The sequence below is a fragment of the Nomascus leucogenys genome, chromosome 11 (assembly GCF_006542625.1).
Source record: "Nomascus leucogenys isolate Asia chromosome 11, Asia_NLE_v1, whole genome shotgun sequence".
Classification (NCBI taxonomy): domain Eukaryota; kingdom Metazoa; phylum Chordata; class Mammalia; order Primates; family Hylobatidae; genus Nomascus; species Nomascus leucogenys.
In genome coordinates, this window is record NC_044391.1 from 72,081,857 (window position 1) to 72,226,035 (window position 144,179).

General features: G+C 41.9%; 2 protein-coding genes and 1 pseudogene across 4 annotated transcripts; all 3 read right to left on the bottom strand.

Annotated features, from left to right (window-relative positions):
* Positions 1-27,096: 27,096 nt before the first annotated feature.
* On the bottom strand, positions 27,097-69,530 carry ERICH6 (glutamate rich 6). Of its 3 annotated transcripts, XM_003256289.2 has the most exons (15): positions 69,412-69,473; positions 69,053-69,267; positions 67,657-67,714; positions 64,341-64,432; positions 50,059-50,115; positions 49,727-49,782; positions 49,503-49,619; positions 46,044-46,142; positions 44,624-44,781; positions 44,319-44,389; positions 42,251-42,396; positions 41,246-41,331; positions 36,502-36,657; positions 33,955-34,183; positions 27,097-27,367 (listed from the first exon to the last, which is right to left on the bottom strand). In XM_003256289.2, exons 1-15 carry the CDS (start codon positions 69,471-69,473, stop codon positions 27,104-27,106), a joined length of 1,866 nt encoding a protein of 621 aa, XP_003256337.2. In that variant the 3' UTR covers positions 27,097-27,103. The 3 variants fall into 3 exon arrangements, with proteins under 3 accessions (XP_003256337.2, XP_030678967.1, XP_030678966.1); XM_030823107.1 differs by lacking the exon at positions 69,053-69,267 and having other exon boundaries at positions 69,372-69,530; XM_030823106.1 differs by having other exon boundaries at positions 69,053-69,522.
* Positions 69,531-85,596: 16,066 nt separating this feature from the next.
* LOC100606174 lies at positions 85,597-86,829 on the bottom strand (annotated as a pseudogene).
* A 19,714-nt stretch (positions 86,830-106,543) lies between these two features.
* SIAH2 (siah E3 ubiquitin protein ligase 2) lies at positions 106,544-128,877 on the bottom strand. The gene is made up of 2 exons (XM_003256292.3): positions 127,931-128,877; positions 106,544-108,112 (listed from the first exon to the last, which is right to left on the bottom strand). The coding sequence occupies exons 1-2, from the start codon at positions 128,345-128,347 to the stop codon at positions 107,555-107,557; spliced, it is 975 nt and encodes a 324-aa protein (XP_003256340.1). The 5' UTR covers positions 128,348-128,877; the 3' UTR covers positions 106,544-107,554.
* Positions 128,878-144,179: the final 15,302 nt, after the last annotated feature.

Consider the following 144,179-nt stretch of genomic DNA (forward strand, 5'->3'; position numbering starts at 1 on the left):
CTCCTTGTGAGAATCCTAATGCCTGATGATCTGAGGTGGAACAGTTTCATCCCAAAACCACCCCGCCAACCCCCTGTCCGTTCATGGAAAATTTGTCTTCCACAAAAGCAGTCCCTGGTGCCAGAAAAGGTTGGGGACCGCCGGTCTACACTGAGTAGCGCCATACCACAGAGCAGAATGTAGAAGATTCGTGACTCATCCTAGATGCATCACATGTAGAATGACTTAACACAAATTCAGCAAAATGGGAGCTCAGGAGATGAAAAGAATGATATAAGAGGGAGATTATATTTCTGAGAAAACACTGACTTAATTGTCCCAGTCTTATCAATGCAACACATCCTTTCTTGTTATCACTTACAACCTTTTGCATGAATTTCTTTTAGAAGGAAGTATTAAATCTTTGAGTATAATATAAAATAACTGGTTTGACTTGCCAGATTTTCTCAGAGCAAACCAGGCAATAGCATGCCTACATTATCCTTAATTTACAGTGACAACTGATTTTGCTTTTCACATTAAGCAAAAATCTATTTAAATTCTTGTAATTCTGAGTAGAGAAAAATTTACATATTTAGCTTTATTAGAGTAACTATAATAGAACTGTTTAAATTGCCAGGGAAACCCAATCCACTATTTTATCCCCACCAACCCCCCTAGAAGGATTAATTCATGTAACTGAGAAAGTCCAATGTAGAATTGGCTTCAGGGGTTCAAATGAGAGAATCAGAACTCTCCTCTAAATTGGCCTCATTTTCTCCATGAGAGAAGTTATAATTAGGGAAGAGAGTTGGGGTAGGGGGTGAGAAGGGGGGATGATGAGGAGGGGAAAGGAAGAAGGAGAGCATGGATTAAAGTTCCAGGAAAGTACTCTGGTCCAACTTGTGTGTCACATTTCCTATCTTGGAACTTTCTCACTTGATATCTACTCCCTGATCATTTTGTCATCTGTTAATCCCTTTTTCCTTTATTGACCCCTTCCACCCAACCTCCTTCTCATTCAAGGTTATAATTGTTTAAGACAAGTCTATTGCGTTGTGGTTATAGGCTGCTCAGATCAAGTACTGCTCAGATCAGGTAGCTATTTAACCTGTTGAGAGTTGTCTAGAATGGATGGAGCCAGCACTTGATTGCTTGGTTAAGAAACAAAAATATTAAGGCCTCAGGAGGTTGCTACCAACACTCCCTTGGGCCACTGGCCATACTCGTCTGTTTTGTGTACTAGCAACTCTTACAAGAGGAAAAAAACAATTACAGCTCCTTTATTCCTCTTGAGTTGCTAAGAGCAGATCTGTTTGAAAGAAAGTGTGCCGTTGACATTTTTCCCTAAGCATTTTAAAAAATAGTATTAGAAAAAAATAGTATTAGAAAATGCTGCTGAATTTTGTCTTTTAACAGCTCATAAAATCTAGAAATAAAATTATTTTTTAATATATTAAAATACATAATGTATATAAGCAACAGGTGACTCATAAATGTGATTCTTCCAGTAAAGTTGTGTTTTATACAGATGTATAGAAATTTGGTGTTGAGATCTACTTCAGTACTTGAATTTTCAAATTAAAAAAAAACGCCAAGAGAGGTTAAATGTCTTGCCCTGGTTATGTAGCTTATGGCAACAAAACAAAACCAAACAAACAAATCCTACACCCTTGACGGGGCTTGGGGAAAGCAGAATAACAGCAGAGGACTTTGTCAGAAATTAGGTGGGAAGAGAGAAGACAGTAACAAGGCAATTTTACAAATTTAATCTCAATTTCACTTCACATTTACGCTTTAGCTAAGATGGGCTGAAATTTTTCAAATAAACTAAAAAAGGCAGTGGTATGTGTGTGCAAGATATATCAGAGGAAGGCAAGTTTACATAATAATTTCTCATCCTTATATAACAAAATTCAGATTTCAGATTGACTGGATCTATTTCCCCACTTGGAAAGATCCTTCCCCAAAAGCAGGTTTATAAATTGCAGTTCTTCAGACCACTCATCCTGTTCACTGATTACATGATGAGAATTGAAAACACGCAGGGATTACCAGCTATGTGTCCCAGGCAAGGTGGCTACCTCACGTGTAAGGTAAGTTTAAAAACAGCACACCTGGCCAGCCTCAGTGGCTCACGTCTGTAATCCCAGCACTTTGGGAGGCTGAGGTGGGTGGATCACCTGAGGTTAGGAGTTCGAGACCAGCCTGGCCAACATGGTGAAACCCCATCTCTACTAAAAATACGAAAATTAACCAGGCGTGGGGGCACACGCCTTGTAGTCCCAGCTACTTGGGAGGCTGAGGCAGGAGAATCGCTTGAACTAGGAGGCAGAGGTTGCAGTGAGCCAAGATTGTGCCACTGTACTCCAGCTTGGGCGACAGAGCAAGACTCCATCTCAAAAAAAAAAAAACACACACACACAAAACAGCACATCTGCCTCTCAGGTGCAGTTTGGCTCACATGTTCTCTCAATGTTCTTGCCATTTTAATTTGGTGAAATGCTGTGTTCAACTAGATCTCAACTTTGCTGAAGCACTGGCCTGCCTGGGACCATGGCCTGATGTGGCCCATTGCAAAACACTATTTTGTTGATGTCTCATTTTAAAATTCATGCCAAAAATCATTTTATTTCAAATTGTTCATTGCTGGGTTTAATATAAAACTTTTGTTTTATTGTTCTTAACTCCCTAAATTTTTAAGCAAAATGGATGCCCGGGAAATGTGTTTCTCCTGAGGCTGCGTGTAACCCTGGCATCTTATTCCCCATGGGTTTGGAGGAATGCGTGGAGGAATGTGTGTATGTGTGGACAGCATCTTAAGAAATAAGGTGATCATTATAGAGTCATCTTCAAATTTGTATAAGTTTTCTAAATAATCTGTAGTACAGCCCTCTGCTTAAGGATTATTGCAGTAACATAAGCCGGGCACAGTGGCTCTCGCCTGTAATCCCAGCACTTTGGGAGGCTGAGGCAGGCAGATCACGAGGTCAGGAGATCAAGACCATCCTGGATAACACGGTGAAACCCTGTCCCTACTAAAAATACAAAAAATTAGCCGGACGTGGTGGCGGGCGCCTGTAGTCCCAGCTACTTGGGAGGCTGAGGCAGGAGAATGGCGTGAACCTGGGAGGCAGAGCTTGCAGTCAGCCGAGATCGCACCACTGCACTCCAGCCTGGGCAACAGAGCAAGACTCCGTCTCAAAAAAAAAAAAAAAGGATTATTGCAGTAACAGAAGAAGATGTGTTTCAGGAACTTTGTATCCAGAGATGCATGTGGGAAGATTATATGGGAAATGAAGATAATGTTTTAAAATAATACACAAAGTTACAGTACTAAAAAGGCAATTAAATACTGTACAAAGTAATGAGAAACATGCTGAAAACAGTCTTGAGGAAGGCTAAAATTGTGGTTCCATAAACGTTGACTGAATGAATGAATATGGTTAAGGCAGTTGTTCTCAACGGGGGTTTTACTCTCCAGGCTCATGCAGAGTGGCCTCTTTGGGTACTGTAATGGTCCTGTTCTTAACCACTACCTCTAGCTGGGGCCTGGGGTGGAAGAGTCTTATCCTAATCTGTCCCCAGACAGGGAGAGGGCAGTGCTTGTTTCCTAGCCACTCTGAAAGGCTGAAAGCTGTTAAGGAGGCTTAGTGTCATTTCAAGCAGTCTTCCTTGCCTCTGTGAGTAGTTTTTCCATATTTATGCTTAAAACAAACAGAGGAAGCTTTTCATTCCAATAATGAAATAAAAGGCTAAATTCAAGGTAACAAACGTTTTAGTGGGAAAGATTGTCAAGGATAACAAAACAAAGGGAAATATCTCTTATTAGCTCTTTTCTTCTTTTGATTAGAGAAAAAAGCCGAAGAACTACTTTTGGGGCTTTAAGTGGCTAGTGGACTACCCCAGAGGACACAAAGAAAGAGGGTTCACAGTGTTTCTAGGGCACTTCCTGTTTTCTTTGAACTTGTGTGGGAATGTGAAGCTGTGGTGAGAGGCAGCTTTGAAATGTGACCAAAAAAAAAAGTCTCGTTTTAGTGTAGTTTATTTATTTTCTTTCAAAGCATTTGTGTTAATGAGTTGGATGGTAAGAGGTGATTAACATTCCAGACCAGTAGATTTCAGAAATATCTTCCAACAATGAAAATAACTTGTGTTAATCCTCCAGGCTTTCACCTTTACTTAGGCTGACTGAGGGGTGGGAAATAGCTTTGGAATCTTTACTGAGGACCAAGCAAATTTACAGTTTGAAAGTCAGTCCTATTTAATTTTCCAACTTCTCCAGAATATTGTTTCCATTTAGCTTCTTGAGAGCATTTTTGGAGGGATTGCTATGTGCTAGGTACTGTGGGGGGTAACAGTTGTGAAGATGTGTGGCACAATTCCTGCATTCAAAGTGCATATGGTATAGCAGAGGACAGAATCACAAAAATGTTACAGCAAAACGATAAGAAGCCTCATGAGGCCTATAGGAGCAGGAGGGGGCATTGGTTCTAGATGCTTGAGTATGTAATTTTCCATAAATGGGGACAGTGCACAGGAGGAGCAGCACTTCAGGGACGAGAAAGCAGAAGCACAGGGTTTCTGTGATAATTCCTATAGGGAAGGGGGCTGGACTGTAGTATATATCGGTGGGGGTGGAGGGAGATATGCTGGGAAACAGCCTGTGGGCATTGACAGCTGAGGTGAGGAATTGGACTGCTTTCTATAGATGATAGCCAAGGAGAGTTTCTGAGCTGACGAGCCATCAGATCAGATCTGGCTTTTAGGGGTGAATCTGTCTGCACTGAGGCTATGGTGGGCGGAGAGGAGGATGAAGAGGTGGAGGTTCTAACAAAAGCATTGTGGGCACTTTCAGCATCACACTCCAGACATCTTTGGCCTTGGATTAATAATTTATAAGTAATATATTCAATTTAAAAATTAATGTCAACTTTTGTGGTTATATTCCCCTTGTATCCTCTGAGTTTTCTTTTGTCCTGCTGAAAACTATACTCCATTAGAATTATCCTTCTTAAATCTAGTCTCATCTTCCCAATTTAGCTTTTAAACTTTGGGTAACATTTACATTTTTCTGTCATCTATTTTCTGCTCATTGGCTAAGGAGCCTTTTTCCTGCCCTGAGAATATAAGATTCATTGCAATTAAAGAGCCTAGTGGTTTAATGTGATTATTCTTTCTTGTTTTTCTGAGAAGCCATCCTTGTCTTTTGTGGACCAGTCAATCCTGACTTTGATCTCTAGGGACAATACACTGTGAGTATTTATTTCAGGAAGGACACTGATCCTAGATACTCACTTAGGGGATGAATTTTCCTTATACCAAGGAAAATTGTAAGATAGGAATTTTTTTTTTTTTTTTTTTTTTTTTGAGACGGAGTTTCGCTCTTGTTGCCTGGGCTGGAGTACAATGGCACGATCTCGGCTCACCACAACTTCCGGCTCCCAGGTTCAGGCAATTCTCCTGCCTCAGCCTCCCAAGTAGCTGGGATTACAGGCATGCACCACCATGCCCGGCTAATTTTTTGTGTTTTTAGTAGAGACGGGGTTTCTCCATATTGGTCAGGCTGGTCTCGAACTCCCGACCTCAGGTGATCTGCCAGGCTCAGCCTCCCAAAGTGCTGGGATTACAAGTGTGAGCCACAGCGCCCAGCGTGTATGATAGAAATTAAACTGATTACCCTTGTGAACTGAATGAGAACCTCCATATTCTCATTCAGTACAAGCATGAGTAGGACCTAGACATCTTATCTTGCTGAAATCTGGCAAGGCATACAGGCTGTCTGGTATTCAATACATAGGATGCTCCCTCCCACCCCAGCCAAGATGGCATGATGCATGTACTTGTCCTTCTCTGGGAAGATAATGAGCAGTGATGGCAGATTTCTCAAGGGTGCCTTATGATGGAGTTGCAATTCCCCATTCTTTTTCCCTTCTCAGAAATTTCTGAAACTCATTTAGTTAAAAGATTAAAAAAACACATTGCAAAGGGACTTGAAGTAATTGGGACCCGACTCACCTTCCTGTTATAAATAACTAGAAGTAGACAGAATATGTGAAACAACTACTCTCAGAAATTGGACAACAGACAGTGCAGGGCCTTGATTCCCAAGAGAAAGATAAATAGCAAGGAACTACACAAAATGTTTCAAGGAAGCTGTATTAATTAGGTAGGGCTGTCACAACAAAATACCACCGATTGGGTGGCTTAAACAACAGAAACTTATTTTCTCATAGTTCTGACAGCCAGAAGTCCAAGATCAAGCTGTTGTCAGGGTTTGTTTCTTTTTAATTTTTTAATTTTTTAAAATTTTTGTGACAGAGTCTTGCTCTATCGCCCAGGCTGGAGTGCAGTGGTGTGATCATAGCTCACTGTAGCCTCAATCTCCTGAGCTCAAGTGATCCTCCTGCCTCAGCCTCCCAAGTAGCTGGAACTACAGGTGTGTGCCACCACCTGGCTAATTTTTTTGATTTTTAATAGAGGCGAGGTCTTGCTATGTTGCCTAGGCTGGTCTTGAGCTCCTAAGATCAAGCATTCCTCCTGCCTTGGCCTTCCAAAGTGCTGGGATTGTAGGTGTGAGCCACTGCACCTGGCCAGGGTTGGTTTCTGGTATGGCCTGTCTAATTTTTGTAGAGACAGGGTCTTGCTATGTTGCCCAGACTAGCCTCAAACTCCTGGCCTCAGGTGATCTGCTTTGGCCTCCTGAAGTGCTGGGATTACAGGTGTGAGCGACCAAGCCTGGCCAAGGGGCACTTTTTAGACTAAGGTACAGAGAGGGGGATCCCAAGCACAATACGGTCATCTCACTATTGGAGTTCAAGAAGGTGATTTGGAATTGGCAGGGCAGACAACTGTAGAGAAGAGAGCTATGCAGAGAAAGAACTTCAGAAGTCCACACAGGAGTTTGAGTATTGCTGAAATCCCATGAACTAGGCACATTTTGCCCTATGCATCTCTTCCATCTGGCTGTTCCTGAGTTGTATACTTTATAATAAACCAGAACATTTTAAGTAAAATGTATCCCTGAGTTTGTGAGCCATTCCAGCAAATTATTGAACTTGAAGGTTGTGGGAACCCCTGACTTATGTCTGATTGGTCAAAAGTATGGGTGGTCCAGGACTTGCAACTGGTGTCTGAAGTGGGAACAGACTTGTGGAACCGCCAACACTTAACTTATGGGATAGTGTTATTAATAGAAATGAATGGAATGTCAGGACACTCAGCTGGTTAGTGTGGGAACCTTTCCCCCCTCAATATACACATTTGATATCAGAAGTATAGTGTGAGTAGGGAAACAATTTTTAAAATTTTTAAAAAGTATTTTTTACTTTTTTATTTTTATTTTTTGATTAGAAATAGAGACGAGCTCTTGCTGTGTTGCTCAGACTAGTCTCCAGCTCCTGAGCTCAAACGATCCTCTTGCCTTAGCCTTCCAAAGTGCTGGGATTACAGGTGTGAGCCATGCCCAGCCAAGAAAGTTTTCTTTTATGGTTTTAAAACTTTTTCACTTTGAAAGCCTCACAGTGATCCGAGAAGTAACCCAACAGCCTCACAGAACAAAGTCTTAGATCTATTGACAAAAATAACAGAATTCAACACTCCTCAATGTAGAATTTGCAGTGTTAATCCAGTAAAAAATTACTACACATAAAAGCGGGAAATGTGAACTTTAGACAGAAGAAAAATCAGTAAATAGAAACCAACCCAGAGGCCAGATGGTGACTCATGCCTATAATCCCAGTACTTTGGGAGGCCAAGGTAGGCTGAACACTTGAGCCCAGGAGTTCGAGACCAGCTGGGCAACATGGCAAACCCTGCCTCTATTTAAAAAAGTTTTTTTAAATTTAATTTAAATTAAAAAAGAAACCAACCGGAAATGACAAAGATGATGGAATTAGCAGACAAGGATTTTAAAATAATTTATGTATATGTGGTCAGATATTTAAAGAAAAACATGAATAGAACGAGAGAAATTGAAGATATTAAAAAAGAACCAAGTGAAACTTCTACTATTTAAAATACAATATTTTATATGAATAATTCACTGAGACTTAACAGAAGATTAGATACTGATAAAGAAAAAGATTCGTGAACTTGAAGAGAACAAAATAAACTATGCAAATGAAGAAAGAGTACAAAGACTGAAGAATCAACAGAATATCAGTGACCCGTAGACAACATTATGAGCTATAACTTACAGGTAATTAGAATCTTAGAGGAGGCAGGGATCAGAAAAAAATATTTGAAAAATAATAGTGAAAAATATTCTGAAATTTTTAAAAATAGAGACAGGGTCTCACTATTTTTCCTAAGCTGTTCTTAAACTCCAGTGATCCTCTTGCCTCAGCCTCCTCAAGTGTTGGGATTAGAGGTGTGAGCCACTATGCCTGATCATTTAAAAAAAACTTTTTTTTGTTTTGAAATGGAGTCTTGCTCTGTCACCCAGGCTGGAGTGCAGTGGCGCAATCTCGGCTCACTGCAACCTCTGCCTCCTTGGGTTCAAGTGATTCTCCTGCCTCAGCCTCCCAGGTAGCTGGAACTACAGGTGCGTACCACCATGTCCCGCTAATTTTTTGTAATTTTAGTAGAGACGGGGTTTCACTGTGTTAGCCAGGATGGTCTCCATCTCTTGACCTCATGATCCGCCTACCTCTGCCTCCCAAAGTGCTGGAATTACAGGCGTAAGCCACCGCGCCTGGCCAAAATTTTTTCATTGAGACGTATTTCACATACCTCACATGCTAATTCACCCATTTAAAGTACACAATTTGATGTTTTTAAGTATATTCACAGGTTTGTGCAACCATTGCTACCACCTAATTTTAGAACATTTTTGTCCTGCCTAAAACAAGCTTCTCCAATTACCACAGTCAATTTTAGAATATGTTTATTGACTCAAAAATGAAAGCCTGTGCCCTTTGGCTATCATTTCCCTATCCTGGCATCCCTGTAGCCTTAAGAAACGTCTAATCTGTGTTCTGTATCTATGTATTTGCCTATTCTGAATAATTCATATAAATTAAATTATATAATATGTAGTATTTTGTGGCTGGCTTCTTTCACTTTAGTGTGGTATTTTCAAGGTTCATCAATGCTGTTTCATTTATTAACACTTCATTTTTTAATTGCAAAATAATATTTCCATATATGAGTATATCACATTTTATTTCATTAATTGATGGGCACTTGGGTTGTTTATTTTTATTTATTTATTTTTTTAGAGACAGGGTCTTCCTATGTTGCCAAGGCTGATCTCAAACTCCTGGGCTCAAGCAATCCTTCCACCTTAGCCTCCCAGTGTGCTGTGATTATAGGTGTGAGACACTGTGACCACTCAGGTTGTTTCTTTTGGGCTGCAAGAAAGGTGCTCCCATCAGGCGCAGCGGCTCACATCTGTAATCCCAACACTTTGGGAGGCCAAGGTGAGTAGATCGCTTGAGCCCAGGAGTTTGAGACCAGCGTGGGCAACATGGTGAAACTCTGTCTCTACTAAAAATATAAAATATTAGCCAGGCATGGTGGCACACACCTGTAGTCCCAGCCACTCGGGGTTGGGGTGGGGGCTGAGGCAGGAGGATCGCTTGAGCCCAGGAGGCTGAGGCTGCAGTGAGCCCTGATTGTGCCACTGCACTCCAGCGTGGGTGACAGAGTGAGACCCTGTCTCAAAAAAAAAAAAAGAAAAGAAGAATAGTGCTCCCAAGAACCGCAGAATGTACATTTTCATATGCACAAAGAACATATACTCTAAGATTAACCGCATGCTCAGTCACAAAGCAAATCACAATAAATTCAAAAAAATCAACATCATACCAAGCATCTTCTTGGACCACAGTGAAATAAAAATAGAAATCAATACCAAGAAGAACTCTCAAAACCACACAAATACATGGAAACTAAACAATTTGCTCCTGAAAGACTTTTGGGTAACAACAAAATTAAGGCAGAAATCAAAAAATTATTTGAAACAAATGAAAATAGAGACACAATGTACTAACACTTCTGGAATGCAGCAAAGGCAGTGTTAAGAGGAAAGTTTATAGCACAGAATTCCTACATCAAGACAACAGAAAGATTAAAATTAAAAGCCTAATTTCACACCTAAAGGAACTAGAAAAACAAGAACAAACTAAACCCAAAGCTAGCAGAAGAAAAGTAATAACTAAAATCAGAGCAGAACTAAATGAAATTGAGACCCCCAAAAAACATACAGATTAACAAAATTAAAAGTTGGTTTTTTGAAAGGATAAATGAGATTGATAGACCACTAGCTAGATTATCAAAGAAAAAAAAGGAGAGAGAAGATCCAAATAAGCACAGTCAGAAATGACAAAGGTGATAGATATAACAACCAATCCCACAGGAATATGAAAGATTCTCAGAGACTACTATGTACATCTCTATGTGCACAAACCAGAAAATCTAGAGGAAATGGATAATTCTCTGGAAACACACAACCTCCCAAGATTGAACCAGAAAGAAATTGAAACACTGAGCAGACTAATAATGAGTTACAAAATTGAATCAGTAACACAAAATCTACCAACCAAAAACAGCCCTGGACCAGATGGAGTCATGGCCGAATTCTACCAGATATACAGAAAGCTGGTACCAATTCTACTGCAACTGTAAGAAAAAAGGAGGAGGGATTCCTCCCTAACTCATTTTGTGAAACAAGTATCTTTTTCGTATTTATTTATTTATTTATTTATTTTTTACCAGTGTCATCCTGATACCAAAAATCTGCCAAAGACACAGCAAAAAAGAAAACTACAGGCAATATTCCTGATAAACATAGACACAAAAATCCTCAACAAAATACTAGTAAACTGAATCCAGCAGCACATCAAAAAGATAATTCACTACAATCAAGTGGGCTTTATCCTTGGGATACAAGGATGTTTCAACACGTGCAATTCAGGCCAAGCACAGTGGGTCACGCCTGTAATCCCAGCACTTTGGGAGGCCAAGGTCAGCAGATTGCTTGAGTTCAGGAGTTTAAGACCAGCCTGGGCAATATGGTGAAACCCCATTTCTACTAAAAATACAAAAAATTAGCTGGGCACGGTGGCATACGCCTGTAGTCCAGCTACTCGGGAGGCTGAGGTGGGAAGATTGTTTGAGCCTGAGCGGCAGTGTTCACAGTGAGCCGAGATCGGCCACTGCATGCCAGCCTGGGTGAGAGTGAGACATCATACCAAATGGGCAAAAGTTGGACGTATTTCCTCTAAGAACTGGAACAAGGTAAGGATGTCCACTCTCACTACTCCTATTTAACATAGTACTAGAAGTCCTAGCCAGAGCAATCAAGCAAGAGAAAGATATAAAAGACATCCAAACAGGAAAAGAGGAAGTCAAATTATCTCTCTTTGTTGGTGATATGATTCTACGCATAGAAAATTCTAATGATTCCATGAAAAGACACCTAGACCTGATAAATGACTTCAGTAAAGTTTCAGGATATAAAAAAAATCAATGTGCAAAAATCAATGGCATTTCTATACACCAATAACATTCTAGCTGATAATCAGATCAAGAATGCAATTATATTTACAATAGCTACACACACACACACACACACACAAAACCACACAAAAATACTTAGGAATACATCTAACTAAGGAGAGGAAAGATTGCTACGAGAACTAAAAAACACAGCTGAAAGAAATTATAGATGACACAAACAAATGGAAAAAATATTTCATGCTTATGGATTTATCATTAAAATGTCCATACTGTCTAAAGCAATCTACAGATTCAATGTAATTCCTTTCAAATTACCAATGTCATTTTTCACAGAATTAGAAGAAACGATTCTAAAATTTATATGGAACAAAAAATAGCCCAAATAGCCTAAGCAATCCTAAATAAAAAGAACAAAGCCACACAGGCATCACATTACTTGAGATTTTTTTCTTTTTTAATATAGGTCTTTACATCTACAAATTTTCTATTGAGCACTGCTTTAGCTGCATCCTATGTTTTGGTATATTGCGTTTTGTTTTCATTTATCTGAAATGTGTTTTCTACTTTCCCTTGTGATGTCTTCTTTGGCCCATGTGTTATTTAGGAATGTATTTTTAAATTTACCATTTACAATAGCATCAAAAACAATAAAATAGGAATAATTTAACCAAGGGGATGAAAAATCTGAAAACTACATGATATTGATGAAAGAAATTTAGGCATTAGCTGGGTGTGGTGACTGGCACCTGTAATCCCAGCTACTTGGGAGGCTGATGCAGAGAATTGCTTGAACCTGGGAGGCAGAGTTTGCAGTGAGCTGAGATCGTGCCACTGCACTCCAGCCTGGGCGACAGAGTGAGACTCTGTCTCAAAAAAAAAAAAAAAAAAAAAGAGAGTATACTATGGGCCAAGCGTGGTGGCTCACGCCTGTAATCCCAGCACTTTGGCAGGCCAAGGTGGGTGGATTGCTTGAGGCCAGCAGTTTGAGACCACCCTGGTCAACATGGCAAAACCCTGTCTCTACTAAAAATACAAAAACTAGCCAGGCATGGTGGCACATGCTTGTAATCCCAACTACATAGGAGGCTGACACAGGACAATTGCTTCAATCAGGGAGGTGGAGGTGACAGTGAGCCAAGATCGCACCACTGCACTCCAGCCTGGGTGACAAGAGCAAGACTCTGTCTCTAAAGAAAAAAAAAAAAAAAAAAAAAAAAAAATATATATATATATATATATAACAAAGAAAGGATAATCTCTTCAATAAATGGTGTTGGGAAACTGGATATCCACATGCAAAACTATGAAATAGGATCCCTGTCTTACACCACTCACAAAAAATTAACTTGAAATACATTAAAGATTTTAATGTAAGACCTGAAAATGTCAAACTCCTATAAGAAAACATAGGGAAAAAATCTCCTTGACATTGGTTTTGGCAATGATTTTTGGATATGACACCAATAGCACAGACAACAAAAGCAAAAATAAACAAGTGGAACTATATTAAACTAAAATGTTTCTGCATGGCAAAGGAAACAACCAAAAAGGCAAGCTACAGAATGGGAGAAATATCTACAAACCATATATTTGATGAGAAGCAAGCATCTAAAACATGTAAGAACGCATACAACTCAATAACAACAACAACAACAACAACAAAACCCAAAATAAATAATCTCATTAAAACTGGGCAAAGAACCTTAACAGATGTTTTTCCAAAGAAGACATGCAAATAGCCAAGTACAGAAAAATAGTGCTCCACATCACTAAACATCAAGGAACTGCAAATCAAAACCACGATGAGATGTCAGCACACTCATTATGATGGGTATTAACAAAATAACAAAAGATAGCTATTGATGAGGATTTGGAGAAAAGGGAACCCTTGTGCACTGTTGGTAGAAATGTAAATTGGTACAGCCATTATGGCAAAGGGTATTGAGGGTCTTCAAAAAATTAAATTAAAACTGTCATATAATCCAGCAATCCCACTTCTAGGTGTGTATCAAAAGGAAATAAAATCAATATCCTGAAGAGATATCTGCACCCCCATGTTCATTGCAGCATTATGCACAATGCCAAGACATGAAATCAACTTGTGTCCTTTGACAGATGAACAGATAAAGAAAATGTGGTATATACTTATACAGTGGAATATTACTCAGCAATTAAAAAAGGAAAATCTTGCCATTTGAGACCATATGGGTGAATTTTGAAGGCATTATGCTAAACGAAAAAGGTCGGACAGAAAAGACAAATACTGTATGATCTGAAATTTGGTCATATATTTGTGCACTCTGAAAAAGTCAAAGTCATAGAAACAGAGAATAGAATGGTAGTTGCCAGGAGTTTAGGGGTAGGTGAAATGAGAAAGATGTTGGTCAAAGAGTACAAACTTTCAGTTATAAGATAAATAAGTTATAGGGATCTAATGCACACATGGTAACTGTCGTTAATAATATGGTATTAAATACTTGAAATTTGCTAAGAGAGTAGATCTTCAATGTTCTCACCACACAAAAAATTGTAACTGTGAAGTGATGTATATATTAACTAACTTGATTGTGGTAATCATTTCACTATATATATGTATATATACACTATATATGTGTGTGTATATATATAGTGTATATATACATATATGTATATGTGTATATATATAGTGAAATATATATATATAAAATTATCAGGTTGTACACTATAAATACATACAATTTTATTCATTATACCTTAATAAACTTGGGGGATGAGGAATGACTGAAACCCATCTCCACCCCAACCAATTTATTTTTATTTTTTTGGAGACAGAGTTTGTCTGTGTTGCACAGGCTGGTCTTGAACTCCTGACCTTAAGTGATCCTCCTGCCTCGGCCTCTCAAGTGCTGGTATTACAGATATGATGCACTGCGCTCGCCCCAACCAATTTAAATTTGGAATCTCTGGTGATGGAACCAGGCTGTGTGTGTGTGTGTGTGTGTGTGTGTGTAAAATTGTGTGCATATATAAAAATATGAAATATATGTATGTGTTTTTAACTTATATGGAAATTTAAAAATACATATCAAAATGGAGAGAACTGTATAAGGAACTCTCATGTACCACTCACCTAGCTTGAAAGATGATCAATTCATGATCATTCTTGTTCCATTGATACTTTCTTCCTCTTTCCTCCCCTGCTGAATTATTCAGAAGCAATTCCCAAATATCATATTCTATTCATATATCAGTATGTGTATTGAAAAGAATGACGCCTTACAAAAATAACCACAAAAGCATGATCACATTTTAAAATTTAATATTAATTTTATCAGTGACCTGGGGAGAGTTCCGATTTCCCAGGCACAGGGATTTGAAAGGCTCCCAGGGTGATTCTAATGTGCAGCCAGAGTTGAGAACTACTAGATGCTGATCCGTGCTCCTCAAACTTACAGCGAGCACACACAAATCTACTGGATAACTTGTTAACATGCAGTTTCTGATTGGGGGGTCTGAGATTCCACATTTCTAACCAGCTCTTGCATGATGTCCATGCTGCTGGTTCAAGGGCTACCCTCTGAGTGGCGAGGCTATAGACCACAGGGTCTTTGGAGGAGTGGTGTGGGTGTGTGTTGATAGGACTAACATGCCACCAAAATGGCATAAAGGTTATTTTAAACTGAAAATTTTTTAGTTACAGCAGATGCAGAAATAAATCTTATCTGCATGTCCCGTATCTGACTAAAGCAAAGCTCCCTGAGAATTCAGTTGCCATAACCCACTGCCTACCTTCTCCAAGAGAGTCTTCAAACAGAGAAGCAATTGACCTTTAACACAGTGACATTCCGAGAATATTGTGTAAACGAGCCTCGCAGAATCTTCCATATATTACCACTGAAGCCCCTTTTCACCTAAATCCTTACCCTTAGCTGTTTGGGAAGTCTGTCCTTCCTTCCCGCCCTCTCTCCTGCTCTCTCTCAGGTGCTTGCACATGTGTAATACACTTTTCTCCAGGTTCCATGCTCTAGGACATAAGGTGGTAGAGGAGAAAGTTTTCCTCCCTACAGTGTGTGCAGTATGTGTGTGTATACATATAATAGTCTTTGCTTCATGACCAGAAAGAACCTCCATTTTGCACCTCGCAAGGGTAGGAAAATTGGTTATACTATATGTGGGGTGTCAACTTTTCTCTGGATGTTCAGCTAATGCTTTCCCCTAGGGGGATGGTCTAATTCAGTGATCTTCAAACGGGATCTGAGGACCTTCAGGGGTAAAGGCTTCTTAGGGGATCAGTTCCCATGGGCTCAGTATCATGCCTTCTCTAAATGGGAATGGACAGAGATTGTGTGTGTAATGAAGATGTAGGCTCCCATTTACGAAGAAAGGCAGACCCCTCACCATGGTGTCTCACTGAGGGGGTGTACCAGGTGCACAACCCTCCAAGGCTACACCCAAGGGGTCCATGTTGAGAAAATCAGTGACCCTAGTGATTGGGTAACATACATGTTAAGCAGTTTGTAATTCTTTGAGTTTAACCAAATTTAAGGAGAGTGAATCATACATTTCCAATGAAATTTTACTTTCATCAAAATTTGCTATGTTGTTTTGATCAGTTATGTGCTAATAATAATTGTAATGTTAATCAAAGGGTTTTTTGAATACACAGCCTTAAGGTCACAGAAAGTAAACTTTTACATTTTTAAATTTTAATATATTATTTTCGTAGTCAAGAAATATGAGAAGATGATCAGTAATAGATTTTCAAGCATAAAAATATATCACAGCCCAAATAAACTTCTTTGGAGGAATTAGGATGAAACTCTAAGTTCAAAAGAAAATAAAAGGAACGTTGCAGAATTTCTGGCTGTTAAAAAAGAGCTAGTTCATATATTTTTTAAATGGATAATGTCAAGTATTATATTACTGTGTTATTTAGATTCCATTGGATTCATTTTGGAAGGTAATGTTTCTTTCAAAATGTCAATATTTATAATACATTGAAAATGACATTTTTTGCAACTGCCTAAATTTATGATGAATCATTATAGATGTCAATTGAAAAATGTGCAAGGGGGAACATGCATTAACATGTTTTCTTAAGGGCATAAAATGGGAAAAGTTTGAAGACCACTGATCTGGACTGTTTGCTTCCTTCTGAGGGGGGCTAAGTGCCATTCACTAGAATGTAATTTATTTTAAACCATGTCTGTTTTACATATGCTATTGTAAAGAGAAAATTTAATGAAGTAGAAATTGATCCATACTTTACAATTTCATTTGTTTTGAGATTGATAAACAACGCTACAAAAACTTAAATGTGTGCTTAAGGAAATTGTGTGGGTACAATTTATGTAGCACTCTCTGTTTATTCTCTGTGGGCAAAGGAGAAACAAATATGTTTGTGTGGTACAAAGTTACTTCTATTATTGTTAATACTTATTAACATCATTTATTTTAATACTAATAATTTCTTTCTGATGCGAGCTTTCGGTTCCTACTAATTCTCTCTCATCTAACATGACTCTATAATTATTTCTTCTTTTATATTATAAACTAGAGATAAGGTCTTACTATGTTGCCCAGGCTGGTCTGGAACTCCTGAGCTCCAAGTGACCCTCCCACCTTGGCCTCCCAAAGTGCTAGGATTTTAGGCATGAGTCATCACACCGGGCCTCTACAATTATTTCTAATTCTTTGAAGCCCCAGAAGAAAGGTGAGTTAATTCCTTGGTTTGGTTAGAAGGACTGCGTCAGTGAGAGGCTGGGATCTCTGTAATTATGACAGTAGTTTCCATCACTAAGCACAACTACAGCAGGCCAGGCACTGCACACATATTCTCTCTAGTGGTCAGATGTACATGTTAAGGTCTGAATGTTTGTGTTCCTCCCCAAATTCCTATGTTGAAATCTCAACCCTCCTGATGGTATTTGGAGGTGGGGTCTTTGGGAGGTGATTAGGTCATGAGGATGAGGCCTTCATGAATGGGATTAGTGCCTTTACAAAAAGGAAACCCAGAGAGGTCTATAGCTCTCTTTCCACCATGTAAGGATACAGTGAGAAATTGGGAGTCTGCAACCCAGAAGAAGGCCCTCACCGGAACCTGATCATGCTGATCTCAAACACCCTGATCTCAAACTTCCAGCCTCCAGACTTGTAAAAAATGTTTATTGACTAAACATTTATCCAGTTACCCAAACCACCCAGTTTATGGTAGTTTGTTATAGTAGCCCCAACTTAATGAGACACTACAACCATGAGAAGTTGATTTTATTTTTTTCAGTTTACAGCTGAGAGAACTGAGGTTAAAGAAGTTCCGTAACTTGCCCAAGGGCACACAGTTAGTTGATGGAGAGCTGGGACTTGCCCTGGGATAGTCTGAGTGATATACTCTTTGGACCCCTCCGGGATTTGGTCCTTGGCAAAGTGAGCCCTGGTGAGGAACAGAGGGAAGAATATTTGATGGGGTCAGATGACCTGGGCTCACTTTATAACTCCACTTGCTGCTTAGCTGTGAGACCTAAGAAGTCACTTGCCATCTTTCAGTCCTAATATCTTTGCTGAAAATTTGCAGTATTGTGAGACTCAAAGTATAAGCAATATATGAGTATGAAGGAGGATTATTTTATCCTATCCTCTGGCTCAGATTTTGTTATAAAATTGACAAAAAAACAATGATATCACCTTTTGGTCCCAGAGGAGTTCCCAAAACCTCATTTGAGTTTGTGGAATTGGGAATTGGGTTACGTTTTTCCGTCTTTGTTGAATGCAAAATGATTGGATCCATCAGCAAATGGATCGTCAAAACTTAGAAGTGCATGGAAGTGTGTAGCATCCCTGTCTGATTTGAGCACTGGGAAAAGAAATCAGGTAGTGCAAACACAGGAAAATGTAACAAATCTTTTTAGAGATATATTACCTGTGTGCATTCTAGGTAATCCATGAACTGAATGAACTCAGGTAGAGAATTTCTAGGTTGTTTGTGTTGAGTTCTAAATCTGGTCTCCATCTCTAGAGAATTATGTAAGCGTAGAGTTATAAAGTAAAGATATACTTTGTATTAAAGAAAGTTCATCTGTTCTCTGGATAAGATGAAATGTCTAAGTTCCAGCCTTGGTGGCCTGATTCCCTAATCTACTTTGAAGAATTCAACTAAAGCCTCTGCTGACTCACAGAATTGTTTGCTTCTCCCCAGTAATTGCTTCCAGTCTCCTTTTTATATTTACTTGCTTGCTTCTGGCTAGTCTTTTAAATATAAAAACAGAAATTTCAGATATTGGAAAAATATAAAGAATAGTTAATGAAGACCTCCTGAGTTTACCACGTTGCTTAAGAAATAGTCACAGCCCGCTGTATACCTCCCAACATCACATACAGCTCCAGTGGTAAGCGCCAGCCCAAACCTTGACATCAAGCATTCCCATGCATTTTTCCCATTTATACTTTTCCTACACAAGTAGGTCTACCTAAATGATACATGGGATCATTTTGCATATTTTAAAACTTCATATAAATAGAATAATACTGAATGTGTTCCGTTGCCCTCTTGCTTTTTTCATTCAAAGTGAAAATGTTTTTCAGAGTTGTTCATATTGATGCAGGTATTTCTAGTTCATTCGTTTGCAGTACTGTGTGGAATTCCACTGTGTGAATACACTACAATTTACCTATTCTGTTGATGGACATTTTATTGTTGCTGTTGTTTTTCTATTACAAACAATGCTTCAGTGAACAAGCTTGTTTTTGTTTCACTGAGTAAACGTGAGTGATATGGTTTGGATCTGTGTTCCCACCCAAAGCTCATGTTGAATTGTAATCCCCAGTGCTGGAGGTGGGACCTGGTGGAAGGTGATTGTATCATGGGGATGGTTTCTCATGAATGGTTTAGCACCACCCCCCCTTGGTACAGTGTAGTGAGTGAGTTCTCATGCGATCTGGTTGTTTAAAACTGTGTGGCACCGCCCCCCAGCCCTCTCTCTTCTTCCTGCTCCCAGCCATGTGAAGTGCCTGCTCCCCCATCATACTTCCTGTCCAGCCTGTGGAACTGTGAGCCAATTAAACCTCTTTTCTTTATAAATTACCCAGTCGCAGGTATTTCTTTATAGCAGTGCGAGAATGGACTGATACAGTGAGTTTCTTTAGGATATCTCTATTTAGGAACGGAATCTCCATGTGTTGGGTAGGCACATCCTCAGCTTTATTGGCTAATGCAATTTGCTCTCCAAATGATGATACCAATTTTCATTTTCTCCAAAGGTATTTGAGTGTTCCCATTGTTTTTCCATCCTTGCTCCTGGATCATCATTATTGGGTAGGATAGAGAAAAAGCGCATAGTTTGATCAACTCTGCAGGTTTTAAAAATTGGCACCTCTTCAAGAAAAAGACAAGCATCTGTGGATCAAAATCTCAACTCCTTACCCTAGTGCACAGAGCTGCATTCACTGGCTCCTCCTACCTCACCAGCCTCACCTTGCACCACATTCCCTGTCATGCACAGTGGCCTCCTTTCTAGCCCTAGAGTGTACAGGCAAGCTCATTCCCATCTCATAACTTGGTATTCTTTCTTTCTGGAACACTCTTGTCTCAGCTCACTGTGTTACTAGTTTCTTCTCCATTTTTACATATTGGCTCCTCAGAGAGGCCTTCTCTGACTACATATATAAAGTAGTCCCCTGCTTACCTGATTACTTACTCCTAACACATTCTGAAATTATTTTCCACTGCAATATTAACACCACAAGGGCCATGTACAGTGCCTGGCATGTGCTAAATTTGTATTGAATGAATGAATGTACACACTGATGCCTTCTCTACCATGCAAACCTGTTACCCTTTCCTATCACTTCATTCTTCATCCTTCCTGCATTTTGCTGATCACTGGCATGTAGATCAGAGAGAATGCAGAGGACCCTGGTAGTGTCCTAAACAGAGGCTCTAGCCAGTGTTGCCTTTCCTTCTGAATGTCCCAACATCTCATGCGTTGGCTTCATCCACCACTGAACCTTTCACTTTGGAACAAAGCCAGGCCATCTCCTTCTACCCTAGGTGCCTGAGATGAAGCCTGTGACTCCTTCTTTTGCTCTCTACCTTTCCAGAAGTCACTGTGGCCTCCTTCAGTACTTGGTCAAGGACAGGATTTGCCTGAATCATCTCTGGCCCTTTCTTGCTAATCTGATGGTGTGGGCAAGTCCTCAAGGGGTTGAGCACATACTTATTTACTTATCACCTGGATATTTGTGACTTTCTCGTCATCATTTGAGTCACCTGTGATTCTAACTTCCAGTCAACATACTCAATGGTTAATTATTGCTTCTGGAAAAAATTCTATGATCATTCTGAGATGGGTCATTTGATTCCTTTGCCTTCTTTGCTCCCTCCTCCCTCCACCCACACATGACATCTACTTCCTGAGCTGAGACATATGCTCTCCTTTTGGTGCTCTCTGTACTTCTTTTTGTCACTGAGCATACCTCATTGTTTTGTCATGGCCTTTTCTTGTGTCTTGTTTTTCCTGAGGACAGGAAACTATGAGTTCTAAGTTTGTATCACCAGTACTTGGTATGAAAGAAGCAATGAATAAATGTTTATTAAACAGATGAACAAATGAATGGATGGAGTAAACTCTGAACCTGGAATTAAAACTTTTATTAACACATTCGGTTTATATAGAGACAGTGCCAGTGCCAGCCGTGTTTCTGAGAAATTTGTTACCAGTGGCAGCTCAACTCCAGAGAAAGCCAGGTTTTTCATAAAAGGATTGAAGTGGGAAATAGGCTTTGATATGAATCTATTTTAATCTATTTTCAACCCACTCTGTCAAGCACTGAATAGAGCAGCAAAGAGACACTAAGAATTTTCCTCCATGGCCATGTATATCTCTTACAGAGATTTCACTTTACTTGTTCGTTCATTCATTCATTCAACATTTGTCAGGTGCTAATATGCATTCATACGAACAAGAGATCAAGGGGTTGATTATGTTTCCAGCATGTTGCCCCTTTGCTTAATAGTTTAACAGAGGGAAGCCTCTGTGTTATTTTGAAGAAGACACAATTGGGCATTGTCTCTGAAGAATCTGGATGGATGTTACACTGTGGTTTTCATTTCCCGGTGTCAGTCCTGTAGAGCAAGTATGTGAAAAGTGGATCCCTGGACTTTTCTGTGCATTGTCTAATGCTGGGTCACACCACAAAGTGTACTATAGATGCTCTAGTGATTTTCTTGTGTGGCTGTGAACACACACAGTCTTCTTATTACCTGCTTTGCACTTGCCAGTTTGGCTCAAATCAAGGTATTCCTAACTCCTGGATTTCACTCTGTGTTATAGGGGAAAAACTGAAACAACACTCTCTCTAAGGAAACGTGTAACTTGAGGAGGCCGTAATCACTTGTTGGTTATCTTCTCATTACAGATTGTGTTATCCCAACCTAGCAAGGGTATTAGATCTTGTGACTTTTTTTGTTTCTTCTTGAGACAAGGTTTTGCTCTGTCCAGCCCCTTACGGCATTTTGAAAACAATCTTACTCCTCATTTCATATCTCATTTCATATTATTTTCTACTTGCCTCACTTATATTCACTTATTTTTAAAGTATTTTATTTTTCTATGTTGGATATATTCCTGAAAGGCACCTTATATCATTTCTGGAATAAGACAGAGACAAGAAAAAAAAAAGCATAATATTTGTTGTTTTGCAGGGAAATGGAACATTAGAATGATAGAATGATCAGGACAAAATTACTTGGTTTGAAGTAAAATCTATTGTTTACTTGCCCTTAGTGTACCCTCTAACATAGTTGGAGAAAAATACAGTTCATTTCTGTTTTTTGTTTTGTTTTGTTTTTGCTTTTTTGAGATAAGAGTCTCACTCTGTTGCCCAGGCTGGAGTGCAGTGGCGTGATTATAGCTCACTGCAGGCTCAACCTCCCAGGCTCAGCCTCTCTAGTAGCTAGGACTACATGCCTGGCTAATTTTTTTGATTTTTAGTAGAGATGGGGTCTCACTATGTTGCCCATGCTGGTTTCAAACTCCTGAGCTCAAGTGATCCTCCTGCCTCAGCCTCCCAAAGTGCTGGGATTACAGGTGTGAGCCACCATGCCCAGCCAGAAATTCTGTGTTTCTAAGAAATTTTTATTATTACTGTATAACATTTGCTTCTGAATGTTATTGGCCGTCCAAATCCTATTAATTTTATTTAAATACATCTATTAAAACAATGTAGACTCCAATAGCCTTTGCTTAATTTTTTTTAATAAACTAGTAGTAAATTTACTGTGAAAATGAAAATCCTAACAGTTTCACAAGATATTTGTTTCCAGTTTACTAACAAGCAATGTGCATTTAATTTAGTTGGCTTATTTTGCAGTTCTATAATAGAGTTTTCCTGTGGCCTTCTTTTGAGAACAAAAATTCCGTTTACTTTCTATCTTTCAAAATTCTTATTGGCAATGACTAATTCCCCTGCATGAAATTTCACACACACACGCACACACACACACACACACACACTCACACATACAGAGAGCGAAAGAGAGAGAAAGGACTGGAATGAAATTGAACACAATATTAAAGATGGCTATCTGGCCCAGTGCTGTGGCTCACACCTGTAATCCTACCACTTTGGGAGGCCGAGTTGGGCGTATCACTTAAGGCTAGGAGTTCGAGGCCTGTCTGGGAAACATGGTGAAACTCTGTCTCTACTAAAAACGCAAAAATTAGCCAGGTGCGGTGACATATGCCTGTAATCCCAGCTACTCAGGAGGCTGAGGCACAAAAACCACTTGAACACGGGAGGCAGAGGTTGCAGTGAGCTGAGATTGTGTCACTGTACTCCAGCTTGTGTGACAGAGTGAGACTCTGTCTCAAAAATAAAAAAAGATCTTTCACTATTGTTATTTTGAATTATTCAGTTCCCTTAAATAATTCTAACTGCCTTGAAATATGAGACTGATAGATAGATAGATGTTTTTCACTTGGGAATATTTTCATTTTTAATAATTTTTAAAATAAGTAATGTAAATTTCTTATAAATCAAAGAAAATGTAAATCAAATTAAATGACTGAAATGAGTCTCAATCATTTTAGAGGTTTATTTTGCCAAGATGGTGGATGCACCTGGGAGAAAGGAGCACAAAACCACAGGAACATCTATGACCCATTCTTTTTCCAAATAAGGTCTGAGATTTCAATATTTATTTATTTGAGAAAAGTCTGGCTGTGTCACCCAGGCTGGATCTGCCTGCCTCAGCCTCCCAAAGTGCTGGGATTACAAGCGTGAGCCACCACACCTGACCTGAGATTTCAATATTTAAAGGGGAAAGAGCTGGTAGTAAGGGAAAGAGGAAGAAAAAACGGGGAAGAAAAGAAGAGGAAGGAATAAAAGGGGCAAGCAGTTGCATCTTTTGAGTCTTTGATCAGCATCCACTGAATCCACATTTTACATGGGAAAGGAGGGGATATAGGAATAATTATGCATTCATCTTATGCTGGTGGATCTGCATTTTTACATAAGATAAACAAAGAGTAGAGGAAGTAGTCAAATATGCATTTGTCTCAGGTGAGCAGAGGGATGACTTTTCCCTATGCCTGTGATGAGAAGCTGTTAATTTACATTGTCAGGTTAACATTCAATGAAGCTGTTTTAGTGTAAAGATTTTGGGGCCCCCAAAAGAATTTCCTTTTGAGTAAATTGTGAGGGAAGTATGTAGCCTTTTCTCTTTGCAGCTATCTAATTGGGAACAAAATAGAAAGCAGTTTTGTGTGACTTAGTTCTCAAGCTTGACTCTGTCCTTTGCCATAGTGAGTTTGGAGTCCTGATATTTTTATTTTCTTTCACACCTTTATTACATGTCATTAGTTATCATTTAGTAAAGTAAATAACATTCTGGCGTTAGACATGAAGCAACATGGTAAAAGACGCTGTCCCATTATCCTGCTAATCTCAGCCAATCAAAGCCTTTGGGGCTCAGCACCCCAAAAGTGGTTTTTAATGATGTACAAAAACAGATTTCAGTTAGGGCTTTGTTGCAATTTGCCCTTATGTGCAAATTTTTAGTGCTATTCTGATACATTTTAGCTCTATTATTTTAATATCTTACTTGATAGAAGCTAAAAGTTTACTCATCAATGAAAAGGAAGAGGCTAAAGGCAAAATGAAAAAAGAAAAATAGAAAGACTTTAATGTAGATTAAGATGTGAATCTAGGAACCTCTTTTTCACAAAGATAGCAGTGGGGAATGGCAAGAGTGAAAATAAAAAATAAAACGGAATCCTCAGTATTAACAAAATTCCTTGAAAGAAGGCTAACTAAAAGCAGAAAAAGAAAAAAAGGGAAGTTAATGGATTAATAGCAAGAACCAGGCCCCCTATCTCCCAGTCGCTCAGCCTCCCTGGAATACTCTATGCTTCCACTTACTCCGTTCCTTTCCATTCCCTCTTGTATTTCCTCAGGTAGCTCTTAGCAGGGAAACAATATAATTTGACACTAAGTCCTGAATGGTGGGTAGGCCTAATCCCTCTTGTTCCACACTAGCACCAAATTTGGAATTCAGTGTAAGGAGTGTCCCCTGAAACTACATTTCACCCTCTCGCAGAGAACAAAGAGTTGAGAAGTAAGTCCTGGGAGGTGCAGGAGCTACGGAGTTCTGGCACCCTTCTATGTCTTGAGGGTCCTCCACCTCCAACTCTCAACTTTGCTTTCTGTTCTAAAGCAACCCTATCACTGAACTGGCTGAGGTGGTAGGACCACTTGAGCTTAGGAGGTCAAAGCTGCAGTGAACTGAGATTGAGCCACTGCACTCCAATCTGGGTGCCACAGCAAATCCCATTCTCAAAATAATAATAATAATAATAATAATAATAATAATAATAATAATAAAAGGCATTCTTGCGTTATTAGGCTGGGGTGGCTCATCTGTAATTTCAGCACTTTGGGAGGCCACATTGGGAGGATTGCTTGAGCCCAGGAGTTCAAGACCAGCCCGGGCAACACAGTGACATAGGAGTTAAAAAGGAATTATTTAGGCAAATAATGAGGGTAAGGATGTCCTCAGTAAGGTTTTCCTTTTAATGAAAAGCAGCCCCCAAATCATTTTCTTTTCTAACAAAGAGCAGCCTGTAAAATTGAGCTGCAAACATAGACAAGCAAACTGGAAGCTTGCATGGGTGAATCCTGGCAGCTGTGCCAATAGGAAAAGGCTACCTGGGACTAGGCATGTTCAAAATGGTGGCTCCATCTTCCCTTCTCTTTGCCAGCCACGTGTACAGTAAGAAGAAGGCAACATGGAGTCTACCAGGCAAAAACTCCATTTGCGTAATAAGATTAGGGTGGGGCAGCCAGTTTCCCTGTGCATTATGTAAACATCACACCTGGTCCAACCAATCTATGGGCCCTATGTAAATCAGACACCGTCTCCTCAAGCCTGTCTATAAAATCTGGTGCCGGAAGTCCCATTTGGGCTCCTGTCTCTCTCCCAGGAGAGAGCTATTCTCCTTTCTCTTTCTTTTGCCTATTAAACCTCTGCTTTTTTTTTTTTTGACATGGAGTCTCGCTCTGTCACTCAGGCTGGAGTGCAGTGGCACGATCTCAGCTCATTGCAAGCTCTGCCTCCTGGGTTCAAGCAAGTCTCCTGCCTCAGCCTCCTGATTAGCTGGGATTACAGGCACATGCCACCATGCCCGGCTAATTTTTGTATTTTTAGTAGAGACGGGGTTTCACCATATTGGCCAGGCTGGTCTCGAACTCTTGACCTTGTGATCTGCCTGCCTTGGCCTCCTAAAGTGCTGGGATTGCAGGTGTGAGCCACCGCGCCCGGCCTAAACCTCTGCTCTTAAAACTCACTCCTTGTGTGTGTCTGTGTGCTTAATTTTCCTGGCATAAGGCAACGAACCTTGGGTATCACCCCAGAAAATGACACCGCTTCAACAGTGAGACCCCATGTCTTAAAAAAAATGTAAACCACTAGTGCTCAGAATTTGTTCTAAATTGATAATATAGCATATTTCTTGGTATTTTAGTCATTTTGTATACTTTTTTTGAATCCTCCCTGTATTAGTCAGGGGTCTCTAGAGGGACAGAACTACTAGGATAGATGTATTTATGAAGGGGAGTTTATTAAAGAGTATTGACTTACACCATCACAAGGTGAAGTCCCAAACTAGGCCTTCTGCAAGCTGAGGAGCAAGGAAGGCAGTCTGAGTCCCAAAATCTCAAAAGTAGGGAAGCCAACAGTGCAGCCTTCAGTCTGTGGCCAAAGGCCTGAGAGCCCCTGGCAAACCACTGGTGTAGGTCCAGGAGTCCAAAAGCTGAGGAACTTGGAGTCTGATGTTCGAGGTCAGGAAGCAGGCAGAACAGGAGAAAGCTGAAAGCTGGAAGACTCAGCAAGTCTGCTCGTTCCACCTTCTTCTGCCTGCTTCATTCTAGCCTCTCTGGCAGCTGATTAGATGGTGCCCACCCAGTTTGAGGGTGAGTCTGCCTTCCCAGTCCACTGACTCAAATGTTAATCTCCTTTGGCAATACCCACACAGACACACCCAGGAACAATACTTTGCATCCTTCAATCCAATCAAGCTGACCCTTGATTGATATTAGCCATCACACTACAGATCCTTCCACCCCAAAAAATCTTCAACCAAAAAAACCCCAAAAAATTCAACAAAACAAATGAAAGCACCATCATTCTTAGTTAAATTTCTTCATTTATTATATTTCTTATTGTCTTCATTATATCTTGCTTTATACCAGAACTGTGACAGAGGGCAATTAGTTTTAGAGAAAGTGAAGAAATGTAGGAAGGTTGCTTTAATTTTTCCCAAACCTGGCTTGAGGGAAAATTCACACATCCTTCAAGTTTATGAAACAGGCGCCGGATCTTTATTAAACTGGCCAGCAGAAGAAGGTCATCTCCACTCACGTATCGGAGGATTGGAATCTCCTCAGGGTTTGGTAGCTTTTCAGCAAAGAGAAAGAGAAGGAAACTCAGAGTCCAGGAGTGGAACTGGGGAGGTGGGAGGAGCTGAGTCATGGCACTTATGTGGGGTTGGATTCCCCCATGAGGGTCCACTCTAATTCATCCGTAAGCAGGGGTGGTGGTGTTATTCTAATCTGAATGAGGAAAGAGCTGAAATGCTGTGGAGATTTGAGAGACCAAATGGAATCTGGATACCTTCAAAAGCCTATAATTTATTCAAGTAATTTAACCAGCACCTACTGAGGGAATCACAAAGATGCCTCAGACACAGTCCCTTGCCTGGAAAGTGCCCAGTTGGGGAGGTAGGGTGAGTGCTGGTCTGAAGGCTGGGTGCTCACTGGGAAGGCACTGAGAATGGCAGTTCTCCTCAGAGAAGGTAGGACTGGGAAAAACTAAAACTCCCTTTCCTGCTCCTAAATGTGCCCCAACCTCCAGGAGGCCATTCCAAATTAACCTCTCCGTTACCCTTCTTTGGCCTCTGCTCTCCCGCTCTCTCACAGCTTTTGATGATTCAAGGCTGGTGTTGTCTGCTTGCAGCTGCAGAAACGTAAACGGATTTGCCAGGACAGTCTTGCCTGAGGTGTTTTCAGTCTGTAGCTTCAAAGCCAGCCAAGGAGGGGCATTTAGCCTCTCTGCGGCAGGTTAAATGCAAGCAGAACTACTACTCTCTGCAAGCTAAGTGACCACTTACCTGCAAAAGATGATACAGTATCATTTCTGTATTTCACTCCTCCTTCCATAGAAAGGAAGGAATGGAGGAAGGAAAGAGTATGAGATGGACAAATAACAAAGAATAAGTCAGAATCTTTTATCCCAAATATCACACCATGACAGAAAACTTTTTTACTGATTAAGTCAATGATGGCTCTAATAAGAAAGATTTCCTTTCCCCCCCCCGCCCCTTGTTTCCAGCGGGGTTGGAATAAGAAAGATTTCATTGGCAGGATAATTTTAAGGAATTCCTGAAAAATCAAAAAGCAGATGAGACCATATGCATATAGAGAGAGAAATGACCAAATGAAACCACTAACCAAAAACACATATACTCTGAGCAAAACCTCAACAGAAATGGGAAGCAGGACGGAGTCTGAGGTAAACATTAGGCCGATCAATTGGGAGGCAGGACCCTCACCTTTTCCTTTTTGTTGAGCACTGGTGCCCATGGGCTGAGGCTGGCAGCGGGCACTAGCGCTAGCCTTCTACCCCTTAGCATCTGAAGCAAACTTTAGTAAGCAGAACAGGGAAACAGGAATTCTCAAATCCAAATTGAACACACAATTGAGAATCACCTAATATTTGACGCAACTAAAGAGAGGCACCAGATTTGCCTATCAGAGAAAATTATACTCAAGGAAAAATAATTAGGAGATAGAGGAAGACTTTAGGAAATATATCCATATTTATATAGTTAATATTTTCTGAGGGACTTGAGAGAATATTGTTAAGGAAGAAAAACAACTAGAGGATTTGGAAGTTAATTCTATGCATATTATAAAAGATACGTTAATTTTAAACTAACCATTAAAATATAGTGTATTAAAAGACTGAGTCTGTTAGCTGAGCATGGTGGTGCATGCCTGTAGTCCTAGTTACTTGGGAGGCTGAGGCAGGATGATGGCTTGAACCCAGGAGTTTGCAGTTACAGTGAGCTATGGTCACGCCACTACACTCCAGCCTGGGTGACAGAGCAAAACCCTGTCTCTAAAAACAAGCAAACAAAAAAACCACTGAGTCTGTTAGGTTGAGGAAAGCAACACAATCCAACTATATGTGGTTTGCAAGAGAACATATAACTCAAAACTACATTAAAAAGGTTGGAAATCAAAGGATGAAAAAATATCAAACAAACGCTAACAAAGAGAAAGCAAGTGTAAGAACTTAACATCAGATGGAACAGCACTTAAGGTAAAGGCCACTAAAAGGGAAATTAGGAATAACACATGTTGATAACATTACTACCTTTATTGTCAAAATAAAAACAAAGCCCTCACTAATACACTAAGGCACGTAATGGGAACAGCTGAAGAGTGAATGAGTGAGGGGAAAGAATGGGCTGGCCCTGGCAAAAGGTACAACTCACCAAGAAGAGAGTAGCATCTTTAATTTCCTGATCACAGAGCTTCAAAATATATGCAGCAAAAGTTGATTGAAACATTAGGAACGATGAACAAATTCACAACCATTTTGGGAAACTTTCATACATTTCTCAGAAGTAAACCCAATGACACAAACATAAAAGGATAGAGAGGGAGGTATGACTAGAACAACAGCACATAGAATTTGTACCAATAAACTATACAACTTTTTTGGTTAAATATACATGGAACACATAAAAATTATGTAACGAACCACAAAGAAAATATCAATATATTCTAAACAGGAAGGAAAAAACTGCAAGTCGTATTTCCTGACCATTTTGAAATTAACAAGAAAGGGGTAAATCTTTCTATCTATTTGAAAATTCAGTGACTACTGCATTGAAGTCAAAATAGGTATTCTAAATTATTTAGAAGTGAAAGAAAATGACAGCACTATATATTAAAACATGTGGCAAATGACCAAAGAGGCACTCAGAGTGCTAGGGAGAAGGTGGGGGTGGGTGTGGCTGGTTTTGATGGATTGCTCAGGAAAGGGCTGCGAAGAAACCTGAAGGAAGTGAGGGAACAGCTACATGCTAAATGCGGGGAAAACATTTTAGGTTGAGGGGATAGCAAATGCAAAGATCCTGTGACAGGAACATGCCTGATATTTTCAAGGAATAGCAAAAAGGCCAGTATGACCGGAACAGAGTGAGTGAGATCAGGTAATACAGAGATACTATTCAAAGAAAGAGGTCCAGATTCTGTACAGCATTGCCAGCCTTTATAGGGCCTTGGCTTTTACTCGAGTAAAATTAGAAGCCCCCGGATAGTTCTGATCAGACTTATGTTTTCAAAGTATCATTCCAAGTATTGTGTTAGAATAGACTTTGGGAAGACCGGAAGCAGGGAGACTTATTAGGAGGCTATTGCAATAATCAAGCAAGAGACGGATCAGGTAAAGAGGCAGACAAGAATGATAGCACTGGAAAATGTGAGAAGTGTGAGACTCTGGAGGTGTTTTGGAGGTAGAGTTTACAGATGAGTTGGTATGGGACTCCCGTGAAACAGAGCGTTTAGAGCTGTGAAACTACTCCCGAGTTTTTGTCCTGGACAAGTGAAAGAATGTAGTTGCCATTTTCTGAGATGGAGAGGACTGAGAATGGATCAAGTGTTGAAATCAAGTTCTGCTGTGTTAAGTTTTTTCTTTTTTTCCTAACAGGGTCTTGCTCTGTTGCCCAGGCTGGAGTGCAGCGGCACAATCACGGCTTATGCAGCCTTGAACCCCCCTGCCCCCCACCCTGCCAATGGTGGGCTCAAGCTATCCTTTCACCTCAGCCTCCCAGATAGCTGGGACTACAGGCATGCGCCACCATGTCTGGAGAATTTAAAAAACGACTTTCATAGAGATCGGGTCTCACTATGTTGCCCAAGCTGGTCTCACACTCCTGGGCTCAAGTAATGCTCCCATCACAGCCTCCCAAAGTGCTGGGATTACAGGCATGAGCCACGGCGCCTGGCCTGTGTTGTTTTTAATGCCCTCTTAGAAATCCAGATGGGTATGTTGAATTGGAATCAGAGACTTGCAAGTCTCGAGTTCATAGGAGATCTACCTGAAGATACAAATTAAAGGGCTATCAGCATGCAGATGATATTTAAGGAAGTGAGACTCAATGAGATAATCTGATAATCTAATCAGATAATGAGATTATCTGAGATAATCTGAGGAGTGAGTATAGAGAAAAGACAGCCCAAAGACAAGCTCTGGGTTCCTCCAATATTTAGAAAAAGGGGAGATGAAGAGTGATCAGGCCAGAAAAATGAGAAGAGATGGCCTGTGAGGTACAAGGAAAATCAGGGGAGAATAGTCGTGGAAGCAAGGGAAGAAATGATTCCAGGAAGAACAGATCATCAGTGTTTAATGCCACTGAGAAGTCATTAAATTTCATATAAATTTAATATTTATATTGAATTCAATATTCTTCAAAATGTAGACACAAATCTTCAATACTTACTAACTGGGAAACAAAAACAAATAGGAACCCCCTCCAACTATATAATCTATCTAATTTTTATGTTTTAAAAAAGATGTATAAAATAGGCTGGGCGTGGTGGCTCACGCCTATAATCTCGGCATTTTGGGAGGCCCAGGTGGGCAGATCACCTGAAGTCAGGAGTTCGAGACCAGCCTGGCCAACACGGTGAAACCCCGCCTCTACTAAAAATACAAAATTAGCTGAGTGTGGTGGTGCACGCCTGAGCCCCAGCTACTCAGGAGGCTGAGGCGTGAGAATCGCTTGAACCCGGGAGGTGGAGGTTGCAGTGAGCCAAGATCACGCCACTGCACTCCATTCTGGGCAACAGGGCGAGATTCCATCTGAAAAAAAAAAATGTATAAAATAATTTATAAATGCATAGTAAGGAGGAAGGTACACACTAAATTTTGTGTGGTGGTTACTTTGGGGAAGGGAGTTAGAATAGAAGAAGAAATGAAGAGAATCTCATTTTTAAAAAAAATTATCTTTATTTCTGTATTGTTTGAATCTTTAAATATAAAAATATATTCACAAGTCGCTTGTAATTAAAAAAAAAAACCTAAAGGGTGATTATGAGAACAATGAGAAAAGTAAAAAACTTTAATAATGAACTCTTCCTTTTGCATCAAAATGACTCTTTTTTGATTAAAATTAATTTCTAAGTGGGGAGAGGAAGGGAGGTGCAGCGGTGGGGGAAGGAAGTAGAGGGAGAGAGAGAGGGGAGAAAGAAATATTTTTATATTTTGGATAAGAATGTATTTACTATGGATGTAATGTAACAAAAGGAGGGGATACTGCAGATTTCTAATCAAGAAAGAAGTTTGTCTGGAGCCTAAAAATTTGACTGCAGTTTCCAGACTTACTGAAAGTAACTGGAATAGTGCTTAGCACATTGTAGACCCTCGCTCTATGTTGCCTGAATCTGAAATCTCTCCTTTGTTTGGTGGTCATGAGATATTCCTTCCTGTGTTGAATATTGAGATTCTATTTCCACATATTTAAAAGTTGAAGGCACTTTTGACGTTTGGAGCTATGTCTTCCTTTAAAAATCAATGAAACAGGCCTTCCGTGGTGGCGTGCCTGTGTCCCAGCCATTTGGGAGGTTGAGACAGGAGAATCGCTTGAACCCGGGAGGCGGAGGTTGCAGTGAGCCAAGCTCGCACCACTGCACTCCGGCCTGGGGATGGAGAAACTCCATCTCAAAAAAAAAAAAAAAATCGATGAAACAGGCCGGGAGTGGTGGCTCATGCCTGGAATCCCTGCACTTTCAGAGGTTGAGGCAGGCGAATTACCTGATGTCAGGAGTTCGAGACTAGCCTGGTCAACATGGTGAAACCCCGTCTCTACTAAAAATACAAAAATTAGCTGGTCGTGGTGGCGGGTGCCTGTAGTCCCAGATACTTGGGACGGTGAGGTAGGAAGAATTGCTTGAACCTGGGAGGCGGAGGTTGCAGTGAGCTGAGATTGCGCCACTGCACTCTAGCCTGGAAGACAGAGCGAGGCTCCATCTCAAAAAAAAAAAAAAAAAAATCAATGAAACAAAGGTCCTTAAAGTTTAAGGGACCTGTTTGAAGTCACACACTATATGTGTTATTTATGTATATAGCTATACGTCCATCTCTATTTGTATCCATCTCTATATATTATTTTATTTAGTGCCAAGTACCACCCTTAGTGCTTTGCATTCTCATCAAATCTTCACAGCAATCTGTAAGGCTGGAATCATTATTCCATTTTATGGAAAAAGAAACTGAAGTTCAAGCTCACTCAGTCAAGTGGCAGAGCTGAGGTTTGAAACTACAGAGAATCTGCAACCTGAATTCCACGTTCTTAACCACCGTGCATTATTGCCGGTCACTGAGAATGTACTCAGGGAGAGGCACTGGAGTTACAGAAGTCAATAAGACAGAGATTCTTCCTTTCAGGAGCTTGCCATCCAGTAGGAAAGGCAGTACTGTTCGGCAAGCGTGGGGATGGAGGCAAGTACACAGAAAACCCACAGAAGGATGTGTTTGAGGCTGACTGGGTGAAGGACTAGGAGGTCTGGTAAGTGTCTTCAAGGAGACAGGGCTTATGATTGGTCTTGAACATGATTCAAACTCAGGTCTCCTGACCCAACCCAAGGCTCTCTACCACGGCGGGGAGGAAAACAAACACAATACGATATCTTTAAACTAAACTCCCAAAGCAGCACTACTCTGGCACAGAGCAAACACTCAATAAGTGTTATGTGGATCTGAGTCTGAACTAAAAGGAATTTCAGAGTAAGAAACAATAAAGCCACCTCAATTCCATACGAAGCTTTCACTACATGTTTTTCCATTGAATTCCAAAATCCTAGTGGACAGTAGATTATGCATTAGTGTAATCTATCAGTAATAATACTAACAAAAGTTATTTTACTCTTATTATTATTCTAAATGCTTTAAACTGTTTTTAAAAATGTACCTACCTTCACTTTGGTTCCAACACTGATTCTTGCCTGTTGGCCCATTGCTAGAAAAGTTATAGAAATCTTGTCTTGTTCTAAGATGCGGACTCCAATATAACGGTTCAGAGCCAGAAAGACAGGTTTAAATGAAACAAAGGGTGAGGAAGTGATGGAATTTGACCAATTCCAAGCCCTTATTCTGTTGCCGGCTTGATCTGAATATTGACCTCCCAAGATATTGAGGTATACCCTGGGCAGGAAGGAAATGTAAAAATCATAAACAGTAACACTGTAATTAAATACTGGAATTATCCCTGTCACTTGCTAACCAAGGGGAGTAACGGTTTATGCCAGCGATTAGCAGGAGTGGTGGAAACTTCAGGTAATCTTAGGAGTGATAATACTATGACTAAATTCTACACGAATCTGAAGTACTGTATCCTATTTGAGCTCATACTGATAAACTAAAATGGGTCCAAAGGATCAGCCTGGGATGAAGGAGTCTGGAAGGTTGAAGAGGGAGCAGGGAAGGTTTAGTCTGGAGAAAATGAGATACAGAGGAGTCGATTAATCCTGAAAGAGGAGGAAAGACCAGTGCTTAGATTTTCACCACACCAAAATAAAGACCTGTGACTGTAAAATCTGGGGAAAACTGTGTTGACCTCAGTACAAGAGAGCTGTTTTCTGGCAATGTCCAACTAGGAGCTAGGAGTCCTTCCAGGAGTCCTCCCATCATGGCTGAGTGTGGGGGCAGAGGCTCAGGGAACACCTCTGTGATCACTGCAGTGGAGAAGAGGTCTGTGACAGAGCAAAGGTGGACCTTAGACCCACGAGGCGACCCCATCTCTTCAGACCATGAATGCCTTACATTTTACTACATCACGTTTAGCACCTCACCATCTGAGATCTGGCAGCACTAATCGCTGTGCCATTCTATTCAGTTATCTCCTTCTCATACCCTCTTACCATCCCCACCTTGAGGACAGACAATAGATACAGTGTTCTGGGTACTCAGAAAGTTGGCTTAATTTGATAATAAATTATTTTTTAAAAACTAGATGACTCGGCCATGGGGACCCCTAGCTAACATCTCATGTTAGAGATGTTGTTGTTATACCTGTATAACAGATGAGATTGTTATACCTGTATATAACTTCAAGGAAAAGACCTCTTTTTAAAAAGTTCAAAAAGTTTAAATTGTATTTGAAGTTAGAACTCAAATTTCACTTTGTCAGGCTAAATAAAATAATATGAAGTTACAGAGTATATACATAGTAGGTTAAATTGGACCCAGTATTGATCAGTGGTAGTAATCTAATAACAAAAGCATAAATGAGAAACCGAGGTGATTATCTTATTGTGTCTGGGAAGGGAAGACTTAGTTTTATCTTGAAATCTGGGTGAAAACCATACCTAGCTAAAATTATCTGGCTAAATCAGTCCCTTGTTTATTTAGTAAACATTCTTTGAGTCTACACTATGTACAGATATGCTGCTATGTAGTAGCAAAGATTCAGGATGTGCCCTCAAGGAATGTCTGTCAAGTAAGGGAAATGGACTCACTACACAAGAGGCAGAGAGAGGGCTATGAGAGTATCAAGGAGCCATCTCAGGGTGCCTCAGAGCTCAGTTCATGGGGCAGGGGCTTCATAAAACCAATCTGGAAGAACCTATTGGTTTCCAGTCTAGAAACCAACGAATACTGGTGACAATATAGCACTGCATCAAAGGTAACATAGAAGTGCTATAGAATCCTGAAAGATAAGTAGAAAGTTTCCAATATACATGGTGGTAATGAATTGACTACTGCTGTGGACGAAAAACACAAATAGCTCAATATCCTAACTTTCTGAAGGACTAGCAGTATATAAACTTCACCAATTACTGGCAGACGTTCCCAAGATGAGATTGTTATACCTGTATATAACTTAAAGGAAAAGACCTCTTTCTGAAAAGTTCAAAAAGTTTAAATTGTATTGGAAGTTAGAACCCAAATGTCACTGTCAGGCTAAATGAAATAATATGAAGTCACAGAGTATATACATAGTGGGTTAAATTGGGACCAGGATCTTAATTTCTCTGGAGATTTTGTCTGTATGTTATTGTTCTTGCTTGTGGCTATAGGAAGCTTACCAGTTAGGAATGTATCTCAAACAATAACAACATAGTGTATCAACTGTCTATTGACAAGTTGTTTACATAGATGAAGCAGAATAACATCATCAGGGCACAGGCTCTAGAGACTGCCTCAGTTACATCCCAAATCCCTAGAGTTACCATATCATTTATCAAGTGTTTTTTCTATGTTGTAATTATATAGTTCATATATTCTTAACTATGTATAGAAATAATATGATGAGCTTTATTTTTATAATTGCTTGGGATTTTTCCACTGAAAAGCATACGGAATGGTGTAAACCAAAAATCTCTCTGAGTTGAACATTACCATCTAAAGAACACTAACTTAAATAAATCTTCTGAAACCCATTCTTATCATTTAAAAAGAAAAAACAAAATTTCCCAGAACGAAAGCCACAGAATGGCAGCAGCAGGAACCTAGAAGCTTACCAGACATTTCCATTGGGATGATAGCAGGAACTTCTGCCAGAGGAATCCAGCACTGCTAGGATAGCAGGGTTAGTGGGCATATCTTCTTGGACTATACAAGTGAAACCATTTACCTTGTTGGGCACTCGAATGATGGCTAGGTTTCCAGATGGATAGCTGAGATCAGATAAGGTCATATAAATTGTTCTAATGCTCCTTGACTATTCTGGGAACAAATTCAATTTATGAGAGAGCACTCTGAACTCATAAAGCATTCTGAAAATGGGAGGTACTATATTAATACAAAAAGCTTTATGCTTTTTATGTGGATCAGAATATACTGATGAGATACAAAAATCCTCAACAAAATCTTGCAAATTAACTGTCACAATATAAAAAGGATTATGCACCATGATGAAGTAGGGTTTACCCCAGATATGCAAGGTTGGTTTAACATCTGAAAATAACTTAATATACCACATTAATAGAATAAAGAGCAAAAAGCACATGGTCATTTCAACAGACACAGAAAAAGCATTTGACAAGTTTCAACCCTCTTAATAATAAGAAAACTCAATGGATTTCAAATAGGAATGAATGTCCTCACCCTGATAAGGAGTATCTACAAAAAGCCCACAGCTGGGCTGGGCGTGGTGGCTCATGCCTGTAATCCCAGCACTGAGGGAGGCCAAGGCAGGAGGATCGTTGAAGCCCAGGAGTTCGAGACCAGCCCGGGCAATATAATAAGACCCTGTCTCTACAAAACAATTTTTTTCATCTTTAGAATTTTGATTTTTTTAATTAAAAAAACCCCACAATTAAAACCATACTTAATGGTGAAAGACTTAGTGCTTTCTTCCTAAGATCAGAAACTAAACAAAAATGTCTGCTCTTACTACTTCTATTCAACTTTGCACTATTAATAGATGTTCTGGCCAGGCGCGGTGGCTCATGCCTGTAATCCCAGCATTTGGGGAGGCTGAGGAGGGTGGATCATGAGGTCAGGAGATTGAGATAATCCTGGCCAACATGGTGAAACCCCATCTCTACTAAAATTACAAAAATAGCCAGGCATGGTGGTGTGCGCCTGTAGTCCCAGCTACTTAGGAGGCTGCGGCAGGAGAATTGCTTGAACCTGGGAGGCGAAGGTTGCAGTGAGCCAAGATCATGCCACTGCACTCTAACCTGGGCGACACAGCAAGACTCCGTCTCCAAAAAAAAAAAAAAAAGTTCTAGCCATGGAAGTTTAGGGGGAAAAAAAAGGAAATGAAAAGCATCCAGATTGGAAAGGGAAGTAAAACTGTACCTATTAGCAGATGACATGTTCCTGTATATAGAAAATCATAAGGAATTCATAAGATAATGTATTAAAACTGATAAATGAGTTCAGCAGGGTTGTAAGCTACAAGATCAATATACAAAAATAAATTGCATTTCTATACACTAGCAGTGGACTTTCTAAAAATGAGATTAAGAAAGCAATTCTATTTTCAATAGCATCAAAAGCAATAAAATATACTGAAGATAATTCACTAACTGTTAATACTCATTTCCATATCCAGGCTGATTAGAAGTCCAGAAATGAACACAAGATTGATTCTAAATCATTTTGCAAATCAGCCACAGCCTTCAAGAAAGTTAAGAGGAATAAAGTCAGGGCATGAAATGATTAATAATAAAAGTTGGAAAACCATATCTTTTTATATGGTTTTTATACAGACACAGCCTGTAGTCCCAGCTGCTTAGGAAACTGAGGTGGGAGGGTCACTTGAGCCCAGGAGTTTGAGGCCAGCCTAGGCAACATAGCAGGACTCTGTCTCTAAAAACTTAAAAAAAATTTTTAAGTCAGGTAAATTATTTAAAATTTATTGATGTAATTAAAACAAAACCTACACACTCTCATAGGGTCTAGGGAAATAAAACTTCATTATGCTTCCTATGCTGTGAAAGTCATTTTTCTGGCTTACGATTGGGGTTTAAGTAAACGCTTAGGAAACGATGACTAAAAATGACTTTCTTCTACAAGGGGAGGCTCTCAGTTCATGAAAAGACTTCCTCATTTTTTTGCTTCTTGTTTTTACTTTCCTCAGATATTACGAGGATCTGAAAAGCTCAAAAAGTTTAAATATTAAATGAATGACCTGGCCATCAGGCAGAAAGTCCAAGTGATCAATAACTTAGTGTTCCATGAAATGGATATTTAATTTTGGTATTAAAAATTGTCTACCGCTCATGGGTGTGTAAACTGGTATACATTTTCTGGGGTGGAGGGATGGCAAAATTCTATCAAAGCTTTAAAACGTCCAAATCATTCATCCAGAATTTCTAGCCCTATATGTTTATTTATTTATTTACTTATGTATTTATTTAATTTTTTGAGATAGGGTCTTGCTCTGTTGCCCAGGTTGGAGTGCAATGGCACGATCACAGCTCACTGCAGCATCAACCTCTCTGGCTCAGAAAAGTCCTCCCACCTCAGCCTTCCAGGTAGCTGGAACTACAGGTGTGCACCACAACACCTGGCTAATTTTTTGTATTTTTTTTTTTGTAGGCACAGGCTTTCACCATGTTGCCTAGGCTGATCTCAAACTGCTGAGCTCAAGCGATCTGCCCACTGTGGCCTCTCAAAGGGCTGGGATTACAGGCATGGGTCACCATGCCCAGCCTCAACCCCTAGCTATTTAGTTCAAGAAAGTAAGTGGTAACTATGCCACAAAGTATGCACAAAGCTGTTTATTTAGCTGTTGTGTATAATAGCAAAAATTGTGAAACCACTTTTGTTCAGTAATAGGGGATAGGTTAAATGAATTATAGTACATCTATATAATAAAGTACTATGTGGTTATAAAATGGTATTGCTACCTGTGGATGGATTTTTGGGGAAAAAATGTGTTGTATCTTTATATTTATTGCATATCGTATATTTATAACATTATTGTATAATTTCATTATGTAAAGGAGTCAGTTAGAAAATATGAATAAACAGTTAAAGAATCAATTTATATATACATATATATATACATATATATATACACATATATATGTGTATATATATATGCTCATAGACAGAAAAAACATTTTAAAAAACCCCATAGGCCAGGTGTGGTGGCTCATGCCTGTAATTCTAGCACTTTGGGAGGCCAAGGTGAGCAGATCACCTAAGTCAAGAGTTCAAGACCAGCCTGGGCAACATAGCAAAACCCTATCTCTACTAAAAATACAAAAATTAGCTGGGCGTAGTGGCATATGCCTGTAATCCCAGCTACTCGGGAGGCTGAGGCAGCAAAATTGCTTGAACCTGGGAGGTGGAGGTTGCAGTGAGCCAAGATCCCACTACTGCACTACAGCCTAGGTGAGACTATGTCTCAAAAAACAAACAAACAAAAACCATATCTTTTTCTTTTTCTTTTTTTATTTTTCTCTCTTTTTTTTTTTAATTGCTCTTTGTGGAGCAGGGCTACTCCATAGGAAGTGTGTTCAGAATAGCCAAAAAAATATATATTTTTAAATGCTGGCCAGACACAGTGGCTCACATCTGTAATCCCAGCCATTTGGGAGACTGAGATGGGAGGATCGCTTGCACCCAGGAGTTCAAGACCAGCCTGGGCAACATAGAGAGACCCCATCTCTACCAAAATTTTAAAAATTAGCCAGGTATAGTGGTGCATGCCTGAGGTCCCAGCTACTTAGGATGCTGAGCTGGGGGGACTGCTTGAGCCCAGGAGGTTGAGGTTGCAGTGGGTCATAATTGTGCCACTGCACTCTAACCTGGGCCTCACAGTCAGACCCTGTCTTAAAAAAAAATAGTAATAAAATGCTAACAGCTTTTCTCTGGGTGGTAGAATTTGAAGGTAGTATCTCCTTCCTTCCTTCTTTCCTTCCTTCCTTCCTTCCTTCCTTCCTTCCTTCCTTCCTTCCTTCCTTCCTTCCTTCCTTCTTCCCTCCCTCCCTCCCTCCTTCCTTCCCTTCCATCTGTCTTTCTCTTTCTTTCTCTGTTTCCTCTCTCTTTCTTTCTTGGTCTTGCTCTGTCATTTAGGCTGGAGTGTAGTGGCACGATCACGGCTCACTGCAGCTTTGACCCCTCGGGCTCAAGCAATTCTTTCACCTCAGCCTCCTGAGTAGCTGGGACTTCAGGTGTGTACCACCACACCTGGCTAATTTTCTTATTTTTTGTACAGATGAGATCTCACTATGCTGCTCAGGCTGATCTCAAACCCCTGGACTCAAGTAATCCTCCTGCCTCAGCCTCCCAAAGTGCTGGGATTATAAGCATAAGCCACCACGCTAAGTTCCTTTATAGTTTTCTTTTATCTTTCTATTTATTTGTCTTTTTTATTACAATTTCTATTTTTCAATTACACTGGATCTTTATCTTTTTCTGTGTTTTTTTTTAAATTTTTTTATTTTTTTAAATTTTTTAATTTTTTCTGAGACAGGGTCCCACTTTGTTGCCCATGCTGGAGTGCAGTGGCACAACCTCAGATCACTGCAGCCTCCACCTCCTGAGCCCAGATGATCCTCCTACTTCAGTCTCCCGAGTAGCTGAGACTATAGGCATGTGCCACCACGCCCAGCTAACATTTTGTGGAGACGGAGTTTTGCCATGTTGCCCAGGCTAGTCTCAATCTCCTGAGCTCAAGTGATCTGCCTGCCTCGGCCTCCCAAAGTGCTGGCCTTACAGGTGTGAGCCGTGTATTTCCTTCCTTTAGCTTTCTTTTTTTTGAAGTAATAAAGCTAATAAAAATCACTTGTTGAAAGAGGATACAATATTTGTGTTGTCCCATCTGGAAATGAAGTCAGAAACTTGCTCCCATGTTTGTAGTGCTTCTCTAAGAGCTCATTCCCGACAACCTGTACACCACAGAAAAGAAAAGACACTTAATTGTTTCGGACATAAAGTAGTAAGTACGACAACAATGGACATCAGCTGGTTACTAGACAGTCATACAAATCACTTATTAATTTAAACGTTGGCCCTGCTTCAACAACAGGAGACAACCCTTAGCAATTATTAACAGATTGTCCCTAATCCTTGCAAGGTGGGGTTTTGTCTTATTGTCTAGGCTGGCCTTAAATTCCTGGATTCCAGCAATCTGCCTGCTTTGGCTTCCCAAAGTGCTGGGATTAAAGGTGTAAGCCACTGTACCTGGTCTTGGAAAATGTGTTTTTATAATTAAGTTAAAAAAGGAGATAAAAATTTTATATATGATACAATTATAAGTATGTTAACAAAAACCCATGCAAGGAAAACCATCTAGAACAGTGCTAATATAACTTTTGATTATAAGAAAAATGTTCTATATCATCACTGCAGTACGGTAGCCACTAGTTACATGTAGCTATCTAGGACTTGTGGAATGGCTAGTGTGACTGAGAAATTACATTTTAAATTTAATTTAATTTAAATCTAAATAGCCAAATGTAGTATTGCTACCATATTGGGCAGTGCAAGTCTAGAAAACATTGAAATATTAATGTTTTGGGAGAAGTGATTGGGACTTTTGGTAATTTTCTTCCCTTCCTTTTAATTTTCTAAGGGTTCCAAATGTTCTCTAATATGCAACTCTTACATTTTAAAGTAAAAAGGCTTTAACTCAAACATAAGACATTGTTATAAAGTCTAGTAGAAGTTAAAAGGCCAAGTTTGTACCAATTCTTTTTGACAACTAGTTAAATGCGTCATGTAGCCACGCTTCATGAAAGATTTTATAATTTTAGGTAAAACTGTTTTTTTTTTAAATAGCAAGTAAAAAAATTATGAGTTCATTACCTTTCCACATGCTATCCGAGAATCACAACAAATGATGGACATGTTACTGTTTCTTAGTTGAAAATCAAATACAATGTCATCAATTGTCTGTTTTTCTGGAATATCCACAGAAAGTTGATAAGAAATTGTTTTTAAGCGCTTTGAATCTAGTGGGAAAAGAATCACATAAAAATACATATATGTTTTAAATTTTCTATAGCCTCTTTTCTAAAATGAAATTTCAAACCCCAATATAAATGCACTGATTCATAAGGCATTTTTAAATTCAAAGTTTCATCATCTTTAAAAATTTTATTATTCCCCTTTGTCAAAAAATGAGAACATTCCTTTGTTAAAAGAAGAAAAATGAGACTGGGCGCAGTGGCCAAGCCTGTAATCCCAGAACTTTGGGAGGTCGAGGCTGGCGGATTACTTAAGGTCAGAAGTTAGAGACCAGCCTGGCCAACATGGTGAAACCCCATCTCTACCAAAAATACAAACATTAACCGGGCATGGTGGCGTGTGCCTGTAATCCCAGCTGCTTGTGAGGCTGAGGCAGGAAAATTGCTTGAACCAGGAGGCAGAGGTTGCAGTGAGCCAAGATCGTGCCACTGCACTCCAGCCTGGGTGACAGAGCGAGACTCTGTCTCAAAAAAAAAAAAAAAAGAAAGAAAGAAAAAAATGACAATTTTCATTAAGTGGAAGTTTCTGGCCTTAGTTCTAGTAGAACTGATACTCTAACAGTTGGATATCAGGAAACTTTATATTAGGGATTTATTTACAAAAATAAATTAAAATATATCTTCTCTAAGTATCTTTTTTTTGGCAGTTCAACTTTTTTTAAATTTTTATTTTATTATTTCAATAGGTTTTTGGGGAACAGGTGGTGTTTGGTTACATGAATAAGTTCTTTAGTGGCGATTTCTGAGATTTAGGTGCACTTACCACCTGAGCAGTGACGTGAAGTCTTTTATCCCTCACCACCCTCCCACCCTTTCCCCCTGAATCCCTAAAATCCACTGTATCATTCTATGCCTTTGCATCCTCATAGCTTAGCTCCCATTTAAGTATCTTTTCAGTAGCTCCGGGTGGTAGAGGAGGAGCCTGATGCCCAGAAAGATTAAGTCATTTACCCCAAATCAGCCTGTAAGGAGAAAAGCAAGGATATAAATCCAGGACTTCTGATTCTAAATTCAGGGTTTCTTCAACTGTACCAGTACTACAGTGATACTGGTGAGCTGACTTCTACAACAACTAATATATGAAGAAAATAAGCTGATTTTTTTTTTTTTTTTGAGACGGAGTTTTGCTCTTGTTGCCCAGGCTGGAGTGCAATGGAACAATCCCCGCTCACTGCAACCTCTGCCTCCCAGGTTCAAGTGATTCTCCTGCCTCAGCCTTCTGAGTAGCTGGGATTACAGGCACCTGCCACCATGCCCAGCTAATTTTTGTATTTTTAGTAGAGATGGGGTTTCACTATGTTGGCCAGGCTGGCCTCGAACTCCTGACCTCAGGTGATCCACCCGCCTTGGCCTCCCAAAGTGCTGGGATTACAGGCGTGAGCCACCGTGCCTGGCCAAGTTGACTTATTTTTGACAGATTTTCCATATTCAAGCTTGAAAACAAAATTGAAAGTATGCTTCATAAAATAGGAGACAATGAACTTGAAAGCTCTTCGCAGTTATCTGTAAAGTGCTCTATAGGTGTTGCTAATTTATTTCAGTGAATAATAACAATGAGATGAAGACTGAAAACTCCAAAAACCAGATAGCTGGAAACACTAGCCTTTCTGGGCCATTTTGACTGATGCAGGCTATACTGTACTTAGAAATAAAAAATTTTCAATACTACTACTTCTTCTTATTTTTTTATAGAGACAGGATCTCACTATGTTACCCAGACTGGTCTCAAACTTCTGGGCTCAAGTGATTCTCCCAACTTGGCTTCCCAAAGTGTTGGGATTACAGGTGTGAGCCACTGCACCTGGCTAATACTATTTTTTAAATACACTCACTTCATCTTTGGGTTAAACATCTGGGCTTTCTGACACTGTACAGCTGGTCTACAGGATCAGCACTGATGAACTCACCATCTTCAGAGAAATGAGTCTGTTCCCTTGATATTATCGCAAAATGTCTGGCCATTCGTTGTTCCTGTTTCCTATAAAATCAAAAAACATCAGGCATACATCTGAAATGTGGTTGAAGCTTTAAACAGTCTACTACAAAATTCAGCTGCCTAAATGCCATCCTTGTCTGTTTGATCTGTTATTACTTGTGAATCTAGCAAATACATCTTCAGAATTATATATCTTGAAAAAATGAGGTTCATTTACAAAAGGAGCTCCGACTAAGCCGGCCTGTGTGAGTTTCAGTATCAAAGGCTCAATGTTACCTTTGCAGGGCTTTTTCTTTTGCCTTGAGTCTGTCGACCTCACTGCCATGGGCTGCATGAGGGCCAATAGCAATTAATTCAGCTTTAGGGGGTTTGGTTTTTATTTGCTCCTCATAGATATAGTCAATCAGATTTTGGAAAGCAATACAACAGGAGGCCTGGAAAACACAGAAGTTACTTTCATCTCGTCAGTCCTAGATGACGATGATTAGAGGGGATAAAAATGACTAATAAGGTTTGGATAACAATCTATCATAAGTTTTTATCTGGTAATAGCTTTATTAAGATATAATTCACATACCATACAATTCACCCATTTAAAAAGTAGAATTCATTTGTTTTAATATATTCACAGAGTTGTACAATCATCATCATAATCAGTTTTAGAATCTGAAACCTGTCCTCACTAACAGTCACTTCCTCTCCTTTCTTCTTCACAGCCCCTGGCAACCACTAATTTACATTCTGTCTCTCTAAGTCAGCCTGTTCTGTACAGTTTATAAAATGGAACCATACAACATGTAGCACTCTTTATGTCTGGCTTCTTTCACTTAGCATAATGTTTTCAGGGTTTGTCCACATGGTAACATGTTTCAGTACTTCATTTTTTTTATGGCTGAATAATATTTCATGGAATGGATATACCACATTTTATTCATCCATTCATCCATTGATGGACAGTTGGGTTGTTTCTATAGTTTGGCTATTATGAATCATGCTGCTGTGAACATTTTTGTACAAGTTTTTGTGTGGACACGTGTTGCCATTTTCTTGGGTATAAACCTAGGAATAGAATTGATGGGTCATATGGTTACCATTGAAACTTTCAAGGAACTACTAGACTTCCAAAGTGATGCACCATTTTATATTCCCCCTTAGCAGTACATGTGGGTTCTAATTTCTCTACATCTTTATCAACACTTGTTATTATCTGTCTTTTAAATTATACCCATCCTAGTGGGTGCGAAGTGGTATCCCATTTTGCTTGTGATTTGCATTTCTCTGACAGCTAACACATAACTCTTTTTTTTTTTGGAGACGGAGTCTCACTCTGTTGCCCAGGCTAGAGTGCAGTGGCACGATCTTGGCTCACTGTGACCTCCGTCTCCCGGGTTCAAGCAATTCTCCTGCCGCAGCCTCCCAAGTAGCTGGGACTACAGGTGCACACTGCCACACCCAGCTAATTTTTTGTATTTTAGTAGAGACAGGGTTTCACCGTGTTGCCCAGGCTGGTCTCAAACTCCTGAGCTCAGGCAATCCACCCACCTCGGCCTCCCAAAGTGCTAGGATTACAGGTGTGAGCCATCAAGCCCGGCCTAACTCTTTTAAAAATGGCAATGCAGGGGAAAGATGCAAGAGAAAATACTACATATGTTTAAAGATAATACTATTTCCACAGTAAGCCTGACTTAGAACTTACATGCCCTTTTGGTTCAGAGGAAACATCCACATTAGAAAAAAATGCTCTTAGATCGCTGCCACAAAATTCACATTTGGGTGGTGTCTCCTCCTCTTCATCCTTCAGAGAGAGAGGAAAAAGTTAAAGAAGTCCCCATAAAGAGGCCCAGAGGCTCTGAGAGCGGCAGGAGCATGACCCTGGGCATGGTCAGTGAATGGAACAGCAGTGGTGATGAGATGTGCCAGTAGGTGATATCACTTCCTTTTAAGGGATGGTGAGGCTTGAGGAGCCTGAGGTGGTGTTTTGCAGGTCTCTGTCTGGTGCAATTCCCCAGAGCAGAGCTGAGCCTATCAGGAAGTGTGTGGTCTTCGGGATGCCTCCCTCGTATAAGAAGAAAGTTGCAGAAATGAATTCACTGTGGATACCAGAGTCCCTTGTTGGGGAGGGGAATGTGTAGTGTGTACCTAGATGCAAGAGATAAGGATAACACACACTGGATTTTATACAAATGATCTAAGGTATTTGAACATCATTAACTCTTTCAAGAAGTGCCAAGTAAGAAAAAGCCTTGACATTACTGTGTAGGTCAAAATGTACAATGACCAACTTTCTAAAATAAACGAGAATCCTTTCTCTGGGGAGCCTAGGTTGGAACTCTGAATTTTGTCTGTATTGTGAAGGTAATTCAGGACAGGGAGGAGGAGGGGACGAAAAACAAGGGAGAGATTGGGAGTTAGGGGCTCAGCTGACTCAAAGTGGAGTGGCCATGTCAATGACCTGAGGTCATGTCTGTGATTGCACAGGCTCCTGAGCAGGTGAGCAGCCAAGCCTTAGTACAGGCCTCCAGGAGGAGACCCAGATCATGACTTGCAGATCATTAACAACACCAGGGCATCTGTATATGCCATGGAAACCATTCTCTGACACTGGCAAAAATGCCCGACATAGGGCTAAAAAGTGACTAAGGTGGCCAGTGCAGCCAGGGATTCACTACCCCAGAGTAATGTCCAACATATTTAGGCCACTGAAACTACCCAATAGTAAGTACTGCACATTGCTAAAAGCAGAATGGATGGGGCAGGGCAGAAAGAGAGCTGGGCAATACCAAGCCATTCACAACCTGTTCCATACAAGGGACTTGGTAGTGAACTCATCAGCCTGTTGTCCTTTCACCCTCAGCTTGGTGTGAAGCAAGATGGAGATACTTCAAAAGACCATGAGGGAGGCCGGGCACGGTGGCTCACACATGTAATCCCAGCACTTTGGGAGGCCGAGGCAGGCCAATCACCTGAGGTCAGGAATTTGAGACCAGCCTGGTAAACCCTGTCTCTGCTAAAAATTCAAAAATTAGCCAGGCATGGTGGTGTGTGCCTGTAGTCCCAGCTACTAGGGAGGCTGAGGTAAGAGGATTGCTTGAACCTGGGAGGCAGAGGTTGCAGTGAGCTAAGATCATGCCACTGCATTCCAGCACTCCAGCTTGGGTGACAGAGTGAGACTCCATCTCAAAACAAAACAAAAACAAAAACACAAAGACCATGAGGGGAGTTGGGATCTTCACCTGAAGAGGGTGTGACTAGAGAGAAGAGCTGGGCAGGCCAGCCGCTGCTACCCCTGAACTAGATTGGCATCAACACTAGACCTGAAAGACCTGCTGAGGAGCAGGAGGAGCCAGCCTCATCCAAGTGCCAGTTCAGGGACATCTTGGGGGAGAAGCTGCAAGGCCTTCCCCATGGTAAGACCCATCTCTGGGTGTTGCAGGAGGAGAGTATAACCTCAGAGACATCCCTAAATACAAGCCTTTGTGGTGCAGAAAAAGGAAGGTGCTACATTTAAATAAAGAATTTCAGGGCTGGAAGTGATGGCTCATGCCTGTAATCCCAGAACTTTGGGAGGCCAAGGTAGGGCTATTGCTTGAGCCCAGGAGTTCAGCCCACCCTGGGCAATATAGTGAGACCACATCTTTTCAATAAATAAATAAAAAGAGAAAGCAATTTCAGCCTGAAGAGTCTGTTAAGTGACCATAAAGTTTAGAAACCTGGGTAAATATAAAGAGTAAATGTTTATAGATATTATATTACATGATATACTGAATTTTTCCCCTCACTAGATTGCATAGCTCAATGTGCTGTACAAAATAGCAATGAACACAACCTCAGTGCATCCATACAGCATTTCCATTCATCTCTACACGTGCATCCACGATATGTTGCCTTGCATGATTCGTGCCCCTTATTGTTAATGAATAAACCTCCACCTTTACTATGCCCAAGAAGAAGTCATCAAGGGTTCTCAGATCTGGGGAGTAAGCAGTTCTCTCCACATGACCATGGCATCCAGTCCAGGTTTGGAAACAAGCATTCCACCAGTCAGTCCCTTACCACTCTAGCGGCAGTGTGGTGGTGCATCTTATTGGAATTACTTGAGGTAACCTTTCTCTTGCCTTTCAAGTACAGGCATTAATCAGTCACTTCACATGACCAAATATGGCAAATATTCACCCATGTTTCCAGGCTTGGTTCTTTTTCTTTCTTTCTTTTTTAATAATAAGCCTGGGAAACACAGTGAGACCCATCTCTGCAAAATATTTAAAAAATTATCTAGGCATAGTGGTGCACACCTGTGGTCCCAGCTACTTGGGAGACGGAGGTGAGAGGATTGCTTGAGCCCAGGAGGTTGAGACTGCAGTGAACCATAATCGTGCCACTTACACTGTAGCCTGGGTGACACAGCAAGACCTTGTCTCAAAAACAAAATAAAATAATAATAATTTTTTTTAAAAAAAGACAGAGTCTCTCTCTGTTACCCAGGCTGTTCTCAAGTGATCTGTCTTAGCCTCCCAAAGTGCTGGGATTACAGGTGTGAGCCATCATGTCTGGCCTGTTTCCAGGCTTTGCGGCCACTCTTACAGGTTGAATTGTGTCTCCCAAAAAGATATATTGAAGTCCTAACTCCTGGTACCTGTGAATGTGACCTTATTGAGAAATACAGTCTGTGCAAATGTAATCAAGATGAGGGCATGAGAGTGGGCCCAAATCCAACTGGACTTGGTGTCCTTAGAAAAGGGGGAAATTTGGACCCAGACACACAGAGAGAATGCTGTGACAACTGAGGCAGAGATTGGAGTGATGCAGCTGCAAGCCAAGGAATGCCAAAACTGCTGCCACCACGACAAGCTAGGAAGAGGGAAGGGAGGATTTGCCCCTATATTTTGGCCCTGCCAAAACACTGATTTCGAACTTGTAGCCTCCATAACTACAAGACAGTAAGTTTCTGTTGTTTTAAGCCACCCAGTTTGTGGTACTTGTTATAGCAGCCCTAGGCAACTAACACAGACACTCTAAGTGCTATTCTGAGTAATTGAGCTCTTCAACTTTTTTTTTTTTCCTTTTAGAGTATTTTCACTGTCTATTGTGCAAATCATTATGTGTTTTTTTATGTCATTTTTTAAGAGTAATAATAAAAAACATGAATTAAAGTCACCTTGAAGTTAATGCCTAAATTGGAGCTCTCTTCTTTGTATGCCAGAATGGATGGTGGTCCGATGCTGGCTAACGTTCTTAGAGAAGGCTCGAACAGTGTTAGGAAGTCTTCCTTAAACTAAATTTAAAAAGAGAAAGGGGTGGGGAGGGGAAATAATTGAAGATTTGATAAGCCATTTTTACTATGAGAACAATGTACTAGTTAGTATGATAAACATTTCTTACCTCCAGCTCATATAAAATATTTAGTTTCGACTCTTCTGGATTAATTACCCATTTTTCTGAAGAGAAAGAATAGATTTATAAGAAATGTTTAAAGCCTTTGTGCAGCGCATTCCACTTCTGTAATTTGGAGATTCACACCCACCATCATCCTCCTTGCCCAGCACGCACACACTGTTCAGATGCCCTGAACGCTGACGTTTTCACCACCTCCTTACACCTGTTCTTAGGTGAGTCCTTTTTCAAAGCATATGGGCTCTGTGCGAGTTAAGGCGATTCCCTACTGGTAGTTTACCTTTGCCAGCAAAAGGAGATGATGCCAAACATGTATTTACCTCTTAATTTAGATGCCAGACATTCAGGTTCAGCTTTCTCTTTAGAGGCGTTCTTCCCTGTGAAAACAGGGTATATGTGTCATCAATCTGACAAAGTAGAAAAGAAGCTGAATATAAAAGAAAATACATCTCTTGGAAAAATAAGTACCCTTACTTTGTTTCTTTTATCTTTTAATCTTTTGTCTCTTTTTCCAAATAACATTTTGTCAACAATAAGGAATAAACAAAGGAAAGTTAGCATTCTATAGATCACATTTTAAAATGTTTCCCCTTCCTTTCTAGTCCTAGAATACAGTAGTCCCCCTTGATCTGCAGGGGATACATTCCAAAATCCTGAATGGATTCCTGAAACTGCAGGAATACCAAACCCTACTATGCACAAATTTTTTTTTCCTTCACAATTTTATAGATAGAAGATTCATTCTTACCATGTATCTTAGCAACCTCAGCATACTATTTTTTTCTTTTTTAAATGAAGTCAGTAACTTTTACCTTTTCACTTAAAGGACACACTTTATGGATTCTCTTTGGCATACCCAAATTGCCAACATCACTTCTTTTGAGCTTTGGGGCCATTATTAAGAAACTGAGGGCTAGGTGCAGTGGCTCACACCTGTATTCCCAGCACTTTGGGAGGCCAAGGCGGGTGGATCACTTGAGGTCAGGAGTTCCAGACCAGCCTAGCTAACATGGCAAAACCATGTCTCTACTAAAAATACAAAAATTAGCCAGGTGTGGTGACGGGCACCTGTAGAACCTGGGAGGCAGAGGCTGCAGTGGGCCAAGATTGTGTCATTGTACTCCAACGTGGGCTACCAAGCGAATGTCTGTCTCAAAATAAATAAAATAAAATAAATTAAGAGTTATTTGAACATAAGCACTGCAATACCACTACAGTCGATCTGATAATCAGAAGGCTGCTAAGTGACTCCAACAGACAAAGAGATAACTCATGTCCCAGGCAGGACGGAGTGGGATAGTGAGAGATTTCATCACTCTACTCAGAATATCATGCAATTTACAACTTACTTGTTGATTATTTCAGAAATTTCCCACTAACATTTTCAGACTGCAGGCAGCTGAAACCACAGAAGATGAAACTGTAGATAAGAGGGGACTACTGTGCTACACAGATTAATATTTTCCTTGGTTATAATCATGCTTTGCATACCCTTTTATTTTCTGCTGCTTTTATGTACCATCGATCTACTTTATGTCTGTTATTCTTCATGAGATTTTTCAGGTGGGAGGGTGCTGAGGGTTCTAGTTCAAGACAGTGAAGTAAACCACCAGGATTACTCTATCTAGATTCCAGAGCAGCACTGGAAATGGGGAAGAAGCCATCCATGAATCAGCAACTTTGAGTAAATGTCTAGAAGATTTAAAGCACATAGGATTGGAATGATGAAAAACCAATCAGAGCAACCTATAATGGGACAGAGGCAAAGGAAAGAGGCTACTAAAATGCGAGGGACTCATTTTCTTAGCAAAGCCAGGAGAGCAAGGGCTGCTGTTGGAGACAGGTAGCCTTCAGAAGTTGATCTAGGCTGGGTGTGGTGGCTCATGCCTGTAATCCCAGAACTCTGGAAGGCCAAGGTGGGGAGATTGAGTCCAGGAGTTTGAAAACAGCCTGGGCAAAATACTGAGACCTGGTCTCTATGAAAAACTTTAAAAAAATTAGTTGGTTGTGGTGGTACATGACTGTGGTCCCAGTTACTGGGGGCTAAGGTGGGAGGATCGCTTGAGCAGGAGGTTGAGGCTGTAGTGAGCTGAGATCGCACCAGTACTCTGAAGCCTGGGCGACAGAGCAAGACCTTGTCTCAAAAAGTAAGTAAGTAAGTAAGTAAATAAATAAATAAATAAATAAATAAATAAATAAATAAATTTTTTTAAAAAAGAACGATCTATTTTGGGGAGGTGGGGGGCAATGTGGATCATCTGAAAAAATTTTAAAGATGTTTTAGGCATCTTTGTCTATAGAAATACCAGCACAGGTATTTTAAAAAATTAATGCACAAGGATTTTTATTAATACATTATTTGTTATAGGGAAGAGCTCAAAAAAAAAACAAAAAAGCAAGACAAGGCAAGAACAACTCCAATATATCTAGCATTACGTAAGTCACAATAACTGTATATGAGGAAATATTATGCAGTAACTTCAAAGAATTAGGTCAATCATTCCTGACATGGAAAGATGTCCATGATACATTGCTGTCTTAGTTCATTTGGGCTGCTATAACAAAATGCCTTAAACTGGGTAGCTTATGGGAAAGGAAAATATACTGGGGCCCCAAAATCACTAAGCTAAAGTGAAAAGTCAAGCTGGGAACTGCTTAGGGCAAACCTGCCTCCCATTCTATTCAATGTCACCCCTCCGCTCACTGAGATTAATGCATATCTGATTGCCTCCTTTGGAGGCTAATCAGAAACTCAAAAGAATGCAATCATTTTTCTCTTCTTTACCTATGACCTGGAAGCCCCCTCCCGACTTTGAGTTGTCCCGCCTTTCCAGACGAAACCGATATTCATCTTACATATGTTGATTGATGTCTTATGTCTTCCTAAAATGTATAAAACCAAACTGTGCTCTGACCATCTTGGGCACATGTCGCCAGGACCTCCTAAGGCTGTGTCACAGGTGCACATCCTTAACCTTGGTAAAATAAACTTTCTAAATTAACCGAGGCCTGTCTCAGATTTTCAGGGTTCACATTTTGGTAACCACAGAGGAATTCTGAGTGGAGGTACCCCTGATATTTGACAAATCTTCTATTGGTGCTTGGTACTAGCTTGACCTATCTGTATGGCTCAAACCAATAGGACAATTTGCTGAGGCTTGGAAGCACCCCCTCCAGAGAATCCCTGATCTCCTCAAATTTGGTCACGATCTAAGTTTATTTTGCTGTACAGCTTCTCTTTTTTTGAAGTTTTACTTGCTTCCAACACAAAGAAGTCATTTTTTTCCTGCTTCCATGACAATAGAAGGCAGGTAACTATTTTATATAACATATATCTTTTATATAACATATATTTTGTATCTTCATATAACAAGGCCACCTTTTTGCTAGCCAGGCCAAACTGAAACAGTGGTTGTTGCCTCATGCTGCAGTTCCATAGCTAAGGTTTTGCCTTCTTTTTTCCACCACAACAGCCTGGGTTTTGTTCCTAAATCAAGCCCTTTCTGGTTTGATACTTGGTACTTCTGAAATAGCAGCAATTTTTTCTAGCTGAAATATGCTAATGAGATTTTAAAAGATTTTTTTAAAAGAAGCTCAATGGTTAAAATTAGCTTAATTAAAAGCTAACATCCAAGATGTGTGTGTGTGTATGTGTGCATATGTGTGTTTGTATTTAAAAGGCCTTCATGTTATTTTTTTCCCTCCTAGAATCTTGTCCCTTTTTTTTGAGCAAAAGTTTTTTTCTTCTCAGTTGACTGAATTCTGTTTTCTTCATTTACTTCTGCTGTTTCTCCTTTCTCTTGTACCCTCTGCTGCATGAGGAGCCTAAAATAGTTTACAATAGCCCAGGGTTCCTTAAAGAAAACAGAGAAAGTACCAGCATCCCTTTGAGGGAGAACGCTCCTTATGGGAACTCCAAGAATGTAAATAGACAAGTTCAGCTCAGCTTTTAAACTGCTTTCTTTGGTATTGTGTTACCTAATTTATTGACTAATATAGTTACTGCAACAGAGGCTACTTTTGGTTTTTTTAAGACAGGTGTAGTTTAGGCACTTATAAATGTCTTTGTTTAAAAAAAAATTTTTTTTTTACATGCACTGTAAAAACATGATGTGGTCTAGCCTCATAATAATTCTCCCTCTTTGGAAACCCAGGATTCAGCATGGGCTTTGCCCAGAGTGCAGCGATCCAGTTAAAAGATAGGTGGTCCCTGTCTGAATAAAATGGGTCTCTTTATACAAAACTATGAAAGATTTTTATAATTTTATGTTTGATTTGGCATCCATCTTTAATCTCCCTCTAGCACACCAGACTTTTTCTCTCCATATGTTATGATATAAATTTTGTTATTTGATTTTCACCTGAGTTGTTTCCTTTAATATGCAAATTTAAGTCTATTTAGCTGAAAACTGCCTAGGGTTGTGAAATAGGTTATCAAGAATCTGAATGTCTAAGATAGGAAAACAAAAAAAGGTTTTCATTAATCTATAAGATGTACTTCTATTGGCATGCCTAATATATCTATGTATTTATGTGTTTTGTACACACTGTTTCATTACTGAAAAGATATAAAACAACTCTAATTAATTGACTTAAAGAAAAATAAAAACACTTGAATCAAATACTTTATCAGGAAAAAAGAAAAGACTAGTCAAATACTTTTTCAAGTTTATGTAACTTCAGTAAAATCTTTAATAAATAAACTAGCTTTTCAATTATTGGTAAAGTAATATTAGAAATGTCTTAAGAATTGTCAGCATACATTTTTGTCTGCATTTATTAATCAAGAAATTTCATACTTATCCCTGCCAAATACTATAAGATGTAAAAATTTGACATAGGGGTTACAAATCTATAAACCCAGCCCAAGACAAAATGATCTTTGCTTGTATAATCTTTAATAAGTAAGACATTGATATTGATTTAATAAAAAATAGCTACATCTTAAATTTAGTAAGATTACCATAGCTTCTAATCTTGTGGCTTTCGGCAGTCTGGTCCACAGGCAGTGAGGTTTGTTTTGGGAAAGGACCGTTATCATCTTTGTTACAAAGCTAAACTGTAAACTAAGTTCCTCCCAAAGCTAGTTCAGCCTATGCCCAGGAATGAACAAGGACAGCTTGGAGGTTAAAAGCAATATGGAATCAGTTGGGTCAAATCTTTTTCACTGTCTCAGTTATAATTTTGCAATGGCAGTTTCATAACTCTAAATGATGGCTATCACGGTTTTCATAAATAATCCAGGTAAACAATTAAAATAATTAGGTAAATGTAATGCGATAAATACTTGTAGACAAACTCACTATAATTTAGAATCTAAAGTTAAATTATAGATATTTCATTACTTGGGTATTTTCCATTAAAAATATATTTTTAGGAAAACATTCTTTAAAAAAAAGTGTGTCCTTTAAAAAAAGGTGAATAATTTTTGTCTAATTCAAAGCTTTTTTAAAGATCATGTATTAAACAAGGTAAAAGTAACCAGGAAATAAGAGAGATGTAAAGAAAGTTATAAAAATAAAGAGGTTTGTTTGTTTTTTGTAAGAAAGCTTAAAGAGAAATAATTTCAATGAGAAAGAAAGAATCTTGTATGGTAAATTTAGTCCTAGAGTAGAATGACTGGTTGTTTAAGAGAGAGGGATGTTCAGGACAAACTAGAAAGTCCAATCATGTAATGAATGGTCTGTGTAAGTCACAATAAGAGGATTTCTTTAAAAAAACTTACATAATCAAGTTGTCATATTATTATTATTTTTATTTTATTTTATTATTATTATACTTTAAGTTTTAGGGTACATGTGCACAATGTGCAGGTTTGTTACATATATATACATGTGCCATGTTGGTGTGCTGCACCCATTAACTCGTCATTTAGCATTAGGTATAACTCCTAATGCTATCCCTCCCCCCTCCCCCCACCCCACAACAGTCCGCAGAGTGTGATGTTCCCCTTCCTGTGTCCGTGTGTTCTCATTGTTCAATTCCCACCTATGAGTGAGAACATGCGGTGTTTGGCTTTTTGTCCTTGCGATAGTTTACTGAGAATGATGATTTCCAGTTTCATCCATGTGCCTACAAAGGACATGAACTCATCCTTTTTTATGGCTGCATAGTATTCCATGGTGTATATGTGCAACATTTGCTTAATCCAGTCTATCATTGTTGGACATTTGGGTTCGTTCCAAGTCTTTGCTATTGTGAATAGTGCCACAATAAACATATGTGTGCATGTGTCTTTATAGCAGCACGATTTATAGTCCTTTGGGTACGTACCCAGTAATGGGATGGCTGGGTCAACTGGTATTTCTAGTTCTAGATCCCTGAGGAATCGCCACACTGACTTCCACAATGGTTGAACTAGTTTACAGTCCCACCAACAGTGTAAAAGTGTTCCTATTTCTCCACATCCTCTCCAGCACCTGTTGTTTCCTGAGTTTTTAATGATTGCCATTCTAACTGGTGTGAGATGGTATCTCATTGTGGTTTTGATTTGCATTTCTCTGATGGCCAGTGATGATGAGCATTTTTTCATGTGTTTTTTGGCTGCATAAATGTCTTCTTTTGAGAAGTGTCTGTTCATGTCCTTCGCCCACTTGTTGATGGGGTTGTTTGTTTTTTTCTTGTAAATTTGTTTGAGTTCATTGTAGATTCTGGATATTAGCCCTTTGTCAGATGAGTAGGTTGCGAAAATTTTCTCCCACTTTGTAGGCTGCCTGTTCACTCTGATGGTAGTTTCTTTTGCTGTGCAGAAGCTCTTTAGTTTAATTAGATCCCATTTGTCAATTTTGGCTTTTGTTGCCATTGCTTTTGGTGTTTTAGACATGAAGTCCTTGCCCATGCCTATGTCCTGAATGGTAATGCCTAGGTTTTCTTCTAGGGTTTTTATAGTTTAAGGTCTAACATGTAAGTCTTTAATCCATCTTGAATTAATTTTTGTATAAGGTGTAAGGAAGGGATCCAGTTTCAGCTTTCTACATATGGCTATCCAGTTTTCCCAGCACCATTTATTAAATAGAGAATCCTTTCCCCGTCATATTATTATTAAGTTTTGGTTTGCTTAGGAAAAAAAGCTGAGATTAAATTTTTTAAAAAAATTAAGGTTATTACATCTGTGTATCCTTCTGTATGCACTTTTAAAGCACTTGTGAGACTGAGTTACAGGGCTTTGACTCCTGGGTCTAAAAAGGACACCAAATCCAGCTGAATTTTAAACACTGACAGCAATTAAGGCCCCATCTTCAGGCCTGGTAGAAGATGTCGATCAAAATAAACTGCATTCCTGAGACACAGGGCCAGAAATTAAAGCTATTCCATTCCTCAAGGTCCAGGGACTATCATGGAATAGATAGACCTGTGAGATTGTAAGGGCCAATTTTGAGGGATAAAAAAAGTTCAGTTTCTCTTTAATCATCAATGTCAAAAGCACACTGATATAATACTAGCATATAGGTGCTTGTGTCAGTTTAACAAGGTTTTCATGAAGCATTAACCAACTCCTTAATAAAGGTTATAAAGTTTATAAAAGGCTTATGGAAGTTATATCTTACGGTCAAGATTAAAATTTTATAGATTGTTTATAAAATTTTGAAAAACAAATTTAATTGGCTTCATGCTGCCTTTTTAGGGCTTATAATTTGGAAAATTAAGTCTCCTCTCTCAAAGAATGAAGGTTTTTGCTCTTTTTTGAAATCCTTGAGTTATCACTTTGGTTAAATGAAATGACTTATTTTACAATAACCTGTGATCCTATTTCATGATATCAAGTGTTTTAAACCTTTGATAACCGACAAACTTTCCAAATCAAATTATAAATTATGTCTTTTCCTGACCTAATTAATCCTTTAAGATATTAGGTTCCTTAAAGTCCAAAAATGACATATTTGGCTTATTTGGTATAAAAATTATACAGGAAGCACTGTCAAATATAAAATGATCTTTGGTTTTCTTTGGCCTGTATTTGTATAAATATGTTATTAGTATGTGTTCTAAAATTATGGGATACTCCTATAATTTTGATATGAGTTAATATGCATTATCAGTAATAATTATAATTATGTTAAATTATTGTGTACCACAGAGGTAACAAATTTTCTTGTCGATTTTGTCTTTGACTATGGCTGCCCTAAAACTTTTTGTCATCCCCAGACAATTGTTATCTTGTTTTGGTTCTCTTTAGAAGGTGGATTTATAATCAGCTATAAAACTCTAACAGGTGTTCTCAAATGCAGGTTTCTGATAACTCCAGAGACTGTGACATCAGAATAGAGGAAAAGCTTTCAGGTCTCATGGAGAGCTGAAATATTCATGAATATCAGGCAGAACAGGAATTAACTGCATAGACTAAACTAATGGAAGTCTGACATAATCCTTTTAACTTTTTGCTTAAAATGTTGCTCATCCTTTGTTTTGCTTCTCAGATTCAAGAAAACTTTTAAGCTATTTACAGCTTTTAACAATCGAGTAAACTGTACTCCTAAGAACAAAATTTGGAGTGTATTTGTTTTCTCTCTACCTGATTTCTCCAGAATTTGGAAACTATTTGTGAGTATTCTTAACTTATAGCAATACAGTTATTTGTATAAGTGCAATAAGAATCTGTTTTCATTTATGATAGAACACAATTGGAGAAACTGGTTATTTTACCAAGGCTTTGACTGGAATGGTGTGCTTTCCTTAAGGAATCAAAATTGACTTATGGATCCAATAAAAGCCCTTTGGGAAAACTGGCCTCATACTTGTCCATACAGTCCCTGTACGGAGTTCCTGACCTGTGGTAAGTAAAGAATGTCACTTCCTGACAGGCCTAAGAGCCCCAAGTTTTATCTTGGAACTTTAAGAGAAGAGAGGATCACCCAACTCATAGGTATTTGATGGTACAAATCCATGGCTGGGTTCGACTTTAAAAAAGTCTTATCTGAGATTCTTTCTACAGAACAAAGTTCCATCAAAGCCAATTTAAAAGCCTATATAAAAATAATTACTTTTTTTTACTGCACTATATACAAATAATTAGGCCAAGTATAATAAAGCAAACCAGTCCTACCATGATTTGTCTTTAGTAAAAATGGGAAACTGGAGAGAGAAAAATTATGTTTCAAAACCTATAGTATACTTGTTGTTAGATTCTTGTCTTGACTAATGTTTTTCAATTTGTATTATTTTCTACAGTTTGGTCTGAATTCTAATTTTTCTTGGTTACAAATCTTCAAAATAATGTTTTCAATTTCTTTTCCTTCTTTTTTCCCCCATTTTCCCCAATTTGGAATCACTGAAAACTAAGCTGTGCTTTTGTAAAGCCCTGCAAACTGAAGCTAGAAAACTTAAACTTCAGAAGAAAATAACAAAAACCTATTTACATACGTAAGCCACTTTCATACCTGCCCAGTGATGTATGGATTTCAGAGTAATGTGGCCTATAGCAGTTTTCCAGGATCGTTCTTTTGTTTGTTGTTGTTTTTCTCCCTTCCTCCTCTTATTTTTTCTTCCTAGGACATGAGACTTCACAAACTGCTAAAACCATTTTAGCCATGAAAGATCAGAAACAACCTGAGTCCAGATTCTTTTTTCTAAAATGCTTTCTCTGAAAAATTTTATTTTTAAAATTTTATTTATTATTATTTTTTGGTGTGTTTCAGAAAGATGAAACATTTTTAAAAGAAAAGGGAGAAGAAATGTGAATGAAAAATAAAAACTCAGGAACCCAATTCACTATGCCACAAGGAAAAAATTAAGCTAAAATTTGAGTCATGCAAGAAACCACTTTTCCTTTTGCTCCTAAGCAGACAGCTACAGATAAAAGGTTAAATATCTCCATGGGTAGCTACTCTATGTTCGTTTTATCTTATGTAAAGTGCTGATTTACTGAGTGCCAGATGAATACAGAATTGACTATTCCCCCACCTGCTCGTTTTCTCCTGCAACAAGTGGATTACGACTTCCTTCCTCCTTTCCTTCTGACCTGCTTTTCCCCTTTAAATACTGAAGCCCTCAAAATCATCTTTGGAGGAAGGCAAAGACCATTTCAGTGACTCTGTCTTACTTCTCTTCTAGGCATGTCCTTAACCATGGCAAAATAAATTTCTAAATTGATTGAAACCTGTCTCAGATACTTTTCGGTTTATAAGCAGCATCCCCACATCTTGGTACCAATTTTCTGTCTTAGTTTGTTTGGGTTTCTATAACAAATTATCATAAACTGAGTACCTTACATAAACAACAGAAATTTATATTCACAGTTCTGGAAGCTGAGAAGTCCAAGATCAAGGTGCCAGTAGATTTGGTGTCTGGTAAGGGCCCATTTCCTGGTTCATAGATGGTGCCTTCTAGCTGTGTCCTCACATGGTAGAAGGAATGAACTAGCTTTCTGGGGCCTCTTTTACAAGGGCACTAATCCCATTCATGACGGCTGCATCCTCATGGCTTAATTATCTCCAAAAGGCTCCACTTCTTAATACTATCACATTAGTGATCAGATTTCAATATGTGAACTTTGGGGGAACACAAACATTTAGACCATAACAACTGCTAAGTAAAAACAATAAAGAATAGATAAAACTGCCACTATTCACACAAAATGTAATTGTCCACTAAACTTTCAACTGATAAACTACTATCATGAATAAGGAAGTACGGCAAGGGGGTCAGATACAAGATTGATACATAGAAATCAATAGTTTTCCTATAGATTGACAATAACCAGTTAGAAAATACAATAGAAAAAAAGATTCTGGCTGGCTGTAGTAGCTCATGCCTGTAATACAGCATTTTAGGAGGCCGAGGCAGGCGGATCATGAGGTCAGGAGACTGAGACCATCCTGGCCAACGTGGTGAAAGTCCATCTCTACTAAAAAAAAAAAATACAAAAATTAGTTGGGCATGGTGACTCATGCCTGTAATCCCAGCTACTCGGGAGGCCGAGGCAAGAGAATTGCTTGAACCTGGGAGGCAGAGGTTACAGTGGGCCGAGATCGTGCCACTGCACTCCAGCCTGGCGACAGAGCAAGACTCCGTCTCAAAAAAAGAAAGAAAAAAAGACCCCAATGGTTGGCTACATCAATGAAAGACTATAAAACACCTAGCATAGACTAAAAAGAGCTTTATGAGGCTCATATATATAGTATATACTGTATATATATATGTATATATGTATATATATGCATATATATATGCAGTATATACTACATATATAGTATATACTGTATATATACTGTATATATATGCAGTATATACTATATATACATATATATTCATATATGTATATACATATATATTCATATATGTATATACTATATATATACATATATGTATATACTATATATATACATATATGTATATACATATATATATATATGAAGATCAGAAAAAAAATGGAGAGGTACATTAGGTTCCTGCAAAGCAAGAAAGACTTAATATTAAAAAGGTACCAATTATTCACAAATTAATCTACATAGTCAGTGTAGTTTTGGTGGGAGTTTTCAATGGGATTTTGATTCTAAAATACTTTTGAAAGAACAAGCGCCCAAGAATAACTGGGAATAATATTTTGAAAAAGAATAAGGAGGGCAGAAATTGGTTTATCATATATTAAATACGTAAAACCACAGAAATTAAGATAGTGTGATATTGGTATAGGAAAATACCAATAGTTCAGTGGAACAGAATATTTGCATGTGTGTACATACACACACAAAATATATACACAATATATATTTGATAATTCAGTATAGGATAAAGACACCATTTCAAAGCAGAGTGGAGAAGTTGGACTGGTTAAGGAGTAGTACAGAGACAAAATTTGGGGGAAAAAGGATGGTTATTTTCATAAGCCATTCACAAAAATAAAGTCCATATTGATTTAGGTGCTAAAGATAAATAGTAAAATTCTAGAAGTTTTAGAAGAAAATTTAGGAAAATATACATATATTATTGAATTAGGGAAATACTTTTTAAACCACAAAATGTGAGAATCGCAAGGAAAATATTTACTTACATCAAATTTAAAATTATATATAACAAAAATGACCACAAGCAAATGTAAAAGACAAACTAGGAGAAGCAATCTGCAACATATACAACATTCAAAAAAGTATTACAGATATGTAAAGAGCTGCCAAAAAATAAACATCAAGAAAGAAAAGACAACTCAATGCTTAACTCAAAGAAGATAATTGAGTGACCAAAAAAACATATATTGGTATCAAGATGCTCAACCTCGGCAATAATCATAATAATTAAGAAATAAAATAATAGTAATTTCCACCTACCAGACTGTCAAAAATTTAAAAGAATGACAATATCAAATATGGGAAAGGGTAGGAAAAGGGTGGTCTCAACAACAGTTTTGATGGAAGCATACATTGGGTCAGCTCTTTAGGAAGGTGATGATTAAAATGTGTAACTTTTCACTCAACAATACCACTTTCTTGGCATCTGTCTTAGAGCAATACTTGGTGTGTACACAAAGAGGAGGCAGCTTACTGTAACACTGTGGAAGTGAATATCTAGGAACAATTTTATGCATCAGTTGGGGAATCTTTAAATAAATAATTGTACATCTATACTATGTACTATTATGCAACAGTTACAAAGAATTTTTACCTGTATTTACTGGTAAAAATTTTCAAGGCCTATTAAGTGAAAAAGCAAGTAGAACAACAGATTCAGTGTGATACCATTCATGTAAATAACAACAGCAAACAAAACGGGTCACACTACTATACTTTTATATGGATATAAAAGCTTAGGAAAAGATTTGGAAAGATACACACCAACATGATAATAGTGGTGACATCTGAAATTGAGGGTAATAGTCAAAAGGAACTATTGTTTGATTTGTATCTTTTGACTTTTTAAAAATAAGACTATGTTGATGTTTTAGTTACACCACCATACCATTAAAAGCTTAGCAATGAAATGCGACTGTGGAGTATGATTCCGTTTCAATTCTACACTTATTTCACTCTCCTTTGAGCCCACTCCCAATTTGGCTTTTATCCCCAGAGTTACACTGAAGCTGGTCCTATCCACATCACCAATGACTTCCACATGCTAGATCTAGTAGTCAGTTCTCAGTCCTCATCTTCCTAACCTCTGAGTATCATTTGAGCCTGTTGATCATTCCTGCCTCCTTGAAACTTTATTGGTATCTAGGACACTTCTTGGTTTTTCTTCTACATCACTGGATGCTTTTCCTTAGTTTCTTCCTCATGTTCCCAACTTAACAATGGAGTGCTGCAGGGCTAAATCTCTGGGCTCTTGCCCTCATATTTTCTCAGCAGCCAGCAGTCATTAAAAATACCAGTTGGATTATATCACTTCTCTGCACAAATTCTCCAGCAACTTCCCACCTCACTCCCAGTGAGAAAGATCTGGTCCTCAGATCTCTGTGACCTCATCCCCGAAGATTCTCCTCCCTGCTTACTCCACTGCAGCCACACTGGCCTCTTGTTCTAGAAGGAGGCACTTGCTGTTCCCTTGCCTGGAACACCTTTCCTGTGAGATTGTCCTGGCTCATTCTCTCACCTCTTGTAGGTCTTTTCTCAAATACCTCAGATTCTCAGGAAAGATTTCTCTGGGCATCCTGTGCAAACTTGCACCCTACCTCCAACCCCCGACACTTTCCAACCCCTTCCCTGCTTTACTTTTCTTCTTAGCACTTACATCATCTAATGTTTTATATATTAACTGATTTATTCTATATATTATTGCTGTCACCATCACCTCCACTTCCCACACTTTAATATCGCTGAGACAGGGGATTTGCTTTTTTTTTTCACTGCTGATACCCTATTATAGGCTAGACCTATGATAGGTGCTTGGCAAATGGTAGGTGCTTGGCAAATGGTAGGTGCTCAGTAAGCATTCGATGAATAAATGACATAAAATAAAACGTGAATATAAAAGCTGAATGGAAATATACTGGAAAAATTAAAGTTTTAATTATTACATTTTCCACTTCTTAGTGGTTTGACATTTAAAAAGTGTGCATGTTACTTGTATAATAAAAAAAGATAAGTATCAAAAATATAATGGCAGATTATTTCTTGATGTGAACATAATTGCTACCATTTATTGAACATTGAAAATATTTAACCTTGTTTTTTTTTTTTTTTTGAGACGGAGTCTCGCTCTGTCACCCAGGCTGGAGTGCAGTGGCGCAATCTCGGCTCACTGCAAGCTCCGCCTCCCGGATTCACGCCATTCTCCTGCCTCAGCCTCTCCGAGTAGCTGGGACTACAGGCGCCCGCCACCACGCCCGGCTAATTTTTTGTGTTTTTAGTAGAGACGGGGTTTCACTGTGGTCTCAATCTCCTGACCTCGTGATCCGCCCGCCTTGGCCTCCCAAAGTGCTGGGATTACAAGCGTGAGCCACTGCGCCCAGCCAACCTTGTTTTGATCTTCGTAAGAATCCTGTGACAATATGACTATTACCAAGAGATGAAGAAAGTAAGACTCAAAGAGGGCAAGCAACTTGCCCAACATCACAAGGTGAGTATGTGTTGGGGCTGGGATTCAAATCTAGCTGTACTGGCCTTCTACACCTGTGGTATTTCCAACATGCAATCCGGCCTCCCAGGAAAAGCTAAGAAATCAAACTACTCACTCGATTGCACTTTATCAGACAAATCTTGGAGCCAGCTTTCTTCTGTTTGTACTGATATTGGAATTCCTGGAGACAAATTGTGATGAATATTTCTGAAATTTTGACAAAAATGTTTTGAGTATATCTATATAGTTGTTAGCAGGTCTTCTAAACATTGAACATTTAATAATCAATTAATTAATGCACATAGGAAATACTGAATTTGTTTTCTTTGAAATATTTTCTTCCATTTTTATCTCTTCAGTAAAGTTAACTCAGTGTGTTTGCATCAAATCTTTTTTTGGGGGATGAGCTGGGTGGATAGCTTGAGCCCAGGAGTTCAAGACCAGCCTAGGCAGCGTGGTGAGACCCTGTCTCTACAAAAAATAAAAAAATTAGCCAGATATTATGCTCCCTGCCTGTAGCCCCAGCTACTTGGGAGGCTGAAGCAGGAGGATGGCTTGAGCCCAGGAGGTGGAGGCTGCAGTGAGCCGTGATCACGCCACTGTACTCCAGCTTGGGAGACAGAGCAAGGCTCTATCTCAAAAACAAACAAACAAATAAACCATGACCATACACTGAAGTGTCCTTGTCCTAACTCCAGTAATAGGATTACCCAGCTTCACTCCTCCCTGCCCAGACACTCCACAGGAAATGACTCTAATATGCCCCACCCATCTGCACAGGGATCATAGCAGACTCTCCCATGCAAGCTCTGTCAGAAAACAGAACTACTAAAGCTAGGGAAGGATTCCTTTCTAGCTATTTACCAGCCATTCATTTATAAATAAAAATGGGCAACGAAGGATTACCACTTAAGAAAAATCAATAGCACTGAAGAGAATAAGCAAGAGAAATAAACAGAACAATTGACTTTGAAAGGAAAAATAATACAAAGAACAAAGGAGAACTTTAATATATTAGAACAAAGCCCTCAAAGAGATAAAAACAAACCAAAAAAAACCCCACAAAAAACAAACCAAATTATTTTGAACAGCAACAATCAGAGAACAAGCACTGGTTCTTCGAAATTTCAAATATGAATCCTCCAGTAAAAAAATTCTGTACAAGGGCTGTATAGTAGCATGTAAACAAACATAAAAAATCCTGAAGATACTGAAAATACAAAGGAAATGTTATTAAAGATGGAGAATCTAAGAGGTCCAACAGCATCTAGGAGGAGTTCTGAAGAAAAGAAGAAAAGGGGAGAAAGTAATTATATATCAGAATGGTCTGAGGATAAGACTGGTGAGGCAGTATTGGCTACTAGGAGGCAATGAAGCAATGTCTTCAGATCTCTGAGGGAATTTTTTTTTTTTTTTTTTGAGATGGAGTCCTGCTCTGTTGCCCAGGCTGGAGTGCAGTGGCGCAATCTCGGCTCACTGCAAGCACTTCCTCCAAGGTCCACACCATTCTCCTGCCTCAGCCTCCAGAGTAGCTGGGACCATAGGCATCCGCCACCACGCCTGGCTAATTTTTTATTTTTATTTTTTTAATATTTTTAGTAGAGACGAGGTTTCATCATGTGAAATGGTTTTAAATCCCTTCTTTTTGGCAGGTTTTTATTTTTATTTTTATTAACAAGTCAAGTACAAGGGCAAAATGAAATTTCAAGGCAGGCAAGAACTCAGAAATTTGACTATCCGTGAGACCTATATAAAAAATTCACCTGAGGAGTTTCTCCAGCAAAAGGAAAAGCAACAAAAGAAAGAAGACAATATGGGAACCAATAAAGTGTGGCCGGTGAGCCAACCCAGAAAAACTGTAGACAAAACAACGGAGAGTCAAAAGGTTTATTTATTTATTTATTTTTTATTTATTTTTTGAGATGAAGCCTCACTCTGTTGCCCAAGCTGGAGTGCAGTGGTACGATCTCAGCTCACTGCCTCCCAAGTAGCTGGGACTACAGGCCCACGCCACCATGCCCGGCTAATTTTTGTATTTTTAGTAGAGATGGGGCTTCACTATGTTGGCCAGGCTGGTCTTGAACTCCTGACCTCGTGATCTGCCTGCCTTGGCCTCCCAAAGTGCTGGGATTACAGGTGTGAGCCACTGCATCTGGCAAAAAGTTTACTTTTTAAGAGACAAGTTTTATGGACATAGGATTATATTTTCTTGTCCATAGATTCAATCATATTACTGGCTTGTCAACATAGAAGTGTTAGTGTTGTTTGTTGGTTTTCAATTTTTAGAAACAACCCCAGAGCACTTTAATTATAATTAACAAACCATAATACAAGCATAATAAAGCTTGGAAAAGTAATATAACTTTATGTAAATACATATTGCATTTTAATATAATTTATCATTTCATATAGTTTGTTGTTAATTGAGAAAAAAGAGGAGAGGAGAGATGGAAAGAGGAAGTGCATTAACATGTTAATTTTTCATTATAGTCAATAGATGCTAAAATTGATGAATCAAGAAGTAGAGGTTTAAATACCTCGAAGTCCTAAATGTCAGAAAAACTAAAAATAATATAACTACCAAAGTGGAGAGGTGGGAATTCAATACATATGTCAGAAATTGATAAACCAAGAAATGAAAATGTCATTTTAAATAATAATGGAAACAAAACTGAAGGTGAGTGGGAGTGGGGGTGAAGAAGGGCATGAGATTTTCATTTTTATACCTTTGTATAGTTTGATTTTTTTAACCACATGCATACATTATCTTTATTACAAATTGAATTAAAAGGATAACTAAAAACATGTGAGACAGAACAATTCTCCTTGATCTTAAGAATTTAAAAGTTGCTTACAAAAGCAAAGTTAGGGTAACTAATAATTCAAGATCATTGACTCAGGTTTGGTGTGAGATTTCAGGGAATATTTACAAAGATGTTCCAGAAAGCATTTCACTGGTATCTTATTATAGTAACTTATTATAGTTACTTATTACGGTAACTTATTATAGTTAAAGTGCCTGAAGGCTAATAGCAATAACAAGAAAAAGAAGAGAGAGAGAGGAAAAAGGAAAGGCCATTATTTCCACTCTCTTCCACAAAAGGCGTCCCTGGTCGCTCTTGCATTTAGCCAATAAAAGCCTATATTCTAAATTCTCAAGCACTTACAATTGCACACATGGCATATATAGTTATTCTTTCATGTTACATTGATAAGTGGACGTGTAATCTCTAGAGCTAGGTAATAAGCTGGGGATAAGTGGGAACTTTTATCTCTTCCAAAGTGTCTACCAGTGTATATTTAAAAAAAACTTTTTAAAATAAGTAAGTCATAAATGCCCTGGATTATTTTACTCTACTTCCTAACATGTTTATCCAAAAGGTAAACATTATTGGGTTCAAAAAATATGAAAATTGAAAACATTTTCTTACCTATCTATACTCATTTCAGACATGTCTTTCCTAAATGTCTGAAATATTTTAGGGAAACCTGTTGAATGAAACATTTAAAAATCAGCTACTCCTTCTAAATCAAAAGGTCAATTCTACCCCCCCAGGAACACATGGCAATGTCTGGAGATTTTTTTTTTTTTTTTTTTTTTAAGACAGAGTCTTGCTCTGTCGCCCAGGCTGGAGTGCAATGACGTGATCTCGGCTCACTGCAAGCTCCACCTCCCGGGTTCACGCCATTCTCCTGCCTCAGCCTTCCAAGTAGCTGGGACTACAGGCGCACGCCGCCACGCCCGGCTAATTTTTTGTATTTTTAGTAGAGACGGGGTTTCACCGTGTTAGCCAGGATGGTCTTGATTTCCTGACCTCGTGATCTGCCCGCCTCGGCCTCCCAAAGTGCTGGGATTACAGGCGTGAGCCACCGCGCCCGGCCTGGAGACATTTTTGATCATCGCAAGGGTGTGTGCTTCTAGCACAGCCATGGGTAGAGTACAGGGATGCTGCTAAACATCCTATAACTCACAGGACAGTCCCCAATCCTCCCCAACAAAGAATTATCCAGACCAAAATGTCAGTACTAGAGCTTGAGAAACCTACTCTAAAAGACTTCTCTGCTTCTTTTTTCAAGGAAGTGACTGGAGTGGCTTCAGTACAGGATGTTAAATTAAACACAAAAGAGAGTTGTGTTTTTTTTGCGGGACTGTTTTAGTAGTACAGCACCCTTAAGGCACTTCTCTGGAAATAATATGAGTGTGTGTGTGTGTGTCAGTGTGTGAGAGAGAGGTGTGTATATATGTGTGTGTGTGTGTGTGAGAGAGAGGGAGAAAGAGATGGGGAGGGGAGAGGGAGGGGAGGAAGAGGGAAGAAGGAGGGGAGGGGAAGGGAGAGGGGAACAGAGAGAGAGACAGAGAGAGAGAGAGAGAGATGTCACTGTGTGAATGCACGAAAAATGTTATAAAAATGAGCACTTCCAGCAGCCTGGGCAACATAGTGAGACGCCAGATTAGCTGGGCGTGGTGGCGTGTGCCTGTAGTTCCAGCTACAGGTCGAGGCTGCAGCCACGGCACTCCAGCCTGGGCAACAGAGCGAGACTCTAGACTAAAAAAAAAAAAAAAAAAAAAGCACTTCATACAGCATTGCCCAAGTTCAACTTTTATGGTTTCGCCTATATCCTAAATCGTGCCTCATCACAAAAGCTCAGCCAAGGGTTCAGTGTCTCCGACAAGGGCGTGAGAGAGATTAGGTGTGTGGAATGGTGCATGCATTTAGAAATCAGGCACGACGCGCAGGTCGACGAAGGCACCACCCAGGAGTGGGTAGAGCAGGTGCCCCCTGTGGACAAGAAACCCTCCAGGAAGAGGTGGGTCGGGGGCGGTACTTTTATGCGAGGAGGTGCTGGAGGGTGGGCTTGCGCTCCGCGTTTCGGTGCTGGTCGCGCTCTGGCTGGGCACGAACGTAGAGGTCAGGCTAGGGCTGACGATGCTGGCTAAGCGGGGGCGCACGTCTGGGAAGTCGTCGTCGTAGTCACCGATGTCCGTGACCTTCCAGAGGTACTCATCGCTGAACGTCTCAGGGGCCTCCAACTCCTGCTCTTCCCCCACCAACTCCTCCTCCACCACCTCCTCCTCCTCCTGCTCCACCTCTTCCTCCTCCTCCACCTCTTCCTCCTCCTCCACCTCTTCCTCCTCCTCCTCCACCTCTAACTCCTCCTCCTCCTCCTCCTCTAACTCCTCCTCTGACTCCTTCTGGTCCTTCCTCCCCGGGTCTCCGAAGCTGCTAGGCGAGCACAAGTGGGCCATGGCTGGCGGGAGGGGGGATTACAGCCAGCTCCTTGGCCGCAGCCCCGGTGAGCTCTCGCCGGCGCGCGCCTCTGTTGTGCGTTGGTCTCCCCGGGCAACTGCCTGCCCTGCGCCACCCAGCTTCCCGGATTTAAAGCGGCAGGACCCGGTTAGCCAGTTAGAATGTGGGTGCCGGGGGCCGGTGGGGGCCACCGCAGACTTCTTTCTGTCCCTGCTCTCCAGCGTCTCTGAAACCCCTGGCAGCCTGCGGAGAAACGATCTTTTCTTTGTCTCTCAGCTTATCTGGAGCCTTTTTTTTTTTTTTTTTTTTTAAACTGTGGTGGAGGAAGTGGCTTCTAGCGACGGACACACACAGTGCCATTTGGTATTGTGGATGCTGGAGTCTGGTTATTGAGTAGACAGATGCTTGCTGTAACTTCCAGGGAAACTTTATTTACAAAATCAGGCGCCAGCCCTTGGGCCCTCGTTTGCGGATATATTTTTAATTGCCTTAAATATTAATAAGCGTATTAAAATTGCCTTAAATGTTAGTTGTCTTAAATATTGTTAGATTAATATTAATTAATCTTGATTAGCGAGATTTTTAGCGTCCCATAAATTTTGCTCCTTGCTGTGATCTGGGTCCTGCTTCTTACTTGGCCCATCTATCCATCCTGGAGTAGAAAAGTCCTGAAGCATCTGGCCACCTACCTAGGTACCACCTGCGTCCTTCTGGGACTTTATATTTACTTAAATTTTTGTAAAATATATATATTTTTTATTTTTGAGAGACAGGGTATCACTCTGTCACCCAGGCTGGAGTGCAGTGGCGGCATCATGGTTCACTGCAGCCCTGAACTCTTGGGCTCCAGTGATCCTCCCACCTTGGTCTCCCAAGTGGCTAGGACAACAAATGTGTGCCACCAGGCCTGGCCAATTTTATATATTATATTATATTATATTATATTATATTATATTATATTATATTTGTTTTGAGACGGAATCTCACTCTGTCGCCCAGGCTGGAGTGCAGTGGCGCGATCTCGGCTCACTGCAACCTCAGCCTCCCGGGTTCAAGCAATTCTCCTGCCTCAGCCTCCCGAGTAGCTGGGACTACAGGCATGTGCCATCACGCCTGGCTAATTTTTTGCATTTTCAGTAGAGATGGGGTTTCACCGTGTTAGCCAGGATGGTCTCAATCTCCTGACCTCGTGATCCGCCTGCCTCAGCCTTCCAAAGTGCTGGGATTACAGGCGTGAGCCACCGCGCCTGGCCTATAGTATATATATTTTGAGACAGGGTCTCACCCTGTCGCCCAGGCTGGAGTGCAGTGGTGCTATCTCAGCTTCCTGCAACCTCCGCCTCCTGGCTCAAGCTGATCCTCCCGCCTCAGCATCCCAAGTATCTGGGACTACTTTTTGTAGAGATGGCAACTTGCTATGTTGCCCAGGCTGGTCTCAAACTCCCGGTCTCAAGCTCCTGGGCTCAAGAGATCCTCCCAACTCGGCCTCCCAAAGTTCTTAGGATTACAGACGTGAGCTACTGTGCCTGGCTAGGGAATATTTTTGAAAGAAGAGATCTTGCAGGCTAAAGGAGCAGGCAGCACAGATGACAGGGGACATTTGAGTTGCTTTAAAAGGAAGGGCAAAATGTGGTGACCAGAGAGGAAAGTGAAAAGCTTTCCAGCAGGCTCAGGGCAGGAAAGGAGGGCCAGGACAGGGAACTATGTGTACAGATACTGAGGTACAAATAAGGTAAGTGTAATTTAAAAAAAGAAAATAAGAAAAATCCCATTTCTTTTCCGGACAATACCAGCAGTTTGATGCTGGAAGCTATCTTAGAAGTTAGGAAATTCAACCAGGGTCCTCAGAGAGCAGCCTGGAAGTCAGGATGTGGGGATGAGACACGGGGCTGGCAGAGAGCAAGGGTGACAGTGCTTGTGCTTACTCTGAAGTGCCTGCTCTAGCCCAGTGCTGTGACTGCCCTGGCATTTTCTCAGCTGTGTGGTGAATTAATTTGTTTAAGTACTCCTTGTTTAGACCTTCTATTTAAGGCCATTTTTGAACATTTTATGGAATCTCCTTTCCTTGGATCTACTTACTACACAAAGAACAGTGTCTTATTTTCCCATGAGTTGATGCCGCTTTCTTGTTTTGGCCATTCAGAGATAATATGATGCTGGGTCAGTTTTTATTTTCCCCTTCCCCATTCCTGGCGTCTAGCTTCACTCAGGGACTTGAGATTTGAGAACCAGGCACCAGCCTTGACTAACTGTGACTTTGGGGTTATTGAGCCTCAGTTTCTTGGTGTGTTAAATGGAAATATCAGTACCTTTCCACTTAATTTATGGGGCTATTTTGAGATAAAATTTAATTATTGTTTATTTTCTTCTTCTATTTTTTTTTTCCTAAGATGGCATCTCAGTGTGTTGCCCAGGCTGGTCTTGAACTCCTGGGCTCAAGCAGTCCTCCTACCTTGGCCTCCCAAAGTGCTGGGATTATAGGTGTGAGTCACCCTGTCTGGCCTATTTTCTATTTGAGGACTGATTTATTTTTGAGGACTGTATATTATTATTTTTTTTTTTAGGACCACATAACTCTGTTTAGAAAATGTTTCTAATGTATTGAGTGCTTCAGAGGTATATTAGTTCAATTTCACACTGCTATAAGGAATTGCCTGAGGCTGAGTAATTTATAAAAGAAACAGGTTTAATTGACTCAGTTCCACATAACTGGGGAGGCCTCGGGAAACTTACAATCATGGCAGAAGGTGAAGGGGAAGCAAGGCACGTCTTACTTGGTGGCAGGAGAGAGAGAGAGTGCAGTGGAAACTGCCACTTTTTTTTTTTTTTTTTTTTTTTTTTGAGATGGAGTCTCGCTCTGTTGCCCAGGCTGGAGTGCAGTGGCACAACCTCGGCTCACTGCAGGCTCGGCCTCCTGGGTTCACGTCATTCTCCTGCCTCAGCCTCCTGAGTAGCTGGGACTATAGGCGCCCGCCACCGTGACTGGCTAATTTTTTGTATTTTTAGTAGAGATAAGGTTTCACGTGTTAGGATGGTCTCATTCTCCTGCCCTCAGGTAATCCACCCCCCTTGGCCTCCCAAAGCGCTGGGATTACAGGTGTGAGCCACCATGCCCAGCTGGAAACTGCCACTTTTAAACCATCAGATCTCATTGAGAACTCCCTCACTATCACGAGAACCGCATGAGGGAAACCACTCCCATGATCTGATCACCTCCCACCAGGTCCTGCCCTCAACATGTGGAGATTACAATTCAAGATGAGATTTGGGTCAGGAAACAGAGCCAAACCATATCAACAGGTAATGGATTTTTTAAAAATCTCCTATCTCAAGTATATAATATTATATAATTGTTCCCTATTGTCATCATTTGATATTTTGTTTGCCTTTCTTTAATTTTGGTTTTAATTGGCATATCATAATTGTACATATTCATGGGATACAGTGTGATGTTTCAATATGTGATACATTGTGTGAAAATCAAATCAGGATATTTAGCATATCCATCACCTCTTACATTTATCATTTGTATTAGTTCCTTCTCACACTGCTAATAAAGACATACTTGAGGCTAGATAACTTATAAAGGAAAGAGGTTTAATTTACTCACAGTTCAGCATGGCTAAGGAGGCCTCAGGAAACTTACAGTCATGGCAGAAGGGAAAGCAAACACATTCTTCTTCACATGCTGGCAGGAAGGAGAAATGCCGAGCAAAAGTGGGGAAAGCCCCTCATAAAACCAGCGGATCTCGTGAGAACTCACTCACTATCATAAGAACAGCAGCACGGGGGTAATTGCCTCCATGATTCAATTACCTCCCACGGGTTCCTCCCATGACACAGGATTATGGGAACTACAATTCAAGATGAGATTTGGGTGGGGACACAGCCAAACTATATAATCATTTGTTTGTGATGAGAACATTCAAAATTCTCTCTTCTAGCTATTTTGAAATATGTAATATTGTTAACCACAGTCAGCCTACTGTGCAGTAGAACACCAGACTTTATTCCTCCTATCTAACTGTAACTTTGTACTCGTTGACCAATTTGTTTTTATTTTCTCTCCATCCTCCCCTCTGCAGCCTCTGGTAACCACTGTTCTACTCAATACTTCTATGAGATAAACTTCTTTGGATTCCACATTTGATCAAGATCATGAGGTATTTGTCTTTCTATAGCCTGGCTTATTTCATGTTACGTAATATCCTCCAGGTTCATCCATGTTGTTGTATATGACAGGATTTCATTCCTTTTTATGGCTGAATAATATTCCATTGTATCTATACACCACTTTTTCTTTGTTTGAGACAGATTCTTGCTCTATTGTCTAGGCTAGAGTGCAGCGGTGCAATCATGGCTCACTGCAGCCTCAAACTCCTGGTTTCAAGCGATCCTTCCACCTCAGCCTCCCCAGTAGCTAAGACTACAGGTGTGCACCATCATGTCTGGCTAATTTTTTAATTTTCTGTAGAGACAGAGTCTTGCTATTTTGCACAGGCTGGTCTTGAACTCCTGGCCTCAAGTGAGTCTCCCACCTTGGCCTCCCAAAGTTCTGGCAGTACAGCTGTGAGCCACCATATTCTGGCAGATTATTGTCATTATTATTATTATTTAGCTTTTGAGTGTTTTGAGTTCCTCATATATAACCCCTTGTCAGATGTATGATTTGCAAATATTTTCTCCTAGTTTTATTGTTTCAGGTCTTACACTTAAGTCTTTAATCCATTTTGATTTGATTTTTGTATATGGTAAAAGATAGGGATCTAGCTTTATTCTTCTGCATGTGGATATCCAGTTTCCAGCACCATGTATTGAAGAGACTGTCTTTTCTGCATTGTGTGTTCTTGGAACCTTTGTCAAAAATCAGTTGGCTCTAAGTATGTGAATTTATATTTGTGTTCTCCATTCTGTCCATTGGTCTGTGTGTCTGGTTTTTTGTCAGTATCATGTTGTTTTAGTTACTACAGCTTTGTAGTATATTTTGAAGTCAGGTAGTGTGATGCCTCCAGCTTTGTTCTTTTTGTTTCCTTTTCTGTTTTCCATTTTCCCTCAAAGACTGCCATGAATACCACCACTTTGAGAAAGGCAGGAAAGTGAATTTTTGTCCAGCTTAAACTTCTTATTTGCATATAGAATATTTTGAATGGGCTATAGATAGCTCCCTAGCACATCCATGAAGAAAGCACAGTATCTCTTCAGAATGCCTTAGTTAAGCATTGTTCTGATTCATGGTGGAAGAACAACTTTAAAGAACTGTAGCCTTGATGATGGCTAATTAAGAATGTTCCTAAAGCTGGGCGCGGTGGCTCATGCCTGTAATCCTAGCACTTTGGGAGGCCAAGGTGGGAGGATCGCTTGAACCCAGGAGGTTGAGGCTGTAGTGAGCTGTGATTGCACCCCTGCACTCCAACCTGGGCAACAGAAAAAAAGAAAAGTGCCTGGTTGCATTAGCTGTGAGGGGCATCTTTCTAAACATCACATTCTCTTCTCCCGACAAGCTGTTTTCAGAAGGTGATTTCTGAATGCCCATTTCTGTCTCTTAATTAGCGGTGACATCCACCTTATCCTTGCTCTTAATATTTTGTTATTGTTGTTACTATTCATGTAGTCTTGTCTCCTTAAATACTTGGTTATTTTTTATCCTATGCCAGATGTTATTTGAAAAAAAATGGTGGGAAAATTTGAGGTTCAGGATTGAGTTCCTCTGGAAGGAATTATATTTGCTTTAGGAAGGCACCTAGGAGGCCTCATAATCCAGGATCATCTTAATCCAATTTCAGTGATTACTATGATTCAAAACTAGATTGTGTCCCTACAAGGATATTCTATTTCTACTTAGCCCTTATGCTTAAAATATGCTTAAAATGCAGCCCTTCAGGGCCCCAGTCTCAAGTGGGGAGTTACCGGCACCTCTCTTCCACCCTTGGTTGGCTTTGACTCTCATTTTTCCATTTTCTTAGCCAGTCAAGATCATCAGAAATCTCATTCAGACTCTCAGTTACCTGTTCTAGAATTGGCAAATGCTTCAGGGAAAAAGCAACCCCAAAGACACCTCTCCGGATTCTCCTCTTCTTTGTTATCTTAGCCTAGTTATTTTAAAGTGCCTTGCTAGTTCTTCGTGCCTTTATGAGTTTTCAACAAATACATTTGTCTGGCTTTTGTAGATGTCCTCAGTGGGAAAATTAGACTTACGTAGCTCATCATTACTGGAAGTAGAAGTGGCAACTGTCTTTGATGGGGAAATACATAAAAGGTGATGCTGTGGTCTGAATGTGCCCAAGAGTTCATGTGTTGAAACCTAATCATCAATGTGAGAGTATTAAGAGGTGGAGGCCTTTAGGGAGTGAGTCAGTCATGAGGGCAGAGCACTCAGGAATGGGATTAATGACCTTACAAAAGGGCTTGAGAGAACTAGCATCTGTTTTACACATCCGCCATGTGAGGACACAGTGTTTGTCACCTCTGGACCCAGCAGTAAGGCACCATCTTGGTAGCAGAGAAACTGGGCCCTCATCAGGCACTAAACCTGCTGGCACCTTGGTCTTGGACTTCCCCAGTCCTCAGAACTGTGAAATGTTTCTGTTGTTTATAAATTACCCAGTCTGTGGTATTTTGTTTTCGAAGCACAAATAGACTAAGACAGGTAGCTTTATGGGAATGAGTGCATGAAATCTCAACCTTAGGAAAGGATATAGGGTTGAATTCTAGGAAGGAACCTTAATCTTCTAAAGAAGACGTCTTCTAAAGAAGGTATAGGCTAGGTTGTTGTAACAAAGAAAAATACATTAGTTCCAACAAGATTGCAGTGCATTGATTTCTCTCCCAGAGTAGTCCAGAAGAAGATAGTTTAGGTTATTGGGGCAGCTCTGATCTACAAGCATCCAGGGACTTAGGTTTCATCTATCTTGTTGCACCACCATCCCCTAAGATGAGGTGCTCACCCTTACACTAAATACCATATCAATATTCCAGCGGGGAAGGAAAGAGGAAGAGGAAGACAGCCAGATTTTTGCTTGTTTGCTTGTGTGTTTTAAAGAATATAATCTGGAAGTTGAATGCATCACCTCCATTCACACATTCTTGGTCCAAACCAATTATTTGCATAGCCATAACTAGAGGCCAGAGAGGATTGGACATGTCACTTCTTGCTGGGAAACTGTATGACTTGCTAAAAGTTGTGACAGCATGTAGGGGTGGCCAGTGATTGTAATGGTGGGAAGAAGAGTAGAATAGGCCCTGGGGAACAATTTGCAGTCTCCATCATGGACCCCGGTTAAGAGAGGTAGAGAATTACATCTAATTCCCACAATGGGCTAATGGGACAAGCCCAGCCCAGGAGAGACACCAGTATGGCTTCATATATGAGGAGGGACACCTGATACTTCTGTGTGTTAAGGGAGGATGAATTCAAGTGGTGGTTGTCAAACTAGAGAATGCATCAGGATTATGTGGAAGGTTTGTTAAAATATAGATTGCTGGCTGGGCGCAGTGGCTCACGCCTGTAATCCCAGCACTTTGGGAGGCCGAGGCGAGTGGATTGCCTGAGCTCAGAGTTTGCGAAGAGCTTGGGCAACACAGTGAAACCCCGTTTCTACTAAAATTTAAAAAAAATTAGCTGGGTGTGGCAGCTTGCACTTGTAGTCCCAGCTACTTGGGAGGCTGAGACAGAAGAATTACTTGAATTTGGGAGGCGGAGGTTGCACTGAGCTGAGATTGCACCACTGCATTCCAGCCTACGTGACAGAGCGAGACTCCATCACAAAATAAATAAATAAATAAATAAATAGGATTGCTGGCAAGATGGCTGAATAGGAACAGCTCCAGTCTGCAGCTCCAAGGGAGATCAATGCAGAAGGTGGGTGATTTCTGCATTTCCAACTGAGGTACCCAGTTCATCTCATTGGGACTGGTTAGACAGTGGATGCAGCCCACGAGGGCGAGCTGAAGCAGGGTGGGGTGTTGCCTCACCTGAGAAGTATAAGGGGTCAGGGAACTCCCTCCCCTAGCCAAGGGAAGCTGTGAGGGACTGTGCTGTGAGGAATGGTGCACTCTGGCCCAGATACTATGCTTTTCCCATGATCTTCATAACCTGCACAGCAGGAGATTCCCTCTGGTGCCTAGGCCACCAGGGCCCTGGGTTTCAAGCATAAAACTAGGTGGTCATTTGGGTAGACACTGAGCTAGCTGCAAGAGTTTTTTTTCTATACCCTAGTGGCACCTGGAACGCCAGCAAGAGAGAACCGTTCACTCCCCTGGAAAGGGGGCTGAAGCCAGGGAGCCAAGTGGACTAGCTCAGCAGATTCCACCCCCACAGAGCCCAGCAAGCTAAGACCCACTGGCTTGAAATTCTTGCTGCCAGCACAGCAGTCTGAAGTCAACCGGGGATGCTCAAGCTTGGTGGGGGGAGGAGTGTCCACCATTACTGAGGCTTGAGTAGGCGGTTTTCCCCTCACAGTGTAAACAAAGCCACCAGGAAATTTGGACTGGGTGGAGCCCACCGTAGCTCAGCAAAGCTGCTGTAGCCAGGCTGCCTCTCTAGATTCCTCCTCTCTGGGCAGGGCATCTCTGAAAAAAAGGCAGCAGCCCTAGTCAGGGACTTAGAGATAAAACCCCCATCTCCCTAGGACAGAGCACCTGGGGCAAGGGGCAGCTGTAGGCACAGCTTTAGCAGACTTAAACGTCCCTGCCTGACAGCTCTGAATAGAGCAGCTGATCTCCCAGCACAGCGTTCAAGCTCTGCTAAGGGTCAGACTGCCTCCTCAAGTGGTTCCCTGACCCCTGTGTCTCCTGACTGGGAGACACCTCCCAGCAGGGGCTGACAGACACCTCATACAGGAGAGCTCCGGTTGGCATCTGGCAGGTGCCCCTCTGGGACGAAGCTTCCAGATGAAGGAACAGGCAGCAATCTTTGCTGTTCTGCAGCCTCTGCTGGTGATACCCAGGAAAACAGGGTCTGGAGTGGACCTCCAGCAAACTCCAGCAGACCTGCAGCAGAGGGGCCTGAGTGTTAGAAGGAAAACTAACAAACAGAAAGGAATAGCACCAACATCAACAAAAAGGATGTCCACTCAGGGACTTCATCCAAAGGTCACCAACATCAAAGACCGAAGGTAGATAAATTGATGAAGATGGGGAGAAACCAGTGCAAAAAGGCTGAAAATTCCAAAACCCAGAAGACCTCTTCTCCTCCAAAGGATCACAACTCCTTGCCAGCATGGGAACAAAACTGGATAGAGAATGAGTTTGATGAATTGACAGAAGTAGGCTTCAGAAGGTGGATAATAACAAACTCCTCTGAGTTAAAGGAGCATATTCCAACCCAATGCAAGGAAGCTAAGAACCTTAAAAAAAGATTAGAGGAATTGCTAACTAGAATAACCAGTTTAGAGAGGAAAATAAATGACCTGATGGAGCTGAAAAATACAGCATGAGAACTTTGTGAAACATATGTAAGTATCAGTAGCCAAACTGATCAAACAGAAGAAAGGATATCAGAGACTGAAGATCAACTTAATGAAATCAAGTGAGAAAACAAGATTAGAGAGAAAAGGATGAAAAGGAATATGGGACTATGAAATCCAAGAAATATGGGACTATGTGAAAAGACCAAATCTACATTGATTGGTGTACCTGAAAGTGACGGGGAGAATGGAACCAAGTTGGAAAACACTCTTCAGGATATTATCCAGGAGAACTTCCCCAAGCTAGCAAGATGACCAACATTCAAATTCAGGAAATACAGAGAACACCACAAAGATACTCCTCGAGAAGAGCAACCACAAGACACATAATCATCAGATTTACCAAGGTTGAAATGGAGGAAAAAATGTTAAGGGTAGTCAGGGGGAAAGGTCAGGTTACCCACAAAGGAAAGCCCATCAGACTAACAGCAGATCTCTCTGCAGAAATCCTACAAGCCAGAGAGTGGGGGCCAATATTCAACATGCTTAAAGAAAAGAATTTTCAACCCAGAATTTCACATCCAGCCAAAGTAAGCTTCATAAGTGAAGGAGAAATAAAATCATTTACAGACAAGCAAATACTGAGAGATTTTGTCACCACCATGCCTGCCTTACAAGAGCTCCTGAAGGAAGCACTAAACGTGGAAAGGAACAACCAGTACCAGCAACTGCAAAAATATACCAAGTAAAGACCATCAACACTATGAAGAAACTGCATCAACGAACGTCAAAATAACCAGCTAGCATCATAATGACAGGATCAAACTCACACATAACAATATTAACCTTAAATGTAAACAGGCTAAGTGCCCCAATTAAAAGACACAGACTGGCAAATTTGATAAAGAGTCAAGACCCATCAGTGTGCTGCGTTGAGGAGACCCATCTCACATGCAAAGACACACATATGTTCAAAATAAAGGGATGGAGGAATATTTGCCAAGCAAATGGAAAGCAAAAAAAAAGCAGGGGTTGCAATCCTAGTCTCTGATAAAACAAACTTTAAACCCACAAAGATCAAAAGAGACAAAGAAAGGCATTACATAATGGTAAAGGGATCAATGCAACAAGAAGAGCTAACTATCCCAAATATATATGCACCCAATACAGGAGCACCCAGATTCATAAAGCAAGTTCTTAGAGACCTACAAAGAGACTTAGACTCCCACACAATAATAGTGGGAGACTTCAACACCCCACTGTCAATATTAGATCAATGACACAGAAAATTAACAAGATATTCAAGACTTGAACTCAGCTCTGGACTAAGTGGACCTAAGAGACATCTGCAGAACTCTCCACTCCAACTCAACAGAATATACAGTCTTCTCAGTACCACATCACACTTATTCTAAAATTGACCACATAATTGGAAGTAAAACACTCCTCAGCAAATGCAAAAGAATGGAAATCATAACAAACAGTCTCTCAGACCACAGTGCAATCAAATTAGAACTCAGGATTAAGAAACTCACTAAAAACTGCACAGCTACATGGAAACTGAACAACCTGCTCCTGAATGACTACTGGGTAAATAATGAAATTAAGGCAGAAATAAATAAGTTATTTGAAACCAATGAGAACAAAGACACAATGTACTAGAATCTCTGGGACACATTTAAAGCAGTGTTTAGGGGAAATTTATAGCACTAAATGCCCACAAGAGAAAGCAGGAAAGATCTAAAATCGACACTGTAACATCACAATTAAAAGAACTAGAGAAGCAAGAGCAAACAAATTCAAAGCTAGCAGAAGGCAAGAAATAACTAAGATCAGAGAAGAACTGAAGGAGATAGAGACATGAAAAACCCTTAAAAAAATCAATGAATCCAGGAGCTGGTTTTTTAAAAAGATCAACAAAATAGATAGACAGCCAGACTAATAAAGAAGAAAAGAGAGAAGAATCAAATAGACGCAATAAAAAATGATAAAGAGGATATCACCACTGATCCCACAGAAATACAAACTACTATCAGAGAATACTATAAACACCTCTACGCAAATAAACTAGAAAATCTAGAAGAAATGGATAAATTCCTGGACACATACACCCTCCCAAGTCTAAAACAGGAAGAAGTCAAATCCCTGAATAGACCAATAACAAGTTCTGAAATTGAGGTGGTAATTAATAGCCTGCCAACCAAAAAAAGTCTGGTTCTAGATGGATTTACAGCCAAATTCTACCAGAGGTACAAAGAGGAGATGGTACCATTCCTTCTGAAACTATTTCAAACAATAGAAAAAGAGGGAATCCTCCCTAACTCATTTTATGAGGCCAGCATCATCCTGATACCAAAACCTGGCAGACACAACAAAAAAAGAGAAAACTTCAAGGGGCTTCAGGGATCAAACTTTAAGAACACTGAATCTTGTGTGCAATTAGCTTGTATTGGATTTGCTTCTACGAGTTGATGAAAAGGAATGTGTATAACAATAATATAATTGAACTCTACATTTTCAGCTGCAGGATTCTAGAATCCTTCACCATTGTATTATTGAGGGGATCATTGAAGTCTAGGCAAATATCCCCGATGAACATCAATGTGAAAATCCTAAAAAAAAATTGGTAAACAGAATCCAGCAGCACATCAAAAAGCTTATTCACCATGACCAAGTTGGCTTCATCCCTGGGATGCAAGGCTGGTTCAACATATGCAAATCAATAAATGTAATCCATCACATAAACAGAACCAATGACAAAAACCACATGATTATCTCAATAGATGCAGAAAAGGCCTTTGACAAAATTCAACAACCTTCATGCTAAAAACTCTCAATAAACTAGGTATTGATGGAACATATCTCAAGATAATAAGAGCTATTTATGACAAACCCACAGCCAATATCATACTGAATGGGCAAAACCTGGAAGCATTCCCTTTGAAAACTGGCACAAGACAAGGATGCCCTCTCTCACCACTCCTATTCAAAATAGTATTGGAATTTCTGGCCAGGGCAATCAGGCAAGAGAAAGAAATAAAGGGTATTCAAATAGGAAGAAAGGAAGTCAAATTGTCTCTGTCTGCAGATGACATGACTGTATATTTAGAAAACCCCATTGTTAGAATGGTGATCATTAAAAAGTCAGGAAACAACAGATGCTGGAGAGGATGTGGAGAAATAGGAACTCTTTTACACTGTTGGTGGGAGTGTAAATTAGTTCAGCCATTGTGGAAGACAGTGTGGCAATTCCTCAAGGATCTAGAACCAGAAATACCATTTGACCTAGCAATCCCATTACTGGGTATATACCCAAAGGATTATAAATCATTCTACTATAAAGACACATGCCCATGTATGTTTATTGCAGCACTGTTCACAATAGCAAAGACTTGGAACCAACCCAAATGCCCATCAGTGATAGACTGGATAAAGAAAATGTGGCACATATACACCATGGAATACTATGCAGCCATGAAAAAGGATGAGTTCATCTCCTTTGTAGGGACATGGATGAAGCTGGAAACCATCATTCTCAGCAAACTAACACAAGAACAGAAAACCAAACACTGCATGTTCTCATTCATAAGTGGGAGTTTAACAATGAGAACACATGGACACAGGGAGGGGAACATCACACACCAGGGCCTATTGGGGAGTGGGGTGCTAAGGGAGGGATAGCATTAGGAGAAATACCTAATGTAGATGACAGGTTGATGGGTGCAGCAAACCACCATGGCATGTGTATACCTATGTAACAAACCTGCATGTTCTGCACATGTATCCCAGAACTTAAAGTGTAATATATATATATATATATATACACACACACACATACACACAGATAGATAGATAGATAGATAGATAGATAGATAGATAGACAGACAGACAGACAGACAGACAGATAGATAGATAGATTTCTGAGTGTTATCCCCCTGGACTTTTTTTTTTTTTGAGGCCGGGTCTTGCTCTGTTGCCCATGCTGGAGTGCAGTGGCACTTTCATAGCTCACTATAACCTTGAACTCCTGGGCTCAAGTGATCCTCCTACCTCAGCCTCCTGAGTAGCTAGGACTGCAGGTGTATACCACCATGCCTGGCTAATTTTTTTTTTTTTTTGAGAGATGGGGTCTTCCTATGTTGTTGCCCAGGTTAACCTCAAACTCTTGGCCTCAAGTGATTCTCCTGTTGTGGCCTTCAATGTGCTGGATTACAGGTGTGAGTCACTGCACCTGGGCTCCCCTGGATTTTTGATTCAGTAGGTCTGGGACAGATCTGAGAATTTTTATTTCTTTTTTCTTTTCTTTTTTTTTTTTTTTGAGATGGAGTCTCGCTGTTGCCCAGGCTGGAATGCAGTGGCGCGATCTCGGCTCACTGCAAGCTCCGCCTCCCTGGTTCATGCCATTCTCCTGCCTCAGCCTCCCAAGTAGCTGGGACTACAGGCACACGCCACCACGCCCGGCTAATTTTTTTTTTTTTTTTGTATTTTTAGTGGAAACGGGGTTTCACCATGTTAGCCAGGATGGTCTTGATCTCCTGACCTCATGATCTGCCCGCCCCAGCCTCCCAAAGTGCTGGGATTACAGGCGTGAGCCACAGTGCCTGGCCTGAGAATTTTTATTTCTAACAATTTTCCAAATGATGCTGATACAACTGCTTCAGGGATCAAACTTTAAGAACACCGTATCTTGTGCTCAATTAGCTTGTATTGGATTTGCTTCTACGAGTTGATGAAAAGGAATGTGTGTAACAATAATATAATTGAACTCTACATTTTCAGCTGCAGGATTCTAGAATCCTTCACCATTGTATTATTGAGGGGATCATTGAAGTCTAGGTAAACTCCTTAACATGGATGAACATAATCACTTCACTTTTTGATTTCTTAATACCTGCTTTATTACTCCCTTGTTAATCCCAATAGAATATCCTGCAAAGCCAGTTAAAGCTCCTTGCTTGAAGAATCACTGATTAGCAGATTTCACTGTGCGCTTACTTCAGAAAGATGTATGCAGCATATTATTTTTATGGCTTTTAATTCATACTTTAATGAGAATCTTATGAATATAGGTAGGTCTTGGTTCTTCAGGACAAGATAGAGCATGATTTGTTTAATTGATTCCCTTTCTTAATTGTTTTTTTTTTTTTTGAGACGGAGTCTTGCTCTGTCACCCAGGCTGGAGTACAGTGGCGTGATCTCGGCTCACTGCAAGCTCTGCCTCCCAGCTTCATGCCATTCTCCTGCCTCATTCTCCTGAGTAGCTGGGACTACAGGCGCCTGCCACCACGCCCGGCCAATTTTTTTGTATATTTAGTAGAGACAGGGTTTCACCGTGTTAGCCAGGATGGTCTCAGTCTGCTGACCTCATGATCTACCCGCCTTGGCCTTCCAAAGTGCTGGGATTACAGGCGTGAGCCACCGCTCCCAGCTCCCTTTTTTAATTTTAAGAGACTGAATTTTTAAGTAACTGAATTCCTGTATTAGCTATAGAATGAAATTAAAAACAAGGACAGATCAATTTGAAAATGATTATGTCAGGCCAGGCTCAGTGGCTCATGCCTGTAATCCCAGCACTTTGGGAAGCCGAGGTGGGTGGATCAGCTGATGTCGGGAGTTCGAGACTAGCCTGACCAACATGGAGAGACTCTGTCTCTACTAAAAGTACAAAATTAGCCGGGCATGGTGGTGCATTCCTGTAGTCCCAGCTACTCGGGAAGGGGAGGCAGGAGAATCGCTTGAACCGAAAGGCAGAGGTTGCGGTGAGCCGAGATCTCGCCTTTGCACTCCAGCCTGGGCAACAAGAGTGTAACTCCATCTCAAAAAAATAAAAATAATTTTAAAAAATTATGTCTTCTGAGGAAATTACTAAAATTCAGCCACTGATAAATGGATAATTAAAATGTAGTGTGTCCTTACAATGGAATATTACTTGGTGATAAAAATAAATGAATTACTCATATATATTACAACATGGATGAACCTTGAAAACATTATGTTAAAGGAAAGCAGCCAGTCACAAAGGACCGTGTATGTATTGTGTGATCCTATTTGTATGAAATATAGAATGGGCAAAACAGGCAAATCTGTAAAGAAAGTAGAGTCATGATTTTCTAGAATAGGTGGAGTTTGGGGAAATGGGGGGTGACTGCTGATGGGCGTGTGATTTTTTTTAGGGGTGATGAACATGATCTAGAATTGATTGTGGTGTTCTTACACATCTCTGTGAATATACTAAACACCACTGAACGGTACACTTCAAGTGGGTAAATTGTGTGGTATGTGAACTATATCCTAAAAAAGTTGTTTATTAAAAAGGAAAGGAAATGGTTTACTTTTGAGGGTAAATTGAAAGCTCCCCACCCAGATATTATTAATAACAGGTAATGTAACAGCAGTACAGAGCACTGACCCTGCCATCTGCGTGTATCTTCATTCTGATATTCCTCTCTCTATCCATCATATGCCCCTTGATTTTGTTTTTCTTTTTTTTAGCTAATAGAGTTGATAATTTTATTTTCACATTTCACAATACAAATGAAAACTTCACTCTTGCTGGTCCCACTTCTCCCCTCTAATACTATTCTCTCTTTGATCGGAAGGAGGAGCAAGTCTTCTTTTTCATGCTGTTAAGAAAACACCCAGAGTCACAGCACCATGATCTCCTTGTGAAGCAGAACAAGTAATATAAAACTGATCTAAAGAGGCCTCCCCTCTACTCTTATCTGTCTGGTCGAGTCATTTGGGGCCAAGTGGGCACCATTGTGGGAGGGTGGGAGGACTCATCACTGGGGGCCCAGGCATCATTTGCATGTGGCCTCCTGTGTTAGTCTGTTCTCATGCTGCAAATAAAGACAACTTGAGACTGGATAATTTATAAAGGAAAGAGGTTTAATGGACTCACAGTTCCACATGGCTAAGGAGGCCTCACAATCATGGTGGAAGACAAAGGAAGAGCAAAGGGACATCTTACATGGCAGCAGGCAAGAGAGCGTGTGCAGGGGAACTCCCCTTTATAAAACCGTCAGATCTCGTGAGACTTATTCACTATAACGAGAACAGCATGAGAAAAACCCACCCCCATGATTCAATTACCTCCCACCGGGTCTCTCCCACGTCATGTGAAGATTATTACAACTCAAGGTGAGATCTGAGTGGGGACACAGAGCCAAATGATATCACCTCCCATGGGCAGCCTCATTTCAGGAGCACACCCCATTGGCATCATCCAGGAGGAGGGGGGGCCATTACTGGCATCATGGGAGGGCCCGCCAGATGGGGTGCTGGCATCATACCTGGTGAGGAACAGGAAGAGACTGGGGGGAGGTTGGATCATCGCTCCTGCAGAAGGAGGAGCAGAGAACAGAGTAGGAGGTGTTCTTCCTTGTTGAGATGCAGTCTTTGTTCTGTCAGGCTCCGAGCCTGCTCTTCTATCCATTTCTGGTAGTAGTCTTTCACATTCTCTTTGTGTTTCCTTCCACTGCAATGGTAGGTTCTCACAGATGGAGAGTCATGGGTGAGGTATGTATTGCAGAAGTCACAACAAAACTTAGGCATGTTGCTCTGTAGCCCGTTGACCACTCTGTTCCCTGATTTTGCTTTGTTTTGATGTGACATTGAAGCACTGCACATGCGCAGAGCAGCTAATAGTGCTCCCCTCTTTGGATTGTTGGATGAAATTATTTTGAATTTTATTTTTTATTGATACATAATAGATATATGTGCTTTGGGGGTACATATGATAATTTAATACATTTATATAACTTGTTAAGAACAGATCAGTGTAATTGGGACAGCCACCACCTTAAATACTTGTCCTTCCTTTTTGCTGGAAACATTTGTATTATTCTCTTAGCTATTTTGAAATATACAATAGGTTATTCTAAACTATAATCACCCTAGCGATCTATGAAACACTACGTCTTATTTGTTCTGTTGGGTTAAATGATTTAATACCTGCAATGCTCTTAGCATTGTGCCTGGCACATGATAAATAAATATTAGCTGTCGTTATTCCGACCCAAAACAAGAACATTTTTTATTGTTACAGAAAAAATAGGACCATTGATTATGTTTCACCATTTAAGTGGCTATTGTTTGCGTGCTTTCGACAGTTCTATCCCATGTCCTATACATTTACTTTCCCCCAGACCTCCCTCCGCTCCATCAACCTATTACAACAGGGTGTAATAATATAGAGGAACACTAGAGGGCAGCATGCAATTGCAATATAGAAAATCGGCATCAGCACACTTGAAATTCAGACAAGAAGATAGAAGAGGTCTAGTATCAAAGGAAAGTGAAATGTCTTCCTTTAATATAGTGTCTTGTAGTATTCTTCTATAGGAGGGAAGTATTATTACTCTATCGGATGAGTATTCCTACTGGAAGGATAGCTGCGGCATTTTTAAAAATCCTGCCTGTATGTGCCTGCCATAGAGATGTCACATAACCATTTCCTCACGTGCTGTTCGCTCCACACCCCAGCTCTCTTGAGAGCACTTAGCTTCTCCCGTGAGCCGGTTCCTCCGATAGAAGGCATTTGGAAGCCTACGTTAGTATAGTGCTGCCTTACAACGCGCTTTAATGTAATATCTAGTCTCTGGGAGGCCCAGGAGTGCTTCAAATTCTAGGCTTCCCTGAGATGTCCAGTGCGTTTCTTTTGAGGTGTATGTGTGCTCACTCGGCGTTGAGTCCCTCAGGGGCAGGGAACGTACCCCATCTTCACCTTTGCGTCCCCAGCAGTTTGCAGTGCTGGGAATGCCCTGAAGAAGCTGGATAATGTCTGTTGGACTAAACTGCTTCATGAGCTGCAGACAGAACAAGAGGGAAATTTATGCTCACTTTATGCCTGAGCAATGGGACTCTAAAGTGCACCCCAACCAGTGAATTTTTTTCATTATTTTTCTGTATTATAAAAACAGTTCATGCTCATAATGGGAAAATCATGCAAAAAGAACATCTAAAATATTCATAATCCCATCCATCCAATATTAACCTGGGGAATACTACAGATTCTTTTAACCTTATGTCAGAGTATAATATATAAATATATGTGTGTGTATACATATATATAGTGTTTACATTTATGGCAGCATGGAACACCTATCTTTTTAAAATTTTTTTTGAGATGGTGTCTGTACTCCGTCACCCAGGTTGGAGTGCAGTGGCGTGATCTGACTTGCTGCAACCTTGGCCTCATCCTCCCACCTCAGCCTCCTGAGTAGCTGGGACCACAAGCGTGCACCACCATGCCCAGCTAATTTTTTGTATTTTTGGTACAGACAGGGTTTTGCCATGTTGCCCAGGCTGGTCTTGAACTCCTGAGCTCAGGTGATCCACCCGCCTTGGACTCCCAAAGTTCTGGGATTACAGGTGTGAGCCGCTGTGCCCAGCCCTACATCTATCTTTTTTTTTTTTTTAAACTAATCCCTTTCTTTTGGGAATTTAAGCTGTTTCTCAATTTTTGCTTTTCTAAAGAGCAGTCTGGTGAATATTCGTGTAGCTAAGTGTAAGCCCACATTCTTTATTAGTATCTTAGGATAAATTCCCAGAGGCAGAATTTCTGGGTGATGGGTAATTTACATTGTCACCAACAGTGACAGTGCCCTTGATCAGATGAAGAGTTTTAATTAAACGTCACACCAGAACTCCATAATCTTGTCTCAGTCATGTCATCGCTGCTCAAAACATTTGGTGAACTCTGTTTGGTGATCCAGGCTATGACTCATATAAGAAAATAAATCTTAATCTCTCATCTTGCCTTTGATCTTTGACTGTTCAAGAAAATCTAATTTACCACAAAAGGACAAAGACAGCAACCATGGCAGATTTTCATATAGGTGTGCCACCAGAGTCAGGAGGAGTTAGGGAAGTACTTCCCAGACTATTCTGAATAGTGGCAAATCAGAGAATAATTTCTCTAAGCCTTTTTGGAAATTAGAATGGAACCTCCCCATCATCTGAAGACTCCTTACGGATTGAACAAGGAGGGCCCTCTTGACTGGTTTGTTTTTTTCTTGCTCTTTCTTTCTTTTTTCTCTCTTTCTCTTTCTTTCTTTCTTTCTTTCTTTCTTTCTTTCTTTCTTTCTTTCTTCTTTCTTTCTTTCTTTTCTTTCTTTCTCTCTCTTTCCTTTCTTTCCTTCTCTCCTTCCTTCCTTCCTTCCTTCTCTTTCTCTCTCTCTTCCCCCCTTCCTTTTCTTTTCTTTTCTCTTTTTTCTTTCTCTTTTCTTTTTTCTTCTCTTTTTTCCTTTTCTTAACCCGACTTTTCTAGCTTTAACTTCGCCTACTCTTATACAGACCTGAATGGTTGCTGTACATCCTCTTGGCCCAGCTGCAACTTCAGCCACTGCTGCAGCAACCAGTTTTGTGCAGGTGTGGCTGACGGCTCTGGCTTTGGCTGCCTGATGTCTCCCGGATCCTGCAGCATGGCACAGGACACATTTGCCTCCTGGTTGCCTTCTGGACTTGCAGGGTACTTACCATGATAGAGTGTACCCTTTGATGATCTGGGGATGGGAATTGGAGGGTGAAGACCTCCCTCTTCTGTCTCTCAGTGGACAATTCTGAGGTCCTACACAGCGCCTCAGAAGCCCCCAGCGGGATTGAGCCTCAGTTACCTAAGGCAGTGACCAGTGGATAATGCACCTTTGCTGGCTTTCTTTCCTCGCCTACTCCCCTCTTCCCAGTCCCTCAGTCTGTTGCCTGGAATCACTTTCCTAAATAAATGTCTTTTTTTTTTTTTTTTTGAGAGGGAGCCTCGCTCTGTCGCCCAGGCTGGAGTGCAGTGGTGCGATCTCAGCTCACTGCAACCTCTGCCACCTGGGTTCAAGCGATTCTCCTGCCTCAGCCTCCTGAGTAGCTGGGATTACAGGCACATGCCACCTCGCCTGGCTAGTTTTTGTATTTTTAGTAGAGATGGAGGTTTCACCATGTTGGCCAGGCTGGTCTCAAGCTCCTGACCTCAGGTGATCCGCCCACCTCGGCCTCTGAAAGTGCTGGGATTACAGGTGTGAGCCACCATGCCCAGCATTTCCTAAATAAACTTCATCTAAGCTTTGTCTCAGGCTCTGCTCGCTTTGGAGAAACAACAGTCACCACCCTATTTGCTGTTTTTTGATGATGTTCCTTGCTGTTCATCTATTCAGTTCTTTAATACTTGCCTGGGGAACATCTAGTGTGTTCCTGGTCTGGGGAAGGGCCCTAAAATATAAAGCAGAATCAGTCACAGGTCTTGCTCTTGAAGAGTTCTTGGTTTAAGAGAGAACAGACAGCTTAAAAAAAAAAAAAAAGTCAGTGTATCACAAGGTGAATGCTGTTCCAGAGAACCAAGAAGGAAGAACACAGGAGACAGGACAGCTGATCTGGCTTGGGGTATCTGAGGAGGTTTTCTCAGGAGCGTCTTTTAAAGGATGAATAGGAAGTAGTTTACAGGAACAAGGTGGGAAAAGACCTTCTGGGTTGAGAGACTGGTCTGGGCAGAGACACAGAGTCATGAAAGAACTCGGTATGTTTGTGAACTGTGGGAAGTTCGGGGAGACTGGAGCGGAGGGTGCCTAAGGAATGTGCTATAGAGGAGTCTGTTAAGACCTGGGTGTCTGCTACACTCCGAGAGGTCAGCGAAGGGGCCCTCAGTGGCTTCTTTTGTGTTGATGGCCTGGTCTGTATTTCTGCACTAGGTGGGCCCTCTCATTGTCGTCATGAATGGTGGCCAGTGGACACCTGCAGGAATGGACTTGGGGTAGGCCTGAGGCCCCAGTCTGCTGGGGTGCTCCTGGGAAACTGAGTCTTGCCTCACCTAGTCTCATGGTAATGTGCAAGGGTTGTTTTGCATCAGCTTCTTGCTACTGGGGAGAGCCAGCATGCAGCCAGAGCTTCCAGAACAGTTGGGAGGGGCTGGGAGGGTATATTCACTTCCCCACCCACTATAAGAATGTGTATACCTTTGCCTGGGAGCAGGCTGTGCAATCTCCTGCTTGTGTGTGTCTCTGTTTACTTTGTCATGAAACAATCCTGTGTGGGTCTGCTGGTGTCTTCCCTTCCATTGACCCCTATATTTCATCGGGTAACCATGCATCTCCTGACTCAGGGAAAAGACAGTGACTTTTTAAATAGTTATTAATTAATTTTTTTTTTTTTTTTTAGAGACAGGTTCTTGCTCTGTCACCCAGGCTGGAAGTTCAGTGGCATGATCATAGCTCACTACAGCCTTGGACTCCTGGACACAGCGATCCTTCCACCTCCTGAGTAGCTGGGACTATAGGCACACACCACTATGCCCAGTTACTTTTGTTTTGTAGAGACAGGGTCTCACTATGTTGCCCAGGCTGGTCTTGAACTCCTGGCCTCAAGTGATCCCTGCCTCAGCCTCCCAAAATGTTGGGATGACAGGTGGGAGCCACCTCACCCTGCCGAGACCAGTGACTTTTAAAGTCGACTAGTGGCTGGCCGAATCAAGTGGTCCCCTCTTTGGGAGTTTGAGTCAGCAATAGTTGGTAAGGAGTAGAAATTAAAGGATACACAGAGAAGATGCTAGGCAGAAGCAGCGAGGATGGGAGGAGAGCAGAGGGAAGCAGGGTGCTGGCAGCAGGAGTAGCAGACTGAATGTGGCTGAGTAACACCGATGTACCAACACCAGCGGCTAGGAGATAGTGAGGCTTCAGACCCCAGTGGGGCCTGGGTGAGCTTTCCATTTCTGAACTACACTCCAGAGTGCCAGAAACCTGCTGGGGTGGCTGGTCCTGTGCTCCAGGAAGCGAAAATAGACACGCACTTTCCTATTCCTGTACATATCCTAACACGGAGTAGGGTCAGCAGAGACACTGCCTGGCCACGCTACTTCCCGCCATGTAAACTTGAGCAAGTAACTGAGCACTCTGTGTCTCAGTTTCCTCACTTGTAAACTGGGCTGTTACTGGTGTCTGCTTCATAGGATTGTTTTGATGCTTGAATGAGTTAACGGACATAAGATGTGGAGAAGGGCCTGCTGGTGCATATGAAGCACTCTGTAAGCAGGTAGCGATCTGGGTCTGGGCAGGACACCCAAATTGGGTAACTGAGGAGAGGGTGAGAGACTATTTACAGAGGTATAGGTCGGATGAAGGGACAAAGGATGGTGGAACACCCTGGGCTATAACTGGCTGAGAAGTCTTTAGTACTCCTAGGCCTGATGAGGCGAAGGGAGGAAGTAGTTATCAGACATCCAGCAGCCTCAAGACAGGGTGACAGGGCAGGAACTGTGGGGGTCTGGACAAGACTGCAGCTGGGCCAACCTGGCCCTACAGGGCACGGGTGGAAAGGATATATACTCTTAAGTCTTCTCCCTTACTCTGATCTCCTGCCCATGATACCCAAAGGCCAATCGATTGGAGGCCAAAGGACGAGGCTGTTAGGTGGTTACAAAACACAGAGGTCAGCCTGCCAGGCCCAGAGCGGTTGGAGAGGCATGGAGCAGGGATCCAGGAGCCAGTGCATCCTCTCCAGCACAAATGTCGCCAATGTTGGCTGCAGTACTGTTATTACGATAGAGGCCTGTCACTTGAGGCCTTGACCGAGTCGCCATTCCTTGCAAACAAAAGAGCCTTACAGAGGCCGGGCACGGTGGCTCACGCCTGAAATCCCAGCTCTTTTGGAGGCCGAGGTGGGCGGATCACATGAGGTCCAGAGTTCGAGACCAGCCTGGCCAACATGGTGAGACCCCGTCTGTACTAAAAATACAAAAATTAGCCAGGCGTTGTCACAGGCACCTGTAAATCCCAGCTACTAGGGAAGCTGAGGCAGGAGAATCACTTGAACCCAGGAGGTGGAGGTGCAGTGAGCTGAGATAACACCTCTGCACTCCAGCGTGGGCGACAAGAGCAAGGCTTCATCCCCCCACCCAAAAAAAAAAAAAAAAAAAAAAGACTAACACAGAAGAGCAACGGGAGCTCTGCAGGGAGACCTAGGGGACCACGCCATTCCCGTGGTCATCATCAGGTACTCTGTTTACCAGCTCTACTCTGTTTACCAGTCTCCCACACTAGCTGGGAAAAGCTCTCTGGGGCAGGGCAGAAGCCTTTTCCTCTTTATAACCAGAGTGCCCAGCAGAACCAGGGACTTGTCACTGAGGGTTCTGTTGAGGTTTAAGGAACCCCTAAGAACCTGCTACTCCAGCAGATAGGAGACAGAGGCACTTAGGGCCTTAGGGGAGAACGCTGAGTTGGGGAACGGTGTGTGCTGCTGTTGCGTGTGTGTGCTTGTGAACATTTACATTTTATACACGTCAGAAAGGAAGTTGAAGGCGTTGCCTGTTTTGGGCTGAGGAGGCCAGGCCCCAGATGAGGCTTCTCCCTGGAGCCCTTCTTTTGTCAGCTCCCATTTGTGCCAGGCCCTGGGCTTCCCTGGATCTCACAACTCATTGCAACCCTGTGGAGTTGGCAGCGTGCCTGTTTTATGGACAAGGACGCTGAGGCCAATGAATTCACAAAGGTAGCGGTAATTAGGAGTGTCTGAATTTGAGCCTAGATATGGCTTGAAAGCCTGAGTTCTTTTATTTTTTGAGGGGAAGTCTTGCTCTGTCTCCCAGGCTGGAGTACAGTGGCATGTTCTCGGCTCACTGCAACCTCCACCTCCTGGGTTCAAGCAATTCTCCTGCCTCAGTGTCCTGGGTAGCTGGGATTACAGGTGCCTGCCACCACACCCAGCTAATTTTTGTATTTTTAGTAGAGATGGGGTTTCGCCATGTTGGCCAGGCTAGTCTCAAACTCCTGACCTCAAGTGATCCGCCCACATCTGCCTCCCAAAGTGTTGGGATTATAGGCATGAACCACCGTGCCCAGCCAGCCTGAGTTCTTAATCACTGAGCTAGTGTTTCCCAGTGTAGATATTGCAGGTCATCATTTGAATTTTTGTCAATTCTGTGTATTTCCTGTTTATCATTTACTTAACATTTTTCTCGAAATTGTCTTTTTTGGTACTTTAAACAAGTTTACTTGAAAAGGAAACTGTATCACTACCATAAATGGAGAGCTAGAATCACCTACTGTAAATAGAAGGTATCATAAATATAAACACAAAGGAATTCTTGGTCTCCAGCATGGCCGACTCTGAATTCTAGAGCAGAATGGTTTTGAAGTAACTCCATTCCTTTTAATTGCTTCGTTACCTTGAGAGGCCTCTCTCTCCTCTATCTGTCTGGGCTCTAAGATATGTAAAATTGGATTTGATCAGATTGTAGCCAGAGGTGTGCTGGTAAATGTTTAACAACTGGTGCTCCAGAAATTAAATGTTGTTTTTTTTTTTTTGACACATGCAAGTGTCAGATAAATCTTACTGATACAAAGGAATTATAGCACCCAATGTACAAATAATAAGAAATTATACAGTATTCTAAACTGTAAATTCCATATAGCTTATTGATTCCCTCAGAATGTTTTCATTGCTTTTTGCTGAACCCTTGTATCTGAACCTTGTATTTTGCTGAACCCTTGGCATATATTGTATGCCAACCTGTGGTTGATATTGACAAACAAGTAGTTATGACATAAATGCTGATTGATACCAGTAAGATTAAAATGAAGAAACCTTAACTTTCAGATGTTTGTCGAAATTTCACTAGTTCATCGGTGTCATCAATGATGTGAGTGACTTCTTTGTTGATTTGGGCAATAGTTTTTGACTGCTAGAAAAATATTTCTTTAACTTTTTTTTCTATTTGCAATGTAATGGTTCCAGGTATGACATAATTGTAAGTTAAAGCTCTATTATTAACATTTTCTTCATCATTTTCTTCAGTCTAGACAACAACTAATAAATCAAGCCCCAATTTGTTGCTTTTGCCACTTTCTAAGTACTAAATACTGCTACTATTAAATATATACTGTTAAATATAATACCGTTAAATATAACTTATTTAATTATAAATCTAGAATTTAATTTTTAATAATAGCGGTGTTTGTCAACTGGCTCTCAAGATTCCTAAACATTTGACTGCTGCGAGTTGGTACGTGCCAGCTCCTGTGTGCCACTGATTATGGCCCTTATCTTGAAACCAGGCAAGCTGCATATGTTCCCCTTGTGGAGTCACCATCCAGAATAATTTCTGCTCTTTTCAGATGTAAACACGCCTCTGTGCTCTGCTCCAATAAAATAGCAAAGTTTTTCTCTCCTCGCACTTTCTCACCTCAGCTCCTACTTTCCTTCCCTGGACTCCGTTCCCTGGATATTCCTTGAACACACGAGACACGCACACCTCAGGGCCTTTGCCCTTGTTATTTCCCCTGCCTAGAATGTTTTTCCTCCAGTTAGCTGCATGTTTCATTCCCTCGCCTCCTCAAGCATTTGCTCAAATATCACTCTGTTTATAACTGCGATCCCTCCTCTCTCCTATTCCCCTACTGATCACCCCTTCTCCCTGCTTTATTTTGCTCCATAGCATTGACTATCTTCAATGTATTATACTGTATAAAATCTTCACATATATTTTGTTTATTGCCTTCTTCTCTCCATGAGAATGTAAGCAACACAAAGTCTAGAGGTTTTTTGCTTGTTTGTTTTATTTTGTTTTGAAGACAGCGTCTCACTCTGTCACCCAGGCTGGAGTTGCAGTGGTGAAATCTCAGCTCATTGCAACCTCCACCTCCCGGGTTCAAGCAATTCTTGTGCCTCAGCCTCCTGAGTAGCTGGGACTACAGGCTTGCGCCACCACACTCAGCTAATTTTTTTTGTAGTTTTAGTTGAGACTGGGTTTCACCATGTTGGCCAGGCTGGTCTCAAACTCCCGGCTTCAAGTGACCTGCCAGCCTCGGCCTCCCAGAATGCTATGATTACAGGTATGAGCTACCACACCCAGCCAGGGGCTAGAGTTTTTGTACGTTTTGCTGGATCCTTTGTGTATGGAACAGTACCTGGCATGGCGTAGGGAAGCAGTATGTATATATGTGTATTGGATAAATGAATGAATATATAATATGTAATATATAATAGAAACATTCTTACATTGCCTCTGATGGAATGCTTATGTCTCTTTTAATCTATAGATTCTCCTTCTATCTCTTTTGCTTTCTTGAAATTATTTATTGAAGAACCCAGGTTCCCCATAGCAGAGTTTCCTATAGTCTTATTGCAGCCCAAGAATATAATCTGCTCAGATTCAGATTTGATTTTCCTTTTTACAAGACTGCTTCAAACCAACCAGGGAACTATTGGGGAAGAAACCCTGACTGCTTCATAGTTGATGGTGGTGATGTGCACATCTACAACACAAAGGACAGTGAGTGTCTGTCTGTCATGTAAATTTATATATATATATATATACACACACACATGCATGAGGCAGAGATCCAACTTCATTCTTTTGCATGTGAATATCCAGTTGTCCCATTTGTTGAAACAATTATTCTTTCTCCATTGAATTATCTTAGCACTCTTGTCTAATAAAGGGAAGATTTTAGATTAGATTTGTGTGACCAGATTTGCTTCTTTCGTAACTTATTTTGGTGGAAACATTGAGAATTCTAGTCAACATCTATTCAGCTCCAAGGTGGAAAATCCATTCAAACTGGCTCAGGTTTGAATAACGGGGGCTCCTACTGCCTAGACTGTGGTCTTGAATCATTGTTTCACACTAAAGAAATCAAGGTTCCTTGAAGACATCGTTGATTACATGTTGAGGGCAGGGAAAGAACAAGATGAGCCTGGAACATCAAAGGCTATTTGTGGTCATGTCAAAAGCACTCAGGAACCAAGCTGAATATGCATTTGTCAGGCCAAGATGGAATGATATGAATATCGACAAGGATAATAACGGCAATGAATTGAAATACATAAAAAAGTTAAAATCCATGAATTCATAATGATATTCTTTTTTGAGAGAGACATATGATTTTTAGTTTTTGAGACAGAGTCTCGCTCTGTCATCCAGGCTGGAGTGCAGTGGTGTGATCTCGGCTTACTGCAACCTCTGTCTCTCAGGTTCAAACGATTCTCCTGCCTCAGCCTCCCAAGTAGCTGGGACGACAGGCATGCACCACCACACCTGGCTAATTTTTGTATTTTTAGTGGAGACGAGGTTTCACCATTTTGGCCAGGCTGGTCTCGAACTCCTGACCTCAGATGATCTGCCCGCCTTGGCCTCCCAAAGTGCTGGGATTACAGGCGTGAGCCACCATGCCTGGCCTGCCTGATACATTTTTAAAATGTTACTTCATTGGTCTTATTTTTGGAGGATGCTAAAAAACTACCTCATTGTTTTGAAAGCTGATAAAGGAAAATAATCAGGCATTTATGTTATCTTTCCCTTGTAAAATGTAGCTTAGGGTAAACAAATAGTTGAAAAGAGGAAGTTTGTCACTATAGAAGTTTTCCAGTTCATAAAGAAGGAATGATAGATTTGAAAGATCATTCTGTAATTCCTAATAAGTGAATATGAGCCATCAATGGCTGATAATATCACTAAAAGTGACAAAGAGACAGAGTTAGAGGAAGAGAGCAACAGGCATTGTCCTTTGTGTTATAGACATACACATCACTACCGTCACCTATGAAGCAGTCTTCTTTCCCCCCCGCCCCCAACAGTTCCCTGGTTGGTTTGAAGCAGTCTTGTAAAAAGAAAAATCAAATCTGAATCTGATCAAATGATATTCTGGGGTTGCAATGAGACGATAGGAAACTCTGCTATAGGAACCCTGGATTCTTCAATAAATAACTTTAAGAAAGGAAAAGAGGGCCGGGCGCAGTGGCTCAAGCTTGTAATCCCAGCACTTTGGGAGGCCGAGGCGGGCGGATCACGAGGTCAGGAGATCGAGACCACGGTGAAACCCCGTCTCTACTAAAAATACAAAAAAAATTAGCCGGGCGTGGTGATGGGCGCCTGTAGTCCCAGCTACTCGGAGAGGCTGAGGCAGGAGAATGGCGTGAACGCGGGAGGCGGAGCTTGCAGTGAGCCGAGATTGCGCCACTGCACTCCAGCCTGGGCGACAGAGCGAGACTCCGTCTCAAAAGAAAAAAAAAAAAAAAAAGAAAGGAAAAGAGACGGAGGGAGAATCTGTAGATTAAAAGAGACATAAGCATTTTATCAGTAGCAATGTAAGGATCTTATATATATATCCCAGTCCAAACAGCATGTATATCAACTAGAGAAATGTGACCTCTGACTGGATATTTGATTATATTAAAATTTATAATTTTTATAGATGTAAAAACAGTATTGTGAGTATGTTTCAAAGTCCTAATCTGTAGATACTCTGTACTGAAACATATATAGATGAAATGATATGATGCCTGGGATTTGATTCAAAGAAATCCACATGTGGATATAGGTGAGGGTATAGATGCAGCACAGCTGGCCAAGAGTTGATAATGGTTGAAGTTGGTGATAACACATCAAATTCATTACATTATTCTCCTTCTTTCTGAAAATTTACTTAATAAAATGTTTTTTTAAAAGTTATACATCTTGGCTGGGTGCAGTGGTTCACGCCTGTAATCTCAGCAATTTGGGAGGCTGAGGCGGGTGGATTGCTTGAAGTCAGGAGTTCAAGACCACCTGGCCAACATGGTGAAACGCTGTATTTACTAAAAATACAAAAATTAGCTGGGCATGGTGGCAGGTGCCTGTAATTCCAGCTACTTGGAGGCTGAGGCAGGAGAATCGCTTGAACACAGGAGGCGGTGGTTGCAGTGAGCTAAGATGGCACCACTGCACCCCAGCCTGGGCAACAGAGAGAGACTCCGTCTCAAAAAAAAAACAAAAGGTTATACATCTTGACAGCAATAATCATAAAATTAAGCAAAATTAGAAGGAGGGAGAAACTGTGTGTGTTACTTTCTTCAATTTTGATGGTGGGAGTGAATAAATATGGTTTAAAATTGAAAAAAAAAGTGATAAGAAGAATTAATTGTGAAGGCACAGCAGGCTGTCTCCAAGATGCCTCAAAGCAGGAAATGGAGTGTTTCTGGGCTCCCTGGGGAGGGATTAGGACCTGGGAGGGTGGGCGGCAGTGGCTGCTCCCTCCACCCCTTGGGGCCTCTTGCTATCAAGGCTTTTCCTTTTCTAGTGTGCTGACTTTCCAGGGCTGTGTGACTCTGGTGCACACCACTGACTGTCTTTGACTCTCTCAAGAGAATCTAACTGGTGGCTGCTCAGCCAATGAACTGCTGGCCTGGGTAAGGTCTTATCAGCTGTGGCCTGCATTACGAGTTTGTGGGTGTGTGAATTAGTGGGGGGTTTGCATGGGGTGTTCCAGGAACTATGGCAGGGCAAATTCTCTAGAATAAGTAGTTTTTATTGTGGGCAGGGTTCGTCCTGAAATTTAGCTAGTATGAGGATGGGTTAAAGGATAGATTAGAATTAGGGACCAGGCACGACACTGCTGAACTCTGATATTCACTCGGCACCTTCTACGTGTCTGACCTTGTGTGGGTGTCAGGAACGCGGGGACAAAGGAAGTGGGAGAGAAGAATAGCCCTGAGAAGTGGATGGGAGGTGGACAAGGCTGGACTTAGGCATTGAGTGGATTGGTCTTGATCCAGGAGAGGCTGATCTCTTGGCACATCCTCCTAACTACCTCAGCCTTGCAAAAACCTACCCAACACCCAAGGCCCAATGCACGTGCTGCTTTCTCCCGGAAGCCTTTTCCAATCCTCCTTTGAACTCCATAGCAATTTGTACGTCCTTGTCTTAACTTGCTTTGCAAACATAGTTGATGTAGTTGTGGTTGCATATTTCATGCTACTGTAAGTTGCCTCTTTGATGCTTTCAGACTTCTGCTAGACTGTAAAGTCCATATCTGAGTCACTTTTGCAGGCAGCAGGGCTGTTGGAAGGGCTGCATTCCTGAGTGTAAATCCCATTTTCACTGCTTACAAGCTGTGTGACTTTGGGCAAGTTACTTAGCCTCTCTGAGCCCCCACCTTCTTCTTTGTTAATGGGAGTGATAATAGCCACCTCAAGGTGTTTTGTTTTGAAAGTTAAACCATATCAAGTATATAAAGTACAGGACCAAGCACAGGGCAGTTGATTGGTGTGTATTGAATTGAGGAGGAATAACTCGGATCTTGAGGGATGAGCAGCATTAGCATAGCGGGTGAGATAAGGGAAAGGGAAGGGCATGCTCCAAGCTGTTCTCTCCAGTCCCTCCAGGGGAGGGGGCAGCACGTGGGGCCACACTCTGGACAGGGCAGCTACTCCTCACATTGTCAACAGAAGCCACTGCAATTCTAGGACTCAGGCAGCCACACTCTTGTCCAGTGTAATGGAAACTGCCTTCTGAGCTGCATGCACCCTTACTTGATATCAATGTACCAGGGACTCGGATCTGTAACTAGAACAGCACTTACAGCTTGTCTCTCAGGGAAATGGTGTTGGATGGTCCTCAGGAATATTTCATCCAGGTTTTCACGGAACTTAGAAAAACACCACAGCTTGCTGAGGTGTAAACCTCTCAGACGCCTGGGATGTTCTAGACTGAGCTGCAGCCAGTACCTTTCTCCTGTTCAGGGCTGGATATGCACAGACTCGCTCACCAGGGCCTTCTAAACATAATTTGCTTCAACCCTTGCTTGTTGGCACAATGTTTTTCCCACCTCTCTCTATTTCAATAGTGGCTGCTTCCTGACCATCTCTACTGCATAAGTAAGTAATCTGCCCTGGAAACTTGTCTTTCTGATTACTTTGCCCCTGCTGTGATTGCCTCCTTCTCCACATCATCCATTTCGCTCTCTCTTCTGGATCTTTCCCATTGGCACAGTGCCATGCTCTTGTGGCTCCAATTTTTAAAACGCAAAATAAAAATCTTTCATTGATCCCACTATTCTCCTGCAGCAACTGCTTCATTTCTCTTCGTCTTCTCTGCGGAACTTCTTAAAAGCCTTGTCTATAGCTCCTTGTCTATAGCTCTATAGCTATAGCTCCTGCCTCCTCTCCTCACCCATGCCCTGTTCTCTCCCTCACCTGCTCTCCTCTGGGCTTCTGTCTTCCCCACTCCATGAGACTGCCCTTGACACCTCGCCACAACCTCAATTGTCTTCTCAGCAGCTGACTCCTCTGTTGTACTTGAGCCGGATTTTTTTCCTGGGGTCTGTGATGCCATACTCTCTAGGAGTTCCCCTCATCTTGATAGCCACTTCTTCTATCCACTCTCATTTCCAGGCTCTGGTTCCTCATGTGACCTCTAAAAGGTTGGCAGTCCCAGGAGATAGGCCTGAGTCCCACCCTCTTTTCTGTCTGTATGCACCTCCCTCCATCACCCAAACCCCCAGGTCTTCTCACTTCCACCCCACAGCTTAAACACCATACATATAGTGATGGTGCACACATTTTGGTATTTCCATCCTGGCCTTTCCTCAGAGCTCCAAGCTCATACAAACAACTGTCTGGTTGATGTCTTCAGCCATGTGTCTCTCTAGATTTCTGCCCTATGCTGGCTCCTTCACTAGTCTCTGCCCCAATACATGGAACTTCTTACCCATTTACTCAGGATGAGAGCCTAGGAGTGATCATCCTTGATTCTCTCTTTTCCTTATTCCTATAATCATCACCCCTCTCCCACCCATCCAACTTTTTAGCAACTCCTGTTAACTCTACCTTGAAAACATAGCCCAAATCTGCCCATTTCTGTTAATCTCTACCTTTGCTCACTCTGTCCAAGCCATAATTATCTTTCACTGGGTGAAATGCAATAGCTTCCAAAATGCTTCCATTCCTGCCCTTTACAATCATTGTTTTTGTTGTTTTGTTTTGTTTTAATCGAACACCTACAACTTGTTTTAAAAACCCGAATCCCATCATCCATGCTCCTTGAAACTTTCCAGTGGCCTCCCATTGTACCTGGAAAGAAAGCCAGACCCCTAGCTGGCCTCACAGGGCAAGGCTGTAGCTCCTTACCTGCCTCACCTCAAAGCATTTTTCCTGCTGGTTCTGCCTCAGGCCTCTGCACTTGCTGTTCCTTTCTTGCTGCAATGCTTCCCTCCAGGTGGTTTTTACATTCACTTGCATTCCTCAGCCTTCCCTGGTTATTCAATCTACAGTATTGGCAGGTCACTTCACTTGTCTCAGTGGCTGTATGAGAAATACAAGAGAAAATAAGGCAGTGAGGTTGGACTGGGTCAGAGGTTCTCAACCCTGACTGTGTGCTGGTCCCTTCTGGGAAGCTTTAAAAAGCACACAGAAGCTCAGCCTTACTGCTAAGAATTCTAACTTAGGTCCTGGCATTCTTTAAAGTTCCCCACATGATTCTAAAGGACGTGTGGGGTGATAACCTTTGATCCGACCAGTGCTTCTCAAACTTGAACATGCATCCACATCACCTGCATACTGTGTTAAAATGCAGATTCTGGTCAGGAGGTCTGGGGTGGAGCCTGAGATGCTGCATTTCTAACAAGTTCCAAGGTGATGCTGATGCCACTGGTGCATGGACCACACTTTAACTAGTGAGGGTCTGAACGATTTCTAGGTCTCCTTCCCCTTCTAGCATGCCATGACAGTGGGGAAGGCAGTTCCAAAGCACAGGTGGTATGTTCTGTTCACCAAGCATCCTGCACCCCTCCATCTTGTGTATCTTTATCTGTTACAAATAAGCAATATTTCTGCTGGTGGTCAAAATATGTGAAAGCCAAACAAGAATAATGATGGATCACGTGATATGGTGAAGGGGCATGGACTCCACAATGGGTTCATATTCCAATTGTTTCTTACCAGCTGTGTGAGTGTAGGCAAATTACTTGATCTCTCTGAGCCTTCATTTCCTCAACTCCGAAATGGGGATAATAAACCCTTCTTATTTTATTGAGAGGATTAAATGGGTTAATACAGACAAAGCACTTTGCTCACGATAGGTACCTAATGGATGGCAACTGCTGTGATCTTGGTGGACTTTGCAAATTGATCTAATCTTGTAATCCAGTTGCTGCAGGTCACAGGAACCTTGATCTGTGCTTGCTGCAAGGATCATCAAACATAGAGCGGAGTCAGCCTTTGATCTGAATGTCAGGTGACTCCACGACATAAGAAATTTCAAGGCACAGAAACTTCAAACCAGCCTTAGTGACCTTGCCTGGAGGATGACAGGGGCAGAGAAACCCTTTGTTTCTTCCCTTCTCTGGATTGTTAGATTATCTCCCCATCTCTGTTCCCTGCCTACTTGCGTAATTTCCCCAGGGACTTTTGGTACAAAAACAGAAAACCTTAACTCTTAAAGTGTTGACTTCAATGCTGCTCTCACACTAGCTTGTTAGTAGTTATTTATTCATTCAGATATTAATTGGGTGCCTAGGTGCCAGGGACTTCATTGTCTCTATTACCCTGCAGGTTGTCAAGGGGAGGCAGGCACTGGACAACAACAAAAAATATATGTAATCACAATTGTGGTGCCATGAAGGAAAAGAACAGGGTGCACTGCAAGATAATACTGAAGAGCTGTGATGCCAATGATTTTTGTGTCAAAAGAGCCTCTGGTTGCCTATGTGTGGAATAGATTGGAGCAGGCAGGAAGAAGGAGGACAAACAGTTAGGAGCCCTAACAGTGGTCCTGGCCCAGATGGTGGCAATGGAAATGGGGAATCAAGACTGGGAGCCACTTCCCTTAGTCATGATAAAATGTTGGCTTGTACTTTAAGCTGTTTTGTAATTTTTTCCCTTTTACTCAGTACAGGAGACACCATGTCATCATCACAGAAAATTCTAATCAGCAGTGTGGTTTGGGGCCAGTGCGTTTCCCTCTGTAGGTCTTACTTGTTTATTCTGTAAAATGGTAGTGGTGGTGGGTGTTGGTGTCAATGGGATCAAAGTTCTTTCTGCTTGTCATTTGAAGACTCCAAGACACATTAACGGTATTCACAAATAAGAGATTTTAAGCTTCAAATTAGTAGAAGGTTTAACAATACAGGGAATTAGATTTCTCCCTTTAAGCACTCTTGCCTCCCTTTCACAGGTCAGTGAAATTATAATCATACTTTCAAGCACAGCCTGCATGAATCAAGAAGGTTCAAGGCCACAGGCCTCTCAAGCCAGAGCCACAAAGCAAAACTGGTCTCTCTACCCTGGCACCACCCCTAGCTCTAAACCATGGGAATCTGAGAGGTAGCTGGAGCATGACTCACCTGCCAACGCTGATAGACAGACACATGTTGGGCCACAGTGATACCAGAACCACCTCGTACAAAGGCTGGCAGGAATGATTTACATACCTCAACCTAACATTGAATAGCTTGACTGTCTCACAGAAATTAGTACTAAAGTAAAAACATTTAGAAAATAAACCTTCAAATGTTGCAGATTAGGAAACTTAAGACCAGAGAGGTCAACTGACCAAGTTAAGGTCACACTGCTGGCTACTTGGCAAGCCCCAAGAACCTGAATGAAGTTAGATACAAGGAGAATTTCTTGAGGAAAATTACTTTGGGTGGTATTGTAAGGGACTTGCTTGATGCTGCTAAAAGAGACACTCGGCCATTAGTTTGGATGTGTCAGTTGAGTCTGAGGTTCTAGTTGGCAGAGTTCCAAGATGGTTGATGCTTAGGTGCCTCTTCTCTGAAGTATCCCATATTCCCCTGGACAGTTCCCTCTAAGAACTCCACTGTCTCAATCCTTTAAGTCTTCCAGATTCAGGGAAACCAAGACCAGTTCCTCCTTACAAGAACACTGGGAACCCCTAATCTCAAGGTTGGTTGGTTTTTTAAAAAAAAATTAAAAACATCGAACAATGCAATTAATAATATAACATATACCCAGGTTCTAGGCACCCAGAATTAATGACTGTTAACATTTTCTCCCAAGGTATTTTGAGAACCCTTTTTTCTTTAGAATGACTCATGCGTCATAAGACACAGGCTTAATCTACCATCATTTAATTGCCAGATTATCAAATTAGAATATTGAACTAGGACAGGAAAGATAAAATATTCTCATTTTATTTTTTAAAATATGGTACTTAAGTGGACCACGTGATGAGTTTTGACAAATGCCTATCATTGCTTTTCTTTTTTTTTTTCTCACTTTTTTTTAAAGCAACAAGCCAAGGAACATACTCATCATGTTTTAAATTGCATTTGCAATTGGAACTGCATAAAAAGGCATTTTAATTTACATAATCTTTTTTTGCTATTTTCACTTCCTGTTAAAACAGGGAATAACCTGGGGATTTTTATTTTCTGGTAGAAAATGCACACAGTTTCAAGAAAGTCAAGAGTAAAGGTTAAGTTTACAGATTTCCAGTGACAGAGATGAAGGGGAACTACGTAACTCTGGAAAGTAAAAGTTCAGGGTTGCATTGCCTACAACTTTTTCATTTGTTAAGTTCTAGGAGCAAGTTTGAATGGGGAATCAAGAAGCCTGAATTATAGAACCAGTGCTGCCACTAATGCACTGTGTGGCTGCTGGCCCGTCACTTTACTTTTTTGGGCTAAAACTTTTTGTGCTTTTGGAATAACTTGTGTCCACTTTCTCCTTCTTTATGTCTTTTGTTCATGGGTTTGCCTTTTATGCACTGTTAACCAATCAGTCCTGATTCCTCTATCACACGTAACAAGAGGGTAAGCCGTGGACCTGAAGTGATGCTGACAAGCTTGGCTAGTGTATGCACACTGCACCTTGCTTGGGTGCCATGAGGGCCCTGGAGGCCATATCTGGACTGGCTCTGGTCCTGAGGGTCAGAGTTCACGGGCTTCTGGATCCTAGTTTCACCTTCACAGGTCCCTCTGTATATTGACTTGAAATGTGACTTTCTTAGTGATAAGAGTTGTGGTTTTCATTCATTCACCACAAATGTTGTAAACCCCTACTTTTGTGTAGGGCACTGTTTTTCACTTTTATTTAAGAGCAGCCTAGAAGAGGTTACTTTAGCAATTCTTTAAATGTCAGAGCCCGGTGCTGGCTAAAAACTCAACACTCTATCTCACTTATAAAACAAAATCAACTCCAAAGCCATCACCTCCATTTGGTAGTATGCTAATGAAATTGGGACACTGAGGGCCGGGTGTGGTGGCTCACGCCTTAATCCCAGCACTTTGGGAGGCTGAGGCAAGTGGATCACTTGAGGTCAGGAGTTCAAGACCAGTCTGGCCTCATCTTTACTAAAAATACAAAGATTAGCTGGGTGTGGTGGCATAGGCCTCTAGTCCCAGTTACTCGGGAGGCTGAGGCAGGAGAATTGCTTGAACCCAGAGGCAGAGATTGCAGTGAGTGCCATTGCACTCCAGCCTCTGTCTCACACACATACAAAATAAAAATAAAATAAAAAAAGAAAGAAATTGGGACACTGAGGTAAGCAGCCTTCAATCCTTGCTGAGCATTTGGCCCTAGTCCTCTGAATTCTTTTGAGAGTATAGGGTTGGGACTGAGGGAGTGGGTGGCCTTGGATCAGCCCCAGCACTCTGGATGTCAGCACTGGCCAAGCGTCTTCCTTCTGACTCTGTAAAGCAGGAGCAATCCTCTTCTTGCACAGGTACTGGCACTGTCAGACAGAAACGACAGCCCTGGAAGGAGACCTGCAGCACTGACAGTCAGTGGTTCAGACACATGAGCCCAGACCCCAGTGCTGTCATGGACCCGTGCCATGACCTTGGCCCAATGACTGTTTCCACAGTGGAAACAGTGAAAGTTCCAACCCCAGATGTAGTGATGAAGGTTCACTGCACTTGCACACAGGAGATGCTCAATAAATACCCATTATTCAATTAGGGAAATGAAGCACGATATCATTTTTGGAAAATATTTATTAAAAAACTAGTGAATGTGGCAGAAAAACAAAACCAACACTTTAAATAGCAAGCATATGACACACCAGTTATAAAGCTTTTCCAACTCTACTGATCTAGTCTTTCACACCAGCTACTGTTGAGGAGGGCTTCCGAGGGAAGCCATGTGTAAACGGGTCATCTGTACTAGTGGTGAGCAAAACTAATTACATGAGAACTATCAATGGCCATATGACTTGCTTTCCTAGGCAATCCACCCAAAACATAGGTGAGTGACCAAATCTCAGGCGTGCGTTCATGTGGATCTATAGTTCTAGTTTTAATTTGAGGGTTGGGCGAAGTTAGGGGATGAAACAGTAGAAAGACAAACAGTATCGGCAGAGGGCAACCTTAAAGCACCTTTAAAATCTGGACCCTTTCCCACAATTCAACCCAGTAATTCTCAAACATTACTGTTGAAAAGAATCACCTGATGAGACTGTTAAATTGGCAGGCTCCCTAAATCTGCAATTTTAAGATAAGCACTCCGGGTGATTCGGTGTCTATTAGCCAGTCATCCAATTTGAGAAACACTGTTTAAAATGCATTAAAACAATTCCTACTTCCCACAAACAAAAGTAAAGGAATCTGCTGACAGTCACTGTGCTTTTGTCAAATGTCAAGGGCCCAATATGGGAAGGCAGGCAGGAAGGGGCCTCCCATTCCTAACACACTGATCTATAGAAGCCCTGTGCAACAGCCTGTCAAGTGTTGTTTAGGGAGTAAATACAATTTAATAAGAGTTGTTTTAGATCACAGAACAGCATCCAAATTACCAACAGGCCAACCCCATTCATCCCAGGTTGATGAACTTTGTTGGGTCGAAGCCAGATGGGAAACTGCTGTTCAAACAAAACACGGGCAATTGTGGGTCCTGGCTTGTGAAGACATATGGAATAAAACATCTATAAAAACCTTTGTTAAACATAGAGCACTATGCTCAAATAATTTTGATGGTTTACGAAAGTCACATCATGGACAACATGTAGAAATAGTCACATTGATTCCAAGGTTCCCATTATCTGCAAAAAGATGTGCTATGGCTGTGTCAAAAACAAGGCAGTCGCTGTTCATGATGGCCGCAGCCACACCATCATGAATCGAACGGGGCGTGGCCTCCCAGGTCAATCTCCGCCGGTTCCCATTCAACTCCAGTCTGTAGGCAAAGTTCTCGGCTTGCTTGCGGGTGCCAATGAGCAGGACAATGGCAAAAAACTGCTGGTGGCCTTCGTACTTCTCTTGTTTCTCCAGCACCAGCATGAAGTGATGGCCAAAACATGACTGCATCATCACCCAGTCGACAGCCCCTGGCAAGTTAATGTCTGTAGCTAGAAAGACGATGTCTTCTCCCTGAAGGGTGGTAATGCTCTTGTGGGCGTGCATGAGATGGGACATCACAGCTTCCAGGGACCCCTGCCACTTGCAGGAAGCACCAGGACAAGGGCAGGAGTAGGGACGGTATTCACAGATGTCTTCATGTTCTGGTTTCTCCGTATGGTGCAGGGTCAGGGAACAGCCCGTGGTGGCATACTGCAAAGAAAGAAATGCATTGAGCCATTGGGCCTTCTCAAAACTTCTATTGCTTCGACCCTCTATGAGCACTTAACTACTCCATTTTCCTGGGCTTAAACTGTGTTCTTAACTACTTTTGCTCAAAGCAAGTGAAATATTCAAGACTAAAAGTCTCAGTCTCTATTCATCATCAATGCTGTCATGCATAAAATCAAGGGTATTTCCTGAACCAGAAATATGCTGTTTTCCATGCCCCCTGTTCTGCTGTCAAAGGGATGAGAACTAAAGTTCTCTTACTATGCACATCTCAAAATTGTTGAGCAAGCCCTGTAAAAGCTGGTCTTCCCCATATTTTCTGTGAAGCTGTTTTTTAAAGAATTCAATTGCTTGGGGATAGGGATGGGGTTGGGCAAGGAATATTATTTTATCCCCAGATTAATTTTCACATATGGACAATATTAACAACAGTACAGTTCTGTTATCCCCCTCCACTGCTTCCTGGCTCAAACTGGTGACTGGCAGGCAGGCTGTGGGGAAGGCTGCCCTTTGGTTCCTTGCTCTTTGCTGCTGGCATCACCAGGCTAGGGCAGTGGAGGCCTGGAGACCCCTTCGTACTGCTAGAAATATTACCCCACTGCATCCTTTTGACCTTCCCTCTGGGGGGCTTTGCCCATATTTTTTGGGTGGAAGGAAATCACATCCAAGAGCTACTTAACTAACTTGGAAGACTGCCAGTCAGTCTGGTTCTGGCCAGTGGAGGTTAAAATGAGAAGGGCCTAACCTCTCAAAGCTTGCTGACCCCCAACACTTCCTCAGATTCAAGGGTACATCATTTCATGGCCAGGTATGTCAGGTCCTCACAACAGGCCCGGGAGGAAGCAGAACTAGACAAGTTTGCTGACATGATCAGTCTGCCCCTCAGACACTGCCTTAATAGGGTAGGGGAACAAAACCTTTTTCTCCCTTGCACTTGGGATGACATTCCTAATGGATAAATCATACCTGCTGTGGCAAAAGACCACACTAGGAGGAAATGAACTTCTACTCCAGACTCTGACAAGGTGGCAGTGTTAATTCCTAGATACCAGATGGAGAATCAGCCCACAAGTAGACACCTGCCCTGAGTACTAAGCTGTTGTTCTATAAAGAATTAAGAAACCTGAATCACCTTTTCGGGTGAAACTAGGTTTTGGCCTTAGACTCCTGGAGCACAGAATGGCAGGGGAACTGTCTGGCTTACCACACTTGGATTCCCCTGCTCCACTGAGACATGAAGGCACCAAATAAGGGCAAGGCCAGGTCATTTTTCTAAGATGCTATGTCCAGTTGCTAAAAAAAAAACAAACCCACCACCGCTGTTTTTGCTTCTCTCAACCCCGCTTTATGGAATAATCCCCCTTTTAAATTTGAAGTCGGTCAAATTCTAACCTTTATAGATGAATTTATCACTAGCAACAAGCAGATATATGCACTATGTGCCTTCTCCATACAAGACGCTAAGTTACAGTCACTCAGAGGATTCTGAAGCAAAGATGACAGCCTCCACTCTCAGGGGGATTAGTCTCCCCTAATCAGAAAGGAGAGTGGCTTAAAGAAAGAAATGTAGCTCATCCTCCAATCCCCACTTCCCCATACCTAAGTGGATTATAATATCCAACAGAAATTGGCAGAAATATTTCAGTTACTTATTTGCCCATAGGAATTGTTTGTTCATCTTTTAAAACTCCGAACTAATTTCTAAAGCCTGGGTGTAAAAAAACTCACTCAGGAGAAACAAATTTATTTATCCATGTGTATTTATACTTTGTGTTCCCGACTTTGTAAGGCCTGAAAAACAAATCCCTATTAACTGTGTTTTACATCTAGGGTGTGGCTAGGAATACAGAGCCTCCTGATGTTCTTCTGTGAGTGATGGGTGAGACATTTCTGTCCAGTTAAAAAAAAAAACACACAAACACAATAAAAATAGCAAGAACTAGTCCAGAGCCTGGCAGAGTCTCGAAACAAGCTCTCAATATCTGAAGATGTTTCAAAACAAACTGTTCCCCATAGCCACCCAGGAATAATCCCAGGAATGAGATGAACTTTGGCCAGTGGCACCCAGAAAGGTACGAGCTGCACCTCTGCCCAAAGCCCCAAACCACTCCTCATTCATGACGAACTCCACATTTACAGCAAATATTTATCATTTGGCAATCATTTTATAACTTTCCCCCACTCAAGTAGGAGTATTTATACTCTGAATTATTTGGTTTACCTTACAAATCACATATTCAACACTTCTTTCCACCCAAATATACAGAACAGGGAACCTCCCCAAACTGCACAAATAGAAAAGGCATTACTTTGCATTTGTGTGGACAACGATCTCATGTTTTTTCATAAGGATCTTGCTACATCCTCTATTAACTTAAATAAATAGTTTTAAAGCCTTAGGTGCTTACTCTGCTTTTACTGAACAAGCAGAACTTTCATGGCAATCTATTCCTTCTCTTTCCATCATGGGTAAGGTTCATGTCTTCATAACCACTGGTGCCACTTTTATGATGACTAAAGTCTAAACTTTAACCCCCTACACACACACACACACACACACACACACACACACACACACGCCACATTTCATACTTCAAGCGGTCTTGGCATTGTTCTGGAATGGCATGTCAGAGCACCATGGGTGTTTTGTCACTTTCATCAGGGGCTCTCATCCAGGGATCCGAGGGAGGGCTTTAGGAGTTTGTGAATTCTCCAAGACTGTATGTAAAACTGTCTAGGTGCTTCTGAGTAGCAAAGCCAAGTCTCATTGGCCCCTGGCCTTGGGCTTGTGTTTTCTTTTCTTTCTTTCTTTCTTTTTTTTTTTTTTTAGACGGAGTCTTGCTCTTATCACCCAGGCTGGAGTGCCATGGTGCAATCTCGGCTCACTACAAGCTCTGCCTCCCGCGTTCATGCCATTCTCCTGCCTCAGCCTCCCGAGTAGCTGGGACTACAGGTGCCTGCCACCACGCCCGGCTAATTTTTTGTATTTTCAGTAGAGACGGGGTTTCACCATGTTAGCCAGGATGGTCTCGATCTCCTGACCTCGTGATCCGCCTGCCTTGGCCTCCCAAAGTGCTGGGATTGCAGGCTTGAGCCACCACGCCCAGCCTGGGCTTGAGTTTTCTTGGAGAGCTCTAAGAGTTTCTAAGGGTTTCCAGGGCTGAGAACCTCTATCCTACAGCACACAGAAGGAATCAGCTGTGGATCCTGCCCTTGTGGTGTTTCCAGTTGAGAAAGACCATATAATAAATTTAACAACTGTGTAAAGGAAGACCAGGAGGGCAACAGGTGATTTCAAGGTGGGACAGGGTGAGGAGGACATGGTAAGGAAAGCCTTATTGTAGACAAGTGGATTGTGGCTGGAGTTGTTTCATCTGGTTCTAGCACAGGGTGAGTGGAGGAAACAGTGGGGATAAAACCTCAAGGAGGCCAGGCGCGCTGCTCACACCTGTAATCCCAGCACTTGGGTAGGCTGAGGCAGGTGGATCACTTGAGGTCAGGAGTTCCAGACCAGCCTGGCCAATATGGTGAAACCCTGTCACTACCAAAAAATATAAAAAATTAGCCAGGTGTGGTGGCATGCACCTGTAATCCCAGCTACTAGGAAGGCTGAGGCAGGAGAATAACTTGAACCCAGGAGGCGGAGGTTGCAGTGAGCTGAGATCATGCCACTGCATTGCAGCCTGGGTGACAGACTGAGACTCCGTCTCAAAAAACAAACAAACAAACAAACAAACAAACAACCTAAAGGAGAAGGCAGGTCAGGGACTTTCCTGACAATGGAGTTTATTTTGAGTTTCTCGACAGTGGTGCTATTGACATTTTGGATCTGATAATTCGTTGTTGTGGGGGCTGTGCTGTGCACCGTAGGATGTTTAGCAGCATCCCTGGTCTCTATTCATTAGATGGCAATAGCAACCACCCCCTGCCCCTCAGTTGTGACAACCAGAAATGTCTCCAGGTCTCCAGGCATGGCCAAATGTCACCTAGGGGGCAAAATGGCCCCAGTTGAGAACCACTGACTCTGATGAGAACCACTCATTCCAATTCTCAAGAACGACAAAACCTGGCTTCCAGGCAGCCACAATCACAGTTGCAAGGAGCGGCCCATGCCAGCAAGCAGGTCCAGTGGGTCACTGCCCCACCCAATGAGCACTACCAGGGCAACTCAGGAATGCCAGCCCTGCCACACAATCAGAACATGATCGCTAGCCAAGCATGGAGTTAGACCAGGGAGTCCATTCTACCCGTTTTGTTCACTAGAAGCTGGATGCTCCCAGAGTGTGGCTGACTGGTCAGGGCCCTGTGGTCATTCGTGGCTTCACAAGGAGCAGAGCCCTGCATTCACAGGCTGCCCCTCCAGGGTTCTTTCATAGCACACAACAGCTCAGGAGTCAAAGAATATTTTGGGAAAAATAAACAAATAATTTACGTCTGCCTTCACCCCTGGCCACCAACCCAACACACATAAAACCCAGAGTCCACAGATACACTGCTTTTGGAAGCAGGTTCTAATATTAACTTCTTTGGTTTGCAAGGAGAGAAAAACAGCCCTGAAAGTGCCACTCCCTGAGGAATAAGGCAGCAGCCATCTCAAATCAGTAACCAGCCATTAGGCCCTCCCAGCCTTCTCTGGGATCTGGCAAGAAAGTCCTGAGGTTTCACTTCATACTCCAGCTAGGGCTTGCCCCACAAAATGTGAAAAGGTCAAGGACTTGTGTGTTTAAGCTGGGGAGGGCTTTCCTTTAGATGTCTGGTTCTTAGCTGTACCCTTTTGTTACTGAGAGAAGGCACCTGGCCTGGTTCGCAGAAGGCTGCCACTGTGTCTCCTGGGACAAGTCCACAGCTATAAATGAGATTTCTCCTTAGGGAAATATCTGCTCATTTTCCCCAGGGGGAATTAGTTTTAAGTAATCCTCTCTAAAGAAAACCACACACACACACACACACACACACACACACACACACACACACACACTCTCTCTCTCTCTCTCTCTCTCTCTCTCTCTCTCTCTGAAAACTAAAGAAGAAAACAGGGAGGTAGGACCGGGTGTGATGGCTCACTTCTGTAATCCCAGCACTTTGGGAGGTTGAGTTGGGTGGATCACCTGAGGTCAGGAGTTCGAGACCAGCCTGGCCAACATGGTGAAACCCCGTCTCTACTAAAAATACAAACAAAAACAAAAACAAAATTAGCCGGGTGTGGTGGTGGGCACCTGTAGTCCCAGCTACTCGGGAGGCTAAGGCAGGAGGCAGAGGTTGCAGTGAGCCGTGGTTGTGCCACTGCACTCCAGCCTGGGCAACAAGAGTGAAACGCCATCTCAAAAAAAAAAAAAAAAAAAAAAAAAAAAAAAAAAAATAGGGAGGTAGATGACGGCCCAGCAGAATGAGAAACAAAGAGATGTTGAAATCCCATTTCTAACTTCTCTTTACAAACTTTTCATGTTGCAGTGACTCAAAAGTCTTGTGCAAATGTGTTCTGCCATTGAGATGTGATATGTAATCCAGACCCTCATTCTTAGGTCTTTGCAGAAAGCAGCGAATAGTTCCCATTCTTTTCCTGGGTGTGGGGTCTGAAGGTTGTATTTAAGTTGGAATTTAGGCAGGGTTTTTCCCTTTTCAGCATAGAAACCCCTTCATACACAAATACACACAACAAGATACATCAACACACAGTCAAACACAAGACACTTGTTATTTACCTAATAAACACAGTCACATTATGTTTACTTATGAAACCAGTATGCAAGCAAAATACGCCTTCTTAGCCGTGGTGCTAGTGAAGGTCATGGATGCTGTCGCTGGTTTAGAACAAGTCACTTAACCTATTTAATTAAATCTGATTCCATGCAATTCAAGAATGATTTACTGAACCCAACAATCAACAATCTACTCAATGGGAGGAGCATGTGCTCCACAGCAGAAGCATGGCTCTTTCGGGGACTGTGAGGTAACCACACTGCCTAGACCGGCTTATGTCCTAGGAAACAGCTGAAATTTATAGCAAAATACCTGCTAGTGCCTCAAATGAGAATGTCTCAGGAAAAACAAACCACAATCGATATTTTGTTGTTGATGCTCATAAACTTTTGAATTAAATCGAAATAATAACCTTGTCTTGGAGTTAAAAAAAAGCAAATGGCACTTTCTTTCAACCTAAATAAGTTGTAATGATCACAGAATGCATACTGACGGCTAAAAGCGATGCATAACTCTAGAATGAGAAACCAAAATTCCTATAAAGGACATTACTGGGGCAAAAGCTGTAATTTGAATATGGACTGTGGATTAGATAATAGGATCTGCTGTGTGTCAAATTTCCTGATTTTGATAACTGTGCTATGATTATATAAGAAAATGATTTTAGATGAAACACAATAAGGTATTTAGGGATAAAGGGACAAGATGCCTGCAATTTACATTCAAATGGTTAAAAAAAAAGTATGAGCAGAGACAGCACAAATGATAAAGCAACTGGAGCAAAAAGGAAATAACTGGTGAATCTGGATAAAGGCTATAAGGGAATTTTTTAATGCCATTATTACAACTGCTGTGTAAGTTTGAAATCATATCAAAATAAAAACATGGTCAGGCAAGGTGGCTCAAGCCTGTAATCCAAGCACTCTGGGAGGCCGAGATGAAGGGATTGCTTGAGCCCAGGAGTTCAAGACTAGCCTGGGCAACATAGGGAGACCCCTGTCTCTATAAAAAGTTAAAAAAAAAAATAGCCAGGCCTTGTGGTGCACACATGTAGCCCCGGCTACTAGGAGGGCAAAGGTGAGAGGATTGCTTGAGCCTGGGAGGTCAAGGCTCAGTGAGCCGTGATTGTACCACTGCCCTCTAGCCTGGGCAACAGAATGACAGACACCCTGTCTCAAAAATACATACATAAAAACATACTAAAGAATCCAGGGACCGAGTTAGCATATTTATCCTTTATAGGACAGAAATGGTTTATGCAGAATTGGTTGAATGAATTAAGTTTTATCATAATAGTGTTTGTTTTAAAAGAATATGTACCTTTAACTACATAACTACATGTAAATACAACTGAAGTTGGTAGTTTTTCTTTTACTAGAGGCTATTTGAGACTGTAGTGAACCAATACAATTTTGCAATGAGAAATGAATTGTCATAATAACCAACACTTCTTTGGCCCCTATAGAAGACAATGCATTCTCCATTGTCCTCTGATCCTTCTAAAGGTTTGCAGGTCCCTGACAAGGACCTACATGGCCTTGGCATGTAGTTTCATTATTCACCACTCTCAGTGGTCCAAGGTAAACTCCACTTTGTTCTAGACCCATTTGAAAGATGAGCTCCAGGAATAAAATTTACTCAAGCCTCCTTTTTCTTTTGGGAGGTGAACCTGGAAGTGGGAAGAAGAGATATATGAGCTCAACTGGGAGGATGAATTTCTGACAGTATAATTTATTATGTATGATTAGCAGATAATTAGGACTTGTGCAAATAGGAGTTGGCAGCTAAACCTAGTATAGATCCACATCATGGTAAAAGTTACATTTTAACCATCAGTCAAACTTTTAAAAGGACTTCTAGCAATTCAAGCTAGCTGTTTTGTGATTTAAAATGTTTACCTGCCCCACAAAGACCACTGAATGATCACAGGTTATTTTCCAGTTAATTTATGGGTTTGTTAATTTTGCTTATTGGTTCACTGATTCATTGCCTGCGTCTTGCCCACCTAATATTTGTTGATAAATGAATAAATGTTAGATGTATCTGCCAAAGATGGAATGTTTTCCACCATGTTAATTTTACTTTAATTAGAAGTTTTACTGTGGGACTTAGAATTTAAAAAAAATCAATAGATTTTGAGATCATGTAAGAAGAAATGTTTGTTTTAGATTTCAGGCACTATGGTTTTGTCATTTTTGATCAAAGTGTTTCACATATTTTATTTACATAACTATTTGGAGTGAGAAGGTTTTTTAAATTTTTTTTTTATTGAAATGACGGGGTCTCACTTTGTTAGCCAGGGTAGTCATGAATTCCTGGCGTCAAGCAATCCTGCCACCTCAGTCTCCCAAAATGCTGGGATTATAGATGTGAGCCACCATGCCTGGCAGTGAGAAGGTTTATAGCCTTTCTGAGATCTTACCTAGACTGGAAAACATCAGCACAGTTGTCCTTTTGATGGCTGTATGTTCCTCTTGCTTAAAATATGTTTACAACAATGGTAGAGTAGCTGTGATTGGAACTCAAGTACCCAGTGTCCTGTGTGACCTGGAGCCTACCAAGTCACCTATGAGTGGGTCTATAAAACTGTCTATGACTTACTCCTTGACTATTATTAACAGTGGAAGAGTTCTAGACTCTTCAAGTTAATCATGTTAAGGCTTGGGAAACAGGAGAAAGTGAAATCTGTTCTTGTGACTTATTTATAACATTCAACCTGCATCTGTCTAGCATCCTTCCTCTAAGAACCTTAGCGTATTTTCACTTGACTTGAATGGTAAATTCCTGAACTCTGCTGTGAGGCAGTGTGAAGAGATAATCAGGCCTGGCACGGTAGCGCATTCCTGTAATCCTAGCACTTTGGGAGGCTGAGGCAGGCGGATTGCCTGAGCTCAGGAGTTCCAGACCAGCCTGGGCAACATGGTGAAACCCCATCTCTACTACAATACAAAAGAAATTAGCCGGGCGTGGCAGCATGTGCCTGTAGTCAGGAGGCTGAGGCAGGAGAATTGCTTGAACCTGGGAGGTGGAGGTTGCAGTGAGCTGAGATCACGCCACTGAACTCCAGCCTGGGCGACAGAGAGAGACTCTGTCTCTTAAAAAAAAAAAAAAGGAAGAGAGCGATATCATCAACCAATAGTGCAGTAATGGTTTTACAGACAATGATATAAGAAGACACTATTACTCAGCACTAGAACTATCAAGTCAAACAGTGTCACCAAACAGTGGTGAGAGTAAGGAAACACTGTTAACTTTACTAAATTTCTTCTGGGGAAGGCAATTCTAATTAAAATCTTGGGCCCAAAAATCTGTCCTTTTTGCCTAAGAGAAAGTCAACAAACCACCTCTTAGCTTTCTTACTAATGTGTCTTTGGAAGACTTTGGCATAAATTTATTTTCTTTCTTTTTAAAAAGAGACAGGGTCCTGCTGTGTTGCCCAGGCTGATCTCAAACTCCTAGCCTCAAGTGATCCTCCCATGTCAGCCTCTCAAAGTGCTGGGATTACAGGCATGAGCCACCACAACTGGCCTGGCATAATTATTACTGCAGAAATCTGAGAACACCCTGCTATCGAGGGAGGGTGTGTTTAGCCTTAGAGAGACTCTCAGGGCTGGCAGGGGCTTATTTTTAATCTTAGAAACTTTAAACAAAGGTTGACTTTTGACGATGTATGTTTCTCATCTGTCCATAGCCAGAGTTAGCAGGTAACCACACATTGTCATGGAGAACCAGTTTTGTGAGGTCCTTTCAAAGTGCATGCTCAAGCAAACAAAGCACTTAAAAGCTGAGTTAAAGGCTCTATGCCATGTGACCAGTACCACACCCACCCTTTCAGTATGCCCTCACTCTTCCATGCCAGGTTCCCACCTGCACAACCACGTAACTGCCCTGACAGTTCTTCAAACAGCTCTATTCCCCTCAGCAGTCTTTATTTCTCAACGAAAGCAACTGAATTCACCAAAAGACTTAAGTGGTAGGGTTGTAAGATTATTAAATAGGCCAGGTGCAGTGGCTCACGCCTGTAATCCTAGCATTTTGGGAGGCCAAGGTAGGTGGATCACCTGAGGTCAGGAGTTCGAGAACAGTCTGGCCAACATGGCGAAATCCTGTCTCTACTGAAAATACAAAAATTATCCGGGCATGGTGGCATGAGCCTGAAGTGCCAGCTCATCGGGAGGCTGAGGCATGAGAATCACTTGAACCCGGGCGGCAGAGGTTGCAGTGAGCCAAGATCGCACCACTGCACTCCAGCCTGGGTGACAGAGCGAGATTCCATCTCAATATTAAAAAAAAAAATTATCAAATAAAAATACAAGATGTCTCTCAGGCAATATTTGGAATATACTTATTATTCCTCTCTGGCCCCGCAAATTATTTGTTGTTTATCTGAAACTCAAATTTAACTGGGCATTCTGTATTTACCTGGCAACCCTAATAAGAGGGCCCTCTGGTACCACTGCCATCCCTGCAAAAGCCACTACTTGGGTCTCGAATGGGAAGAGGGATCACTGTTCCTCAGAAGGGTAGAGTGGGCACAGAAAAGGCAAGAGGTTGTAGTGAAAAAGACACTGTATATGTAATTAGTCCAGACTGGAGTTTCTGTCCCCAAACTTAAAAACTGCATGAGCATGGGTGCCTAGCTCGGGCCATCTATAAGCAAGGTAGGCAACGTCCTTCACAAGCAACTCTGCTGGCCTCCCACACAGCCTCCTTATGAGCTTCCATCCCTTCTTTCTTCATGGGCAAACCACTGCACATCCTTCAACATGCAGCTGGTGCCACCATGGCAGCAAGGTCTTCAGACTCCTTTCGGCTCCTAGTACTTCAGAAGGGCTCTGCCCTATTGACACATCTGTCTCCACCACTAGACTTAGGGGAGTTTCAGAAAGACAAGAGGGGTGAGCAGAGGCAAGAACTGGCTAGGCAGATGGGTTGTGGGAAGGAGAGGGCCTGGAACTGCAGGAGATTCCAAGGCAAGAATGAATATGACGTAAAGTTGGTGGATAGGTCAGCAGCGGCCAACTCTGGCCTGACACTGCACCAGGGAGAAAAAGCAGGCTGTGGCTTTAAGAAAACCAAAAGGTAACACCCAATGTTGGTGCTGCTGGGAAGAAATGGACATTCAACTGTAAACCATTCCAAGGGAGAAAACAATTTTGTTCTACTATCAAAAAGCTTCAATTTCTCAGGCTGGGTGTGGTGGCTCATGCCTGTAATCCTGCCACTTAAGGAGGCTCAGGCCGAATCACTTGAGCTCAGGTGTTCAAGACCAGCCTGGACAACATGGTGAAACCCTGTTCCTACAAAAAATACAAAAATTAGCCAAGCATGATGGTGTGTGCCTGTAATCCCAGCTACTCAAGAGGCTAAGGTGGGAGGATCCTCTGAGCCCAGGAGGTTGAGGCTGCAGTGAGCTGTGATTATGCCACTGCACTCCAGCTTGGATGACAGAACTAGAACCTGTCTCAAAAAACAAAAAACAAAAAACAAAAGATAAAAAAAACACTTAGATTTCTGCATATACCCTTGGGCTCTACCATCCAACTTCAAGGAATTTATCTTTAGGAAATAACTATTTTTTTGTGTACAAAGATTTAGTTATAGCAGTGCTTTAAAAAAAAATCTCAGGAAGAAAACAAAATTTAAATGACCACAAATAGGAGCCTGATTAAATAACTCTGGTACTGTTATAGAACTGTAACATGTGGCCATTAAATATGATCCTAAAGAATATTTATCACTATAGAAAAGCAGTCACGATGTGTTAGATAAAGAATGTGTTAGATAAAGAAGCAGATTACGAAACAGTGTGGACAACAGGATTCCCCACTTGTATTGTTCCATTCTCAAATTGCTACGAATAAATATTTGAGACTGAGCAATTTATAAAGAAAAGAAGTTTAATTGGCTCACGGTTCTGCAAGCTGTACAGGAAGCATAGCGGCTTCTGCTTCCGGGGAGGCCTCAGAAAGCTTCCAATCATGGTGGAAGGCAAAGGGGGAGTGAGGCATTTCACATGGCAAGAGCAGGAGAAAGGGTGGGAGAGGTGCTTCACACTTTTTAAATAACCAGATCTCAGAAGACTCACTATCACAAGAACAGCACCAAGAGGATAGTGCTAAGTCATTCATGAGAAATCCACCCCCAAGATCCAACCACCTCCCATCAGGCCCCACCTCCAACATTGGGGATTACAGTTGAACATGAGACTTGATGTGGACACAGATCCAAACCATATCACCATCTCACCTGTTTTTGTTTTTGTTTTTAAAGAAAAACTCCACTGACGTAGAAATAAGTTTGCAAGGATGTATGCAAAATGGTATAGTGGTTATCTTTAGGTGAGGGAGATTATAGGAGATTTTAATTTTATATTATTTTCTATATGTTCTACATTTAAAAATAATCATAACTTTAGAAAACATAATATGTAAAAATACACAAAATATAATACATATAATTCAAAATGCTGCTTAATCTAACCAGTTTTCCCTCTCAAAAGATTTAAAGAAATGAAAAAAAAGCCTCATCACTGAAAAACCAATACAAGGGCCAACTTACACAGCTCTATGAAAATGCTATATGATTAAGAGTAGGGAAGGGAAGCTCATCGGGAAAATCTATGGGAAAAAATAGGAATGATTCCTTTTTATCTTTTTCAAGTTTATGCATGAACCTGACCTCAGACATCGGCCATCTAGTTTCTGTCAGCTTCTAACTGAGCACATTTATTTAGTGCCTGGGCTGTGTTAGGCACTTTGCATGAATTATTAGTGTGTTTGGTCCTCACGGCAACCTTGAGGCTTGGAGAGGTCACCAGCCAGTCACAGTGGGGCTGGAGTTGGGGTTTGGACCAGGCCAGACGAGGGGCTGCCCTCAAAACTGCCAGAGTAAGAGGGATCCTGTGGGGGTAAAAGGAACCCAAAGATACTATCTTTGCTGATTCAAAATTTTAAAGCAGTGCATAGGCTGGCACATTAGCAAAAGAATATTTTTCTTTTTCTTTTCTTTCTTTTTTTTTTTTTTTCTGAGACAGGGTCTCACTCTGTCATCCAGGCTGGAGGGTACTGGCAAGATCTCAGCTCACTGCAGCCTGGACCTCCTGGGCTCAAGCAATCCTCCCACCTCAGCCCTCTGAGTAGCTGGGAGTATAGACACAAGCCACCATGCCTGGCTAATTTTTGTGTGTATGTATGTATGTATGTATGTATGTATGTATATATTTATTTTTTGAGATGGAGTTTCGCTCTTGTTGCCCAGGCTGGAGTGCAATGGTGCGATCTCAGCTCACCACAACCTCCGCCTCCCGGGTTCAAGGGATTCTCCTGCCTCAGCCTCCCAAGTAGCTGGGATTACAGGCATGCGCCACCATGCTTGGCTAATTTTTTATTTTTAGTAGAGACGGGGTTTCTCCATGTTGGTCAGGCTGGTCTCGAACTCCCAATCTCAGGTGATCTGCCCGCCTTGGCCTCCTAAAGTGCTGGGATTACAGGTGTGAGCCACTGTGCCTGGCACAATTTTTGTATTTTTAGTAGAGACGGGGTTTCACCATGGTGGTCAGGCTGGTCTTGAACTCCTGACCTCATGATCTGCCCTCCTTGGCCTCCCAAAATGCTGGGATTACAGGCATGAGCCACCACACCTGGCCAGGAATATTTTTCATCCATCTGTATATCACCTGTGGGCAAAAACTGAGAACAGGATAACCCTTTTATCCCATAGATGCTACACAGTCTAAAAATCATTACATAAAATCTTTACCAAACTGGAAATGAGGAAAACAACAGTTTTGCAATCTAGGGCAAAGTTGATGAAATTCTGTAGAGCATTTCAGTATCCTTCATAAGCCTTAAAAGGATACTTCAAAGCTTAAAATAAAGATACATTTGATCAGGGAGACTTTATTTTCCTTTTCAGGATGTCCAGAGTGGAACCACATTCAAATACCCTGTGTATGATCATGTCCTGAAAAACTCGCCAGCAACACAGTGGCTCCAAATGCTGGCACTGGTACACAGTTTAGCAAATGTGTATTTGCTACGTGCCCCTTTCAAGGAGTGAGGACTTTAAGGGTTTGAAAAAGAACGGCCATGTCTCACAAATTTTGTCAGAAGCAAAATCTGATGCTTAAGACATTTTACAGTGAAGCCTCACTATATTCATGTATATAGCACTTTTTAATGGGGCTTCAAAAAACAGCTGTACCACAGAACGGGAGAGTCTAACCCAATCTTGGGCTGGTATTTTATAGGCCAGACCTGCTGTAACTTTTGGTAAGCCTCTGTTCTGGTTATACTAAGGCTCAACTTTCACTGATAACTATTTACTCCAGTTCCAGGTCGTGGTGACCTGTGAAAAATCTTTGGCCAATTATGTGCGGAATCACCATTAAGCTTCAGTACTGCCATATAGTATTCTAATGCTTCTGCTTTATACAAAAAGTAAACTACAACGAAAGGTGTATTATCAATTTTGTTCTTTAAAATCTTGAGCCCCAGAGTTAATGTATGTGGACTCTGGTCCTTGCCAGTTCACTCTGTGCTTTTATGAGCCAATCTTGCCCATGTCAGGCAGTAGTGAGGACTTCAGGGACAACTTCCAAAGTAAATAGTTTTGTCTTAGGAGAATTCTGGGGGTTAGGAAGAAATTTTTGAAAGTATTTTTGGCTAATCGGCTTGTGCTTCCTGCTTCCAGGTGATCCCCCATCGCAACCTTCCAACCACCCTAATACCCGCCATATTCCATTCCATATGGTGAAGCAAAAGCCCTCAACAGCACTTCTAATCTGATTTCCGAGCACCCACTAGCTAGGCGTTATCTCTGTTCTTTCTAATGGATGAACAAACAGGGTCAGGGAAGTATGTGACTAGACCAAAGTCACACAAAGCCAGGACGAGAACCCAGGTCTTCTGTTTCCTGGCTCACGTTCTTTTCACTGGGACCGCTTACTATATTTTAAAATTTTAGGGCAAGAAAGAACCTTGGGATAATCATTTAGTCCAATCCCTTCTCTTAAAGACCCTCGGGTGAAAAAAGAAACTGACCTGTATAGAGTCAAACATGTAGTCACAAGGCCATCATCTGAGGGTTCCTGATGGCCAGAAAATAATATTCTCTTGGCAAAATAAAGATGAAAACAAGCTACAAAATCACCAACAGTTAGGGCCTAACAGAGTTCCAAAGTTCATGTATGGCAAGAGTTAAATGAGAACTTCTGGGCTCAAGGAATGCTTCTACAGGAGAATCAGATCACAGGCTGCATGCTGGCAGCTGGAATTTGGCCTGGAGACATGGTTGGCTTGGTCTGCAAGTGGTGACTATACATGTGAAGCCAGCCAATGCTAGAAAAAAAATTGAGATATTTAACATAAAAAACAAATCCAGGCTGGGCACGGTGGCTCACACTTGTAATCCCAGCACTTTGGGGGGCTGAGATAGGAGGATTGCTTGAGCTCAGGAGTTCAAGACCAGCCTGGGCAACATAGTGAGATGCCATCTCTTAAAGGAAAAAAAAATCCAGATTTCTGGCTTTTCTTGAAAAAATCTAAAGGTCTGATATGCCTGCACCCACATCCCCAACCCCACCAATCAGCCAGAACTAAGTAAAGGCTGCCTCTTGGGAGGTGGCACCTGTTCTCTGGCTCTCCACCATCTCCACTGCTCCTCCAGGTCTCCCTGACCCGGAGGCCATGAGTGCGTCAAATACTTCTCTCCTCTGCATTACATGGCCCTCCTCCCATTTAGAAAGTTTGTCTCCGCTGAACTAGATGAAGCCAAGGGCTTTTAAACTTTCAACTGTTTTGTCTAACCTTACTTGGTTTTATGTTATTTTTTATTTTTTTAAGGAACACAGACATTGTCACAATTCAACCACAGAGAAGACTTGTCTGGCTGAGGCTTTCAAATTCAATAATTATTTGGAGATATGCTACTAGAAACTTTCAGAGAGGACAAAGAAAATGTATCATCACAGTGTAAGGAGGCTGGAGTGGATTAGCATTGCTCACAGTTGTAGAGAGAAATACTTGGCTATCAAAATACACCATTGGATGGTAAAGTAGACTATATTGTTGATATGAATGTGTTAACCTTCACTTCTCCCCCTAAACCCACACACTGAAGGGGTGAGTTTAGGTCTGGGCACAGGATGTCAAAAGTTCTCAGGCATGGAACAAGCCACAGAATGGATTAAAAAATACCCTAAGTGGAAGAAAGCCATATACTATTAGACATTTCATTTTTTTTTTTTTTTTTTGAGACGGAGTCTTGCTGTCACCCAGGCTGGAGTGCAGTGGCACAATCTCAGCTCACTGCAACCTCCACCTCCTGGGTTCAAGCGATTCTCCTGCCTCAGCCTCCTGAGTAGCTGGGATTACAGGTGCCTGCCACCACACCTGGCTAATTTTTTTTTTTTTTTAATGAGACCGAGTTTCACTCTTGTTGCCCAGGCTGGAGTACAATGACGCAATCTTGGCTCACTGCAACCTCTGCCTCCCGGGTTCAAGTGATTCTCCTGCCTCAGTCTCTTGAGTAGCTGACATTACAGGCATGTGCCACCATGCCCAGCTAACTTTTTTGTATTTTTAGTAGAAACGGGGTTTCTCCATGTTGGTCAGGCTAGTCTCAAACTTCTGACCTCAGGTGATCCGTCTGCCTCAGCCTCCCAAAGTGCTGAAATTACAGGCGTGAGCCACTGTGCCTGGCCCTAATTTTTGTATTTTTAGTAGAGACAGGGTTTCACTATGTTGTCCAGGCTGGTCTCGAACTCCTGACCTCAGGTGATCTGCTCGCCTCTGCCTCCCAAAGTGCTGGGATTACAGGCATGAGCCACTACACCCAAAGATCTGAGCTAATAATGCACCTGGTTCCCCATATCAAAGGTGCTGGCAACATTCTAGCCTTTAATTAATTACCCTACACCTAAGTAGGATAGTTATTTGGCAATACATCCATTTTTTGGCCAACTGAAGCAGTCCAGAGCTGTGATGATATCCCACAAAATACTAGGTTTGTAGGTTTCCCCCACCCCCTCATCTTCCTACCCTACATGCCCTACAAAATTCCTGCCAATGAATTTCATAGTGAGTATGTATGTTGTCATTTTGGGATGGTCCCATAAGAGGCCCATCTGGTGAACTCATCCAACCAGATGGTTTTGTTACTGGTGTCAACCTTGAGTTATGATTCAGAATCTTGAGTATACACTCAGATTCGAAATCCCTACGTAGTAAGGTGTGGGACAAAACATCTGTGCCTTTGAGATGCAGGTGCTTGGACTGGTCCTCTTACTAGCTGTGTGATTTGACAAGTCACTTCACATTTAACCACTCTGTAGGCATGAGTTTCCTCATCTGAAAAAAAAAAAGGCAAACTAGTAAAAGCTGACCCCTGCAAAGTAGCTGGCAGATAGAGGGCATCCAATAACATTCCAGATAGCCTCCCTTCTTTTCATGCAATGCTAGAAGCTACAGGTCCTCAGAAGTCAAGCGGACTCATCTCTCATTTATATAGATGAGGAAATCAAGGCCCTGGGAGGTGGTCTTTCAGGCAAACAGTGGCAGTGCCAGGCAGCTCTTGAGATGTGGGCCCTGGTACTTTATTCAGCGTTGGTTTGTTTCACATAAGCCAGCCCATGAGAGATTCTGAGAGCAGGTGGGGACAGTAAAAAGGCAGTCCCATAATTTCTAGGAGCCTCAAACTGTAGGCCAAAGGGCTAGGTAAACAGACCTACCTTGTTTTCAGTTTGATACAGGCCTTACGACTCCCTGTGTTTCTCATCCTCTACAACTAACACATCTTGGTTGGTCGCTGGGCCTATGTATACACTCAAGTTTGGTTTATCCAGACTAACTGGCTGAGCTGCCCTGCCAATAGTTTGGATTATTGATCAACCAAAGGTGAGGCACGCACACCCCAGCTTTATACAACTCACACACATGCACACACGAAAGCATCCCCAAGGTCACATTCGAAGCTTGGTTCTTGGTCTGTAGGGGAATAATTGGCCCTTTTAAATTTCAGCTTGCAAAGTAATAGCTTTACCCAACTGCATTCTTATAGAATAGAGACTCAGAAAACCACTGCCATGTACAGAAAGGCTGAGAACCCCTGATTCCCAGAACTACTCTTCAAGGTTGATTTCACTAGCCTGTTTCACGTTAGGAAAGAACATATGCTTTCATAGGAACCAGAGTTCTAGATCCTGAAAGTGAAACTTCATGCTCCATATAGCATAACTGTTTCCTTCCCTTTCTCTTGGGAACAACACAATTCTATTATGAGGTTACATTTTAAAAACAAATTATGGATTACTAATATCAAATGCTCATTTGTGAACTAAAACTCACTTAAAAGCCATTTCTTTTGTTAGCCACTGCGGGTTTAAGGGAAAGTAAAGGGGTGAGAAAATGGCTCCCCAGAAATCTTGTGGGGCATCCCCCACCCCTGCAATATATCTCAAGCATCAAATAACCACTCTATGTTAACTACCACCAAACCTTTTCCAAACACTAGGTTGTCACCTTTTTCACAACCCTAAGACAACTATGCAAATACTTTATCTAAATTTTGAGAAACTGGGCTGAGTGAATTAGTAAGCATTATATGAGGAGGGGTTAAAAGCAATTTATTAAGGTTGCCTGAAACACCCTAGTCCAAACACCGATTCAAACTCTTATTTAAATATGCTATTTTAAACCTGATTTGCAGCAGGGCAGCAGACCAAATTAAAGCACTCATTTTACTGACCTGAGTCCCAAGCCTGAATTCTCTGGTGGATTATTTTTAATTTAAAAATGAGCTCTTGTCCTATAAAATAAGCAGCACCAAGGAGAAATGCAAGACAGCCTAAATGGCCCAAGAGGCAGCACAAGTTACTTTTACAAAAAAACTAGAAAGTATTAATGACATTATTTCCACTTCTAATTTCAGAAAATGACTTTACAGTATAGTTCTAGGTTATAATGAAGTAATGTAGACAAGTATGTCTGTGAAACTGCTCTGAAGGTTTCCACGTAATAGCTGCAGGTAAACAAATGTTATAATATGACCACACAATGCAATACTATGCAGCCATTTAAAATACAATGAAGTCGACTAGGTTTCAGGCATAGAGAAATATGTGTGATAATATGAACTTAAGAACAGCAAGTTGCAGATGCCATTTTTGGAGAAAAACTTACATCTATGTGTGGGTATTAAAAAACCTCCCTGACATACACTGACATCTATGATTCTATATTTAGCTGCGAGGGTGTATGTATATATAGTTTAAAAAGATACACACTAAACCTAACAATGGTGGGAAAGGAGGGGAGAGATCTTGGTCTTTCATTTTACTTCTTGTCTTGGTGGCTTGCATTTTTCGCAAAGGCATTGAAAACTTTTTACATTAAATAAAAAATGAAGTGATGAGCTTTAAACAACAGCTCTTGAGTGCCCTTGTTAATTTGTTGATTGACTGTTTTCACCCCACTTAGTACAAAAACGCAGCCACAACTCCTCAGTCCTTCCCAGTCTTGGGAAGGCTAGGAGAGAAAAAGGCGTGGCTTGCAGGGTTTTCTTCTAGCTAGAGGAAAACAGGCTGTAGGCGCCCTTTTTTTAGCTACACTCCCGAGAGCTCCCACGTGTCAGGGGTGCGCAGACGGTAGGCGCGGGGTGCAGGACTCCAGTTATCAATTCAGCCAAGCCTAGCGCTGGTAAAGGGTGCGTTTAGCTCGCCCGTTTCCTCCCTCCTCAATCCCCACATAGTTTCTCGGTCCAAGTTTCACTGGTGCGGCCCAGCCCTACCCAGAGTACCCGAATACACGTCTGCAGAGGACGCGGGCATTGGGCCGGGTGAGCTACGATGTTCTAACGATCAGCAAATGCCAATTAATCTGTTAATTGTCTATTAACCATTACTCGGTAAATGTCAACCCAGAACTACTCCCAAAGTGGGCTTGAGGGAGGGTGGACGAAGTGTAAACATTTTTTCTTTTCTTTTTTTTTTTTTTTTTAAATGAGAGATGCCGCCTGCCTCTCCGGGCCTGCGAGTAGGCTGGAGGATACCAGAGTCCCTGAGGTCACCGGCGGAGGTACGCGGGCTGTCCCTGGGCTTACCTTACAGGGAAACAGGACTGCCGAGGCCACCTTCTCCATAGCCAGGTTCCTGATGCTGGGCGTCAGGGCGCCCCTGCACGTCGGGCAGCAGCTCAACTTCTGGCGGCATTGGTTACACACCAGGTGCCCGGCCTGGCACTGCAGAATAGGAGGCAGGACATAGTCAAAGCAGACCGGACACTCGAAGAGCGAGGTCAGCTCGTGGTGCTGCGGGGACACCGGGCCGGCCCCGCCGCCGCCGCCGGGGCCCGAGATCACCGCCGCCGCGGCGGGCACCGCGGACGAGCCGGGGCCCGCAGCCGAGATGGTGGCGGCGGCCGGGGGCGCAGCCGGGGACGGAGTGTGCTGGGGCTGCGGCGGCGGCTGCTTGCTGCAGGGTTTATTAGCGCTGGGGCCGGTGGAGGACGGGCGGCTCATCGCGCTCCGAACCAACCATGGAACTGCGGGCGCCTGCCTGCCGCGGGGCCGCCCGGGTCAAGGCGGTGCGCGCCCCGCGGGCAGCGAGCTCCGAGGCAACGCCACGGCGCCCAGCCGAGGTCCGGGCGGCGGAGACGCTCGGCGCCCGGTAGGCGGAGGGCTGGACCGCGCTAATGCACTTCGCAGCCCCCGGCGTTCCGAGCACGCCTCCGCGTCGGACCCCGCGCGGTGCCCTCCTCCCGGCGGCGTCCCGGGCCCCGAACCCCAGCGGTGCGCAAAGAGCCCTGGCCCACCCGCTTCTGGAACGGCCGCTGACGCAAGCCCCGGGGGCGCGCGCGGACGTGACGCCTGGACACGTGTGCGGCCGCCCAGGCGCGCGGGGACTGGCAGAGCCACCCTGCGCCGGGGCGCTGGCTCCGCCCGGCTCCAGCTGGCAGCGCAGGGGGCCGCCTAGCGCCGGCGCTTCCTGCTCGGGCTGCGGGCCGGGCCTGCGCCAGTGAGCATGCCTGGTTCGCCGCAGCCCCGCGGGGTTGTCTTTTCTGGGTTGAGGAGGGGGGCCACTCTCGCGGAAGGCGTCGCCGAAGTCCTCTGGCCACACCCCGGGGTGCCTGGCCGACGCGTCCCTCAGCTCAAACGAGAAGGGCAACTTCAGGCGGGGCGGGAGCGTGGACGGTGGGTGGGACCGGACGCGGGTGGGCAGGGGCGGGGCGCGGGCCCCCCTGCACTGGTCGGAAAAAACCGAGAGGTTTCTCTTCTCAGGGTTGAGTCACCAGCGCTCAGGAGAGAAGGGCGACGCGGCCACCCGGGTTCTGTGTTCGGAGTCAGGACGAGAAGCATTGGGTGGGAGCAGGGCGAGGGGCTCGAGTTGGGTCTGCAGCGGGCACAGGACCTAGTTTTGTACAGTTAACGGTGGGGTTGAGTAAAGAGGGGGGCGGTGGGGAGGATGTAAGCTCCCTTTATTCCCTTCCCAGCGGACCAGGAGGAAGCTTCGTTGAATTGAGCGCCCCTGGCTTGTATAGCAGGCCAGGAGGGAGCTCATGGACAGCGTTGGCTAAGAGTTCGAGATCATCTAGGAATGCCAGAAACGTGGGTTGGGTCGTGAGGTCTCTGAAGACAGTGGGTGAGCCTCCAGTGTAAGGCGCTGCGTCCGCTTGGTAGAGAGCCGGCCAAAGTCCGAGTCTTTGTTGCGAGGCGTAGGGCCACCCCGCGCGCCCAGCAGAAGCGCTAGAGGGCACGGTTGCCCGGAGTGAACCGCATGTCCAAATGTAACTGTGTGCTCCGAGTTAAATTGTTTTTCTGCAAACTTTGCTTGAGCCAACGATTCCGGAATTGGGGAAAGGGTTAACTTAGGTAGAAATCGGATATTTATAGGAGACACAGAGGTAAGGACCAGCTGTTAGGACTGAGTGAAAAATGGTTCCCTCCAACTGTAAAAGTGGAATAAAAACAATACCTATCTTATAGGTGGGGCGGTGAGGAGTAAATGAGTTTAATGCATTTCAAGCTTTTAAAACAACCTCGCCCATCATAAGCAGTGTTTAAACATTAACTGTTATCTTTTAAAAATATTAGTGAATGTTAAAAATGAATGAATACAATTTGTCCAAGAAATATGGCGTTAGAGCCCAGAAGAAATAAAGTTTAATCTTACAAAGGGCTTCTGTAGAAAGAATACATGCATGGAATTGATGGAATTTGGTATAAATCTTGAAAAAACTTAATAGATGTATTCAATCGTTCAGTAAATGTTTCCTGAGCATTTATCACGTGTCAGCTACTGTTGGAGCTCTGAGAATGGTTCTCATGCAGTTTACATTCTAATAAGAGAGCAAGGCCCAATAACCAAGCACTTGTGGGAGAAGAGGGTTTCAGATACCACGGGGTGGGAAGGCATTATAGCAGGAGCTAAAAAGCACAGAGTGAAAGAATGTATTCTGGGATTGCATTGGGACTTGGAGGGGATATAACGGGAGTGTAGGGGTGTGGTGTTAGCACAAGGGGAGCCTCAGCTGGCTTAATAAGACATTTACCTCAATGATAGGGGTAAACCACTGTAGGGTTTTGTTTGTTTTTTTAAGAACACACAAGTAACAACACTAGGTTTTGTAGGTTTTGGGAAGCTCTTTAGTAACATGGCTGAACTTGAGTTTCTGGATAGGTAGGGAGCATAAAATAAAAACTAATGTTAGTTGAGTGCCCACTGTATGTTGGGCATGGATAGTTTTAAGTATTTATCATAACTCTGTATGATGAATACTACTGTTATCTCCATTTTACAGTTGAGGAAACCGAGACATAGGTTACTTTGCTCAAGATCACACAGCTGAGAATGTGACAACACGCTCGGAGCCCTTCTTAACTACTAGTCTGTATGCCTCTAAATTATGCCTGATTCCTACTTATAGTCTTGTTAAAGAGTTAAGATTAGCACACTCAACAGAGTCAGAAAACAGTTGTTCAGCCTATAATAAAGCACTGAATTTTGTGGGCAAACTTTACATAAACTCTTTCCTTAGCTGGTCTAGAGAGAAAAATTAAATCATGTTCTATTTATTTCATTTTCACCTTTTTATGACACAAAACATAAGTGACGACACAAAAATCACCCACTGTTTTACTGTTATTGGAGAAAATGTAATTTTTTCATTCTTAATTTAAAATCAAAGCGTTTGGAATTTATTACTGGAACGCATTTTCTTTCCTTCCACTTCCATCCTCTCCGTGTGATGACCTCCATTCCCGTGGCTTCTTACTAGCTCTCATTAGGAGACTGGAGTCCTCACCCTTGCCCCGTTGACATGAGCTTTAAGTGTTCCAGCTAGATATGCCCTGGTCATTCAGAAAACAATTTGGTTTGGGAGGTGTTGAAACAAAGAACAGGAAAAGCAATTCTCTGCAGAGAGAATTTGGTTTATTTTTCTAAAAATACAGCGAACCCATCCATTCTTATCCTGGCAGATGCCTCCCCTGGTATAGAGAAATTTTTTCTTTCTTCCTCCTTCACATCGTTGCACACCTGATTAAGTCAACCAGGGTAATTAAAATACAAAAGCAAAACAAAAAAACTCTGGGCCGTTGCTGAAGGTAGGCAGGGGGAGAGTGGATAGGTCTTCCCAGTCGCCTTTCTTCTTCCTCCTTCCTTGGTGACTTTTGAAACAAAGAAAGGTGACCTTTGCACACTGGGCACTATGAGCTAGAGCCTCCTCTTCCAGAGGGCAGTCAGTTCAGAGGTCGCATTTAGCCTGTACTCAAAATGTGTGCTGAGTTGAGTTGTCGCGAGGTTTATTTACCCTTGGGAGTGTCGCTGCTGCTTCTTGGCCTGTTTAGTGAGTGACTTTGTGGTCTGGGGGAGCAGGGTCCAGCCTTTTGTTATCTCCTGATGCATGACTCATTTACCACATCTGCTGTATGAGAGGTTGGCCTCATTTGCCCACCTACTGAGTCCCAGATTGCATATGTCAAGCAGGACACCTCTCCTTAACCCATCTGCTCTATGCTAAGCTTGAAAGACTGGGGGTGTACTGAGTAGCCTTTTCTTTCCTTAAAATAGCAGGGTGAGTCTTAAAAAAAAACACCTCACAGGTGAGTTCCTAATTTCACTAAACTGCTGAGCACAGTGAGAAATGCTCCAGCTAGGCAGACAAGCTCTTGCCCATTTTTCTGTAACTTACAAATTGTGTGGTTTTGCAAATCAGGCAACTTCTGCAATCAGGCAAATGGTGTGCATTTGCAGAGCAAATTGTGGTTGGCTTTTTAGAGATGACTCAGGTATGCATTGGAGCTTGCTGCATGGAAATTCCTCATCAGGGGAAGCTTGTGGGAAATCTGGAGGTGATGTAAGGCCCCCTGGTAATTATAGTAGGAACTTTTAACTTCATCTGTTTCTGGGGTAATTTCCAAATGCTCAAACTTCTTTTGAATAATTGTAGGTCTCTTAATTCAAGTCTTTTTTTTTTTTTTTTTTTTTGAGACACGGTCTCACTCTGTCGTCTAGGCTTAATGCAGTGGCTGGATCATGGCTGACTGCAGCCTCGACCTCCCAGGCTCAAAGGATCCTCCTGAGTAGCTGGGACTGCAGGCACGTGCCATCATGCCCTGCTAGTTTTTAAATTTTTGTAGAGAAGAGGTCTCACTGTGTTGCCGAGGCTGGCCTCAAACTCCTATACTCAAGTACTCCTAATTCAAGCAGTTTTTGAACAACCATCATGGACTTAGCACTGTGTACTAAGAGCAGTTCTATGTATTTGCATTATTTTTGTATCCACACTTAGCTAATTAGTGCTCACCCTGTACCAGGGAGTGTTCCAAGTACTTTACATATTTTAATTCTTTAAATTCTCACAATGTCTTTTATAGGGTAGATCTTTATAGATGACAAAACTGAGGTACAGAGAGGCCAAGAGAGTTGTAGGAAGTCATCATTAAGAAGGCTCCCAGGGATCCCTCCTCCTGGTGTTGCCCAATATGTAACACCTTTCCTGTGAATGAGGGCTGATCCTGCTTTAAGTGAACAGAATATGGTCAAAGTGATAGAATGTCACTTCCGAGATGAGGTTAAAAAAGACTATGAATTCTGTCTTACTGTCCCTCCATTCCTCTCGCTCGCTGTCTTAGCTTGAGCTGCTATAATAAAATATCATAAACTGAGTGGTTTAAATAACAAACATTTATTTCTCACAGTTGTGGAGGACAGGGAGACCAAGGTCAAGGCGCCACAGGTGTCTAGCGATGGCTTGCTTCCTAGTTCGTAGATGGCAGCCTTCTCACTGTGTCCTTACGTAGCAGAGATAGGAAGGAAGCTCCCTCAGGACTCTTCTAAGGATACCAACCCTCTCCATGAGGGCTCCACCCTTAGCACCTCCTCTAATCCTGATTACCTCCCAAAGACCCTGCCTGCTAATATCACATTAGGGGGTACAGTTTCAATACGTGAATTTTGAGGGGACACAAGTATTCAGTCTGTAATACTCTCTGAGCCCTCTCTGTGGACGAAGCCAGCTACCATGTTGGGAGTAGCTCTGCAAAAAGGTCCACATGGCAAGGAACTGATGTCTCTGGCCAACAGCTAGTGAGAACCCCGGGCTTGCCAACAGTGAGTGAGTTTGGAAGTGGATTCTCTCAGCCGAGCCTTGTGATGATTGCAACCCTGGCTCACTAGTGATTGTGCCTGTGACACCTTGAACTAGAGGACTCAGCTGAGTTGACACACAGAAACTGAGAGATAATGAATATGTGCTGTTTTTATTTTTATCTTTATTTTTAGAGACAGGGTCTTACTATGTTGCCCAGGCTGGAGTGCAGTGGCCATTCTCAGACACAGTCGTGGTGCATTACAACCTGGAACTCCCAGGCTGAAGCAATCCTCCTGCCTCAGCCTCCCAAGTTGCTGGGACTACAGGTGTGTGCCACTGCACCTGGCTTTGGTGTTTGTTGTTTTAAGCCATGAAGTTTTGGGATCATTTGTTACTCAGCAATATATAACTAATACACCTGTCCCAGGTCACAAGGCTTATATGTAAAATGATTTTTAATTATAATGCTATTTAAATATATGGAAACAAATATAGGAATATTATTTTTATTATCTACAGCTATAGAAACAAAAAAATTGAACACCAACAAAACCAGAATTAATGTTCTTATTTCTTATTTTTATGTAAATCCATATTTTTCAGATGATAATTTGATGTGATAAAAGATGTGCTAAAATGAAATCATCATTTAGTTTGGAAACAACCTCAGTGTCCATCAATAAGAAAAAGAACTATGGAAAGCCATCCTATAAAACCCTCTGCAACTTAGAAAAGTTCTCCAAGACAATTTGTTACATGAAAAAAGCACACTGTGGCCGGGCATGGTGGCTCACGCCTGAAATCCCAGCACTTAGCGAGGCTGAAGTGGGCAGATCGCTTGAGGTCAGTAGTTTGAGACCAACCTGGGCGAAATGGTGAAACCCTGTCTCTACTAAAATTACAAAAATTAGCTGGGCCTGGTGGCGGGCACCTGTAGTCCCAGCTACTTGGGAGGCTGAGGCAAGGAGAATCACTTGAAGCCAGGAGGCAGAAGTTGCAGTGAGCCTAGATTGTGCCACAGCACTCCAGCCTGGGCGACAGAGTGAGAGTCCGTCTCAAAAAACAAACAAACAAACAAACAAAAAACACTGAAGCCAAAAAACCCAAAATGATTCCATTTCTGTAAAAAATACCGTGCAAGGCAAAATGACTATATGCTTACAAGGGCATAGAAAGGTCTGGAAGAAGACAGTGAACTGACGGCAGCAGCTGCCTCCAGGGAGGGGGAATGTGAATGGATATGGAGCATGGAAAACATACATAGTTCCTATCTTTCTGGAGTTTATTTCTTTTTTCTTCTCTTGTTCTTTTGTGTTTGTACAATGAGAATTTATTCATGTGTTTCGTGTGTTATTTTTTAAAAAGTGTGTTGTCCTTGCCTTTCTGGGGGTTATTTTAGTGAAGGATTTATTTAGCTGCAGGGTTGGTGCCAAATTGGGTGATAAAGACTAGCCAGCCAGAAAAGGTGGGTATTATACTGCTGGGAAAGGAACTAGGAGCTTCAATCAGGTCTTGGGTCTGAGAGGTGACTTGCTGAAATTAATATTTTAAGAAGAGTAACCCAAAGGCAGTGTGTGAGTATAATTTGGAGATTCCAGAAAGAAGGAAATAGGTTGGAGGATCTAGTGCTCCAAGAGGGGCTTCCTGGGTCAAGTAGAGATGAAGGCTATGAGCCAGGTTGTGGCCACTGGTCAGCTGGCTAAGTGCAAAGATTTATTCAGTCAATAGTGTCACATTTGGGGGCCATGGATAATATCAAGCCCAGGCTTGATTTTTGGAGAGATAGTAGCCCGGTAGGAGAATAACATTAATTATAAAACCCTTACACAGTGCTCACTGGATATCAGACACTCTTTTTTTTTTTTTTTTTTCTTTTTGAGATGGAGTTTCACTCTTGTTGCCCAGGCTGGAGTGCAATGGCGTGATCTAGGCTCACCACAACCTCCACCTCTCGAGTTCAAGCGATTCTCCTGCCTCAGCCTACTGAGTAGCTGGGATTACAGGCATGAGCCACCATGCCCAGCTAATTTTTTATCTTTAGTAGAGACGGGGTTTCTCCATGTTGATCAGGCTGGTCTCAAACTCCTAACATCAGGTGATCCGACCACCTCGGCCTCCCAAAGTGCTGGGATTACAGGCGTGAGCCACCGTGCCCAGGCCCCAGACACTCTTTTAAGCACATGGCATTTAATCCTTATTAGAACCCTCTAAGGCATGTAGTCTATTAATCCCCTTTTAGAGATGAACAAACCTCCAAGAGGAGGTTTAATCCCTTGTCCTAGGTCATATGCTGGTGAGTGACAGGAACATGATTTGGATCCAGGCTGTTTTAACTCCAGTGACTGTGCTCTTAACCATTTGGCTGTCCTGCCAGACATCATTTGGAAAATCTAATACAGTCTGATACGTGTATTATGGAGATGGGAAAGGAGAGGAGGGCGAAATTCAACACTTCCTGGGCAAGTGTGAGGAAGACATCAAGAAAAAGCAAGAGTAGGAATGTGACAACCAAAGAAGAGGGTAAAGACTGCAGTCCAGAGAGAGGGGAGCATATACCCGAAGGTACAGAGCTCCTGAAACTTTCCTACCTTGGGGAGTCTTCTGTCCTCTCTCCTCTAGGAACCATCCTTGGATCCCTGCTGGCCTCCTTTCTGAACCCGCTGTTGAGGCAGAGTTGCATATACAGCATTTCTCCCAGGACTGTTTGTTCTTAGATCTCTATCCCTTAGTGAGAAGTGAAGAAAGGCAGAGGGGAGAGAATCCGGAATAATCTCCTTATTCTCCATCCCCACATCCCTAAGTCTGATTTGAGATTCCCCCAAAGAGCCTCATCCACGCCAGCCTAACCCAACAGAGAGTGTGGATCACTGAGAACCGGCAAAATTGACATAACCTTGAGGCCTCAAATAATACATTCCTTTCCTTTGACATCAATTTTGTCAGATTAAAAATCCAATAACAGACTGTCATTGAGTCCAAGAAAAGAGATGGTAATAAAAGGGAGAATCTGACTCCATAATGGAAAGCAGGTGATTTTTAAAATTGGTTCCTCCAGCTGTCTATGCTACAGAAATTCCAAGAAAAAGTAGAAAAGCTGCTCCTTCCCCTTCTGTCTTCTCCGACTTGGTGAGTGGCCCCGTTACTGCCCTTTGTCTGGCTTCGACTCCAGGAGGTGTCCTCATGTCTCCCTCCCTCCAGCTTAGCCAAATTCTGCGCGTCCTGCACACCTGGCCCACCACGCCATCCCTGCTGTCCCTGCCTTCACCAAGGGCCTACACAAGTCACCTAGGGACTCTGCCTTCCACTACCTCACCAGCCTCTCCCTCCTCCAGCCCCTGTTTCACTGTCTCCACAGCATAAACAAATAATTCTGGCAAATGAATAGCTGATCTACTGTGTAATGAGTGCTATAGCATTGAGTAATAAGATGCAAACCATTTACCTTATTGGTGCATTCATCAAGTGTGAAAATATTTACTGTATGCCCAGCCTTGGGCTAGGTCCATTGTAAATTCCTTCGAATAAGATGAAACTTATTTCAGACTACTTCAGGGGGTCTCATGGAAAACAAGGGTGGGCAGTGTCCACAGGCCTGAGACCCCTAGAATCAGGAGCTGCAAACCTCCAGTAAACAGGCAACTTGTGCTCTCCAATTATTTGTCATAGAGTCTATTTAACCCTTCCCCTTTCTGCAGACTGGCTCTTACTGCTTTCCAGAGCCCAAGGTCAAAGGTAGCCAGCCTGCAGATTTTGAGTTTATCATCCTGTGTTCCAGCTGCCTCTCCTGAGGGATGAGGCACTGCCAGATCTCAGATTTAAGCCAAATCTCAGGAGAGAGAATCTGATTGGACAGCCTAGGTCACGTGACCATTCCCAGTCCATTGAGCTAAGGCCGTACAGACAGGCTCACTGGGTAGAAACATGGCTGCCACTCGTCTACCGTTGTGGGTGAGTGGGAGGAATTCTGACAAGAGCAGTTTAGGGCTGGCCAGATACTCCAAAAGTTGTCTATTATGTGTGGTTGGTTGGTTTGTTTTTTGAGACTGGGTTTCACTCAGTTGCCCAGGCTGGAGTGCAGTGGCATGATACATAGCTCACTGTAACTCGAACTCCTGGACTTAAGTGATTCTCCGGCCTCTGTCTCTAGAGTAGCTGGTGCCACAGGCACCTGCCACCACACTAGGCTAATTTTTTATTTTTTGTAGAGACAAGGTCTGGCTATGTTGCCCACATTAGTGTCGAACTCCTGGGCTCAAGTGATCCTCCTGCTTCAGCCTCCCAAACTGCTGGGATTACATGGCATAAGCCATGGCACCCAGCCTATTATGTGTTTTAAGGAAAGACATGACCTCTGGCTTCTCAGCACTTAAGCCCCGTTGGGGAAATTAAATGGTAAGTTGAGGTTACTTCAAACGAATGCAAAATCTTTGATTTTGTGGAAAGAATTTAGAGTTTATGATAGACGTATTGATCTTGACTTTAAGGGATCATACGCCTTTGAGTTTTAGAGAGAATGCTTATTTCAAATAAGAATAGAAGGATCATAGGTTCCTAAAAGGAATGCATGAGGGCAGGAGATGGTCCTCAAGGTGGATTCCATTTTGAGTGCTGAGAGGTGAGATTAGGTGGAAAAGTGGGAACATTCATCAAAAGGATTTGAACAACAAAGACCTAAGTTTAGACTTGGCCTTAACAACAGGGAATTTGGATGGCTAAAATGGAAAATGGGTGTGTTCAGGAGTCACCCAAACTTGGTGATTATTATTTTTGAGACAGGATCTTGTTCTGTTTCTCAGGCTGGAGTGCAGTGGCCCAATCAGGGCTCACTGTTGCCTTGATATCCTGAGCTCAAGCGATCCTCCTGCTTCAGCCTCCCAAGTAGCTGGGACTATAGCCACGCACCACCCCACCTGGCTAATTTACAGACTTGGGTTTTAGTCTGTCCCTTTCTGTAGCTTATGGGACTGGGCAATTTTCTTAACTGCAGAATCTCAGTATCTTCATCTGGAAAATGGCAATAATCATACTGGTGGGTAATGGGCATCTGTGGTTTTGTCTTTCCAGCATTCACATCCATTCGCTCTCTTTTTTTTTTTTTTTTTTTTTGAAAACAGAGTCTTGCTCTTTAGCCTAGGCTGGAGTACCATGGCATGATCTTGGCTCACTGTAACCTCTGCCTTCCAGGTTCAAGTGATTCTCATGCCTCAGCCACCCAAGTAGCTGGGACTACAGGCACATGCCACCACACCCGGCTAATTTTTGTAGTTTTGGGAGAGATGGGGCTTCACTATGTTGGCCAGGCTGGTCTTAACTCCTGGCCTCAAGTGATCTGCCCACCTTCGCCTCCCAAAGTGCTGGGATTACAGGCATGAGCCACTGTGCCTGGCCCATTCCCACTCTTGATAAGCAGTCCTTGGTGTTACTTTGGGGAACTACATTGTGTAGTTTGGGTAGGATTGACTTCACCTCACAGCTAGAAAATGGACACATGACACTGGCCAGGGCTACCCATGCAGCACCTTCCTCAGGACCCTTTACCTTCATCCGTTGGAAATTGTTTTATTTCATATACAGATTTATATATGGTGTGAATGGTGCCTCTTTACATGTGGTGCTGTGCATATTACACAACCTGTCCAATGTACAAAGCTGCTGTGACCCTGGCTAACTACAGCAGTCTACCCTTGGCCACAGATCAGGGAAAGGGAAGTGACCCAGGCCAATGGGAGATAATTGCTTGCTAGAAAAGTGATGGATTTCCTAAGCTCATGTTCTTTGGTTGCAATGTAAATGTAACCATGTGCAAAGTATCCATCTGAGCCATACTGTGTCACCCTGGAAGGACATGGCGTCTCAGGATCCTTGGGCTGTCACTTTGCCAGCTGGAAACCTCTGTGTGCGGCAGTGCCTCCTGCCTGAGTATTGCTCATGCCCTCTGGGCTCATTCTGCCCACTTGGCCTGGCAGGCTGTGCTCAGCTTGCGCTACCAGCCCAGATCCCATACCTGCCAAGGGCAAGCCAGACACGGAGCAGCGATGGGTGTGTGGGTGAGTGAGTGTGGGTTCAAGCTACTACGCACAGCTAGGCATGCTGGCTATTGCGGTGGGGCGGGCACTTCCAGGCACCAGCAGAGGTGCCAGCTCCGTGCGAGGCTGCTGCTGGACCAGATGTACCACATACAGCTTCGGCTGCAGGCACCTGCGTCTGGATGAGGGGAACTTGGTGCCCAGTAGCTTGGAGATGCCAGGAACCACAGAGCCCCCAAAGAAGGTGTCAAAGCCCTGGCTCAGGGAAGCCCTAAATCTGGATTCCCTGAAGGGCTACTGCTCCTTTCTCCTTCTCGTCGCCCACAGTGTGGCGAGCAGGGGGTCGTGTTTCAGCCCTGTTTTTGTTACGGCACTTTCAGTCCTGCCATTTGGCAGGTCCTGAGTTCTTGTCCCATGTCCAGGGAGAATGAGGTACCAGAAAACTGGAGGGTGAGCAAGGTGGAGAGGAGCTTCACTGAGCAACAGAACAGCTCTCAGGAGACCTGCAGTGGGTAGCTCCTTTCCGCAGCTGGTAGTCCTGATGTCTGTGTGAGTCTGGCTTTTTATGGGCTCCAATGGGAGAAAGTGCATGCTGATTGGTCCATGGGCTGCCATGGGCAGCCCAGAAAAACCACAAGTTCTCACTCTGGGCCTCGGACTCCACCTGGAAGTGGCAGCCCAGCCCCCAGGCTTCAGGCTGTCCCTGGCTTGAAGATGGGGTTTCACCAGGGATCCGTCCCTTTCCTGCCCAGTAACCTGTCTGCCTCCTGCCATCAACATGCCATCCATGGTGCCCAGGATGTTTGTGCCAAGGAGTATCTGCAGGCCCACGCGGAGCTGCCCTTAGCACCCCCCCAGTCTCCCTCCCTGAGCTCATGCATGTCCAAAGTTTCAGAGGGAGCCAAGGTGATGGGAGGGGGAGGGGGATGCTGTCATGTCAGCGCTGCCTCCAGCGTATGCACACCCAGGTGGGTCACAACAGAGCCTGGGCTCAGCTTCAACTTTGCTCCAAAATTGGAGCAGGCACCAGGAGCGGGGAGAAGTCAGGGAGAAGAAGCAGGCCCTTCCAAGCCGGCAGGGGCAGAGGGGCTTCCTGGGCCCCTGAGAGCACAGGGCTGCATGGGTCCACAGCCGCGGCTGGGCGGCTGCAGCTGTGCCCGGGAATGTGGGGTTCCTGCCCTACCAACTCAGTAGGAGATGGGGCTCCCACCTGTTCCCAGCTCCTGCTGGTCTCACAGAGCACAGAACCTCGGCTGTGCCTCCCCTGCCACAGGCAGCGTCTTCCCAGGGGCCACTCCGGACAGTCTAATGCTGCCATCAGTGGGTTCAAGGGAATCAGTGTAAATATGTTAATGCTCCTCATGTTACACCATCATTGTTGTACCACGAGTAACACAGTTCTTTGTATCTGATTCAGAAGTTTTGTGTCCTCTGGCAGCATCTATGAAATAGTTACAGGCTAACTTATTAGCTCATAAGACCAGACCTGATAAAAATCCTCCATTTCGGTTTCTCAGGCCAGAAAGAATTGGGATCTGTCACTTACATACGTTGTAACAGATTATCTTCCTCATTAATTGAAATAATACATGTGAAAACTTCTTATCCATACTGGGTTCCCAAGTATGTGTGGTCCTATAGTAGATTGTTTTATTAAACAGCTTTATTCAGGTTTAATTGACATACAAGTGACACATAAAGTGTACTGTTTGATAGGTTTTGAGATATGTATACACCAGTGAAACTTTACCACAATTAAGAGAATAAACAAAAAGATGGATTGTTTTTCCTCTTATCACATTTGTTTTTAAGCTTTTTATTACAGAAATATTCAAACAAACACAATAGTAAGGAAAAAACTATCATATACTCCCGGGTACCCATCACCTATTAATTGTCAACATTCTCCCATTTTTGTTTTACCTTTCTCCTTCCTACTTTTTTTTTTGCTGAAATATTTTAAAGCAAATTTCAGATATGATTTTCTTACATATAAATATTTCAGCATATATCTTTAACAGATAAGGATTTTTTGCTTTAATATAACTACAACAACATTATCACATCCAACAATACAACAATAACTTTTTAAAATCATCTAAAGACAGTCTCTGGTATCCAGTTTCTCCAACTGACTATAAAAATATCTTTTTACAGTTTGTGTTTTCAAATCAAGATTCAAACAGGGTCCACAGATTGCATTTGGTTAACATGACCCTTAAGAACCTTTTAATCTATAAAAGTTTCTTCTTCCTTTTATTCTCCCTTATTTATTTGTTGAAGAAACTAAGTCCTTCATGTAGAACTTCACAAATTTTAGATTAAGCTAATTGTATCCTTTGATGGACATACGCATTCCTCTCTCTCTCATATTTCTACTAAACTGAGAGTTAGGTGTAGATCTGTACTATTTATATGGTAGCCACTAGTCACATGTGGCCACTGAGCATTTTAAATGTGAGTTAGTATGAATCGAAATGTGCTGTTAAGTGTAAAATGCACACCCAGAATTCAGACTTATTATGAAAAGAATAGAATGTTGTAATAATATTTTTATATTGATTATATATTAAAATATTTTGGATGTATTACCTAAAATATATTTAAAAATTAATTTCACCTCTTCATTTTTACTTTTTTTTTTTTTGAGACAGTCTCACCCTGTTACCCAGGCTGGAGGGCAGTGTTGCGATCTCAGCTCACTGCAACCTCTGCCTCCCGGGTTCAAGCGATTCTCCTGCCTCAGTCTCCCGAGTAGCTGAGATTACAGGTGCGTGCCACCACGCCTGGCTAATTTTTTGTATCTTTAGTAGAGACGAGGTTTCACCATGTTGGCCAGGCTGGTCTTGAACTCCTGACCTCGTGATCCTCCCTCCTCGGTCTCCCAAAGTGCTGGGATTACAGGCATGAACCACCGCACCCAGCCCATTTTTACTTTTTAAATGTGCTTACTGGAAAATTTTAAATTACATATGTAGCTAATATTTTTGTTGGACAGTGCTGAAGTTTTCATTAGATTCAGATGGAATTTTTTTCTTTTTTAACAAGGGTACTTCCATGGTGATGTGGCATACTTCTCCTTGCAACCCATCTGGGGGTGCATAATATCCAGTTGCCTTACTGGTAGGGATGTTAAGATTGCTCCGTGGTGAGAAAGAGAAAAGCTGGCCTGGAACTCACAGCTAAAACCTTGGTGTTCTCCTGTTGAACATTACCAACTTCACAGAATACCAGCATAATGCAGGACCAATCTGTGACTCTAATGGAGCAAGATAAAACAAGACAATACCATAATCATATCTGAGCACATATAAAAAGAAGTACATTGTCCAAACAACAAAACGCCTCTCTTTCTTGGCTAATATAAATGGCTGTTGCTTCTTTACCATTTACAGCTTTAGCTTTACTTTGTTCCTTCTGCCTTTTAGATGAGAATTACTAAAATATCCAATAATAGACTCACCCCTGCTTCCTGGCAGCATCCAATTAAGAGCAAAGCTCTATTTCCTTAAATTTCCCCCAAATCATCCCCACAAGCCCAGACCTTCCAAATCCTTTCTAACACCTTGTCAAGGCCGCATGGCTCCCTTTGGCATACATTTTCTTTTGTTGCAATGAGGCAATGAACACAAAATTTGACTAAAGATGTGTTTGGGGCATTGACAGTGGGGTCAGGTAGAGTTGGCCTCATCCTTCCATTCTAAAGTATGTTGGATAGATTTTTAAGCACAGGTACAACTTTATGCAATTAAATGTTTTGGGAATTACACAGTTGGTACCTATTTGTGACTGTTGTGATACTGCACATATCAGTTCAAACAATTATTGAAGCTATTTTACAAACAGACCTCAGCCCATTTGGTTATTATATTAGTTTGCTAGGGATACCGTAAAAAAGTACCACAAAATGGGTGACTTAAAACAGCAGTGCCAGGCCTGGTGCGGCGGCTCACGCCTGTAATCCCAGCACTTTGGGAGGCCGAGGTGGGTGGATCACGAGGTCAGGAGTTCAAGACCAGCTTGGCCAACCTGGTGAAAACCCGTCTCTATTAAAAATACAAAAATTAGCTGGGCATGGTGGCATGTGCCTGTAATCCCAGCTACTCAGGAGGCTGAGGCAGGGGAATTGCTTGAACAGGGACCCAGGAGGTGGAGGTTGCCGTGAGCCGAGATTGCACCACTGCACTCCAGCCTGGGCTACAGAGCGAGACTCCGTCTCAAACAAAAACAAAAACAAAAAACAGCCATGCCACAGTTGTCTCGCAGTTCTGGATGCTGGAAGTCCAGGTCATGTGTTGGCAAGGGCTGGTTCTTTCTGAGGGCTGTGAGAGATAATCTGTTCCCTGCCTCTCATCTTGCTCCTGATGGGTTGCCAGCAATCTTTGTGTTCCTTGGCTTGTAAACACATCACCCCGCTTGTGCCTTCATGTTCACGTGGTGTTCTTCTTGTGTCACTGTCTCTAAAAACCTCATTTTAACTTGATTATCTCTGCAAAGATTCTGTTTCCAAATAGGATCACATTCTGAGGTACTGGGAGTTAGGACCCCAACGTGCAAATTTTTCAGGGACATAGTTAAACTCATACTAGTAATTCACAATTATTAGAATCTTTCTGGTAGATGCCAATAGCCACCGATCTCAGAGGTAAGTGACAGTGAACACTTCTTGACAATCTCACCATAAGTAGCTTATATTAAAAGTGAATTGTAAACCAAATTCTACATACATATAGA

Bases quoted from the DNA above. Each gene is read 5' to 3' on its own strand.
- ERICH6 (XM_030823106.1), bottom strand. From the start codon at position 69,473: ATGGCCCACTTGTGCTCGCCTAGCAGCTTCGGAGACCCGGGGAGGAAG. The intron at 46,143-49,502 runs GTGACTTTAATT...CTCTCTCTGAAG, and splicing joins ATTTAGGCATTAACTTCAAG to GATGAAGAGGAGGAGACACC. The intron at 27,368-33,954 runs GTAGGTACATTT...TTTGCTGAAAAG, and splicing joins GTGTTGGAACCAAAGTGAAG to CTACCAAACCCTGAGGAGAT.
- SIAH2 (XM_003256292.3), bottom strand. From the start codon at position 128,347: ATGAGCCGCCCGTCCTCCACCGGCCCCAGCGCTAATAAACCCTGCAGC. The intron at 108,113-127,930 runs GTAAGCCCAGGG...CTTTCTTTGCAG, and splicing joins CAGTCCTGTTTCCCTGTAAG to TATGCCACCACGGGCTGTTC.